At 43.8% G+C, this 144,179-nt stretch overlaps 1 protein-coding gene across 5 annotated transcripts; it reads right to left on the bottom strand.

Annotated features, from left to right (window-relative positions):
• Positions 1-47,289: 47,289 nt before the first annotated feature.
• On the bottom strand, positions 47,290-138,561 carry TNC (tenascin C). Of its 5 annotated transcripts, XM_045563838.1 has the most exons (29): positions 138,366-138,539; positions 111,110-111,702; positions 107,160-108,569; positions 105,560-105,823; positions 104,347-104,462; positions 103,470-103,626; positions 100,081-100,350; positions 99,137-99,322; positions 98,807-98,896; positions 96,727-96,990; positions 91,560-91,832; positions 90,735-91,007; positions 89,858-90,130; positions 87,122-87,394; positions 84,534-84,806; positions 80,230-80,505; positions 76,164-76,436; positions 74,322-74,594; positions 68,857-68,979; positions 67,629-67,772; positions 65,420-65,539; positions 63,573-63,716; positions 62,672-62,802; positions 58,386-58,518; positions 56,541-56,692; positions 55,589-55,685; positions 54,524-54,685; positions 50,799-50,962; positions 47,290-48,022 (listed from the first exon to the last, which is right to left on the bottom strand). In XM_045563838.1, exons 2-29 carry the CDS (start codon positions 111,564-111,566, stop codon positions 47,912-47,914), a joined length of 6,882 nt encoding a protein of 2,293 aa, XP_045419794.1. In that variant the 5' UTR covers positions 111,567-111,702; positions 138,366-138,539; the 3' UTR covers positions 47,290-47,911. The 5 variants fall into 5 exon arrangements, with proteins under 5 accessions (XP_045419794.1, XP_045419796.1, XP_045419795.1 ...); XM_045563840.1 differs by lacking the exon at positions 80,230-80,505 and having other exon boundaries at positions 138,366-138,561; XM_045563839.1 differs by lacking the exon at positions 89,858-90,130.
• Between the last annotated feature and the right edge of the window lie 5,618 nt (positions 138,562-144,179).

Raw genomic sequence — 144,179 nt, 5'->3', positions numbered from 1 at the left:
TTTTATAGCATGTCACATCTGCTAGGGGAATCCTGTCTCTGAACTCCTCTTTTCTTAAGTTAACTTAAATATTCATGGACCTTTATTCCTCTTTTTATTTTGTTTTGTTTATAATTATAAATTTAAAGTTTTCTTCATAGAGATCTTAGTTCCGCAGCAGCAGAGGGGAAAGGAGCAGCGAGAGCACTGTCTCAGAAGTGAAAAGGGTCACCTTCACTCACAGTCCTTGGCCAAAGCCAGTCACATCCAATCTTAAGGGGGTGGGGAAGTGCAATCTTATCATGTTTCTGGGAGGAGAATTGGAAATCTTTGGCAGACAGCATTAATGATGACCAGTCTGCTCTTCTGGTTACCAAATATTCAGTTTACTGTCCTTCCTACATGGAAAACACAGTTAAAGATGACACAACAGTCCATATAGTCTCTGGAATTGGCTAGAAAAATAAGATTTCTAAGGGGTGCTAGGTGGACTCTTCACCAGGTCTGGACGTGTCTTCCTTCACTCTGGTAATTTTTGTGCTTAAAAATAATGTTTTCTATGCTCCCCTCACCATACACCTAATATACAGAGACAATAAAACTGAAATAAATCCTCCTATTGGGAAAAAAAAGGATGGGAGACATAATATTAATTGGTCTACCGCAGTTCTGAAGTTGAATGATACTGTCTGGCTGGAGCATAGCTGCTTATATTAGAGCTGAAGAATTTCTTTCAGTTGCAGGTCCTGTCTCAAGATATAGCCAGAGAGTTGCAGAAATAGGAAAATAACCTTGAGACTTGGGGCAGCATAACCTGGTCGTGAGCCTCCGTGTGGTACACGCTTGCCTGTGGCCCCAAGGACCACTGCCTTATCTTGTCATTAAAAATCCTAGTGTCTGACTTTATTCACAAACTTCCCCATTCATTATTTCCTCCACCTGGGGATAATCTTCAGACACTATATATTGTTATTATTATCGTTTTTCTTTTATTAGACAAATAAAAATGTTTTCTGTTGAAAATTAGAAAATGCTCAAACTGATAACAAAATTATTAAAACTACCCATAATCCTGCCACCTAGAAATGACTACAATTAATCTTTTGCAATGTATTCCAATCTCTGGAAATGAATAACTAAGAAGGCGTAAGCATCATTTTGGCAAATGAGATTCCATTTTTTACCCCGGTGTTCTATATTAATTATTTTTGTAGAAATTTCTATATTTTACTACAGTTATTTATTTGGGATTATTAGAACATGAGTCAGTTGACCTGTGTTTTAGTTCCGTATTTGTTTTGACAGGACATCAAAAATCATGCCGAGGGGTTTGAGCTTTCTCCTGTAAGTGATTGGGAACCATTGAAGGATTGGAAATGGTTGAACAATCCAAAGTAACTTTTGTAGAGGGAAGTTTCCCTGGAAGCAATGACGCATGAAAATAAGTGGATGAAAGTAACATTTGTCAGGTAGGGTATTGTGCTAAAGGTATTATCTATCGTATTTTACCCAATCCTTTTGGTATTATAGCATAAGGAAAATCATCCACAAGTTTGAGATAAGAAATGTGAAACTCAGCAGGGTTAAGCAATACGCTCAAGGCCACACAGCTGATCAGGGTTGGAGCAGGGAATTAAATCCAGCATGTCCAACTAACTGGTTTCTTTCTAGGCACAGAAGCTGGTCCAAAAAAAGAGGTATCTCAGCAGTATAGGTAGGCTCTGTTCCCACTTAATAATGAGAAGTTAAAATGCCTAGCACGCTACATTCTTAAAGCAGCAGGTGGGTTGGTTGCTGGCTGTGCCCAGGGGTTTTTCTCCATGACTCATACACAGCTGGGGAATCCTAAGGGAAGCTTAACTTTTACTTCTTGAATTTGAGAGTCCTGACAGACGTGGTGATTGCCGTTAGAGATCTGAGTCCTTGACAATGTAGAGATTGAAGGAGGGACATTGGGTAAGTCCCTTTCTCTCTGGACCTCAGCTCTCTTAACCACAAAGAACTAAATGATCTCTAAAGTTTTCTTTGTTCTAACACTTCAGGATAATACTGAGTGCCACAAGTAATGCAGAGTTCTAGGTGGCATAACAATGGCATTACTCACGTGTATGAATTACACCAACAGAATATCATTACCCACAGAGCTGGCTGAAAATAGGCTGCAGGAATGGTACAGAAGATATGTGTTCTTAGTTACTAAATTTTTGTGTATTTACTAGACTGTGAGATTCACATAGGAGGGGCTGTATGCTTGTTCACTCTACATCTTGGAGTCTGTCACTACCGCCTTATGTATAGGGGGCCAGGCAGTATTGTTGAGGGAAAAAATGAAAGATATAGAAAGTCTGGTGTCACTGAGTATCTGTTCTCCCCTTTTCCCTCAATAATGCAACACCTAAAATTACCTGGATACAGTAGCCCCAGGAACAAACCTCTCTTCCCAGACTTTCTTGAGGCTGTCTGTGATCAGGCTATTCAATTCTGATCCATGAACGTAAATGGAATTAATGTTGACAATTTTTTTTAGGAAATATTCTTAAAAGGAGAGGACATGATTTTCTCCTTCCAATTTCTCCTTCTGGCTGGCTAAAATGAAATGGATAAATGGATAAGATGTTTGAAGCTCGAGTCACAAGGTGGAAGCCACACGTTGAGAATAGCAGGGCAATAAGAGAGATAGTGTCTGGGTATCTGACGATATAGTCAAGCCTCTGTGCAGACCTTGAATTGGTTATGTTTACATAAGCATGGAGGACAAATGTACTTCTATTTTGTTTAAAACACTATTATTTTTTATTTACTATTTGTTGTAGATGACTCTAATACATGGGGACATTTTCAAAAGAGGACCTTTGTAATTTTTCTTTCAAAAAACAGCTGATAAAAAATATTTTCAGCATGACTACCATAACTTTCACAATCACATACAGTAGATCCAATTTTGGGTGATGGCCAGAGAGTACCTACCTAGTTGGCCACTAGTTAATTTTCAGCAAGGTCTTTAATTTTTGTATAAATATAAGGTTGGTGTGGGTAATCACTTGGGCATTTTACAATAAGTTTCTGAACTAGTCCTTTTATTTTCACTGAAAACTTTTATAGTTCTATTCTTTACATGAGGTTGTTAATATAAAACCAATATATTTTTATAAATGAAGTGAGGTAGGAATCTAACTTCAGGAAAAAAATGATAGCCAGTTGTTCCAAACCCTTTATTTTATAGGGCATATATTTTTGCCACAGCTTTAAAACTATATTCATCAAATATTAAATTCCTATGTACACATGAATATTTGAATAATAATGGCTGGGAATTTTATAAATTTGATAAAAAATTATAAATTCACATATCCATGGTGCTTAACAAAATTCAAGCTGGGAAAACACAAAACCACACAAAAAATATTAATTAATAATTTTTGAAAACAATTGATAAAGAGAAAAATGTTTAAAATAGTCAGAAAAAATCATATGCAGAAGAATAAATATATAAATGCAGTTTCTCATCCAAAACCATGCATTCCAGAAAAATAGGAAAAAAATCTTTTAAGTGCTTAAAATAAGAAACTGTAAACCTAAAATCCTATATCTGACAAAAATATTCTTCAAAAGTTAAGGCAAAATAAAGACTTTTTCTGGAACAGAACTGAGAGAATTTGTGACTAGCAGGCTTGCATTACAAGAAATGTTAAAAATAAAGTAGTTCTTCAAATGGAAGAAAAACAACTGATGAAAATTTGGATCTGCACGAAAGAATGAAAAGCTCCAGATATGATAAATATGAAATAATTTTTTATTTGTTAAATTTATCAAATTTATTAAAAATTATTGTTTAAAGCAAAAATTATACCAATGTATTGTGGATTTTAACCTATTTAAGAATAAATATAATAAAATAGCACAAAATATATTGGGGGTGAATAGAAGCATAATATATTGTAAGGTTTTTAATTTGTATATGAAGTGATATGATGTTAACTGAAGGTAGACTGTGATGAATTCAAGATCCATATTATGAACCCTAGTGAACAAAGAAACAAACAAACAAATATAGCCACTAGTGGAGTTAAAATAGAAAGATAAAAAATATTTAATTATTCCATAAAAAGTTAGGAAAGGAGAAAAGATGGAACAAAGAACATATGGGACAAATTCAAAATAAATAACAGGAAAATAAATTTAAACCCAATTATATTGATAATTATATTGGATATAAATGTTCTAAACGTTTCCATTAAAAGGCAGAGAAAATGAAAGATCAGTTATATGCTGCCTATAAGGAAACATCTTTATATGTAAATACGTAGATAAATTAAAATTAAAAGAATTGAAAAAGATACAATATATACATACGAATCATGGAAAGGTGAACTGGATATATTAGTATCAGAGAAAGTAGAATTCAAAATAAGGAGTATTACTAGGACCATAGAGGGATCTTTTATAATCATATGAGGGTAATTCATCAAGAAAACATAACCGTCCCAGTTTGTACCCAATTAACAGAGCTTTAAAATACATGAAACAAAAATGAGCAGAACTGAAAGAAGAATTAGACAAATCCACAATTATATTTGGATATTTCAACATTTCTTTTCAAGTAATTGACAAAAAATACACATAAAAGCACTAAAACTATAGAAAAATTGAACAGTACTAACCAAATTGACCTAACTGACATTTTTATAGAACACTGTATCCAACAGTAGTATAATTCACTTTCCTTTGAAGAGCTCATGGAACATTTACTAAAGTAGGCTGTATGTTGAACCATGAAACAGTTCTCAGTAAATTTAAAATGACTAAAATCATTCAGATTATATTATTTGTCAATATCATAATTTAATTAGAAATCAATAATAAAATGATAATTCCCAAATATTGGAAATTAAACACATTTCTAAATAATCTATGAGTGTAGAAAGATAGGACAAAGGAAATTAGAAAATATTTTGAACCAGAATTTAGAGGTAAATTTTACCTATAAATATTAGTATTAGAAAAGCTTTAAAATTAATGATCTAAGCTTCTACCTCTAAGGTCTGTGTTAGCTGCTTTCCACAAATTTTGGTATGCTGTGTTTCATTATCATTTCGTTCAAAAAGCTTTCTAGTTTCTTGTGGGAAGTGACAGAGATCAGTGCCACCCTTTAAAGACCTAAAGGGCACAGGTTTTGGTGGTCCCCATCATATCTGCATTAATTCATCAGTGTGTCCCTTACAAAAGCCAGGTGGTTTCTGGGGAATGACACAGCCCACTGTAACTCAACATAGGAACTGTAATGGCACTGTTATTTAAGATGTGGTATGTTTAATAAATTCATGGCATCTCAGAGACATGGCATGTGGCCACTGGTAATGAAAAATGTGTTCTTTTCTGTCCTTATTAAAAAAGGGAATGAAATACAGTTTGTATTCACTTGGAACATACAATAGTATATATAATACAGTTAGTCTTGCCCTGGGACTATGTTAACTCTCTTGACCTGTCATAATATAGTCTGCAGAAATCTGAATTGTCTGGACAATAGTAAAAGTATCGTACATATATTTATGATGTCATGCTAATTGGACCATATGAGAAAGAACTGTCAAGTACATTAGAGGTGTTGATGAGACAGGCACCCTAAGGGGTAGGAGATAAACCTTATGAAGATGCATGGGCTCACTACATCAAAAAAATTTATAGAGGTCTAATTATCTTGGGTATGCAAAGACATTCCTTCCACAGTATAGTTTGAATAATTGCACCTCATAATTCCCACCACAAAGAAGGATGCATGTCTGGGCTCTTTGGGTTTGGAGGTAGCATATTCCATACCGGGAACACTGCTTTGTACTGGCTGATACAAAAGGCATCCAGATTTGAGTAGAGCCCGTGGCTGGACAGTGCTCTGCAGTAAATCCAGATTTTAGTGCACATGGCCCTGACATGAGGGAGAAGTGGTACATCTGGGATGAGGCACACCAAGCCTGAGCTTACATATAGCTGCCTAAACAGGCAGATTAGACTTCTATGCCAACCACCTTCATTGCATTAACACCTCTTCCTCAATTTACATCTATGGATGCATAAGGGTGGGCAGGTTGTGGTAGGGAAATCTCTTATGACAAACTCATGGAAGAAGAAAAACCTCATCTTGCTTTACTGTTGGGTTGGCTTGGTACACAGGGACAAGTGGAAATAGACAACTGCATTATAGCCTCACCCAAGAATGGCCTTAAAAGGCAGCGGTGAGAGGAAGTCCTCCCAATGGGCAGAGTTTGAGCATCTGCCATTCACTTTATATGGAAAGAGAGGTGGCTCAAGGTTACAATACATATAGACTGGTGGGCTGTGGAAATGGCTTGGATAGTTGGCTAGGGGCCAGGAAGGAGAAATGTAGAAGGATGAAAAACATGGAGTTGGAGGCATGTGGCTGAAACTGTGGGGATGGGCAGGAAATAAGAACTTTGTATCCTGTGTAAAACCAGGTAGATGAAATGACTCAGGAAATTGATGTAAGTGGGCTATCATTAGCCACCTTAATGCTGGCACAGTGGGTTCATGAATGAAGTAACCATGGTGGCAGGGATGAAAGCTACATATAAGTCCAACTGCGTGAGCTCCAACTCACCAAGACGAATCAGGCTACAGCTACCGCCCAGTGTCCAACCTGCCAGCGATAGATTACAATACTTAGTCTCTGATATGTGACCATCCCACGCTATTGGATTTCCTTCACCTTAAAAGAGCAGTGATTTGTTTTGACAAGAAGGGCACATATTCCTGCTGCGAGGTTTCTTTTCCTGCCTGGAGGGCCTCATCTCCTATCACCATCTGGGGACTTACAGACTGGTCCACTGGCACAGGGTCCCATATAACATTGTGTTAGACCCACTTTACAGCAGGGAAGGCATAGGAAATTCACTTGTCATCTTATCGTATGACATTCTACTCCAGAAACTGCCAACCTAATAGAGTGATAAAATAGCTTATTGAAGATATAGCTTAGGCACGATATGAGGATGGTATGTCATCTTCCAGGATCAAATGTATACCCTAATCAATGACTTTTATGTCACTGTGTCCTCAATAGGTAGAATATATAGACTGGTAATCAAGGGAGTAGCATTAGGAGTATCTTCAGCTGGAGAATTTGTGCATCCTATTCTGGTGAATCTGAATTGTGGGTGTTTAGAGGTCTTGGTTTCCAAAAGGGAATACTTTCAAGGGAACATAGGAGAGACCCACTGAATTATAAATTACAACTGTTTCCAGGGCACATTGGGTTCCTTGTACCAAGGGACCATCAGGCAAAAAGAGGAGTCACCATCCTGATAGAGGTAATTAATCCTGATCATACAGAGCAGGTGTGGCTGCTGTTACTCAGTGGGTGTAAGGAGGAACACTTGGTGTCCAGGTGGTCCACTTTGGCATTTCCTCCATGTTCCTCTGGCTCATCTTGATAGCAAATGGACAAGTGCAGCAATCATTGTCTAAGAAGGGCTTGGTGACCATGGCCTCAGCCCCTTTAGGAGTGAGGGTCTGGGCCATGCCAACAGGTTGGCCACCGAGCCTTGCAGATATTCTAGCTGAGGCTGAGAGAAATCCAGAATGCATAGCAGAGCTGGCATGAGTATCACGGAAAGCCTCCAGACAAACTGCATTATGGTGGGGGGTATGGTTTTCTCACAAACTTTCCAGGATCCTAAAGGAATATTGATCCAGACAGCACAAGCGGTAGACACTAGTGGGTGCTGTGATATGCTTCCCAGGTCTCCTTTCAGGACTAACGGGCTTATTGTCTCAGAAGCTGGGAATACTGCTTATGACAGAACCCAACAATTATCCATCTCCAGGGATTACTCTCTGTAGGAAAGAACTGCCTCACCCAAGATTGCACTGCCTTCCCAGGGGCAAACTGCACCCAATGACTGGTTAAGGTGGAGGTCTGAAGGCCTGGCCTCTTGCTGCATTGCTGGGCAAGTCTGAAGTGTCATTCCAGCTGACTGAGGCCTCTGTTGAGATGGCATCATAGCCCAACTTCTCCTGCTCAATTCTGTGTTTTTACCTTCCGTAGGTGGTCATCCTGAGATCACTTCCTAGTACACTTCTTCATGTTAACCTCTGTCTTAGAGTCTTTTTTGTGGGAAACCTAATCTTGAACTTCGTCAGCTCAGTCCTTGAATGAGCTAATTTGATGTGAGTGTATTTAGGCTATTTATAATAGACCAAACCCTCTCTGAAGGAAGATTACATCATACACAATTGGGGTCCTCAAAGGGGAAGGAGGAAGAATGCGTCAGAATCAACAATAAAAGAGAGCATGGCTGGGGATTTTTATAAAAACAGATAAAAGAAATGAATTCACAGATTCAAAAACTATTAATATCATGAACTTCAGCAAAATAGATATAAAGAAAACTATACTGTGACATATCATATTAAAACTGCTGAAAGTAAAAGAAGAAATCTTGGAAAGATCTAGAAAAAAATGTAAAAGTTTCTTGCTTGTTATGGCATCATTTCATGTGAATCCTTTACATGAAATACTTTATTTAGCAAATAGCATAAGGAACAAAATACACTTTGGTTTTTGTTATTTGCTAAAGATTTTGGAAGAATTATTATAAATAATCCCTTGACAATATCAAGTTTTTGGCTGAAAACTCAGGTTCCAATTTTTATCCCAGAATGTGGCTAACAGAGAACTGGTACTGAGAGTGGAGACACTGTCAATTCTGACAGTGTCCTGACGTTATTTGTATTTAAAGCATTGGCCTAACTTAAATACACTGGTTTTTATAGGAATATTTTTAAACCACTTGTCTAGTTTGTGCAGGTTGGTTTAGTTGAAACTAGACATTAACTTCTATAAATCACCTTAATTGAATGTAACAAACTGCTGCATGTTTTAGTAGGCTGACAGTAAATGAAGCCATGGTAGTATTACCATTCCCTCCGCTCTGCACAGTTCCTCCCTTGCTCCAGACACCTCCCATTTTCTAAGACGTCTTGCTATTCAGAAAATTTTGTAAGCATCAGCAGCAGTATGGCATTTCCTGGGATCTTATTAGAATGTAGACTCTTGGGTCCCATCCCAAAACTACTGAATAATAATTTGCATTTTAACAAGAACCCCAGGCACTTCATATGTACATTAAAGTTAAAGCTTCATCGTTCTAAGTAACACATGATGATCTGGCATAAGGACTCAGTGAGGCTGCCAATAAATTCAATACTTAGAAAGATTAATTTCATATATTATTAGGTAAAATTACACGTAGGTAGGAATTTTAGCTAGGCATATGGTTACCCAGAACAAAGCCGCATGTCTCAGCCTCCTTGCCGGGTATGTGCAGCCACACGAGTCAGTACTGGCTAACGAAATTAAGCAGAAGAGCTGTGCATGGCTTCCAGGTTGAGCACTTTATAGGAAGAGGCATGCCCTCCCTATTTTCACTCCTGCTAACTGGAATGAAGACTTGATAGTGGGAGATGGAACAGCCATTTTTGGCCACGTGATGGAAACTTTGTGTTAAGGATGACAGAGCATGAAGGTAGAGGGACTCTGGGTGCCTGATGATTATAAAGGCACCATCCCAGCCCTGGAAAGGGAAATACCATGCTACTTTGAACCATTGTTCATTTGGATCCACGTTACATTATTCAAACCTATAGTCTATTTAGTGCAGTCATGAAGCAGGTCACCATCATCTTAGGACACCCTGGGATTGTTCACAGGAGACCAGGCTGAGGCCAGAGCTTCCCCCATTATGAGTGAAGCTCCACCCAGAGAACCATAATTTCTTCTATATCTCCCCAGTTAAATTTCTCAGCAGATACATTATATGTGGCTCAGAGCTCACTTCGTGGTTTTTGCCTAGTGCTTTGGTAGGTATAATTCATTGTGGAGAAGAGGATGAAAAATTGCACATGGAGATTTTTTCCTAAAAGTTTCAGTTTGAAGATGATTGGTATTTTTTTTTCTTTTTTGAGAAAGTTTGAAATTATCTCTCAGCCGATAAAACCAGAATTGAATAGCTTTGAGTGAGTGTGGGACTCATTCAAATTATTTCTCATCATTCCAAATGCCTCTTTGGAAAATTGTATCTTTTTATTATCCTTCTGGTGGAAAGTAGAGAAATGGTGACATAGTTCACCAGGAAATTCCAGGGGATGCTTCTATGTCTAAGTTCTCAGCTGTCCCCATGAGGCCCTAGGTGGAGAGAGGGTCATGGTTTGGTTAAGTCACATCAAGTCAGAGTCACTTTCTTTGCCTGTAATAGAGGGAATTCATACTTAGGTAGAGTAAGAATGATCTTGCTGAGTCACTCATAGGAGTTGAGTAAATAGCCCAAGATCACACAGATTGTATTTGACAGACATAGTTTGAACCCAAGTCTTTTGAGACAAAGTCCAATGCTCTGTCTCAGAGCCATTCAATAGTTGAAAGAAGTTAGGAGAAGCACGCTTTGAAGTTATTTGATCTGAGTGGTCAGTGAAGGGCGAATGCCTGAAAGCAGTAAGTTGAGATGATGGTAAACAGTTGGGTTTAGCAGGAACTTCAGAGCAGAACCTGAGATGGCCCTAGTGAGACTTGGAAACCTAGAGGGTAGAACCTCCAACTAAGAACCAGATAGTTCTCTGGTTCTTACCAGGGAAGTGCCTTGAAAAGGTTCACGTCCATTAGGCAAGCAACTCCTCTTCTGGGGCTTAATCTGAAGGGGATCTTAATGGGTATGAGCACACGTTATTTGCATGACTACCCATAATAGAATTTCTGGGGAGTTTGAGGCAGTGAAAACAACTTAAATATCTAACAACATGAGATTTAAAGAAATAAAACATGGTACAGCCACACAGTGGAATATTATATAGCCAATAAAAATGATGACGGGCAATTTGTTCTTAATACTCTTTGGTTTATGGACCCTTTTGAGGTTCCAAGAACCATATATCTTGTCCCCAGAAAAAAATTTGCACATACACACAAATGTTAGCTTGCAATTTGAGGAGGCCTCTCAATTTTCCTGAAGCTAGTCCATGGGGCACTGTGTTAAGAATCCCTGTGTAAGATGTATTTTTAATGACCTGGAAAGGTGTTTGTGTGGAGCATAATTTTTCTTTTTTGCATAAAAAGTAGTTTATAAAATGGCATGTATGGGATGATAGAATTTTATTGGAAAAAAGGTAAATATTTTTCTACCTATGCAGAAAAAGAATCTGGAAAAAGTGTTATCTCTAAGGGTGAGTTTTTAGATGACATTTATTTTCTGCTTCAGCTCTATTTTTATATTAAAAGTTCTATAATAATCATGTATTTATTTGTGCAATCATTTTAAACAGTCATTAAAAAAAATTTGAGTGACAGTTGAAAAAATTTGGCAGTTGTGCAAATAGGGTGCCCAGGATTGAGCTTGGAGCTGCAAGGACTCTGGAGGAGGCCAGGTGTGGGGCAGGTGTACCAAAGGCCCCATTGTATGTTGAGGTAGGTCTAGGGGCCTAGCCCATCCTGATCTGAGCTACCCCATCTCTTCTCTGGTAGAGAAGTGCAGTACTGAGCAATTACTTGAGCACAATCACTCATTTCTTCCAGCTACAGTTTTTGGGCCCCTGTAGAGCTCTCCCTGGAATGTGACATTAAGCCCCAGCTACCAGCATGACTTAGAAATGGGAACATGTCCAGAGAAGGAGGCAAGGATGGAGAGGGGGCTGGGTCCATGCTACATGCAGACCAGTGGAAGGTCCTAGGAGGCTGGCCAGAGGGAGAGATGACTAAAGATGGGCAAGGCATTACTTTCATATATTTGAGGGCTGTCATGGAGTTGTGCAATAACTCAAACCAACATTATGTCCTATATGCTAGGCCTTGTGCTAAGAGCTGGAGAAATAGGTGCTGCAGTTTCTCCTGCAACAGAGGGTTTAATAAAGTATCCCACTATGGTCTTATGTGTGCTATAATACATATATGTAGGAGGAGCTCCAGGAAAGTAAAGGAACAAATGAACTACTCTGCCTGGGGAAGTTGTGGTGGATTTTAAGTCTTAACAGAACTTTTCCAGGTTTAGAAAGGTGAAAAAGAGAATTCTAGGCAGAAAGAGCAACACATAGAAAAGTTAGAGGCATGAAAAGTGGGTTACATAGGAAAGAGAGGAGGGAGAAGAAGGCTAGAGATTTATGTGGCCTCCAAAGTGTAGAGAGTCTTGAATTCTATGCTAAACACTTGGACCTGCATGATGGAAACCACAAAAAGTATCAGTGCTTCCCCCATTCTGTGATGGAACTAAGTCCAGTGATAGCAGGTGTAGCCAGTCAAAACTGCCTTGGGAGAGAAGGACTGTCCATTATGCGAGGACAGATTGAAGAGAGACAGGTCTGTGGCAGGGCATTTGTCAGAACTTTATGATTCCTCCCATCCTCAAGGAATGGCCCCAGCCTCAGCTTTCAGGGAGGTATATTTGTGCATTTCCTTCTGTGAAAGACACAGCCTGGAGGTACCATATACTTTTGCTTTCTAACTTACTGAACTATTTAATACCTTCACAGCTTATAGCAGAATTCATCTATGAAGTGTATAAATCTCCTTGAGGGGTCATAACAGAATATGATAGACTGAGTGGCTCATAAACAACAAACCCTGGTTTCTCACAGTTCCAGAGATCAAGCTGCCAACAGATCTGGTGTCTGGGGAGGGCCTGCTTCTCAATTCATAGACAGCCGTCTTCTTGCTGTGTCCTCACATGGCAGAAGTGGCAAGGGAGTTCTCTGGGGTCTCTTTTACAAGGGCACTAATCCCATTCATGAGGGCTCTACCCTCATGACCTAATCACTCCCCAGATGTCCCACTTCCACATACCATCACCTTGGAGATTGGGTTTCAACGTGTGAAGGTGGGGGCCGGGAGCACAGACATTCAGTCTATAGCAGAAAGGATCCTTCTTATTTGATATGTGAAGCCACTCTGAGTAGCAGGTAGGCCCCCAAAGGTGCTGGCTGATAGGTGCTCAAACAAAGGATCAGCTGTGGCTAAGTAGTCCAGCCTGAGAATGTAAGGGTAGTTTAGGGAGGTGTCTCTATCTCTGTACCAACGAGGAGCAGGAGAGATCAGGGGCATATAAGGGGGTGAGGGGAGGACGGACTAGAGAGACGTGCTATGGCTGAGGACTCCACAGGGCAAATGGAGCTGGGGATTTTCAGCCCCATGCATGGCTGTGCAGGTTGCAACTGCTTCAGCTGGCGGGCTGCCGGGGCCGCTGGGGCTGCAGTGCAACCAGTGTTCTGCTCTCTGAGTCATATTTCCTGGATCTGCACCTGGAGGGGGTGCCTCTGTGGCTTACTGGTGAGTTTGGGGAAAGCCTCTTCTGGAATAGCCCTGTGGTAAGGTGGCTGTTATGGACTGAATGTTTGTGTCCTTCCACCCTCATTCACATGTTGAAACACCAACTTCCAATAGGAGGATATTTTGTGATGGGGCCTTTGGAAGATAATTAAGGTTAGATGAGGTCATGAGGGTGGGGCCCTCATGACGGGATTCGTGCCTGTATAAAATGAGGAGGAAACACAGGCTCTTTCTCTCCCTCTGCCATGTGAGGATGCAACAAGGTGGTCATCTGCAAGCCAGGAAGGGTGCCCTCACCAGACACCAGTTCTGTTAGAGCCTTGATTTTGGACTTCCCAGCCTCCACTGTGAGAATAAATGTTTGTTGTTTATGCCATCCAGTGTCTAGTAATTCATTATTATGGCAGCTGGAATTAAGAAGGTAGCCAAAGGAAGGTTTCACAAAGGGGATGCCTAATATTGTTGTTGCGATACAATAATCCTTTTCCTACCGCTTACATAAATATTCAAGTATGTGCACTATACTCATTAGCACATTGGGTGAGATGTGTGTATGGACACGTAGAAATTGAGGAAAGGCTGGGTTTCTTGTCTGGGCTGTAGCAGTGTAGCACTTGCAGAATTAGGAGCCCAGACTTAGAGACTTCAGAATGCAAGTCCCCCCTTGGAATTGTGCAGGCTTTGCTCTTCCATGGAGCATGGAGTTGATGGTTTGAGCCAACTTTATGTGGGATTTTAAAGCGCAGGGAGGAAACAAGTTACATCAGAATTACATTTCATTGTTTTGGTGCCTCCAGCAAGATGTCATGGATAAGTTTATTTCATGGCTGTCTGTCTCTCACTTAAGTAAGCTAATATTGCATCATGGATAATGTATACAAATCATTGTTTTAAGGAAGCAGTTCAAAATACCAATTCTATAAACAAACTGAGATTCTTATCTCTAGGATCCAAAGGAGAATAGTTTATTTATGCATCATGTCTTCTGGAATGTAGTTTTAGAGACTTTGTAAATTGAATAAGCTAGCCAAGTATAATGCATGATATGGAAGGTAAATAGTTAGAAGCCCTGGGCTCAAGACCCAGCTCTTATGCTAAGTTGCTGTGTGAATTTGGGTACCTTCTATCGCTCTCTGATATATAATTGTCCTGTGATATTGGAGTGTTAAACAAAGAGGACCTCCAGGATCTGCATTAATTGAGACTAAATTAGTTGCATGAAACAGTGACAGATTGGGTCAACATGACCTTCTTCCTCATGTAGTGGCATCAAGATAGGCTATAGGTGTCTCTATTCCAAGAAATCCTCAAGTGCCCAGGATTCTTTTATGTTTTCCCCAAAAGCAGGAAAGTATAAAAAGCCAAGAAAAACATACCATCTCTAATGGTTACATATCCAACCTGGAAGCTGTATGTCACACTTCAACTCACATCCCACTGGCCAGAACTTTGTCACATGTCCTCACATAAGCTGCAAGGTAGACTGGGAAATATTGTAATATAATCTGTATTTTTCACAGTTACGTTGCCAGCTAAACACTGGAGTTCCATCACTCTGAGAGAAGAGGAGAATGAGTGCTGCAGAAAAATTAGAAGTCTCTGCCATAGCTTCCTTTCAGACCTAACAATCTAAGATTCCAGGTGTTGTCAACAGCTTGGATGATCAGATATCAAACCACCCTCCTCTCTGCTGGGCGATGGCCAAGATGCCTTGATCACAGAATTGGCGAGTGGTTCAGACCACCACTGTCCAACAGACACATAGTATAAGCCATCTAGAAATTTTAAAATTTCTAGAAGCCACAGTGAAGAAAGGAAAAATAAGCAGGCAAACTAATTTTAATAATTTGTTATCTTATTATGTAATCAATTTAAAAATTATTAACGAGCTATTTTGCATTCCTTTTTCATGTCAAGTCCTTGAAATTTGTAGTTCACACTTTTAGTACATCTCAATTTGAACTGCATTTTCAGTGCTAAATAAGTACATGTAGCTAGTGGCCAACCTATAAGTCAGTATAATTACAGACTATGTCGACTAGAATAATTGCACCATTGTATGCACCTAAGTTGTTTTTTATAAAGGAAATTTGCTAAAGGAAATCAGTATTAAAATCTATATTAATGTGAGAGAGAATATTATCCTTTCCCCTGAGGGTTTCCTATGAATAAGTGACCATAGACTGTTCACTTTCTGGGTTGTCAGATGTCTAACTAAATGCCCGAACCAGCTAAAGTCAGATAGAACCAGCTGGAGTCTAGTTCTGCCATTTGCAAGCTCTGTCATCACAGGCAAACTGCTTGACTTCTCTGAGCCCAATTTTCCATATCTGTAAAAATGTCTCATGTTGAGGTATTTTTTTAACTGTATTTTTTGGAAGCTGGACTCAGCAGAAAGAGCATTGAATAAAAAATAAAGAATTTGGATTATAGCTTCAACTTTCCCTGGACTTTGTGAGACAAACAATCTTGTCTTGTCTTTGGATCTCACTTTTCCCATTTTGAAAGGTGGTGTGGTATATTGGATGCTCACCAATTCCTCTTCACTTGACATTAATGTAAAACTAAAATATTCACACTTCTAGGCCACAACTATGGTGATAGTTGCTTTCTCAGCTTCCAACTACTCCCAATAATGTCATGAAAGGGGGAATTGAAAGCTGGAAGGTTGAGACATCCAGAGCAGTACAATACTTCTGGATAGACACATTCTTTGGAGAAAGGGGAGGAAAGAATCAGGTACAAACATCTCTTATGGCAGGGACTGACCCTTTAGCAGGAGGGTTGAAAGAAATCCCAGGAGCTCTCTATCTTTGCTGTTGGAAGTGTAAATTGAGGAATCTTTCTGGAAGCTGATTTGGCAATAAGTATCGAAAGACACAAAACCTGTACATCCTTTCATGTAACAATTTTATGTCTAAGAGCTTAAGGAAACAATCTGCTGTTCATGAAAATCTATTTATGCAAGTGTTCATTGCTCTGTTGCTGACACCATCAGAAAATTGGAAATACTCTTGCTGCAAAAAAAATAAGGAATTAGTAAAAAATGATGGTATAGGTATATATGAGGATATTATTAAACTGTTAAAAACTATGTTTTCAAAGACTGTTTAATGATGTGGGCAACTGCTTCACTACAATGTTGAACATAAATGATCACTAATAATAAGTTGGCTCCTTCGCAGAGGATCCCCTTGTGGTTCCTGACTTTGCTTCCTTGTCCTCTGGTCCCTGTTTCTTCCCTCCCTCTTCAAATGTCCTCAGAGTGAATCTTCATTTTCTTACAGGTCTGAGTTTCTTAGCTCCATGCTCTTGATGTTTAGGGCTGGGTAATCCTCTGCAACAGAGGTGGGGGCTGTCTTGTGCTTTGGAAGGTGTTGAACAGCATCCTTGGCTCCTACATGCTAGATGCCAGTAGCACCTTCTTGCAATCGAGATAACCAGAAATGTCTCCAGACATTGCCAAATGCTTTCTTTAGGCTAAACCACACTCCCGACCCAGGTTGGTGATTTTCCAAGTTTGGTGATTACTATTTTTGCCACAGAGATATGGAAAAGGAGGGTTCTTCTTGGTCTCTCTCTCTCTCTCCCTCTTTCTCTCTCACATCCCCCAACGCAAACACATCCTCATACTCATATTGACCAATATATTTTCTGAGATAGCTCAGACTATGTGCACAGCAGGCATTTCCCTCTATGAAATGTTCTTCCCATGCGTCTCTGCCCACCATAAGAACAGGACTCTGTTAGTGCACAGAGCAGTCTCTCCTCTCGGTCACCCTCTGGTTTCCAGTATGAATGCAGATCACTGCCCCTAATATCAGTCACCAGGACTAGGAACAGAGGCCCAAAGGATTTTACCATTTGTTCCAGAAAACTCTTGTCCAGGAACATAAAGCTGTAAACCAGTTAATAACTCCATTGTTAACCTCAAGCACTTCATGAAAACTCATTTATTCTGCCCAGGGCAATTGGATGCCCATCTCTGTAAACGTCATCCTTCCTAAGACAACATATTGCTCTGCTGGCAAAACCCTCTTGCTCATCAAACAGCTATTTACTTAGGAAGGCTCCCCTCAAGTCTGGTGTCTCATTGTCTACCAATCCTAAGCTGTCAGATGACAAAGGCCTGCCTGAAACACTCGAATCCAGACCGCCAAACCCAGTAACTATCACTCTTGACTTCTTCTTTCTCAAGGGTTTTTTTCCCCCCTAATTTGGTCAGTAAAAGCTAGGCTTTGTCTGTTTGGGGAACTGTCAGGTCCCCAGAGTTCTTTCTACTTTTAAAGAAGGGGGCATCGCCACAAAGTATTCGATCCACTGATGCCCACAAAAAGACCAGGAAGAAATGTTGAAACAGCAGCTTTTCGTGAATCTTGGGCCACATGAGATTCCTAGGCCTGGTGTCCCCACACTGAACTTTATGAGTAGAAAGGAGGCTACAGAGGGATTTACGATCCTTCTGCCCAAGGAGTGTGAGCGTGAGTGGAATAGGGTTGGGGCACATCTTCATAAACATAGAAAAAAGAAAAGCATAGAAATACATGCACACATACAAATAAACACACACACATGCATATATAAACATATATGTATATGCATACATATATATGCACATGTGTGCATAGAGTGCAATTGTGGGTGATTTCGTTTTATACTTTCCCATATTTAAAATTCCTTTCTTAATGAAAATGGCTTCCTATTTATCAAAATAATTATGGTCATAATTTTAGATGAAATAATATGTTAATATAATTCTATCTTAGAATATATTGAGAGATCCAGGATATTGGCCAAAGAAGTGGAAGGCTTAGTTCTTGGGAACTTCCTTTTTCTGCATGGTTCAGGGCAGCACGGGCAAAAACCTCTACAGACTTGAGAATGTATCATTTGTACTAAGCATTAATTTGAAGTGTGAATGGAAAGGATTGTAATTGCCTATTTTTTTACTCATTTTTTTCTTTAATAATCTCATGGTTACTAGGAAATACATTCAGCAGTGAGATGTGATGGGCAGGCCATTGGGGTATGTGACAGGAAACTGTCCAGGCACTAAAATGAGTTGTGCTGTTGTATATCCAGGGACATGGATAGGTGTCTAAACTGAGCATGCCCTTGATCGAATAGGTCACTGCAGTGACAGGCCCTCTGGGTTTGGCTTCCACTCTGCCATATACTAATTTTGTGACCTAAACATTTCACCTTTTGACTGTAGTTGCTTCATATGCAAAGTTGAGATACTTGTACCTGCCCAGTGAACCTCATGAGTTTGTCGTAAGGACCAAAAAAGATAATAGATGTATATATGCTTACGAAATAGTTCAAATGCATGGTATTATGGGAATACCTCTCAATTTTTCAAATGCCTCTTTGATAGTAACATAGATTAAGATAACCAGCCCACGCGCAATTTATATGCTGGGGTTGTTTAGCCCTATGGGAATGCCTGAGGCAGAGGTATTGGCATTCGGGGATCTCCACTCTATCTTGGAGCATCCTGGCCTGGTGCAGTATCAGGGACCTGACTAGAGGTCCCCAACTTGGGGCCTGGTTCCCCCAGGGCTGTGTGGGTGCTGGCTCTTCCCCTGAGCACTAAGCGCATAACTAGGAGGAATGTTTAGGAATGCTAGCCACAGCTGCCCACCACCCCTCGTTAACATTTCATGCATAGCACGTATACCTCAAATTGCATTTTCCAGGGTGGAGTCCGAAGAATTAAAGGAATGAGGTGGAGCAGATAGATAAGCGATAAGCACATCTCCTGTGTCCATCCACTGTTAATTTATTGTGGGCACACCATTTTCTGGCAAATGTTGTCTCATACCATACTCAGAGCAACACTAGTATGACGTCTACATGACTGCACCATCTACAGGCTCCAGGAGTCTAAGTAACTTGACCCACATCACAGAGCAAGAATTTACACCCAACTGCGTACTCTACCTGATACTTGGGATTTGTAGATTAGCCACGGTGGGGTAGGACAACACTGGTACTAGATTTTATATTACACTTTATTCTTTATATCAACTGCAGGTGGCAAGAGGGCAGAGGGCAAAGAAGGCAAGAAGAAGTGCTGCACTGGGCACTCAGACATTCACAAGGCCAGGCTTTTGGTTTTGGGGGTCTCACCACTGGGTGGAATTACCTTCCTCGTCGGTTCTGTGCAACTATCTCCTATAGACAAGCTAAGCCTCAGCCACAGCGGTGACTCACCGGGACTAACCCTGTCTTAACATTTCCCCACCTTGAGGCCTTAGCTACGCATGTCCCTCTGCCTGTGCCAACCTTTCTTCCACCAGTGATCACATGCTCACCCCGAAGGCCGGGACGCCTTTACTGATTCCCACAGCCCCTCTTCCGTCTTGACCATCGAATCCTTCCTCTGTGCACCACTGACCCTTCTCCCAGGCTGCCAGGGGTTAGAAAGAGCTGGGCAGGTGTCTGACTCTCCCACTAGACCAGAAGCTCACCGAGGGTAGAGGCCTTGGCTTTTTTCACTTCTGTGTTTTCTGAGATGCAGTGATTGTCACATGGTGGGACAGATGACATCTAAGTGCACCATTGTGCCATGAGCATGCTTGGCCTCCAGTACACATATGTGCCCTCCCTTCCTTCCTGGGGGTCTCCCTTATCTCAGAGGCCCTGGATATTCCGGAGGGTTCTCAAGAAGAGTGGCTGCATAGATGTGGTAGAAAGAGCACTAAGCCAGGCATCAAGAGTTGGGTTTTCATCTCTGCCCTCTCAGCTTCCCGGACCATGAATAAGCCACTTCCCTCTCTGGGCCTCAGTCCCTGCCTCCCAGCAGGGGCCCGTCGCTCACAGCTCTGAACATCTAGGCAGCTGTTGCTATTTGCTGGGCTTCTTTCACATCAAACCTCCCCTGTCTCTGTCTCTCTGTCTTTCCCCTCTGTCCTTCCTCTTGGGTACATAATAAACCAAGAGTTTACAGTAAAAGCACAGGAAGAGCTGAATGATGTGTCCTCTTCAGGAAAGTACCTGGAGCTGGTGGCTGCCTCAGGAGCCCCTGCCTCCCAAGCTGTGGCTCCTGAGGACTTTCGGTGCACACCTGGCAGCCTGACCTTAGCATTTGATGTGGCTTTGACAGTGCTTAATGCACAAGCCGCCCTGGTGCAGAGCTGCGGAAAGGTTGCTGCTTTCTGCCCCCGACCCCAGAGGCTGAGCAGTGGTGGAGGGGAGGGGAGACAGCCTGAGGGTCCATCCGGGAAATGGCACAGAGCATGAGTCTCAATAATCGCACCTCACGTGACCCCTAGACTTCAGGAGGACCACACTCTTCGTCCATCAAAACTCTCCTGAAGAGGAAACCAGACGTGCCTTTGTAATCTGTGTGCATCTTGAGAAGCCACATGATGCCCAAAGGAAGTCCCCGGGGAGAGACCACACTGAACAGTCAGCCCCTGAACCTTCAAGAGCTATGTATGCTCTTACAAAGCACTGAGGAATCCTCAGTTTGTTTATTTGTATCTTGTTTTTCTCAGTAGAAATAAAGGTGATGGAGGATTCCAAAGATATAGTTTCAATTCATGGCTTTCATTCAACTCATTCATTCATTCACTTAGCAAAGATTTGAGGACCTATGTTATGCAAAGCACTGTGCTGGGCCCCGGGAATACAAAGATTTTATATAGGTGTATAGGCAGGTAGGTAGACAGATAGATAGATAGGGATATACGAGGGCTACCCGGAAAGTATCCAGCCATTGCTAATGTAATGACAACATATTACATGGCTGGATACTTTCTGGACTGCCTGTACATGTGTGTGTGTTTATATATGTGTGTGTGTGTATATATATAAATGAATATGAAGATATTGACACAGGTATAGACATAGACATAGATATAGATACAGACTAGGTTCTTGCAAAGCTGGAGTCTGATAGTAGATGCAGGTGTTGTGGTAACTGCCCAGAAGGAAAAGAGTGGTGAGCCATGAATCTGTAATATGGAAGAGTCCAGATTTATTCTGGGAGCCAGATGAGCCTTCCTGCATAGAGCCATTTGAGCTGAGTTCCAATGGTGGGAGACCACCCCCACCCCCAAACTCTCTACCACCAACAGTTGTAATGTGTGCTCTAGAGTCAGACTGCCTGAGTATCTGTCTCTGCTAAAAAGTAAATAGTTCTACAAAGTCATTGAGGACCCAGGCTCCTTCCTTTTACAAAGTCACTCTACTATGAACCCTAGAATATAGCTTTCAGCTTCAGGTCGTAAGACGGCAGCTGCTCCTCCAGCCATCACAACTATTTTCAGGTGCAAAGAAGGGAAGGACCAAAAGCCAAAGGGGCATTTCCTTTCAAACAACTTGGGTTGAATTTTGCCTACATTTCAATGGCCAGAATGGATCTTACAACTACTTACAGTTGCAAGGATGTTAGAGTGTGCGTTGAGGGGAGTGGATTTTAAACTGGACACTTGCCTTTTTAAGTCAGATCAGAGGAGACTAGCTCTGTCTTCTCCGGTGGTAGTTGATATCTATTTCCTTTCTGTAACCTATATACATACTTTTCCCCACTTTTGGCAACACCAACTGGAATTTCTTTTGGGAAATGAACCTGCTCCCAGATGAAAGTTCTTGATGCCTCCCTGAAACCAAAGAATGAAACTTCAGGATTTGGAATCCTGAGCAGAAGAGACAAAGTTGACAAGACAGTTGGAGCACATTCATTCCAAAGCATAGTCAGAACTATCTGTTCATTCCCTGCCTCTTAGAACTCCGGAACTGCCCAATTCCTATTCTTTTCAGACTCGGTTTTCTAGCTCTCCCTCAGATCCAGTGAGCCAAAGCCTCACTTCCTCTTTCTGGGTGCCTGCGGTCGTAAGCACTTTCTTTCTCCGAGCACTTGGCTCTTCACTGGAGGCTCAGCCTGGGGCTCAGCCTCCTGGCTTTTCCCTTTTAGATAGTTGCCCATAAGTCTGCCACCCCCCCCCAGCCCCCCACCCCCGCCCCATATAATAGACTGTAAAATCCTTGAGGGCAGAGGGGGAAGAGACTGGGTCTCATTCATGTTAGGGTCTCTAGCGGCTACCATTGTAATTAATATGTGGGGTTTCTCAATATATATGTTTATTGTTGTTGGTGTTTGCAGGCCCAGCAAGGTCCTGGGCACTGTTTCAGGGCAGACAAAGCAGAAGACGAGAAGAGTCTTGGACACGGAGAGGTTCCTGACCATGTCTCCAGACCTTCTCTCAGAATCCTACCAGCCAGACAGACTTAGTGACTCCCTCTTCTTCAGAAAGTCCTGACTCCTGCAGCCACACTGCCCTCTATATTGCAACAAATGCTCCTCCTCCTCCTCCTCCAACCTCTCCTCTTCCACCTCTTTCCTTTCCTTTTCTTTCTCCCCCTCCTACTCCCCCATTGTCATTATAACCTTCATCATCATCATCATCTTCATCACCATCCTCGCTGTGATCACCACTGTTAACCCATACTGAGCACTTACTATGTCTTACTATGTGCCAAGCTCCTTGTAAGCATCATCTAAGAGGACAAGCCTTTTGCCCAAGGTGACAGCTAATTCACGGCAGGATTAGCACTCACACTCAAGTCAATTTGACTCAAAACCTGTGTTCTTGACCCCTCCCTCCCTCAGTCACAGAGGCAGACCAGGAACCCCGCCAGCCGTGCCCACCTCCACCCGAAATGCTTCCGTGGACTGCAGCGCCCGCTGTGGTGGATGCAGACGCCTCAGCCCCAGGGTCAGTGTGTCCCTCCATCTACGGCGAGAGATGCCTGTCCCACTCCTCCGTCTCTGTTCCACTGCACGTGCCCGAGGTTCCAACTGAACCCACCTGTGGCCACGCCCAGCACACTCTGTGCTTTCTTAGCCCCGTGCCTTGGTGACACTCTCTCTCCCGATCTGCCCTGAAATGGGCTCCCCCAGTCTGCCTGGGGAAATCGCAGCCTGCCCGGGAAAATCGCAGCCTGCATTTAAGACCCACGTCAGATGATTGAGGCACATGAAAGCTTCCTGGATTCACTTCCAGGGTAGCTCTCTCTTCCCTAAACCTCCGCAGTACCTCTGATTTTCCTCTTGGGGTCTCAGGAAGCCGTGCAGGGCAGAGACCAAGGCTTTGGAGACAGACACACTCTACTGAAATCCTTCTTTAATCCCTTACTAGCTTTGTGAATTTTGGCAAGTTACTTAGCTTTTCTAAGTCTCTTATCACCTGTGAAAAGGTGATAAGAGCATATGCTTTGGGAATATAAGCCAATTCTCATAGAATGGCTCATGCCTCTGCTCTGACCCTGACACCAAACTGTCGTTACATTTGCCACCGACCTTAGCTGTAACAGCAAAGACACCAGGCAGCCCACAGGCCTGACTTTTGATCCCTTACCTTCCAGGGAACAGATCATCTTTCGTGGTAAGAGCATTAAGAAATGACATCACTGGCTGTTATCACTCTGTCTGGTCTGCTAGGGTACTCACTGCACTCGTGGTAATTTCCTGTTCTCCCATGTCTCGGTCCCCCGGTAACTGGTGAGTAGCAACCTAGACATGAATACCTGCCCCGCTGAGGATGGAAATTCTATCACAGTGATGTTGCTACTGGTTTTTTTTTGGTGGTAGGTTAGATTCGGGGCATTACAAACCTTGCGTGGTGTGGGGGAGGATGTGTGCACACATGGAAGGAAAACAACCTGGTTCTAATTATGGAACAGCCTCTAACTCATTGTGAGATTCCATCAAGACTCTGCCCCTCTCTGGCCTCAGTTTCCCATCCGTACAATGGGTTGGTGTGACTCTAGCCCTCAGCAGCTTCCATAGGGATCAACTCATTAGGGTCTGTGAGTCTGTTTCAGGGGAGGTAGCTTAACTTCTGATGCCTGTGGTATTGGGGGAGGTTGATCATTGGTGGTGAGTCATCCCAAACTCTAGAGTCTGGCATATGTGTGTGGGTGGAGGGGAATAGGACCAATCCAGGGGTCTGTGGAGGATGTATGTGACATCTACCTAGGGATAATCACTGGGAATTCAGTACCTCTGGGAATTCTTGAAGACATTGAGGGCAGCCTCTGCATATGATCCTAAAGGCAAGTACTTAACATTCATTGAGTACCTACTGTATGATCATGTGATGCTGTTAGGAGCTTTACATTTGTATTTACGTTTTTTATACAGATAGCCAGTTTACTTGCATACTTCATGTCTGGGTGTAAAACCGTCATTGGTCCAAATAGCCTCTTTTATTTTATTGTTATTTTATGAATATTAATACTATTTTTCTTCCTTGTACCCTTGGTCCCATATCCTACCATCCCCCCGCCCCATCATAAGGATATGTGTATATTTTTAAAAATGTGTAGTGTTTATGGTAAATGTGTAAGCTTTCAAGATACATATATGAAAATGTGATATACATATATAAAAGTTACTTTCTTATTTCTTCACTCAACATTTTAAGAATCTGTCCACATCAATGGATATCCTTCTAGCTGACATTTCTAACGGCTACGTAGTATCTGTCTGTGTACAGCCACTACACTGTGCACTTTCTCCTGGGGCTGATGTGTACGTTGCCTCCAACTTCGGTGCCCTGAGCAGGGATGCAGAACTTCTTTGTGTATGTCCTACATGAGCTTCTCCCCAACTGTTTTTTAAAGGCAGCCACTTGCTACTAACCGAGATAGTTTTAAGGGCCACTAGTGTGACCATTAGTAACGTGGAATTATGTAACGTTTGTACCATGGAGATCCTATCAGCTTGATATTAATAAGTCAATCCTACCTCTCTTTGCTTGCTAAACTTCCCTTTTTTAATAAATCAGAAACAGGCCTCACACTAAAATATTTTCAGGTAGCACACTCTAACTGAAATTTCATTATGTGGGAAATTTAATTAAAATGTAATTTAACCAAATGCATTTGTTTAAACAGTTCCTTCTATTTTTAATAAGCAAAGCTGGTTTTCTATTGAAAGAAGTGGCATTTCATATTTAATAGAATCTAAAATGCCACTGATTGTAAAAGACATCGTTATTATATATTCCATTAAGAAAGAAAAATAATTCTCTTAATTAAGGTATCATGCACCACTGATTGCAAGAAGCATGCTGATTTCCAAGATGTTACAATGTGAAGAAATGCACAGCTGTTTCTGTTTCCTTTGACAAATGAAGTTATTTAAGTTAAAAATAAAAGAATCAGTTTAATGAAAAAATAATAAACAAATGACAATTTGAGCATTACGTGAATTTGGTAGAAATGATGACACTAGAGGAATGACGAGAGTTTGGGAAGGTGTTATGTCGCGTGGGTGATCCTCACATAGCCTGGTACAGGAGGTGGTGTTATTGCTGTTTAGCAGGCAAGGAAACCTGGGGGTGTGGAGACTTAGCCTTTGCAAGGCCACAAGATTAAGAGGGAATTTCAACTCAGGCAGGTAGGTCAGAAGTCCCACTGCCAGGTCCCAGAAGTCCATAAAACTCGTGACATGATTCCAGCATGGTCTGTCTCCTATCTCTGCTCTCTGAGAGGCCCTAACAAGTGCCCAGGGTGTGGCTCATTTCCCTGTAATCCTGAGCCCTTCAAAGTACCTAAACGCTTTGATCCTAGCAACCTCCTATCGCTCTCACCTGTGTATGAATTCGTGTCTTTTGGCGCCTGTCTCCCATGGCTACAGTATCAAATGGAGAAGTCAAATGATGATGAGTGGACATTTCTCACACTAAGTATCCACTAAGGGACTGGGGACAGAGAATACTCCAGTAATGGTTGTAGTTGTGATTTCTTTGTTAGTTATAGCCTCTTTCCTTTTTATTTGCTTTCCCCCTCCCTTTCCTTTTTATTTTCACTGAAACTTTACCACAATTATGCAAGTAGACATTGTCCCCATCTTACAGATGTAAAAACTGACAATATTAACTTGCCCCAAATCACACAACTAATAATCACTAGAGCTATAGGTAGAGCCATGAAGGCACTGCCTCTCTCATTTTTAAATTTAAACTTTTTATTTGGAGATGATTGTAGATTCATATGCTGTTGTAAGAAATAATAGAGATCTGAGAGATCTGCTGTGGAACTGGATTCACTACTTTCTCCTGATGGCAGCATCCTGCAAAATTATAGTACAATAGCATGACCAGGATACCGGTGTTGGTACATCAAGATGCAGAACATTGTCATTGTTCTGGTTTTGCCCTTTTATAGCAACATTCACCTTCCTCTCCTGTATTTCTCCCATCCCTGACTCTTGGCAACCTGGAATCCATTTTCCATTGGTGGGAATTTATCATTTCAAAAATGTTACATAAATGAAACCGTACAGTATGTAGCCTTTTGAGATTGGCTTTTTCTCACTCAGCTTAATTCCTTGAGGATTCATGCAAGTTTTCTCCTTTTTATTGCTGAGTAATCGTCCACGGCATGGATGCACCACATTTTGTTTAACAATTTACCTGATGCAAGATACTGGTTTATTTCATTTTTGGCTATTATGAATAAAGCTGCTATGAACAATCATGTACAGGTGTTTGTGTGAACATGAGTTTTCATTTCTCTGGCATAAATGTCTTAAGAGTGCAATCGCTGGGTTGTACGGTAGTTGCAGGTTTAGTTTCATACGAAACTGCCAGACTGTTTTCCAAAGCAGCCGCACTATTCCACACTCCTGCCAACAATGTATGAATGTCCCGGTTTCTCCGCATCTTCACCAGCATTTATTTTCTTTCACTAATTTATATTTTAGTCAATTTGATGGGTGTGTAGTTATATCTCATTGTGGTTTTAATTTCCATTTCCCTAATGGCTAATGATGTTGAGCATCTTTCCATGTGCTTAGTTGCCATCTGTATATCCTCCTGGTGAAATACAGTCATGTGCTGCATAACGATGTTCTGTTGATGACAGATTGCGTACATGATAGTGGTCCCATAAGGTTATAATGGAGCTGAAAAATTCCTATCCCCGAGTTTAGTGATATCGCAGCCACTGTAACATTGTAGCACAGCACATCGCTCACATGTTTGTGTGATGCTGGTGTAAACAAACCTGCTGTGCTGCCCGTGGTATGAAATTATAGCATATACAATTAGGTGCAGTACATCATGCTTGATAACGAGAATAAATGACCACGTTACTGACCAATGAATTTACTATACTTTTTGTTCTTATTTTAGAGTGTATTCTGTCTACTTATTAAAAAAAAGTTAACTGTAAAACAGTCTAAGGCAGGTCCTCCAGGAGGTATCCGGAAGGCGGCACTGTTATTGTAGGAGATGACAGCTCCATGTGTGTTCCTGCCCCTAAAGACTTTCCTGGGGGACAAGGTGTGGAGGTGGAAGATGGTGATATTGACAATCCTGCCCCTCTGTGTGTGTGTTTATATCTGAGATGTTACCAAAAAGTTTTAAAAGTCAAAACAAAAATTTTAAACTAGAAAAAAGCAGAGAGAATAAGGATATAAAGAAAAAAATTCATACAGCTGTACAATGTTTGAATTTTAGGCTAAGTGTTATTACAAAAGAATCAAAAAGTTAAAAAAAATTAAAAAGTTCTTAATGTAAAAAATTACAGTAAGCTAAAGTTAATTTATTATTGAAGAAAGAATTTTTTAAATAAATTTATGGTAGCCTAAGTGTACTGGACAATGATTATAAAGTCCACAGCAGTGTATAATGACGTCCCGGGCCTTCGCATTCATTCACCACTCACTCACTGACTCACCCAGAACAACGTCCAGTCCTGTAAGCTCCATTCACGATAAGTGCCCAACACAGGTGCGCCATTTTTACTGTGCCTTTTCTGTGTTTAGATATGCAAATACTTATGATTGTGTTACAGTTGCCTATAGTATTGAGTGCAGGAACATGCTGTACAGGTTTATAGTCTAGGAGCAATAGGCTATATCACACATACAGTCCAGGTGTGTAATAGGATATATCATCTAGGTTTGTGTAAATACACTCTACAATGTTTGCACAATGAAATCACCTAGTGATGAATTTCTCAGAGCATATCCTCCCCGTTATGTGATGCATCACTGTATTGTTTTTCTCCTGAATTCTCTTCCATTTTCCCTTAATATTCTTTTTTAAAAAAAATTGAAATTTTTGTTGAGATAATTGTAGATTCACATGCATTTATAAAAAATAATAGAGATGAATAATAAAAAGATGAATAACATAATTAAAAAGTGGGCAAAAGATTTTGAACAGACATTTCTCCAAAGAAAATATACAAATGGCCCATAAAAAAATGAAAACATGCTCAACCTCATTAGCTATCAGGGAAATGCAAATTAAAACCCCAATTAAGTACCATTTCACACCCATTAGGATGGTTATAATGAAAAAGACAGTAACTAACAAGTGTTGATGAGTATGGAGAGATTGGAACCCTCACACACCGTTAGTGGGGATATAAAACGATACAGATGTTTTGGAAAACAGTCTGGCAGTTTGTCCAAAGGTTAAACATAGAGTCAGTTACCATATGATTCAGCAGTTCCACTCCCAGGTATAGATAGACTCAAGACAATTGAAAACATATGTCCATACAAAACTTGTAAATGATTATTCATAGTAGCATTATCCGCAATAGCCAAAAATAGAAGAGCCTAAATGTCCGCCAAATGACAATCAAATAAATAAAATGTAGTACATCAATACACAGGACTACTCATTCAGCAATAAAAAGAAATGAAGTGTTGATACTTGCTATGATACAATAAATGTTGAGTAAAAGAAGTCAATTACAAAGGACTACATATTGGATGATTCCTCTTATATGAAATGTACATAATAGGCAAATCTGTAGAGAGAGATAGTAGATTGGTAGTTGCGTAGGGCTTGGGGGAAGAGGGGATTGGGCAGTGATGGCTAAGAGGTGAGAAGTTTCCTTTTGGGATAATGACAATGTTCTAAAATGGATTGTTGCTAGGGCTGGGCAACTGTGTGAAAGTACTATCAGCCATTGAATTGTATACTTCCAGTTAGTGGATTGTATGTTGTGTGAATCATATCTCAATAAACCTGTTTTAAAAAGTGAAATAATAAAGAGAAAATCTGGGTACCCCTTGCCCAGTTTTCCCCCATGGTAAAATTTTGGCCAAACTACTGCACAATAGAGAGTTGAGATCAGGATGTTGAGATTGGTACCTGCTGCTGATCTTACTTAGACTCCCCCAGTTTGACTTGTACTCATTTTTCATGCTCTCTCTCCCTCTCCTTCCCCCGTTGTGTTTAGCTCTATATGTTCTACCACACATGGAGGTTTGTGAACTTACCCCCACAGTCAAGACACTGGGCAGAATGCTGCCTGATTTAAAGGCCTGTTCACCTTAGCTTCTGTTTGCAGTGGCACTGGGGACCTTCAGTTTTCCCTCACTGCTAACATCAGCCACCAGGCAGCTCCCCCTCTTGCCTCAGGAGCATCCCACCTGGCTGAGTGTCCTCCTCACTGTTGTCAGAGGGCAGAAATCATAGAGGGACACGAATTCCCACCCACACGGCAGCGACGAAAGGTTGGGAATGCAGGCACCATTCATCTAGATTCTAGAATCACCCACACTTCTGAAAGAGCAGGAAATTATCTTACCAAAGGGAGGAACATGAATTCTGGAAGGGGGATACGCCTCCGTGTCTCCGTACCCCGCTTTCTCCTCCCACCGATTTCGGAAGCGATTTCTGTAACTCCCAGGCTGGGTCTGTGAATTGTCAGCGCTTTTGGAGATCCGGTATTTATTGGGTTGCCACTAGCAAATGCTCTCAGGGAGAGGCCTGGCAATGATTCATCTGTACTAATCCCTGTGTTTTCATCAGCCTTGCCGCTGTGCAAGGGGACAGCCCCGGTCGCCCTTCCACATCATCATCACTTTGGTTTCTTTCAAAATGTTTGCTCAGAAAAAGCCCAGAGTTTGGCCCTGGTTCACTTTGGGCTTCCAGGGGAATTTCCCATCCTGTCCTACTCCATGGGTGAAGCTGCTTGAATGTTTGTTCCTTACCCAGCAGGCCAAAAGGCAAAGCTGGAGCCAGCTCGGGTGTCTTTTTGGATCGAAGGCAAGCTTAGCAGGATCACGTAAGTTGGGCTAAGAGATGTGGGGAAGAGCAGTAGTCTTTATTCTTTGTCTCTCAACTCCGATTCCCAGGCCCCCAAATCGCCCGTCCTGCCATAGCTGACTACATGCTAATCCCAACTTTACCCACTACCTGAATCTTATAACTCAGCCAAGATTTGGCCATCTAAAACTTACCTTGTGCACATGTACCCCATGTGACCTCAATTGTGGCCCCTGAACTCTGACTGCATCACCCTCCTCCCCAAACCTCAAACCCCAACACTCAGGATCCCAATTAAACTTAGCATCGTGATGGGCACATGGAAAAATCTCCAAAAATGAGTACTGATTCTAACAGTGATAAGTAGATCTATGATTATTTGAGCACTTACTAATCTATCAGGCAGTATGCCTAGTCTTTTATAAGCACAACTTCACTGGATTCTCACAACTTTGAGAGACAAATAGAAGCTCAGAGATGAAAAGACGTGTCCAAGATCACGTAGTGTAATGATGATAAAAATTTGTAATAATAAATTTCTCCCCATTAGTCATGGTTTCCTGGCAGCCTCCTACCTCCTTCAAGTTCATTATTCCAGAGCACAGGTACTTGACCTCCTTAGTAAGACCATTGCCTTGCAAACTGATTCTTAAAGAGAAGAAAATGATTTGCTAAATTCCTTTATCTCCTATTTATCATATCAAAGACTAAGCACAGAGGACTCATCATTTATGTCTGTACACCATTAAGGCTCAGGCATGAAGTTGGTTCAATCTGTATTAGTCAGGCTTCTCCAGAAAAACAGAAAAAATAGGATATATAAATAAAAATAAATAATATATATATAGTAGAAACAAAATGAATACGATATTGAGACAGAGAAAGAGGGAGAAGGGGAGAGAGAGAGAGAGAGAGAGAGAGAGATTTATTTTCAGTAACTGGCTCACATGGAAGCTGGCAAGTCCCAAAGCGGCAGGGTGTACCAGCAGGCTAGGGGACCCAGGGAAGAGTGGACAGTGCACCTTGAGTCTGTTGGCAGAATTCCTACTTCCTTAGGAAAGGTCAGTCTTTTCCTTGAGGTTTTCAACCGCCTGGATGCCCCTCCCACCCCATCATGCAGGGCCATCTGCTTTATTCAAAGTCTACAGATTAAATGCGAATCTCATCTTTAAAATACCTTTACAGAAACATCCAGACACGTTTGACCAGATATCTGGGTTCTGTGGCCTAGTCAAGTTGACACATAAAACTAACCATCACACCAGGCTAGGGTTTTATGGAAGGAGAAGGCAGGGAGGAAAGAAGGACAGGGGACCGAACCACCCTGTGTTCTTGTTTGTCACTGCTTGGACATTTGACCAACAAAAACCAAGTGCTTTAGACAAAGGGACATGAACAGAGGGCAGTTCTTGTTTCCACTCTGCTTGGGGAGCTGCCAGGCAGAGCCACCTCTCAGGATGCTGTACAGTGTCGCGCAGCACCTCGAAATGCATGTGGCAGCGTAGTGCCTGTCAGGACAAAGGAGGCTTAGGGACTCAGCTTTCTCCGACGGCCCTTGGTTCCTGTGTGCTGTGGACAGGACCTAGAAATGGCTGGGTGCAGTGGTGTGGTGCTCGTTAGAGGGTCTCACTGTAACAGAGCCGAACAGATTCACAGAAAGTCCTCAGGAAGGTCTGGAAGTAGCAGGGCTGAGTTAGCCAGGGAACACCTGGACTTTGCCCAAGGAAAGAGAGACAGGGGGAGAGAGGGAGAGAGAGAGACAGAGAGAGAGAGGGAGAGAGCGCTTGTGGATTTCATTTCACCTGTTAAAGACTTCAATTGCAAATGCTAGCAGGGCAGGCTGCGATTGGGTAGATCCAGAGTGTTCCTTGTGATACCAGCGTCAAACTGGTCCGACAGGCTTTGAGCCTCGGTGTTTCCACCACACCCAGGTGCCATTTTGGCGACAAGTTGGGGATGGCAGGCAGAAAATCATCATTTTGGAGATTGGACTTTGTTTTTTTTTTCCCTAGAGAGACTGAGAAATTCCTAAAGGATGTATTTAAAATTATTAGCTCAAACTAAGTATAAATTATATAGAATTTAAGGTCCACACTTTATCTGCTAACTGCTAGGAAGAATTGCGTTCATTAGACAAAGCGACACATATCACAACTGAAGTGTGATTACGTTTGTGGCCTTGTTACGTTAGTAAGTGGTGAATCCAGGAGTTTGAAATGTAGGTCTTTGTAACTTCAAAGCAAACTTTCATGCTGTCTCCTGGATAGTGTCACTGTGATTAACTGACATTCTCCAAGGCCTTCCCAGCACCTCTGCCTAACTCCTACCAGCCTTGGTCCTGCCCTGGAGCCAGGGCCCTCTGACGTGGACCCTAAGATCAGCTTAGGCTAACAGACAAAGGACTCTTTCTTCACCTCTTTGTATGACCCATCGCTATACTTTTATTACTTTTATGCCGAGAAACTTATAACAAATGCAGAAAGGCATTAAGAATAATATCACACATATGGTCACTATCCAAATTAACAAATGCTAAGACTTTATCATATCTGCTTGTAGCCTTTTTAAACATCAGGGAAACACGGCAGATGAGATTACTGTTCCCTTTGATCTCTCTCAGAGGGAATCAGGTTCATGAGTTTGATGTGGATTCTTCTAGTCCATTTAAAAATATTTTTATACACAGAAATACATCCATGAAAAATACAAGGTATTCTGTGTGTTTTAAAATTTAATCACAGGGCATCTAACTGTATATATAATTTGATCACTGCATTTTTCACGCAGTCTTGTCAGTGCCTCCAGTCAATGACTCCAATGACTCCACTTCATCTGCTACATTTTATATGCTTTTCTACTGATGACATTTGATTTTTTTTTCCAATTTTAAATTCATAGCCAGAATTGCAGTGGCTGTCTCTATATATGTTTCCATGGGCCCCTGTGTCTATCCCTTTATTGTATGCTTCTAGAAGTGGAAGGGCTGGCTTTTCCATACTTGTGCGAGGGAGTTATCACACTGGGGGATCAATAGCTGCATATGCGCCTGTCTTTCCACCTAGATGCTGTGTTTCTGGAACTCAGGGGCTGTGCTTTATCCAGCTCTGCATTGCCAGTGCCTGACACAGGATGCTGAGGGACATGAATAAATCCATAAAGCAACGAAATGCCTCTATTCCTCCCTCTCCTTTCCCAGATGAGCTTCCTCCCTCGCCATAGCATGATGAGAGGAAAGGGAATTCCCTGCTGCACTCACCCTATGTGCTACTTGCATTATCTCACTTAATCACCGTGACTTTCTAAGATGTGCCCCTTTAGAAGTGATGAAACAGGCTTAGAAAGACGAAGTGAATTCCTCCCATGGCATTGCCAGTTAGGAGTAAAGGTGAGATTTGAACTCCAATTTCCCGGATCCGGCACCTGTGGCCTCTCCACTCTCTTCTGCTACCTTTCGGTCGGATTCGCAACTATGGAAACATTCTGATTTTTGTGCCTTCGTAAACATGACGTCAGCTTCAAGAATTCTCTCCCCTTCAGTGAAACCTTTTTTCCCTCAGAGTCTGGGGAAATCACCTTCATTAATTATCCCACAGCTTTGACTAACTAACCCACATCCTTCTGTCTTGTGCTTTGCGTCTACCTGTGAGAATCCTGCTAATAAAGTGTTAGCAGGAGGCTTTGCTATCAGTGAGGCCAAGCCCTGAATTTCAGAGTCGGAGCTGAGGAAACACGGTCTGGGTCTCTTGTGACCGGGTCAGGTGATCAGTCTTTTGGATTATGGGATGGCGCTGGCTCTCCCACAGCAGGGAGGGGCGCTGGCCGGTGTGTGGCTTTGCCTTCTCACTGATTTTTGGGGCAATGGGGAAGAGCGCTGGACAAGGACCAGGCTCCAGGAAGGGACATCACAGAACCAAGGAGCATGTCACCAGTGAAGTTCAGCTCAGAAAGTACTGGATGGATGTCCCAAAGGACGCTGAATTTGCTGGACTCAGAGCAGAAAGCAGACTCGACAGCAGAGGGACTGTGTTGGTGGCATCAGGCTTACTATTAGAACAAACAGCTCTGTAAAGCCAGTGGTGCAACACTATAAAAGTTTATTTTGTTCACACCACGGCTCAGTGCTGCGGGTGGGTGTGATCTCTGCTGGGGGCAGTTGATCAGGGAGTCATGCTCTTTCCATCTTTGGACTCTTCCCGTCCAACACACAGTCTGCAGGGTCAGCACCAAAGGGACACGGGGAGCCCACAGGGAGTCAAGGTGAGTCAGGGCAGGCATTCCTGGTTCCATGTCCAGTGGCTGGTGTTTCCACCCCACCATCTTGCCTCTCAACATCTCTGCTCCTCAGTTTGCATCTCTCTGAAATGGGAATCGTACAGCCTGCTCTGCCCACCCTGAGGACTGTGAGTTGAGGCACTGGCATATGTGTTGTAAATAGGTGCATGTCCCGTAGATATAAGAATGACCGTGGTTTCTTTTCTGTATGACAAGGAGCCAAGCATCCTTCCCACACACCCCTCCTTGGAGTCCTTTCTCTTCCAGCCATGAAAAGAGAAGATAAATCTGAGAAACATTCCTTGTGAATGGAAGGACAGCTATCACGTGACCTGTCAGGACGCAGGCACGTGCTGTGAGTCTGTGGCACAGGAAATATCACCTCCCAGGAGATGCTGGTGGATCCATGTTGTGTGTGCATTTTGACACCAAGCATCAGTTCCTACATTTCCCAGGCCCTCCCACCTGCAGCCATCAATCTTAACATCTTCAGGGTCCGTCACTGACCTTGAACCTTGGCTGCAGCACCCTTAGACCCTGGTGGGGTAGTTGTGGAGCCAGAGCATAGAGTTTGGAATCTCGTAACTCTGGATACAAATCTGGCTTCCGGTGGTTAGTGGACTCACTTTCCTCATCTATAAAATGGGGAGAATAACTTATAAGGTTGTTTTGAGGTCTAAGTGAGCTCATTATGAAAACTGCTTAGCAGACTGACTGTAAATTGGCAGCGCTCAGGAAAGCTGCGGTTATTTTCATGCCATGTCCAATGTGCTAGAGATGAGTTCTGGGCACTTGCATAACGGTTGAGTCAGACCTTCGTCTTGTGGCTTTCCTCTTGGCTCTGTTCCTATGAACAGCCTTTTGGTTCAGTGTCCGTTCCCTGCCGGTCCCAGTTTCTGTCCTGAGTCTTAGCCACCCCAGCTGAGGCCCGAAGACTCCCTCTAGCCCTAGGGAGGCCAGATCCCTGTGCCTCCCACCTGTCCCCACGCCTGCCCCGTCTTGGCCATGCAGGCATGGAGACCTGATATGTGAAGCTTTTCCAGGGGCTGTTCCCCATTTGGCCCACGCTGACCTTTCTGATTTCATCTCCTATTGCACTCCCGATTCTCACTGTGTCCCAACCACAATAAGCTTCTGCCTCAGCTCATTAGGTCCAAAGCAGAGCCTGAGACGAGGACTCGGGAGGTGGTCCCAGGATGCAGGGGTAAGGAGTGCGCAGGGTGGGACGGGGAGGAAGGAAACGCCAGTAAGCGCTACGCTGTTCTGTCAACTCCTGTTCTGGGCAGCCGCGGCTCAGTCCCACGGGGGCCCCTCCGAGAAGGCAGGTGGAACATGCCGCTGAACTGTCCTGTCATAGGACAGGAGCCTCGGACATTCGTCCACTGCTTCCCTCCCTCACTGGTGGTGGAGGATCCCCCGGGGATGTTCCACTTTGAAATATTCCTGGCTCAGGTTGGAGTGGACTTTTCAGGTGCTAGAGAAACTTCCAAGGCAAAGACACATTTGAAGGAGAACCTGTCCACTCAGCCATGCAATCAGAGACAACGTGGACACAAAACCGCGTCTATAGAAGCCATTTCACTGAGCAAGCTGTTTCCCTGGCTATGCCTTTTGCATGAAATATGCCCTGGATCCCACTGAAGGTCTAGGTTCATGGGTCGCCTTTTCAGAGAGGGCTTTCCTGACCTCCTGTCTGAAGGCGCCCACCTGTGGTTACTCCACCTCATGCTTATTTTCTTCTTGTGACTCCTTTTCTAGCAGCCTAGCCAGTGGGGCTTAGGATCTACCAGGCCACGAGTGTGTCTGTGTCTGGGGTGGGTTCAGACAACACCCCCAGACTTGGGCTGGGGGCATTTTGTGGGAAGGGGGTCAGATGCCAATGCCAGTCCAGGAAGCAGGTGCAAAAGGAGTGCTAGAGCTTCCGCGGATGATCGGGAGGGTTGGGGTAGAAAATGTCCGAAGAGGAGAGGAAGAAATTCTGCAGCTAGAGTCAGGCGTGGGGAGAAGGAAGGCAGTAAGCAGGGAGCAACCAGGCAGCAGGAGCTGGGCGGAGGAGGAGGAGACCAGACAGCAGGTGTTATTTCTGCAGGCAACGTCGGGCTGGCAGGAGGCTCTCCCAGGAATGGGAGATATTTCTTCCAGTCCTGCTTTAGGCCTGGGTAGCAGCATTTCTCTGTATGGGGTTCCCCTCCCTCAGTGTGGCCATATGCATGATGCCATTTAAGGCTGGGAGAAGTGACCACTTCCCTACACACTTCAGTGAAGATGTGTGTCCATCTGACTGAAGTTTATTCACAAACTCCAAAGGTAATGGGCATCTGGGGCCCGGAGTCTCGGCACAGAGTGAAACGGCTTCTGCAGACAGTTCTTGCAGAGCTGTCAGTGGCCCTGGAATTCTGAAGACTCAGCAGGGAAGTGACTTGTATTGCCACAATTTCCCAAGCTGCAGGTGAGAGGGCCACTTCTGCATCGGACCGGATCCCCAGGGCCAGCTCATCTGAATACTGCGTGAGTCAGCCCCCGGGCTGTGGTCAGGGGCAGAGGCTGTGCGTTCCTCTTTGCAGCGACCTCATGATTCCAGTCTCAGTTCTCCATGCTCTGGGAAGAACATCTCCATTCTGCAAGAGGAGTCTGCAGAGTGACCTGCCTGGCTCGGAGGCACAGGAAACATGAGGGCGCTTGTCCTTTCATCCTATGGAATTTTTTTTTTTTCGCCTTCAAGCCAAAATTACAATAATAAATGACCTCTTGGCTTTTCCTCTCGTTGCAGTCAGATTCTGCAGGCTGTGATGGTAGAACGGAAATGGAACTTACTCCTTAGCATCCTATTAGCATTTCAACCGCGTGGGCTGACTGCTTTGCCACCATTAGCAGTATATTCATTATGTTCATGGCTGTCTTCACAGCTCCCAGAGGATGGGGTTCTCAATCAAAGTGCTCGGTTGTAATCCTAACTGCATTAAGTGGAGCACCTCCTCAATGGTGTAGTTTGGAAGTTACCTAACCTCCCTGTGCCTCAGTTTCCTCCTTTGTATAATGGAGATTATAATACTACCTGCCTCATAGTATTTGTGTGAGCACGACGTGAGTTTTTACATGGGGAAGAGCTACAACAGTGCCTGGCATATATCAGAAATTGTGATAAGCATTTGATGTTATTATTTTTTAGCATCATCACTCTTAAATATGGTGAATCTGAGGAAAAAAGTCAGATGTTTTCTCCAACGTGGGAATCTGTGCAATTTCATGTTTTTGATATTCTTCTATGTTACATTTTTGCAGAAGGATTTGCAATGGTTTATAGATTCAATAGAAAGCAAAACTGGACCATCGGGATGAAAAAGAGAACAGACACTGGTGGAAGGAACTAGAAGGAATACATTATGCCATAGAGCCGAGCCTTGATGACTGGAATAAGTCCTCATTTTCCCTGCAGCTAAGGAAGGTGGGGAATGTGTTAGATGACAAATATTTCACTTCCTGATCACAGCTTCAAATATACCTTCATTTGCAGAAATAAATTCTTTGGGGGTGGGGATGGGGACCAGATGCATTAAGAGTTTACCGTGTGGTTTTCTTAAGTAAAAGTACAGTTTATTGTATCTATATGCTTAGCTTTACTATGAAAGGCTATTAATTAAAGGTATGACCCTCTGGATGATCTAGGGATTTTGTTTTATGAAACTCAAACACCAAAGTAGAAATCATAGTGTAAATGAAAGACAAATACAAGTGTTGGCTGCCTCTCATACTTAGCAGAGATACATTTAATACTTAAATTTACATTTGCTTCCCTTCCTCTGCTCCAAACTCCTCCATAAAGCAGCCGTATGACCTGAGGCACTTGACTTAAGCTGTGCTTCCTCCTAAATTAACTGAAAACATTCCTATTAGTTCCACCTATTGATCAGCCAGGCGAATGGTTATTGATTATTTACTTTGTGTAAAGGATGTTTGTAGGGAGTAAAGAGGATAACATTCTCTGGCACCAATTATATGCCAGACACAGTCTGGGACACTTTATACAGAACATTGCATTTGTTACAATCATAGGAGGTCGCCATTATTATTTCTGACTTATAGATGGAAAAATTTGAGCCTCAGAGAAGTTATGTAACTTGACCAAGGTCACACAGCTACTTCTGTAGGAGAGCTGGGACTCGAAACCATCCATCAAAGGATTCATTCATTCATTTGGCACATTGCTGTCTTCCTTGCCAGGGACTGCTGGTACAAAGAATGCTAAGAAATGATTCCTGCCTCCAACACCACCCTCTGTCTGGTGAGGGAGGCAATTTCCTGACTCTGTGTCCAGGGGTCTTGTTATACCCAATCTCAAGCCATAAAATTGAAAACATGTGTTACACGACGTACATCAAGCTATTTAAATTCCATTTGAATGTCGGCGGGGATGAAATCAGAGAGAAAAGGATTATGTGGTGGCTGAGGTTGGAAGCTTAATGATAGCATCATATCTCTTTTTACACTAAAAGTCCCTTTTACGGAGACCTCTGATCAAGACTTTTGTAACATTCTAAGTGAAGTTTAGAAAGCTCACCTAAAAGTGCAGCTTGGCATGGAGCAATCCCTTCTGGAAATTATTCTGTGCCAGAGGCAGTGAAATTCTCTCCCAGTAGATCATGCCTGGGGCTGGAGGTTTCTTTTCCAGTAAGGAGCTTGCTTCAGAGAAACTAAATTCACTGTTTTTAGAAGGTTTAGGGTTTTGTCAACTTGAAGGTGTGGACCCTCCCCAGCGTGTTCCTTGAGGGAAGGACTCTGCCTGTGCAGAGGAACAGTCAACACTTCTGTGTTTTTCCCCCTCCCGTCTCTCCAAGGAGCCACCTTCTTCTTAAGAATAACACCTATGTCACTTCGTGATTGCATTTCCTTTTTTTGCATTCGAGACACAGGCTGGAGACCGAAAACCTGGAGCAGAAATATTCTTGACACCTTGTATGCTACAATTAACTGAACCAGAGGTACAGAATAAGGGCTGGAGGGGACATTGCCATACCAGTTTATTTAATGTCCAAACTGCCACCAAGACCTGGGCATCTTCTAGTGTCACTGCCAGGCACTCACTGCCTCTATAAAATAATGTGCTCACTGCTTCTATGACAGCCCATTAGTGGTTTGGATGGCTTTGGTCATTCAAAGTTCTTTTTTTATTTGAGTGCAGTTTGCTTCCATGTAGATTTCACCACTGGATCCTAGTTCTTATTTCTGTCATCCAACAGAATAAGTCTGTTCTCTCCTCTCCATGACAGATCTTCAGAGATTTTGAGACAGAGATTATGTCCCTGATCATTATTCCATCATTCTCTTTCTAAAGAGGTGGGGTTTCTAGTTTTCTCACTATCCCAATGATCTAAATCTGCTCCATTCTAAAGATGACAAATATAATAATAAGATACTGTTAATCGAATACAAACCTTTTTCCTACTGGGCCTGGTTGTGATCTCCAAATCCTTCCCAGTAACTTCCAGGCAGTTATTATCAATTGATATGTTAATAAAGAGATCTTAATTGTGCAACTACTATGTTCAAGTGCCATGCATTGGGGAGGCAGCATTGGAGATGCAGTGCTGAGCACAGCAGGGCAATCCATGCCCTCATGGGATTTGCAGCCTGCTCTGGAGCTAACCAAGACTTGCACTGTGTTGAAGGCTCTTTAATATTTTTGAATGTGGCTTTTGGGCGGAGACACCTTTTCAAACCTGACTCTGATGCTTACCTGAAGAGCGTCCCGGTAGAGTGTGGTCCTCTCTGGGTCTACTGTGTCTTTCATTCTCTCCCAAACACCTTTCATAGACTTGGGGCTTGCTCTGCTCTCTTCTCTGCTAGCTGCTTAGAAAGCCTTGACTGGAGGAAAATATATACACAAAAAGCTGAATGCCCTGGGGGATAATTAGGCTTTGTTTGACACTGGACTTTATTAGAGAGGCTCTTGAGCCCCCAATTAAGTGAATCCAGTTTAGTGATGCTCCTACCATACCTGGTTTTGGTTGGGTGTAAATCAAAGGCTTAAGAGATCAGTTAATTTTGCCCACTTTCCCACTGCTCCCTGAGAAATGATGGCTCTCAGTGTGGCTAGGTGGTAGGACCACTGTCCAAAATTAGGAGAATGCTCTCCAAGAGACCCCGTGTAAAGACCATGGAGAAGTTATTCTGGTTCGACATATAACATGTTCTGTCTTTGAAATGATTGATATTTATGGAATTTCTTTTTCTCTAAACATCCTGCCAGATCTCTTCATTATAAAACAATCTCTGCCCATTGGCCAGTCCCTCCACTGGAGGGGCTGTCCCTAGGGGTCCTTAACAGAGCAATTCCTTTGCTGTTTCTTTAAATCACACTCTTACATTCCTACCTGTTGAGGTAATGGTGTGGGTGAGGGGGAACTGAATTAAAATCCACAATGATTACATGGTGGCTTTAGGAAAATCACTTCCTCTCTGAGTGTGTTGCAGCTATAAAATGATGATGTGGGAATATAGTTGGTGCTTGATGAATTGAATAGGAAAGAAGTGAGGCTAATACAGACTGCTTCACCCTTGTCCTCGGTGTGGTTATATTATATATTCAGTCAATGTGTAAATGATTGAGAAATGCTAGAGCAGGCCCTATTCTATGTGCTGGAGACACAGCAGGGGAAACACAAAGTTTGTGTTGTTATGGAGCTTGATTTCTAGAAAGCAAACACATGAATAAGTAAACCAGTAGTGTGTCAGGTGGAAATATGTGCTATTGGGAAAAATAAAGAAGAGAACTAGGATTGGCGAGGGCTTGTTTATGTGGGTGCGTGTGTGCGTGTGTGTGTTTGTGTAGGATGGTGAGGAAGGTCTCACTGAGCAGATGACATCGGAAGATGCCTGAAAGGAAGTGAGAATGTGAGCCATGCATGTGTTGGGGGAGAGAATATTCCAGGACCAGGGCTTGCAGTGGGGGTGGGCTTGCAGGGAGGCTAGTGTGCCTAGAGTATCATGAGTCAGGGAAGTATGAGTCTTAAAGGCCACTGTAACATCTTGGCTTTTCTTCTGAGCCAGAGGGCAAGTGTTGGAAGGTTCTGGCATCAGAGTAGTATGACACAGCCCAGTGTTGCAAGAGGATCACTCTATAGCCCTTCGGGGTGTGGACTGGCTCTAGGAAGCAAGTGCTGGGGACACAGGGCCCTTTACTTCATTCTCAGTGTTGCCCAAGCTGTTTAGAATTAATTTCAAGCATCACCTTCTAAATCAAGCTTTAGAAATGAAAAAGTACAGCAATAGCCGCAGCACCAGGACCAAGTCCACATTTTGGGATGTGTCTCACTCTGGGCTAGGAGTTATCGGAGGGAAGGAGAATAGAAGTCTTGCTGCTGAGGGGCCAGGGACAAGCCAAAGGGAAAGCACAGATGGACAGACGATGCACGTGCTTGGCCTTCACAGCCAGCAGAGAGGGACTGGGAAGTAAAGTAAACGGTAATGGGACGTGGGTACAATGGAGGCGCTAAGCGTGTCAGAGGAGGGTGGGGGTCCCTGCCAGGTGGTCCTTGTGGCATCTGGATGGAGACTGGACACGCAGGCCAGAACTCTCCCTGTGTCTCTCGTTCCTGTCCCCCACCCCAGCATACATTTGCAAGCGGGGTGATAAGCAGGAGGGTTTTGGGTTGTTAACGGGTTTTGTGTGGCAGTTGGGAACCAAGAACAGAAGAGGTGGGCTGCCGTGCTCCCTGCTGACCTCAAGGAGAGGAGGATTCCAGGGAAGGTGAAGTTGCTTTCCCAAAGGTGCCCATGAGCCTGGGAGTGCAGCCGCACCAGCCCAGCACGTTCACCGTCCCCCAGGAATGCCGGGTTTCCAGCCCTCCCAAAGCCGGGTGGAGGCTGCCACCTGCTGGCTGACCTGAGGATTTTGCCCAGATGCTCAGGGGTTGCTTTTCAATTTTAAGGAGAGAAACCTGCGATGATGATAGCATTTTCTCCAGGCTGGAGCTGTTTTCTCTTTTAAATGATCACAAATTCTCATCAGGGTCAGAACACTCTTTATTCTCATTTAAGTGGATACACAGAAAAATTAAGTGATAAGACCAAGATGACTCAGTAATCGGAAAACTCGGGATTCAGCCCTCACTACAAAGATGATGACTTTAAAGCAGCTGCTGTGATCACATTGGCTTTGCAAACTGTAAAGTCTGATGGGGGAACCAGTAAATGGCAGGTGTTCTGAGTCTCCCAATGAATAATGGAAGAATGGATAAAGGATAAACATGCAGATGGACGCCCCTCAAGGCACTGTGACCTGAGGGGTTGGAAGACCCAGGTTTGAGTCCCAGCTCTGGCACTTGGAGGCTGAATGAACTTGGGGGAAGTCACTTCACTACTCTGCGGTACGATTTCTTAACCTGTAGTTGCAAATGTGCTGGGTGTGTGTGGGAGCTACCTATTTTGACTGTGTGTATTTTGTTCTGTGAAATATTGAAATCTATTTTCCAATCCTGGTGGGATTGGAGCGATTGTGGAGAGAGCCTTTTTCTGCCGCTTTTCCAGAGATTTTAATGCATTTGTGAGCTCCCTGGGGAGGAAGGAGGACGAGGTGGGTGAGCCCCCTGCTGGCCACTAGTATACCTACGGCACCAGCCCACACCCTGGCGGTGCACATGGGAGCCCTCCAGTACCCGACCCCGGGCGGAGGGAGGCCAGAGGCACTGGTAGACGGGGCGCATCCCTTCCTAGTGAGGGAGTGAGGTTTCTAAAGAGCAGCACTGATTATGCTGTCCTGGCCTAAGTACCCTCAGCAACTCTCAGCTGCGCTCGGAGGACACCAAGCCTTTGCTGCAAGGCCCCACCACCACCCTCCCCTGCTCCTCTGCCCTCACCCTCTGCTTCCAGCCACAGGCCTCCCTGCGGCCTCACCACTGGCCCTCATTTCTAACTGCAGCCACCTGGAAGAGCCTTCCCGCTTCCTCCACCCCTACCCAAGGCTCCCGGGCCCTGCAGCCTCGCAGCCCCTGGAGCTAATGGGGCCTTGACTCCAGCTCCCCACAGCCCTAAATGGCCTGACTCGATTGCCACCAGCACCCTAACTGACACCTAAGTCCAGGAAAAGTCCCCTGTGGGCATTGAGGACAGCCCAGGAACAATGGTGAGGACATAGAGAAGCTCCCCTGGGCTCTGAGTTCTGTGAGTTTTACCTTCGAAACATCTCTCAGAACCATACACTGCATCTCCGCAACACCACACTTAGCCAGACTCCACCACCTGTCACCTGGACTCCTGCCCCTTCACGGGTCTCCTCCCACCTGGCACCACCCAGCCCAAATCCACACTGCAACAAAAAGGTGGTCCAACCCCCCCCAAAAACATCTGATTGTAATAGTCCCCTGCTTAATAATCATTACTAGCTTTCCATTGCACTAAAGAAACAGCTCAAAATCCTTATTCTGGCCCAGCCTGGTTCCTGGTAACCACTGCAGCCTCAGGGCCACAGAGGTGCCCTGTCCTCTGTCTTCTGCCTGCCTTGATCCCTTTGCTGCTCAACTCTTAATTGCTGTCCAGATCTTGGTTCAAGTGCCCCTTTCTGGCTGGGTGCAGTGGCTCATGCCTGTAATCCTGGCACTCTGGGCAGCTGAGGCAGGAGGATCGCTTGAGCTCAGGAGTTTGAGATCAGCTTGAGCAAGAGTGAGACCCCATCTCTACTAAAAAAAGAAAAATTAGCTGGGTATGGTGGCACGCACTTGTAGTCCCAGCTACTCGGGAGGCTGAGGCAGGAGGATCACTTGAGCCCAGGAGTTTGAGGTTGCAGTGACCCCTCTGAGGCTTAGTTTCTTGCATAAAATGGAATAATTTTACCTGTCTTACAAGTGACTGAGATGCTCAAATGACTTCAACTATTTAAAGTGCCAAGCACAGTGCTGGGTCTATAGGAGAGGCAATGAATTTGAAGGGTCCTTGGGTTAGGGGAGGGGTGTATCAGTTCAGGTATTTGGCTGCAGGCATCAGAAGTCATCTGGGACTACCTAAGCAGAAAAGGAATTTTCTGGAAGGATATCAGGAAGCTCATAAAATGAACAGGAAATTTGAAAAAGCAGGCACAGAAAATTCTCAGGAACCAAAGGAGGCCAGGTAGCAGGACTCATCAGCCAGTATACCTTTGTCACTGCTGGAAATGGCCGTCACCATCAGAGAAAGACACTGCTGTACCTTGCTGTGGACATGGTCACAGATCCCACTCACAGATGGCCCCATTGCTAGGCACTGTGGGAAAGCCAGTCCCATACGCTCTTTGTTTTGCACTCTTTGCCCAATGTTCAAAGTCCCTCTGTGGGTATCCAGTTAGCAAAGCCCAAGTTGTATGGCTGTTTCCTGGCCACCAAGGAAGGAGAAAAGAGTGTTTCCCTCTGTGCCTTCCATGGTGGGACCAGGGGCCTCACCCAATGCTAAATTGTCTGAACTAGAAAGAAGTTTGGATGCTGAAAAGCCATTAAATGGCCAATGGCAGCTCTTGGGGGGGGGTGGCAGGAGGTCGGAATATAATGGACAAGCAGGCACCAAGGGCCAGGTGTTCCTGAGCGTGGGCAGGCCTGGCCTGTCAGGGTCCGAGAGGAGGACCAGAGTACAGGGGCTATTTCTAAGGGACCAGGCAGGTGGAGCAGGAGCACGAAGGCCAGCCCAGTTCCCCAGGTCTAGCAGCCACTGGGATGCAGCGGCCGTCCCAGGACGGAAGGGGCAAGTTCAGGAGCTGTCATCTGAAACCCAAAGACAGAGCTGCACGGGGACTGTCAATTGACGGTGGTGGTGACTCTGAAGAGGGAACGGGCGGCCCACAGTGATGCTGTCGGGATGGAGCTGGGACACCAGTGCCCTGACCTCCTCAAAGCTGGGGGCATTGACACAATCTACGCAGGGTGGCCTTGCAGGGCACAGAGCAGGGAGGAGAAAGGGGCCAGATGGAGGACGGATTGAAGGGAAGACTGAACAGCCTGGAAATCAATTCTCAATAGAGACACTTTGACTGTCTCGCCAGGGCGGGGTTGGGGCCCCGACCTTGAGGCTGGAGTGGAATTTTAAGAGGCCTTTCAAGATGGAGGAGGTTGATGGAGCCAAGCCACAGAGCGAGAGACTGAAGGACGGTTTGAGAAGTGGTGCACTTGCATTTACCACAGTGAAGTCTTTGAATACCATGGCCTCAGGCCCTGCTGCCTGCCCCGTCCCGGCTGGGGCCTCTACAACCTTCCCAAGGCCGTGATTAAGGACTCAGGTTTGAGGTGGCTTTTTACCAGTCAGAACTTGATTCTTGTGTGGCTTCTGGGAAATCCCTTAACAGCTTAGATATATTCACAGTCCTGGAGAGGGGTAGGCTTTGGGTCAGCAGCCAGTGGAGAGTTAAGCCTCCTGCTTAAGGCTCGGTGGTTACAGGGAGCCCATTTGTTTGGATCTATGCAGCCAGGAGAGTGTTGCTATGGCTGAGTTGCACGCAACAGGTCTTATGATCTGGAACAGCAAATTGTGTATATAACATGACAGCATTTAGTAAAGCAAGATAAACTCTGCCACAAAGGATACGGCTGGAGCCATAAATTCTTCTGATCCTTGCTTCTGAGCCATCACATTCCATTTGAATGAGGCCTATCAGTCCAAACGTTTTCATTAAATAAGTCAGTTTGCTGAAAATCCCTAAGAGAATGAACTGGGAATCACTCTCCCCCCACATACCCTTGTGTTAAAAGAGCAGTGTTGTGGTTCTGACTCCCTATATTGTCTGCTGTGCCAGGCAACGAGTTCCCCATCACTGGATGTGTTCAGGCTGAGGCTGGGGGGACACTGGGCTCTCTGCCTTGCAGGGGGCTGTGCTGCAGGAGAGAAGGAGGCTTTCCTAATGGACATGCTTTCTAGTTGTGAGAGTTCAGGGCTGTAGGAGCCTGATGAAGGGTCCAGTTGAAGTTCCCCCACACCCCACTATTCTGCAGCCCGCACTCTTTCACCATGCACACATTTCCCCAGGGAAGGAGAGATTTTCATCAGGGGCCTGGACGAGAGCAGGAACCTTGAAGCCAGAAGGCCTGGGTTTAAATCCAAGTTCTGTTATTTACTGGATACTAGCCCCGGCCAAGTCACTGCGTGTCTCTGAACCCTAGTCCGTCTCACATACAGCCACAGCAGTGATAGCTGACACTAGCACTTAACGTGTGCCAGGCACCATGCTAGGGGCTTTATGTAGATGATGCAATTTATTCTTCACAGAAATGCTGTGAAACAAGAAGTGTGAGTATCCCCACTTTGCTGATGAGGAAACTGAGGCATGGAGAGATTAGTGAACTTGGGAATGAATGCTGGAGCCAAGATTTGAACCCAGGCAGTCTGCCTCTGGGGATCTTAAACTTTGCATGATCATGGCCCTCATCACATCCATATCATAGAATTTCTAGGAGGTTACATTAGAAAATGGGTAGAAAAGCATCTTTTAGACCATAAACCATCAGACTCAGAAATATGGAGCAATTGAATTTTCAATTGTAAGCCTTTTCCAATTGTGCTCAACTTGGTTCAAAAAGGTGACCTCTCTCTCAGCCTTTGCTCTTCCTTCTTCCCCTCCCACTGGACTACCAGCCCACCTTATCTTTCCTGTCCCGTATTCCTCCCTTTGTTCAAATTATTGGCTTTGGTGAAATCCAGACTCAGTTATGAAAGGCAAAATAACAGCCAAACTCAAAAGTATTGTGCTTTTATTAAAAAACAAAAAGTACAATCAGGTACTGTCCAGATGTGTTTTGGAAAGGAAGATCTCTTTAAAAATCCTTAGTTTTCATCATCATTATTATATTAATAATATTAATCATATTTTAAAAATTGAAACAATATTGCTTTTCTGGTTTCTGTTGTATGAAATGTAAAAAAAAAAAAAGGGACGGCTTCCAATGACACACATTTAATCTTTGCTAACAAAAATAACGACAATTAATTATACAGCTTTGTGTAAAATACAGCTGGTTCTAAAACAAACTACCACTGTACAGCCTACCCCTCTCCCATTCCCAGAGCCACCCAAGAGAAGTAAAAACCATTGTGATGTTGTCACTGGAAGATTTTTGCTGAATCAAACAACAAAACAGAAACCTGTTGGAGACTGGTGTCTTTGGTGCGAAGAAGGTAATCGCAGAGTAGGTGAGGCCCGTGCAGTTGCCGCTGGCCACAGTGATCCATGGTCAACTTTGACTCTTGCCAGACGCCCAGGTGTGGATTGATGATTGGGCTGGTAGTATTGATGCTTTGGTAAAATCCGTTCCTTTCTCTGGGCCCTATTCCTCTCTCACCCAGTAGTCCCTGGAATTCATGCCCGTTTACGCCTGCCTTCGAGATTTCTGAAGTTGCTCGGTCTCAGTTTCATCTCAGCAAACTGGATTGAGTATTCGTGGCCCTTCCAGTGGAACCAGTTAACACCCTGTACAAAAGAGAAGGCCTCCATGTTGGTTTCCATTAGGCAAGGTGTTCACTGATCATTACTACTTAGTTGTTCAAACAAAACAAGTTCTATTTCGACTTGGACATTTGGCATATCAGAGCTGTCTCTTGCCTATCTCTCTGTTTGCCTGTGTGGTGAAAATTTGCAAAGAGGCTGGCTGAATCTGACCCAAATTTTCACCTTAGTCGGGAGTCACCTGAGTTTGCATTGGCTTTGGGCTGCCATTTTGAAACAAAATGGTGGCCAATGAAACTTGCCATGTTTAGGAATAGGTTCTGAAGGAATTTAGGTCACGATTGGGGGTTACAGAATTGAGCAGCTATATACAGGGTGTGTGTGTGTGTGTGTGTGTGTGTGTGTGTGCACATGTATCTGTAATTCACAGGATTCCTATGAACTATTTTCATAGGGGTTTGGTATGGAATAGTGGAAAGAACATAGGTGAAACACAAGTTTTGCCACTTGACATACAAGGTTAAATATGAATGAATGCTCTTACTTAGGAGATAAATGGTGTTAAACAAGTTATCAAATCTTTCTGGGTCTCAGTTTTTCTGTTCTTTCTTTCTTTCGGTCTGATAATGCCAAACATGAAAGATGGTATGAAGATTAAATGAGTTTATAAAGGAGCTGTCACAGTGCTGGGCATATTTTAGGTTCTTGGCTAATATTACTTCCTTAATTTCAAGTTGGGAGAAATATCCTTGAAAGTTTGGCGAAAGATTTCTATAAGAAAAGACCATATTTCTATAAGAAAAGACCATATGTGGCTTCTAGGATCCATGTTTGACTCTTTAGCAAAGAGACTCATTCTGCAGCTGGCAGATGTTCAAGTCCCACATGGCCCCCTGCCCCTCTGTGGCTGCAGAGAGTCCCCCAGAATGGCCACCCCCAGACACTGACCCCTCTCCTCTTCCTACATGGGGCTGTGAAACAACATGTCCACGGGCAAGTTAAGAGCTAGTGAAATGAAGGGGAAAATAAAGACGCTTTATTTGTTTCTGATTGTTTGGCATTCACTGACATGGGGTGGTCTCTGAGTCCAACAGGGCGGTGGGGCTTAAGAACAGCTGGTTCATTTCATGGGCAGATGTGCCTATTGTAATCACTCAGTTACAGTGAGGTTCTGCAGCCGACAGCTTGGGCCACGTGCTGCCTTCCTCCACCCTGGTTCCTTCCTCCAACAGTCCAGGGCAGGAAGCCAAGCCCTCCTTGTGCTGTGGTGGACACTGAAGCCAGAGAGGGAAAGTGACTTCCCAGAGGCCGCAGAGCGGCTTGAGCAGAGCCAGAGCTGGGCCTGAACTCTCGTGACTCCTTTGTGGCCTCCTATGTCATCTCGTTCTTCTTCCAAAATGGAATGGAAGGATGGAAAAAGAGGTTTCCTTTTTGACGTGTAGCTTTTTTTCCAGAAGGACTTTGTATTAACTAGTGTTAGGGGACAGGGCCATCAAGGTGGTGGAATAATGCTCAGAGTGGAAGCATTATTGAGGTAACATCATAAGATGGAAAGAGCACAGGACAGGTGTCAAGAGGTGTCTTTTAACTCCTGCCTTCTCTTTCACACAGGCATGAAAACCACGTCCTGATTCCTTCTCAGGGTACAGGTGAGAAGCACATGACGTACAGAAGGTGAGAACACTTTGAAAAGTGGCAGAAATCATGTCAAGGTAAGAGCTACATTTGAGGTCCAGGTGTCATTTGCTAGCAGTTAACTCTGGCATAAACACATGGATCAAAATGACTAACAGTCGAGAACGGCAGGTCCCAACATTTGCTGCATGTCAGGAATCACCTGTGGAGCCTGCCAAAAAAAACCCCAGAAAACCACCAACGAGAAAAGTACAAATATGCAAAACTGTGAGATGCTGCATCCCACTGGAGGTCATTGAGTCAGAATCCCTGGGGTCATAAGGTGTAGTTTAGGCCGTTGCAGTTTTACAAAGCCCCTGGGACCCCAATGAGAAAAGCTGGTGAGAACCTGTGAGGTCCAGGGATCAGTGTGGTGTGGCCCCGTGAGAACACCCGCCTCTCTGGGGTGGGGATGAGCTCTGAGAAGGGACCAAGACAGGGGCTTGGCCAAGATTAAGAGGCCGGTCCCACTTGACTGTGTCACTTTGCAGGCATCTGCTAGTGCAGGCTGGGCTCAGAGTAAGGCGGGTTACTGAATTCTTTCGCTCTCCTGTTTCTAAAGGGGATCTCAAACATCCATTTCTGTGATTGCAGAAGTTGTGCTAGAGTTGTGGGTGGCACAGGGAAAGTGCCAGGGTTGGGGGGTGCTGGAAGTGGGGGAACACGGCTCAGCTTCCAAGTTAACTCTGTGACCCCAGGACAGTCAGCTTTCTCTGGGCCTTGGTCTCTTCATAAAGTGAAGGTATTAAAAGTCTGTGGACTTCAAGGTGTATTGGGGGTTCCGAGGGTGTCCCTGGGCCAGGGCTCTGGCAGGGTCTGCATCATCCCTGCTTTACCTAAATGGCCTCCACTCTGATCTGCCTTACTTTGGGGCTGGCTAAGTTTGGAATTCACTTGAACAGTGGTTCTCCTTGGGATCTCCAAGGGTTCACATGTGCTGTTTCTATTTTGCCTGGCGTGCAGCATCACTGAGGTTTCTCGTTGCACTGGGAAGAAGTGTGCTCTTAACATACCTGAGGCCCTTGCCTTCCAGTGTCTGCCGGGACGGAGGGCTCGGATTGTCCTCCCATCAGCCCCGTCCCGCTTCCCGGGCCTGGCCTGCTCTGTTCCCTCACCGTCCACTCACCTGACTGTGGTTATTATCCCCGTATCTCCCCATCAAGTTGACACGGTGACAGTTCCTGTACCAGAAAGCCCCCTTGTAGGACAGGGCACAGTTGGTGATGGCTGAGTCCGTGTCCTTGTCGAAGGTGGAGAAGGACCTGCCGTTGTGGTAGGCCATGGAGTCACCTGGGAGAGAGAGAAAATACGGACCTGAGAAATCCCAGCTGGAATTTCCCTTCTGGGACGTGAATGGTAGAACCAGAGATGACAACTGAAAGGCCCTGGGGTGGGCTGACCTCGCACATCGGGCCCAGAGTCAGGATCGAATGTGGGACTGGATGGGACATGAGTGTGGCCCCCCCAGGACTCATTTCTGATAGAAGCAGCACCGTGTGGTAGGAAGAGGGCTGCAGTAGCTTTGGAGGGTCCAGACTTGAGTCCCGTCTCTTTCACTCTCTAGCTGTGACTTTGCATAAGTCAAGCCTCTTGCTGAACCTCAGTTTTCTCATCTGTAAAATGGAACCAACACATCGGTTCCATCTACCTCACAGTGCTGTTGGGACAAGGATATAAAGGTGTATTCTAAACAGGTAGCATGGGATGCAAATAGTTATTACAACTTTGTTGTTATTTTATGATTTTTCTGCATTCCCTTTACATGAAAGAGCTCAGAGAATAGGCTGAGAAATCTGCATTTAACAATGGTGTGCTGGCCGGGCGTGGTGGCTCACGCCTGTAATCCTAGCACTCTGGGAGGCCGAGGCGGGTGGATCGCTCGAGGTCAGGAGTTCGAGACCAGCCTGAGCAAGAGCGAGACCCTGTCTCTACTAAAAGTAGAAAGAAATTATCTGGCCAACTAAAAATATATAGAGAAAAAATTAGCTGAGCATGGTGGTGCATGCCTGTAGTCCCAGTTACTCGGGAGGCTGAGGCAGGAGGATTGCTTGAGCCCAGGAGTTTGAGGTTGCTGTGAGCTAGGCTGACGCCACGGCACTCACTCTAGCCCGGGCAATAGAGTGAGACTCTGTCTCAAAAAAACAAAAAAACAAACAAACAAACAAAAACCAGTGGTGTGCTTTTCCCTCCCTACAAGTATTTATTAGCCATACTTATAATTAAATTCTTCAAATATTAGATGTCCCTAAAGAGTCTGTGTATCATATAGTGATTTTTTAAAGTGCCTATCAGACCAGTGTTCCCTGATTCTTAGACAATAAGCCCATTTATTGTATATAATACTATTTGGGATTCTAGTTTTTAATATTTAATATATTGAATTTTAGAAGCATTTCAGTACCATTTCTTTTTGTGTCTCCTCACTCTCAACCCAGCCACGCACTACGCACAAAAATTTCAAGACTCTGAGGCATTCTACCCTGATATTTTGGAGCAAGTTGTCAAAGGGACTCAGTGCCTTTTTCATGGATAATGCTACCCAGAACACGAGGGGTCAGGCAGATATCGGCTCCTCTGTGGAGGTCCTGGCTGCAACCAAAGCACACAGAAAAATGCAACCTTACAAAGGTTATTTCAGTATAGGGAAATATTGCAGCTCATTCTTTCATTGGAAATACAAAGAGAGATGGACAAAGGCCACATTCCTGGTGCTGGGTGGATTTGCTTGCTGTGTAACAATATCCTTCTTGCCTGAAGCCATCTCAACCAAAGAGGTCTTTACTGCCAGGTAATAAAATGTCAGAATTCTTTGAGGGATGCAAGAACTAAAACAATTTTCGCCCCTGGGTGTCTCTCTTCATTACCATGAAATTGCCATCTTAAAAGAGCTTTGCGCATCCTTAGACTGTGCCTGGCTTTTGGCAACCTTTTATCTGGAGACTTTCCTCCTTAAGGATGTTTTCCGTCAGGGCTCAGAGATGCTGGAAATAGGCCATGGCTTTTGACTCTTCTGTGTTCATCAACAGAAAGCCACCCAAAGTGAGCCTGGCTTGCATGGCATGATCCACACGCTCAGGCCTGATCCCTTTTTGTTACTGAGAACACCATCGGCAACAGTTCTCTGCGGCCAGACTTGCCTCCACCTTCTATAAGCTGTTTCTTTCTTTGGGTAAATTTCTTTTCTGAGCTTGTTTTCTCATCTGCATAATAACAGCATCTTCCTGAAATGGTTTTTATGAGGATTAAATGGGAATAATACAGGAGATATATTTACAAAGAAAGGATGGTACGTAGCAGGCCTTAATCCATGTTGTTTCCTTACTTATTTCTCCTCTAATATGGAGTCAGAAAACCATACAGAGCCCATTTCAAGTCAAAGAAATCTCCAAAACCCGAACTAGAGTTATGAACCAGGCAAGGAATGAAAGGGCCACTTGAGAGGTTGTGAGCTTCTGGTCATCGGGGTATGCAGGCTGAGGCTGGATGGCCATGTGGCAGGGACATCTTAGAAGAGATTCAAGCAGTTAGGTGACGGAGTGGATTATTTGCTACTCAAAGTGCTGAAGAACAGGAATTGATAGTAGGAAAATGTGTGTGTGTGATGAATTGTTTTAAAAAAAATGTGTGCTCTCTTTGATTCTAACTGATGCTATTTGCTTCTGTGACTGTGCTTGCTTTTAGTTGTTTGATAAATATAGTTAATCAGAATGAAAAACAGGTATAAGAGCAAGGGAAACTCCATGATAGGCTAGGCTTCCTGGGTGTGAGAAGCTAACAGCCTAGTTCTGCTTCTGTATATATTGCGTGTCTGCTTAAGCTTAGGTGAAGCCATGACAGGCTTGGGGAGATAAAGAAAGATAAGACCCCAGAGAGTAAAACTGCAAGTCACTTCCTGATGTCCCGGGGCCCCCCCGACTGCGTGAGGCATTATGGGTTAAAGTAAAATGCAGGGGAAAAGTGCTGAGGAAAAGTGCTGAGTCCAGGACCCGGAACAAGGGGGAACCAATCAGGGGCAGGATGAAATAAAATGTGGGGAAAAAAAAAAAAACGGGGCTCGCCGCCAAGGTATAAAAGACATGCGCCCCCGCTGCGCAGGGTCCCTGCCCGTGGAAAGAGGCCACTGCGTTGGTGCTCGGGGCTTGGACCCTAGCTCGAGCTAGTCAATAAAACTCCTTTGCCTTTTTGTAGCTTCATTGACTCTGTCTCTCTGTTCCTGGGGCCGAGGGCAACCGGCTCTAACAGTGCAGTCCACAGACCAGCAACACCAAGCAACATCAGCATCACTAGGGAACTTATTAGAAATGCATAATCTCGGCCCACCCCAGCCACCCTGTGTCAGCATCTGCACGTTCACAGCATCTCTAGTGGCTCATACGCCTGTAATAAATCGAGTAGCACTTGGTTAGATGCATGTTAAGGTTTTGGGGAGACTAGTTTTTTTTTTTTTTTTTTTTTAAATCAGTCTATAACTGGTATCTAAAACTAGATAAGAAAGACATAGTTTTTGAATGAGGGTAGTTACAAATCAATCCCGGTTGCCCTGTTCCCAACCTACTCTATGTTTCAGGGACCAAAATATCTATCTACCCCTTTTCAACTGCAGTTCTTCTAGATTAGCACCTAGTAGGTATTCAAATATTTGTTGATCCAATAAGTAAATGGATTATAGAAGGAGAGAAGGAAGGAGGGAAGGAAGGAAGGAAGGAAGGAAGGAAGGAAGGAAGGAAGGAAGGAAGGAAGGAAGGAAGGAAGGAAAGAAAGAAAGAAAGAAAGAAAGATAAGCAGAAGAGTTAGCTGAAAACGCCACGAAGTTCTCTGCGGTTTTTGGCTCTAAGCGCGGCGGCTCTGTACCTGCTGTCCCGCTGTACCCCTCCACCTTCAACTTGTAGCGAGTCTTGGCATCCCCCACGCTGAATCTGTCGTAGACGGCGAAGGCTGTCTCCCCGTGGTCCCGCAGGTCCACCCGGAGCTCGTACTGCCCTTGGGCTGTGATTTTGCTCAGGTTGTCCAGCCCTGTGGACGATAGGCAGGGGCTGCTAAGAAGCACAGGTGACTGAGGCCATCGTTTCTATTTCAAGAGCAGCAGCTGAGTGCACTCGAAAGAGGCGCATGTCGCACAGCCCTGGGCTCGAAGTTTGCTCTGGTCCTTGCTGGTACTACACCAGGCCAAATGTGTGATGTTTCTGAGCCTCGGGTAAAATCGGGCTGACATGTTTGCCCTGCCAACCTCCCAGTGTATTGTGAAGACCAAAGGAGAGGAGGTGGGCAAAGTCCTTTTTAAACTCTAAAGCTCCTTACAGGTGAAGGGCAGTGCATGATCGTAGGATGGACATTCCCTGGCCTGGCCCAGGCAGTGGTGCATAGAACAAAGGTCTGTGCAGGTAGGGGGGTGGGAAGTGTGAGTTGCGTGGATGAATGGATAGATGATGGTGTGCTGCCTTGGGAGATTTCAAGTTGCAGCTCAACTGCTTATTGGCCAGATTCCTGTGGGTGAGCCACTCAGTCTCTCTGAGGCTCTGTTTCCTCACGTGCAAGGTGGGGATTTAGCACTTTGCACGGGTGCTATGAGGGTTCAGGGTTATGGCCATGGTGTACTTAGAGCACAACCTGGAGCACGAGAGGGAAGCAGTCAATGATACCAGTGAGGATAAGTCTGTGAGTGGTTCAGCAAATGACTTAAGGCCAGGTTAATTCTTAAGGCCTGACTGTTGGCTCTCCCTTGATTGGATTGTTATTTTTAATGATTCAGAACATCTACTTAGTCTTTTCCATTAAGAATTTGATATTCTGTGTCCACCACCAGAACTTGTGTTTCCTACTAACCTATTTCTCTCCCATAGGTCACTGTGGGTTAGGAAAAATGACAAAGAGGTCAGAAATAAGCAGTTGAGACACAAACATGCAGGGCTGCATTACCAAGCCAGAATTCCTCTCTGCGGTCCCCAAATCCGGCAACATAGGCTTTCCAGTTCCGGTAGAAGTCCTCACGTCCGTTTTTGCGTCTCAGGAACACCTGTAAACGTATCAATGAATCGATGCCGTCAAGCTATTGCAGGAAAGAGAGCGCATCTTTGCTAGAGGAAGGAACATCAGACTGTGGGAAGAGCACTAGTCCTCAGCTCTGTCTGTCACTAATTTGCCATGTGACTTTGGGCAGGTCACCTCTGCTCCCTAAGCCTTGATGTTGTCACCTGAAAAACAAGGATTAAAAATACTGCCCAGCTTTGGGTGATAACGGTGTGTCAATGTAGGTACCTTGATTGTAGCAAATGCACCCTCTGGTGCAGGCAGTTGATGAGGGGGGTTGTGTGGGTGTGTAGGGGGCACACATGAGAACTCTCTGTACTTTCCACTTCATTTTGCCTTGAACCTAAAACTGTTCTAAAAAAATAAAGTTTATTAGTTAAAAAAAATACTACTCAGTTATTATGGTAATGAAGTTGGAATAATTCATGTAAAACTCTTAGCACAGTGCCTGGTAGATAATAAATGCTTAGTCAGTGCTAATTTATATAAGTAATGGATTCAATGGTCACTGTCACTTATACATCACAGAGTTGTTAGATGAGGGTCAGATGAGATAAATTACAAGAAAATTCTTTGCCTCTGTGTTTTTTTTTTTTTCTTTTTAAATCCCTGGCTTCTTTCCCATTCCTTTATTTAAGAGAGAATTCCTGAGTGCCTCCCTGTGACAGGCAATATCTTGCAAAGCCTCATGCACATCGGTGTCAGGTGTCAGAGTGCAGGGATATAACCTTGCCCCTCCCCTCCCCCTCCCCTCTCTCCCCCCTTCCCCCACTCCCCACCCCCAGGCGCTCTGCGCTCACTCCCCAGGCCTGAGAGCTCTGGACTCCCTGTGGATACTCACGATCCATCCACCCCCATCAGAGGTCATGTCACAGTAGACTTCTAGGGCCTGGGCCTTATCGCCATTCAGATAAATGGTGTAGAGGCCAGAGGTCGTGTCTCCATTCAGCATTGCTTGGGAGCAGTCCCTGGGGAATGGGTATAGGAGTCCAACTGTGGAACAAGGAGAAATAGTGACCTCTCAGAGCAGGAGGACTGGGGTAGGAGCTTTGGCACTGCAGCTTAACTGTTTACTGGCTAGAGTCCTGTGGGCGAGCAGCCTAACCTCTCTGAGTCTCTGCTCCCTCCTGCGAGAGACAAGGATAGACTGCTCCGTGGGGGGGCTATGAGGCTTGGAGGTTATGGATATGAGGGACACATCTCAGCCCCTTATACTGATAGAGGCATCAATGATACCTGTGGGGGGACAGCAGAACTGCTGTGTGGGGCATGTGTCAGATTGACCTGGACCTATGTGGAGCAGCCAGGCACACCTGGTGCACACCCAGGCACTGGCCAGATGAATGGCTGGGTTTCTAGCACCAGGTGGGTGGTTCACTGTGGATCGGGGCACTCTATTAGGGTACAGGCTGCTTTGAGAGTCTGATAAAAGCCTTGGATATTTGAGCTCCCCAGAGAAATACATTTCAATCCACAATCTGTATGCATCTTAGCCTCTGCAGAGGATTCTGAGGCAAGAGTTCTAATCTTGAACATGCCACTTGCTTGCCATGTGACACTGGAGATATTATCTCACTGCTCTGAGCCTGGGAATCTTAGAAAGATGAAACAAGCATGCCTGGGGAATTTCCAAGTGCAATATAACATGATGCAAAAAATTAAAAATGTGATAGAAATGGACAATCTTGGGACTGTGCTTAGTATATGGGTCTGAGAACTGATGGTCATCGTAGTTCTCTTTTCTGATCTGACAATACTTCCACATCCGAGGTTGCATCATGTGCTGTTTTCTTGCTTATTTTACAGCCCTATTACAAGAGCATCTTCAAGGCACACTCATAGTTTTGTGTTCTCAGCCTGGCATAAGATCTGGCAGAGAGGAAGCACCTTCCGTGGCAGGTGTGTGCAGAATGGCTGTCCCCAGTGAGTTGTGCAGGGTAGGGCTCTGCAGAGCCTGGCTCCTCCCATCCTCAGGAGTGGATGCTGCCTCTTATTCACCAATGGAACAACCTGCATGTTTGCCATCTGCAGAAGATGCCCATGGCAGGTGCAGAGGAGGCTCCCTGGGTGGGAATACCTGAGCCTAACTCTGACTGTAACACACAGGGTACCTTGAACAGGTTGTTTAGTCTCTGGGAGCCTCCATTTCCCCATCAGGAAATTGGGCATGATAATCCTCACCCATCATACCAGCTCGGTGGGAGGACCATTTGTGATTTTGAATGCAGACAGGCTTTGTAAACACTGACATGAAAAAGGAGAAGGGAGGGGATATTGAGCTTATATTGAGCCCTGGCAATAAAAGGACCACAAACTTATACACATGGGCCACGTACGGGGCTAGGAGTTGAAATGCAATACCTATTAACCCTCACAAGGTCCTTGTGAGGAAGGGATGGTTATTAATCCCATTGTATAGATGAAGAAACTGAGGATTGTGGAATGAAAGTGATGTTCCCAAAGCGCCCAGATCAAGTGATGACAATGGGGACCGGATCTGGAAGGGCTCACCACCGGGATGCTCGTACCCTCCTGCACTCCCTTTCTTCAGGCTTCCAAGCAGTAGGAGAGAATTGATTCTTTCCAGAAGTTTGTTTGAAACATTTAAAGTAGAAGTCAAAGGGGAAGCACAGGGTTGATTCAGTCAACGTTAGATCTCAAGGCCGACTGCAGCCCACCCCCTTACTTGTGCTGAAGATGGTCTGCACTAGCTTGCTCCTCAGGGGCCCGTTTAGCGCCTGGATCTTGGCTGTGTAGTGTGTGGACGGGCTCAGGTCTGCCAGGCTGTAGGAGGTGGTGTCTGGACCCACAATGACTTCCTAAGGGCAGAAGAAAGAATATAATAGCCTTCGGTCACAAAAATTCTTAGAGCATAAATGGGAATTCTTTCTATTCATTCATTAATTCCCTCATCCATTCATTTATTCACTCAACAAGAACCCAGTGAGTGCCCACTTTGTGCCAGGATCCACGTGCACTGTTGGGATATCAGAGATGGGGAGAGTGCAGCATAGACAAAGGTCCTGGGGCCAGAAGAGGTGGAGCAAGTCAAAATAATATGAGGAAGCAACAACCTCTCCAAACTGGACTTAGTTTCAGGTGTGGGAGCAGTGGAAAATGTTACCAGACTATGAATGACCTTAAATGATACGCTTTGAAATCTGAAGTCTATCATTATAAGTGAGGAGTCTTGAAAGTTTTTAGTGCTGAGCTTTGGAACTTGAAGTTTATCATTATAGGTAATGGTGGTTTCTGAACAAGTGAATGACATGAACCTAGCTGTACTTTAAGAAGATTGATCTGGTGGCAAGATGACTTACACAAGGGCAAGGGGCTTTGAGGCCAGGTAGGCCAGTGTTCCCCAGATATAACTTTTGGTCACAGCCCTCTGAGAAGCTTTAAAACAATACGATGCCTGGGCCTCATCCCAGACCAATCGAATCCTCCTAGCCAGAGCTTGGGCCTGGCTAGTTGTACATTTAAGAAGCTTCCCAGATGATTCTGACGTGCAGTCAGTTTGACAATCTCTTGAGTCAGGAGAGGATGATTATAACAGCCCAGTAGGCACGGCATGATGAAGGCGCAGGCTGACCCGGTGTGTCTGTCTTCTAGAACAGAGGTATCTATAAGAGGCAGTTGCTGGTCCACCCTAACTACATTTGCAGTTTGAGCCTGGTCTCTGTGCTGCTGTCCAGAGGAGGTGTTTGGTTTCAGTTTGCAAAAACCAATCTTTTCAAATTCTCTTACTAGCTTCTGATTCTTTTTAGTAGATGCCCTTGGTTTCTGGGATTGGAATTCAACCTACACTCCTAGTAAACCAAATGCAACACTACTCCCTACAACCTGCAAACATGACTGCTTGGGTTTAGGCAGTAATGAGTCCATGTGGGGGCCCCTGGAAGGTTACCCCGTGTCCTGGGACTGGAGAGGTACCTCATCCCGATTTTCCCAATGGGGGAATTGAGTTTCAGAGCAGCTAAGAGGCTGCTCTTGCTCCATAATTGGTTGGTGGTAGAGGATAATCTTGCACCCTGTCCGGAGCTCTTTTCTCCTCCACCAGGTTGATTTTTTTTTTATTTGTTTAAGTGACACATATAGAGCTAGGGATTGGACATGCAGGAAAGTAAACTGAGGTGAGTGCCCATTTAATACCCAGTGGCCTTTGTACAGCCCCCAGTTCTGGTCCCTGGGGAAAGGATCAACTGTCAGGTAGAAAGTTGGGCTCATTGAATTACTTGAGGATATAGTTACCTGTCAGCTCTCTGGGTTGCTGTGCAAAGTCATTTTCTAGACAATTAGGGGGCCCTAGATCAAAATGAAACTCATGATTCAGGTAAACACAGAATTCTAGAATGCCTGACCTGGAGGGGACCTCGAAGATGGGTTGAGTCGAATGCACCCATTTTACAGATGGGAACACTGACACCCAGAGAAGACAAAGAACTGGCCTCAGTTCACACACTGAGTTAGTTCATTGTTACACTACTCCAGGAAGGGCCAGGATAATAACTAGAAATATGCATCCACTCTGGCAAAACATGACAGATTAGACACGACCATGTATCTCTACTTGCTTCTGATACCCACAAAAATGAGACAAAGGAACATAAGGTATAAATCCACAAAGGTGACAAGTACGGGAGTGGAGACAGCAGCCGGCATGCTCAGTAACAGATCTCCGTAGGTGGAAAGTGGGTGGCAGAGAGACCACGGAGGGGGCAGGAGGGAGGGAGCCAGGGGCTAACCAACAGCTGCAGGCAAAGCCAGGCAGGGCTGGCTGGTGCACACCAGAGTCAGCAAGCTCAGCAACAGAATGTGCACAAAAGCAAAGACAGCTTCGAAGGCCAGAGTGGGGTGTGACTGAACAAAGGTTGGGTTTGTTTAAACACTCGGATCTTCCCATGCCCCCCAACAGCCTAGGTGACTGTTTTTCCCCGTCCAGATGGCAGGATGATGTTTTACTCTCTGGAGAGGCTGAGCCAGAGAGGAGGCTCTGGATTCAAATCCACCAGACTTAGCTGTTGGGGAGGTGGAGGTGCTACACTGGAAACATAAAATGAACTGGAGGTTTGCACACAGTGAGAGCCCAGGCTTTACGGTACTGATATTTGGGGGTCCCCCAACAAAATTGCTGGGCACTTGCCCAATCATTGTAGTGAGCCCCACAGTTGACAGGCCCTGTCTGTGTGGCTGGAACTCCCAGTCAGCTCTTTCATTCTTGGCTCAAGGACGAAAAGACAGACCACGACCGAGTGGAAGTCTCCAACATGAGAGCGGGAGACCAAAGCCAGAGCAAACCGAGCCCAACAACAGCAGCAGAGCAAAGGCACTTGGAATAAACACCATGCAGGGTATAGAAGAAAATACCAATACCAGTATAATTCTTGGAGAGCAAGAGATGAGACAAAAAACACAAACAGGCCGGGTGCGGCGGCTCACGCCTGTAATCCTAGCACTCTGGGAGGCCTAGGCGGGTGGATCGCTCGAGGTCAGGAGTTCGAGACCAGCCTGAGCAAGAGTGAGACCCCGTTTCTACTAAAAATAGAAATAAATTATCTGGCCAACTAAAAATATATATACAAAAAATTAGCTGGGCATGGTGGCGCATGCCTGTATTCCCAGCTACTGGGGAGGCTGAGGCAGTAGGATCGCTTAAGCCCAGGAGTTTGAGGTTGCTGTGAGCTAGGCTGCCGCCACGGCACTCACTCTAGCCTGGGCAACAGAGCAAGACTCTGTCTCAAAAAAAAAAAAAAAAACAGAGAAAAACCACAAACAAGGTGCTAGGGAAAGATGAATGTACAGAGAAGAAATAAAAGATCTTGGAAATATAAAGTAGGATAGCTGAAATAAAAAATTCAATAACAAGTTTAGAAAGTAAAGTTTAGAAAATCTCTTTCACTTGTCTGAAGGTCTAAAGTTATTTAAAATTAAGAAGTAAAGAATACAGGGCAGAGAATATAAATAGTGTTAACAATGGATATAAACATTATTAACAGTTGATGTCACAAGGACATGGTAAAATGCATTGCAATATATAATTTAATGACACTGATACCACCTGTGAGATAATATATAAGGCAAAGATGCAGAAGCTGCTCTTGGTCTTTGCTCACTAAAATATTAAAGGACCAAGAATCCAGTTCCTAAAATGTCTTCAAATTTTGTAAGCAGTGGTTCTTGATCTTCGCTGGCTATCAGAGGTGAAGACTGCTTAAAATGAAAGGGGCTGGACCTACCATTTGATCCAGCAATCCCATTATTGGGCATCTACCCAAAAGAACAAAAGACATTCTATAACAAAGATATCTGCACCCGAATGTTTATGGCAGCACAATTCACAATTGTGAAGATGTGGAAACAACCCAAGTGCCCATCAATACATGAGTGGATTAATAAAATGTGGTATATGTATACCATGGAGTACTACTCAGCTATAAGAAACAATGGTGATATAGCACCTCTTATATTTTCCTGGAAAGAGTTGGAACCCATTCTACTAAGTGAAGTATCCCAAGAATGGAAAAATAAGCACCACATGTACTCACCATCAAATTGGTTTCACTGATCATCACCTAAGAGCACATTTAGGAATAACATTGATCGGGTGTCGGGCAGATGTGGGTGGGGGAGGGGATGGGTGTATACATACATAATGAGTGCGATGCACACTGTCTAGGGGATGGACACATTTGAAGCTCTGACTCGGGGGTGGGGGGGTGGAGGGGCAAGGGCAATATACGTAACCTAAACTTTTGTACCTGCACAATATGCTGAAATAATAAAAAAAAAAAAAAAGAAAGGAGCTGCAGAGTATGATTCAGAAGGTCTGGTGTGGACTCCAGTCCCTATTAACTTTTCTTAGCTCCCCAGTTGCCCTGGGGTGGAACAACAGCATCGGGTAATTCTTCCCTACTTTGAAGATCATGCAATGTTTCAACCAGCAGTGGGGAGTTGTTATGTATTTCAAGATACCTTGACTGTACCATCCACAGATTCATAGACCAGGAGGTAACCAGTGACCGAAGCCCTGGGGGGTCGCCAGGTGAGCAGGGCAGTTTCCGACTGAACCTCAGTAGCGGCCAAGTCTCGTGGAGAATCGATGTCTGGAGAAGGCAAGACAATCGGTATCAAATGAGTCAGCAAGTATAGGACAGAAATCACGGCTGGGTATCCACAGGACTGGGTTCAGGTATCCCCACGCCTGACCTACATGACCTTGGGCAAGAACCTTCCCCATCTGTAAATGAGGAAGTTGAGGCACGTGATCTCCAAAGACAAATTTTCTGTGGTTTATCTCATCCTAAGGGCTGAGTTTTCATGGTCCTGCTTGGCCTGGGTTGGATTTTGGCAGAAAGATACAGCTATGAACACCATGACCACCCCCCTGTGCTTCTAAATAAGAGGACAGATGGATGCTACTATCAGCACTCACCCCGACTGAGAGGCCCGTTCCTCCGTTTCCCTGCTTGCTAAAGTTTATAAAAAGGTCTCAATGTATAAAAACCCAATGAACATCTAGGAAAACCTGACCGAAAATTTTTTTGTCTTCAAAACTATTTCCCTGCCTGGAGCATGGATCATTTAAATGCTGAGTTTAGGGCCAGTGGGGACTGTTTTTCCACTTAAAAACCCCTCCTCTTAAAATCTTTTCCTCGTCTATGGGGAGAACAAGGTCATTTCAGTTCAAGAGGAAATCGTGTGTTTCTCCAGGTCCTGACTCAGTGGGCACGGGTGGATTTAAGTGATGCTGATGTCATCACATTGCAAGGGCCTGACTTAAGACGGAGGAGTCGGCGAGGGGTTGCCGTTTCAGACACAGGCTGTGGGTGGGCGTCTCCGAAAGGCCGGCGTCCAGCTCGCCGTGTCTTTGTACCTGTGGTGAACTTGGTCGTGATGGCTGCGCTCTTCTGAGGCCCCTTCTCCGCGAGGATTCTCAGCGTGTATTCTGTGGCAGGCTCGAGGTCGGCCAGAGCGTACTCCACCGTGTTCCCCGACACCGTGCGTGTAATTTCTGGCACTGAACATGAAACACACATACCGAGGCAGTTACCTCCGCTGTCTGAGCCGTGAGCGGACTTGGCAAACAGCACACACACCTCCTGCTAACACAGAAACTTTCAGTGACCCTGCGGAAAAGCGGGTTTGATTTCTGAAATGACTCACGCCTCCCTCTCTCTCTCTCTCTTGCTCACCTCATATGTAAAGGATTTATCACACAGAGACTGGATTTTTCCCGGCACCAACTCAGAAGGAAGGGGAGTGGGGGGTCAGGAGACATTTTTCCACATGGCACTGGCTGGGAGAGCTTCACAGCCGAGATACAGGACCCAGCTGGATGAGAGCTGTTGGGTGACATCCCCAAGCCTCGCGCTGCCCAAATTTAATTTGTCCCTTTGCTTGCTCTCTCCTTTGTCACTTACTCACATTTCCTTTTATAAGTTAGCAAATGTTTCAAATCATTAGGCTGAGGGGGTGACAAAGATGGAGCAGATGTGCACACATCAGAGCCCGGTCACTGCCTCTCAGCCCACTGGGTCACGTCCAACGGTGGAAACCAAACCACGGTGCCCTGGTGCATGTAGGTATTAATATCTCCTAATCACAGCTGACCAACCATCCTGGCTTGCCTTAACCTGGCCTTTACCTTTTCCTAGGTGTGGAACTTCTAGCGTTCAGACCGAGAAAGTCCTGGGCAAACTGGGACAAGTTGGGCAGCTTTCCTCATCATCTGTGAGCCTCCCCCCAACCCCCTTTCTGGACTAGCCCTTGGTTAGCCCTGAATCCACAATTTCCATGATTCCCATGAACCATATTCTGATTTATTTTAGACGAGGCAATACGATATTCCCTGATTCAGACGAGTTTGCTCACCAGGAATATTTAACAACTAAAGAGTAAAAAGAACAATCTCAAACATTCCTCCTCCCCTCACCCCACCTTTGTTCTGCTCTCACAAAGAACTTTCTCAGGAGGTTGCCAGGGCTGAGTTAAAATTCGCAGAGGCCCCAGGCACGGATTGTGGTGCCCTCTCATATTGTCCCTTGAAAGCAAAACAATACTGATCCATAAAATATGAAACTTTCCTATACTTGGAAAAGAAATAGCAACATTCTTTCTAGAGTAGCTCATTATAAAATTATGGGTGAGTTCATTGAAAAGGACTATCTCATTCTCCTCTCTCCTATTTGTATTTGGTGTTACTTTCTGGTGGCTGTGGATTGCCGATGGCCTAGGCAAGTGTTTAATCTGCCAACTGGGTAAATTAGCACAAGAGGCTGCAAAAACAAGGATGAATAATTTCTTAGTTTTTGGTCAAATTTTCTACCACTGGCCTCTCCTGTGGCGTCTGAGATGCCCAGGCTCCCCAGTGCTGCCTGAAACAGTCTGTCTGAGATTTAGATTCTAGACTTCTTTGTAAAGGATGAGAGAGGCTTCCTAGAGAGGGTGTCCCACACTGATAGGTAGAAAGACCAGCAGGAGAGGAGGAATGGGCCAGGAAAACACGTGGAGGCCGGAGATATACTTTTTTCCCCTTTAAGTGGCCTACTAAACTCCCTGGAGGTTGTAACTGGGAACCACAAGGACATTACTGGGCTTTCCAAACTACTCATGCATTTTTGTCATCCTGTACCAAAAGTGGCACAGAGAAGGGGGAATGGCAAGAGTTTACGGAAGCACAGACACTGCTCAGTGTGGGGAGAGTCTTGGACAGGGCCTTACCTCTTTCCCCTGTGTAGGAGATTACGTAATTGTCCACAGTGGCAATGGCTGGCTGCCACATGGCCAAGGCGGTCGAGTCAGTGATGTTGGCCGTCACCAGGCCAGATGGGCCATCCAGAGCTGCAGAGAAAGATGGTGGGAGAGGGGGCGCTCATGGGGAAGAACATCAGACCCCAGCTGCTCTGCTGTCCACGCGGCTTATGGACGCAGGGTCAGCTGCCTGGGTCAGATCAGAGTCCTGCGCCAGAGCCAGGCTGACCCGGCTTTGAGTCACGACTCCTTGCCTTGCCCGCTGGGTCACTTTGGGTCTCTCTTTCCTTACCCGTAAAATAGGGACAATAATTCTGGCTAGCTTTACCCTCAGTGTTATTTTGATTTTCACATAATCTTATGGGTGGAAAGAGCTGTATAAATTGAAAGGGGCTGACCACATGATAAGCATTGTCATTATAGTTCATATCACTTTTCCCAGGGAAAGAACCTACACAAACAGAGGAGATGTACATAGTTAAGACTGCCTGAGGCTTTTCTGGGTGATGAGTGAATAACTGTGGCTTCTAGATACTATGGAGCCAGGCTCTAGAGGCCAGTGGTCCCGGGTTCTACCGTGGCTTCTCTGCCTGGTGCCCCTGTGCCCTGGAGAAAGTCATTTCCCTTCTCCAAACCTCACTTCCTTCAGTGGTCAAAGGGTGGCTGCTATAAAGATTAACTGAACGATGTATGTACAGTGTGCTAGAGGAAGCTCTCAATAATTGCAGTTGTTATTAAGATGTCTATTAATAAAGTTATTTGGAGGCTTAGGTATCATTTTCAAATGTCCTGCAAAAGGATGGGTATTCAAAGGGTATTTCTCTCTGGCCTCTTTTATCTGACTGCCTCACTACACAACATCCCTTTCTCTGAAGCTAGTCTGAATGTGACTAGTTTTCCCCTGCTTTTGCACTTACTGCTCCACCAATCCCAGGCCAGCCCTGGGAAGATGGAAGGCAGCTGTCCTCAGCTCATTTCTTGGATGGGACATCTGAGCCTTGAGACGAGTTAGCCAGCCCGAGAGTCAAGGTGTGGCACAGTAATTTTGGGAGCTCACATCATCCGCTCTGAGCTCCTTCCTGTTCGTTGTGCATGTACAGAATCTCTTTTAACTGGTAAAAACAACGGGCCCCGGGAGGAACCGCGTCCAGCTTTTGCAGTCTGTTGCCGTGGAGAATCCATCGATAAAAGATTTCTTTGGGGAAATAGGGCCTGTGAGGCAGGGTGGACTGGACTCTGGGATTGGATGGGATGTTTTAATTGCATATTGTCAACACTTTCAGGCTACAGGGATATTTTAAAAATGTCCTATGAGGCCCATTCTTTGTATCCCTTAATGAATTGGACTGGATGATTGCTCATGTATCAAAGGATAAATTGTTTAGAGACATGGCTGTCTGAAGAGGAATTTTCCACTTCATTCTCCTTCAATGCAATTCATTATTTCTTCCTCTTTACAGTGTACTGTACAAATCAGGTTAGAGCAGGAAAATAGCCCTTTATTTTAGAAGACTACAGGGTTTGGAGTCAGAGTGACCTATGTTCGAATTTGGTTCCAGCATTTACTAATTATGTGGGTATTTCATTTCCCTGGGCCTCAGTTGTCTCCTCTGTAAAATGGGGATGATAATAGCCATGGGGTCACCACTACGTGTCCACGTGAAGCACCTGCTCTGGGGCCCCTCCCAGAGGTTCCGGGCAGAGGAGCTTGGTGGACTAGCGTGTATAGTCATTTACATTTGCAGATGTTTTATAGATACAGTTTCATATGGTTCTTGCTTCACCCTTCCAGGGGAGCAGCACTGTACCCACTGTGCTCTATAAAATGACAGGGAAGGAAACTGGACCCCAGAGAAACAAACTGACAGCTCATGCAGCTGGGTTTTGATCCAGGTCAGCATGACTCTAAAACTTGGATTCTGTCTTCCATAATAGTCCAAGAAATGGATGCCCAAAGAGGTTAAAGGATACACCTGAGGTTCCCCAGCTCACGAGGCTGGGGACGAGCCAGAAATGAGGCCTTTGGTGCTCTAAATCCAGGCCACTTTCCATGAGGGTTTTATAAATAAAACCTTCTTATTTACCCAGCTGCTGAGTCATGGGCCATAAAGCTGAAGGTGAGAAATACCGCAGCACGCACAGGTGACCTCTGAAAAACAGACCCCGAGAGCTAACACACCTGTGGTGAGCAACCCTGAGACAGGCTCGCTTTCCTCGAAGCCCTTCATGGCAATGACATTGACGAAGTATTCCACCCCAGGTATGAGCTTCACCAGCCTGGTCTGGGTCTTGGTTCCATCCACAGTTACCGCTGAGGGTGTACCTGGAACAGAGTACAAGCAAGATCGGGAACGGTGATCCTCCCGGCAGCTTACTCACCACTCTCCAAGATCTGGTGTATCTGATTTGGAAATGAAAGTGTATCTTTATCCAATGCCATTTTCTTGACTTCTCATTTGCTCCTACCCTCTGGCATAAGGCAAGAGGCCTTCCTTTTTTATACAATGCTTTTTCCATTGGTGCAGATGCCAAAAACAAAGCCAGGAGGGGAAAAAAACATGAAGTCACAACATACTAAAAATGGCAAGTTTCCGCTCAGTGGAGAGCTGGCATGTGGTGCAAATTTTATTTCCTTTTCTTCCCCCCACAAAGAATATGGGAAGTTCACTATGTCATATATATCTGATCTATGTAAACTATTGTCTTGGCAGTTATATAGACTCCCTTACTAGCATAAATTCTACTTAAGAAAAAAAAATGATCATAGTCAAGTATGTACTGTTCTATTTATTTAAAAAAGTCTAGAATTTATATTTCTTAGAATTTGGGGGCTGGTGAAGAGCTTGCACATCAGCTGATCAATATCCCACAGAGATGCTACAGCATTCCTGTGAAGCGGGCATCAACCATCCTCTCTTCACACACTTGCTGTGACAGGTAGCACAGTACCTGCCAGACTGTCTCTGACTGTTTCCTCCCCATGGTCTCTGTTACAACCCGTGTGCTTTGAACTAGAACTCACAAATCTTCTAAGTCACAGCTCCCCATTCCGTCCTGAGACAGACAGATTCGGGCACCCAAAGGTAAAACCTCACATCTATCCAAGACTGGCTTTTCACATGAGTGTGCTCAGAGGAAAAAAAAAGCCAGTGTATTTAGGGTCTTTTGTCATCGTGAGCAAACAATATTGGAGATTTATTTCTCATAGAATTTTAGAATTGCAAGGCTAAAAAGGGTCTTCTTCAAGTGACCCTTCACAAATGGGGTCACTTCCAGTGGTCTTAAAAATAAGGAGGCAGTTTTCTTTGGCCATGATGTTTGGGGGGCTGGGAATTATCAGGGTGTCTGTCATGATTCCATCCAAGCCTTCCACACTCCTCCTCCCCCCACCTCCCTGAGTCTCCTACCTCCTGTGATGGGCACATAGGTAACCCGGAAGCTCTCCACCTGGGCAGTGGGTGCCATCCAGCTGACAGTAGCTGCGTTTTCAGTGATGTCCGAGAACATGATTTCCTTTGGGGAGCCCATTGCTGTCAAGGATAAAACACAAGAGAAGCCCAGAAACAGTTAACTATCTCGTGCTGGTTCTTCCTGAATGCCTGACCTAGGAAAACTCAGTGCCTTGGGTTTGTGTCTGAGCCGAGTCTCTGGCATGGAGAATGTGGTGAGCTGCAGTCAAGTTGTGACTTGACAGAAACAATTGTTCTTTCCTTTCAGGTACAGAGCCCAGTCATTTAGTTTCATTTAAGGAGAATGTTAGCAGCGCCGCTGACTTTAAGGAATCGAGGGAGAGCAATTTCACAGATTCGAATACACCCTCCTTTCATTTTGATTTTCAGCATATTTTCAAACCTTTGCTTTCTAGTTCCTTTTATTAAATAACACCAAGACTTGACAACGGTATAGTTCTTTGCAATTTATGAGGCTTAATTTATGTAGAATTAAGAAACCCCCAAGAAGAAGATGTAGTTGCAGCCATTTTACAGAGATCAGACTGAGGCTCCATTCTCCAAGGAACCTTCTTGGGATGTTTCCTTTCTGGGCCCCAGGACTAAGCAGCAGAGCTAAGCACGGCCTGGGATCCTGGAAATAGTGTTCACATGAAAACTGACCTGGACAAACGCACTCTTAGAACTGGAAGGAGGGCCAAAGTCAGGGGAGCAACCGCAGCCATCACCAAAGCAAACACCCCTGGACCCTGGAGCTACCTATGGGAAGCTGTGCCTAGGGGAAGTTTCTCCTTCCTAAATGCCTCCCCCTCCCCCACCCCCGCAGAACCCAGTTGCCTTTGGCTGTTCGTTGTGTATTTTTTGGCTTATATTTTTGCCCTCTTCAGTTGACCATTCTTAACCAGGGAATTCAGGAAACAATTTTCAGGCTCTAGGGAGCTCAATTCCTCATCTTTTCCCCTCTCCAACCCACATTGATCATTAAGTTCTGAAACCCACAGAGCTTTGGTGTGCATTTTTTTTTCTTCCTATTTCTGTTTTTTCATCTCTTCCAAGTTGTATCCTCCTACAGCATTCTTCAGTGACCTGGTAGCCACCCCCGGACTCTGTGGCTGCCTGAGTTTTTGCCCTGTCCATGGAAAGTTTGGGAAACCACAGGGTCTCTGGAGCCTGGAAGATCTTGTTGTCCAAATACCATTGAGAGGCTGGGTGACCTGGGGCAGGTCCCTTCACTTCTGTGAGCCTCAGTTGCCCCATCTGTCCGGTGGGAAAAGTGGTACCCACCACAGGAATATTTTGAGGATTAGCAGAGATAACAAATGTGAAACCCCCAGCACAGCATCTGGCATGCACTATCTGGAATTCAGTAAATACGATTACTCTTTCTTTATTTTCTTTCCCACGTGATTCTTTCCTCCATGGGCCACCCTGGATTTTAAAGTATCCCCTAGGAAAGACCTAGATGAAGCCAGCCAAGGAAAAACCCCAGTGGGGGGTATAAACTCAGGCACTGAGCATGTCCCTTTGCCAGCCTGGTCCACTCTGGCTTTGGCTCTGATGGAAAGTCTCATTGGTGCATGTCTGGTGCACTTTAGAAAGTGTAACTTATGGCCAGTGTTCCGCTCTAGATCCCTGTTTTCTCATCTGCAAAATGGCAATAATATCGGCCCTGTCTTGCACACCGTAAGAATTAGGAGCCTCCTCCATCACATGCTACCGGGGGATGTGCTTGGGAAGTGGTAGCAGGAAGACAGCCATGCATCACCCGAAGGAGTGGTACATTGGCGGTGCCATTTCAGGGTCAATGGATGTGATATTTTTGGATGACAGACCTTCCTAGGTATGCAAACCTATTTGTTATTCTATAATAGCATGTCTCCTTCTGCCGTGAATAGGGCTTCTAAGTCTCCAGCCCTACAGCACATAGCTGTACACAGAAAAACTGAATCACACCTATTGAAAAGTTGGGGAAACCCATGAAAGGCAATGCCTCTTGTCTCTCTTTCCAAAAGCACTCTGTTGGTTTTCAAAAACAAAAACAACAATTCCATTAGGGAAATATCTGGGATTGCCAAAAAACTCTCAAGGAGTTTGAAGGGGCTTCTCTCTGTTCTCTGTGTAAAACGTTGCCTCCCAAAATCTGGAGCAAATGCCTTTCATTATGTGTCCATTGATAATGGTTTTTAAAAATTGTTCTCCTTAAACATATTTTTATTGGACACTTAACGTGTCAGGTCCTCTGCTAAGTTAAGGGGGCAGCATGGTATAAGAGCAAGGATTCTGGAGTTCGATTAACCTGGGATTGAATTCTACACTGGCTTTACTAGCTACAAACACCTTAGCCCCTTAGGTCTCAGTTTCCATATCTGTGAAATGGGGCTGAATGTAGCATAGCACTTACTTTCTATGCTAAGTCATCGGGATTCAGTGAGGTAAAGTGTGTCAGTTGCCCTGCCGCACATGGCACAAAGTACATACTCTATTCTTGAGAGAAGTGTGTGAGTCAGAGTCAGAGGTGCCCAGCACAAAGCCTGCATCAAATGGAAGGGAGAATTGCCAAGCAGGTGTTTCTACAGACCCTCTGACCCAGGCCTCCAGGTACAAGGTCATTGCAACTCTGTGGTGTGTGACTTGAAGTTCATCTAAATTGGAACTGAGCTGAAAGGTTCAGTGTGTGACTTCAAGTTCATCTGAATTTGAACTGTCTGGGAAATGTGGAGCAGAGTGGGAGCGGGGGCACATTCTGGGAGTTAGGAGAAGGGGTATTGACTATCCTATTGGTGTTGGGGGTGGAAGGGAGTACCAGGAGTGCATGGATGGGGGTGAGGATGGGGACAGGTTAAAGAAACATTTCTGGGTCCTCACTTTGAGATCCCAAGGTGGGGTATAGGATCCTCCAGAGGAAAATGACAAAGTCATCTTAGTTGCTGGGATTTCTTTGCTTTTTTCTGCCCATTCTGGGAACCCTCAAGATGGTACACAGAGGCGTGTTGGTGTTTAACTTCCTGGAGGCCAAAGAAGCTCCTGCCAACTCCTGGCCTTTCTAAGTGGGACCAAGAGTATTGTAAGAAAGTAGCTCAAACTACAGAGGGGAGGAGAAGCCATTGCTAATGCAGGGATTAACAGATAGAAGGAACAATAGAAGTAATAACCTAAGTATCCATCAGTAGGGAACTGGTTACCTAAATAATGTATATGGGATTATCTTCAAGATCTATTAATAAGTAGGAAAAACACACATACACACAAAACAAAGCATGGAAAAGTGGATAATATGTCAAAATTTGTGCTTCTCCCAAAAAGGGCAAAGAAGAATGTAAATTTATGTCTAATTTTACCTATATGTGTATTTCTGAAAGGACATACAAGAAAGTGGTAACATTGGTCGCCTCCAGATAGATCAACTGGGTGGCGAGGATACAGTAGAATAGCGACTTCATTGTATATCTTTTTTAATTTTGAATTTTGAACCAAGTAGCTCATTAAAAATAAAATTTACATGAAATCATCAAACACCATAATAGCTAATATTGTTACTATAGGGAAGGAAATTCTGCTAAATACTCTATATTCATGATCTTATTTAAACCTCATGGCTGACTTTAGAGTTAAATTTTGTTTTACAGATGAGAGAGTTGAGACTCAGAGAGGACAGCAGACTCGCCCACGTCACACAGCTGGTGAGAGGTAGAGCCATGAGTAGACTCCAAGGATCGGTCTTAAGATCACTGTCTTAACCACTAGGCTACACTGCCTCTCACCACCTTCCTGTCTTCTCCTAGTCCCAGATCACAGGCCTGTAGGCTCACATGTGTTCTCGCTCTCTCTCTCTCTCTCTCTCTCTCTCTCTTTGCTCTTTGGCTGTGAAATACAAGGCCCCGGAGAAAGAAATCAAAGAGGGGGCTTTCCAAAAGAGCAGGCTCTGTCTTTTCTTTTGTACTTAAAAAAAAAATGCAGCTCATGATTATTCATTCCCTTTTTTTTTTTGCTTTGGAACCACAGGGCTTCTTAAAAAAAATATATCAGCAAAACAAAATCAATGATCAGAAGTAAACTTTGAAGAGCAGTGTTTATAAACCAAGGTCAAAAGCGGGCCCTGCCTCTGATCTGGAGTCGTTTTATGGGCAGCCATAGGAAGGAGGAGGCTCAGACCTGCGTCCCAGGATAGGGTGTCCATGTTAATGAGGAACAGGGTTTCTCTTCTCACTAACTTGCTGCCTGGATCCCAGTGTTTTCTCCACGTCTACAAATACTGATTATGCTTTCTGCTGGTGGTTTCTTGGAGCTTTTTAAGTCCTGCAACTTGACATAATAAAATACCTGTCTTCAGACAAAGAGCAGAGGGTTTTGGCTGCTGTGATGCCCTATGCCCATCAGAGACGGCAAGTCTTATACCCATTGGTTATCTACCATCCGTCTGCTCACATTTAACGGTACTGAAATAAATCGGTCATTGGGGGTTTATTCCAAATCTATCTGTGTAACCTTAGGCTAATCACTTCACCTGTCTGGGCCTCGGATTCTTTATGCACAAACAGAAGAGACTGAGCTACATCATTTCTCAGGCCCCTTTTCTCTCTCCCTGTGATGTGATTGTTCCCTCGGATTCCCTTTTGAAGCAGCTGTCTGCAGTGCATGCCATGTTTCTGCCTGTCCCCCAGTTTCAAGAAGGAGCTCACTCGACTTGTAGGTCTTTCCTTTTGACTTTAAAGAGTCATGTTAGTCCTAGTAGTATCATTAAAGAGTCATGGTATTAAACATTTTTTTTTCTTTTTGGAACAGCTCATACGGAAAAGTGTTTTCATTTCTCCTAGGTGCCTTTTAGAGTTGTCATGCATATGGGATGAAGTGAGCAAGCTTCATGAAGAGTAGCTCGTTCACCCTGCCAGCTCCCTCCCTTTTCCTTGCTGTTCTCCGGACTGATTATTCACACGTAACATTTTACAAACATTACTCCTTATAGGTAGAAACGCCACTTCTCCATTAACCCCCTGTCTAGCATAACTCGAACGCTTGACCAAAGAACAAGGAAATGTACCTCTGGATAAAATATGAAGAGATAACAGGAAGAAGGAAGAGTCTTTGGAATTAAAAATACTGCAACAATTGTGATGATGATATAATGCGTAATGACAAAGTAAAGAGCTATCATTTGCCGAGCCTTGCTATGGGCCAGATGCTCTGCTACGGGCTTTACACAAATTATCTCATTTAATCCTCATGATCCTATTAAGTAAATGGCATCATACTCTTTTGCTTAAGGACTTAGCCAAATTGTCAAGGTAACACAGTCTATAATTGAAAGAGCTAGGATCTGAACGCAAGCCTGCCTGAATCCAAAGCTCTTGTAATTACCCAGCCCTGTGAGCTGAGGACCCGTAAGTCATGACTTTTCTCTGTTCTCTCCTGTTTATTTACGGTACCTGTTGTTGCTATAGCACTGACTGGCTGGGATCGTCTTCCATTGCTTATTCCATAGAGTTCAATTTCGTATTCAGTAGCCTCTCTGAGACCTGTTATGTCCCTGGTACGTTCGGGGGCAAGGAGGGTTATTTCCAGTGGCTCAGACTGCTTTTTGGTATCTCTGATTTTGAGAACAAAACTGTCGAAGACCCCTTCATCAGCTGTCCAGGACAGACGGAAACCATCTGGGGTGGCATCTGAAACCAAAAGGTTGTCAACTTCCGGTTCGGCTTCTAGAAAGGGAGAAAACGGTGGAAGAAGGAGGAAAGAGAATGTCATTTACCAGTCTGTGCAATCTCCTCTCCAGTGGGGGTATCAATACTCAGTGATGCCCCAGCTTTCAGAGATAGAAGGGTCCTGAGATACCGAAAATGAAATCAGTCAACATTAACAAGTCTAGCAGGGCTAGGAGAGGGGAAGGATGGAGCTGACACATTGATACAAGCCAAGCGTATGCTTGCATATGTGAGTTTTGTCTAAAAGCAATTCTATAAATCCACATCTGGACTCAGCATTGGCCCCTCCCATGTATTATAAAATAAGTTCAAAGCCAGTAACTTGTTTACACTTGCTTTCTGTCTTCCAGTGGCTGAGTGCCCATCCTCTGTGCGACCTTTTCCTTTTCTTTTTGAAAAGACAAATAAACCAGCATTAACGATCTGTAGTGCAGCCACGATGATACTGCTGCTCATGTCTCCGTTGAGCCTGAGCAAAATGGCTTTTAAAATATTATATAGTCTTTTTGCTTTGTTCTTAGAGCTGTTTTATTAAAGAAGGCTCCTAACCCTCAAATTCTTTCTTGCTTGATTTTCTTTTCTTGCTATCTTAACCATTAAATATGTTCAGACGGTAGGTAGAACTGAGGCTTGGAACTTCTCGTGCTACATACTTGGGACCTGGGGTTTCATCTTGGATTGCCTTCACTAGACAAAACTCAATGTTAAGGTAAATTTAGAGCTGAGTTTCCCAAAGTGTGCTCAAAGCAAACTACTCCTGTTTGCTCCTCTTGCTCAAAAGGTACCCATTGTCAAATAAGTTTGGGAAATATTGCCTGGATAAGTCCCTCCTGGAGATGCACAAAGCACAGTAGGATGTTCTGAAAAGCCTTGTGATTAACGATACTGTTTAACTTTGACTTGATGTTTCCAAACTTATTTGAACACAGACTTTCCTCACCAAGTAGGACCTTTGACTATTCTATGGAGCCAGTAATCTGTAAAAAGACTTTGGGAAACACAGATTTTTGACTGTTAAGGTTGTTAAGGTTATATTTCTGTGGGAATTATTAGTCTTGAGAAAATTATGGATTTAGTCTGTGTCAAAGAATATTTCTGATATTAGTGATTACCGAAGGAAGAAGTTCACATCTGGTTTTCCAATGACAAGTCCACTGGGTAAGTTTGTTAGGGTCACAGTTGAGACTTTGAGACTGCAAAGATTTTAAATACATTTTCAAAATATACTCAATGGTATATTTCTTTTGAGAAGGCTGAAATGTAGTTGGGGACCAGCCAGGATGAACACGAGGGAGGAGGGTATGGAGGAAACGCGCAAGAGATATGGACAAGGCATGGTCTAAAGGATTTGGGACACGAAGTAGAAACATTTTGACCTTCTCATTTCTGGGGTGGGAGCAGAGAGTGCTCATTAGATATATAAGACAAGGGAGAGTGTAGGGAGGACATGAAAGAACAGGGCACATCTACGAATGTCAACAAAGATGTTAACATGGTGATCCGGTAGACAGATGACATGGAAGGGAACCAGGAAGAGGAGAGAACGGCTCACTTGAGTTGAAATACCTGTAACAATCTCAGCCCTCAAGGGCTTGGTTTGGTGCCCTTGGGTGAAGCCAGAGACCATAACCTCATAGCCAATGCCGGTTATGAGGCCTCTAAGCTCCAGCTTCCTCTGGGTTCCTGAAAGTGTGAATTCCTGGGGGTCCAGCAGCTTCCCAGAATCCACCACCGTTACTAGAAAGCTGTCAAAGGCATTCTCCGATGCCATCCAGGAAACTGTGAACCCGTAGGGATTAATGTCGGAAATGGTTAGGTTTTCCAGAAGGGGCAGGGCCTCTGAAAGAAGGGAGGAGTGAAAATATCTCAGGTTAGCAGCACTGACTGTGGCAGGACAGCACAAGTTTCCAAGGTCACCGACAGATACCCAGTCAACCACTCCATGTGTTACATGCTCAGAAAATGAAAAATTAAGTAAGAGCTTATTGGGTGTCAGATAGTGTTCTTACACGCAATTCTCTTCATATGCCTATGAGGTAGGTATTATTCCCATTTTACAGGTGAGAAAACTGAGTTTCAAAGAGATTGACTTGGCTAATGTCATGAGCTAGAATGTGATAGAGCAAGGTTTTTAGCTTGATTTTACTCAAAGGCCATATATTCCTCTATCCAAATAGAATATCTTATGTTGGGTTTGCACCCCTTCCTCTACTTCCCACTGCATTCTGGTCTTGAAGCAAATCAGCTTTTTTTTCTTTTTGGCAAGTATAGTTCCGTTTTGATATATTTCATGTGTTTCTATCCTACTTCTAGTTTACATTTTGAACCAAGTTGATTAGGCCACTTAGTGACACATCCTCACAAACTGAGATAAAGGGAAGAGGTAAGATATTTTTTCAAGTGTCAAAATTCACAATTTATGGTTATGACACAGTGCAGAATTCCAAGATTTGCTAAATTGTTTGCTGTTTATTTTCCTGGATAAAGCTAGAAAACAAGGACATCTCTGGATCTTCAGTAAGTTCCATCATCATCCTTTGTTCATTCATTCACCAAACATCTGTGTCCCAGGCACTCTGATTTCTTGGGTGCCAAGGGACCTATTCACACACTGGAATTCCCAGAAGGAGGGAGCTTATATCAGCTAATTTTCTGTCACTACTTCCCAGTTGACAGTGCTTCACATTAGCATCCTATTTAATCCAATGACACTGTTAGGTAGATATTGCTACCTCCCCCTGGCACCCATGGCACTTAAGGAAAGAGAGGCCAATGACTTATCCAAGATCACACACCCACTAGATGACTAAGCTGGGATCCAACTGGGTCTTCTGACTCCAAGTTCTATGTTTTTTCCATGCCCAAAGCCAATGTCTAATTAGTAAACCCCATCAGTACTGGCAGGTCCTGAAGCATAAACAGGATTAGTGGAGAAGGTCCAGCATCTCCTCTCTAGTTAAAAAATCCACAGTAATGAAGAATATATGTTTTTTTCAGAAGGAGAAAGGGGATGGGATTTCCAAACTAGCTGCATCTAGTTTAGAGCCTTCTTTTCCATTGCAGCTAAATGGAAACTTTCAAAGAGATAAATGACCTTGCACTAACACCCAGGGTCTAATCCATGAGACGCAAAGAAAAATGTTTAAAAAAGAAGTGTTTGGTGACTGAATGAATAAGTGAACAAATGCCCTTATCCCCTAAGCAGAGACTCAAATCTTGCTGCGGCTTGGACTTCCTGTACTTATTTTGAAACACTTGGTGTTTATTTTGAGGCATTTTTTCCATGTAAAGATCTCCAAAGAATCATAACTCTATCAAAGGCAAAGATGAAATCACTTCTACTGTGCAAACAGTCATCTTGGTCTGCTCGAGAGACAAGGGTTCTCAAATTCTGTTGCTGGGTTTTGTTTAGATAAGTGGCGTCTCTCTTTGATAGCTGGCCTTTTTGCACCTCCTGCCATCAAAGCAATGAATTCCGGTGAAAGTGAGGGCGTTCAGGCTAATTAGTCAATCAAGGGCTTGTTATTTAAGAGTCCCCCCTGTTCTGCTCTTTCTTTTTTAATATGCCTCTTTTAAAACAGAGAGTTTTTTCACATCATGGATTAGTTGAGACAATGCTGTAACTGGATCTAGGATTCTCAAGCCCAGCTCTCTCCACTTTTCCTTTCTTCTCTCTGTGCTGTGGGAGGTCCTGCAAGAACCTGCAAGCCAGGGCCGGAAGGGATCTGTGGCCATTCCACGCTCCTGGGCAGTGAGAGTCTCACCTCACACCTGTTCCTCCCTACCACCCTGCCTGGAGAAATTATCATCTTCTGTGTCTGAAGGCTGATCTGAATGATTTAATTCACATTGGATACTAGATAGAAAAAGTAACCATTTTTCAATCTTACATTAAAACACATCCAGTGTTCTTTTAAAAATAAGAGGGAAATCGTGACTGCAGAGGTCTATTGTTTCTATCTAGGCTGGTTGGTTATTTTTAAGAACACCACTTTGCTTACACTGTTGGAAGATAGTAGAAAGAAAGAATACCTATTGTATGCCAGGCAGTTAAATCTCACCATATCTACTTGGTCCTTGAGACAAAGCTGCCAGAGGTACCTGTGGGTGTCCTTTCCCTACACATAAAGAAATCAGGGTTCTAACAAGTTATGAACTTGCCAAGGTGATGTAGCTAAAAAGCTGTGGGAGAGGTTTAGAAACCACATGGGCTTGAACTCAAAATCCTCACTCTTCCAGGACACCATGCTGTCTCCAATTAAATATTTAATTGTACTTATTAACATATTTATAGCAACTTAAACCCTGGGAGAGGCCTGGTTTAATGTGAAAATCAGATGGCAAAGTCCATCTTCTGAAAAATCATCAATAATGGAAGGCAAGAGACTTCTAAGTATTTTCTGAGGCTTTTGGGGCTAGAAATTTGGTAAATTGACATCATTTTCAACCTTTGTCATTGACAGGATGATATCAGGGAAGGAAATAGAGAACCATTTCCTTATATAATTCAAAGAGAAGTTAGAAGTCAAGTTTAATGAATGGGTAAGGCTTAATTAATTTTGAATCTGCCTGCTGTCCTAGATTGAGCCATTGTCAATCTGTTGTCAATTTTAAGAAGAATTATTCTTTAAAGAAAAATATTATACTTCTGGGGTAGGTAGTTTATGAACTGCCTTGCCTAGTATGATTTATGGGCAGAATTCTTGTCCTACTAGGTCTTTACTAACTTAGAATTCACTTTGTAGCCAGAACCTCTAAACTGTGGCTAAGACAGCCTATAAATCTGGGCACAAAAATGCCTAAAAGCTTTCTACAATAGCTGAAAACATTGTCTCCCCTTCCCCAGAGTGGCTTTGAAAGACCTCTCCTTTGCAATAGTATCTGCCTTCTCTTTACTTAGAAGTTTACACAAGTTATCTTGGCTATTGTGAATAATGCCATATTGTAACCTAAGTGTCCATCAATGGATGAATGGATAAAGAAAATGTGGTTTATATATATATATAATGGAATACCATATATCCCAGCTATTCAGGAGGCTGAGGCAGGGGGATTGCTTGAGCCTAGGAGTCTGTGGTTGCTGTGAGCTTGGCTGATGCCACGGCACTCTAGCCCAGGTGACAGAGCGTGACTCTGTCTCAAAACAAAAAACAAAAAGGTTGAACTCATAGAAGTAGAGAGTAGAATGATGGTTACTAGGGACTGGAGTTGGGGGAATGGGGAAAGGGGAGATGCTGGTCAGAGAATATGAAGCTCAGTTAGACAGAAGGAATAAGCTTTAGCGATCTATTACACAACATGGCGACCACAGCTAATAAAAATGTATTGTATATTTCCAGATTGCTAAAAGAGTAGATTTTGAATGTTCTCACCACAAAAAAAATGATATGTAGGTGAGGTTACTGATATGTTAATTAGCTCGATGTAATCATTGTACGATGTATACATATATCAAAACATCACATTGTACCCCATAAATTTATGCAATTATAATTTGTCTATTAAAAATAAAATAGAGAAGTTTACATTTGGAACGAAGACTGTATTTTGGGTTGAATTTTCCTTTAGACTATCTACCCCCTTTCCTGTGTTAGAATTCTAAACAGACAAGTGAGAACCTCTGATTGAGTACCTGTAACGACAAAGGCAGTGAGGGGTCTGGTGGGGTCCCCAGCCCAAGTGGTCCCTGCCACACTAACGTCATAGCCAGTGTTCTCCACCAAGCCTGTGACGTGAGCTTGCTGTGCGTCTCCTGAGACTGTGAATTGCTGGGATTCATGCAGCGAGTGAGAATCGCTCACATTGATAACAATCTTTGCAAAAAGCCCAGCTCCAGTGGTCCATGACACGTTGAAGCTGTCGGGAGTAATATTGCTAAGGATTAGCGTGCCCAACTGTGGCTCTGGCTCTGAAGGGGAAGGAACATGGGCAGAGAGAGAGAGACATTGTTAGAGGAAACAGTGGATTTCTCCAGAATATAGCCATAGAATACAAAAGCATCAATATCTCCAAATATTTGCAGAAAAGGTAGTATATTAGACTGTGTCTACACCTGCATTGATTATGATGATAGAGAATATATTACAGGTGTGAATTTATGTTCTTTAAAGTATAGACATGACCCTTTGCTAGTTGTGTATGAAGAAAAGTGAATAAGCCATTAAAGCAGTAGATTGGATTAATGTGAAGGGCATTAAGGCTGCATTTTCTAAGGTTTGTAATGGGGCACAAGTCTTCTAGGATGTTTCAAGAAAGGACAGCTTTGTGATGCAGTATCCATGGTGAACTTGAGTATTATAGCTCACCTTAGAGATTCACTAGCATTTTAAAGGCTCTGACAGGCTGGTTCTGTAAGTAAACTATTTAATTGTGTTTAGCCCATCATTTCATAAAATTATTGATCAATGGATAATATTCTGAGGAATATCCTTTGAGCATCCCAAGGAGCTGGTGTTCCACGGAGCTTGCTTTAGAAAATGCTACTTTGGAGTTTTCTTATTAAGGCTTCTTTTGATCTATTTGGAGTGCACAAATTAAAAGCTCATATCCACACAACAAAAATTCTCCATATTATTTAGAAACCCAAATGTATATGCCATAGGAAAATCTTTCTCTCACCATAAATGCTATAAAGGTGAAGATGGCTTCCATTAAAAAAATTCCTGGTGGGTGCAAAAGTTAAACTTGAAGTCAGGCATTCCATTTTCTGATTAGGAAATTTACTTACTGGACAATCTGGAAAGATGGATGGTTCCACTGAGGTTAAATATCTTTTGTCTCTTAAAGTCTAGACAATCAGGGATGAGAGCAACTCATTTAATGGAAGGGGCCTAAATGGTTAGTTTCAACTGAGATGTATATGGGGCTGGCCTCCTAAATGCTCATTAGCCAAATATTAAAATGAATTCAATCCAGACTGTATTTTAAAGAGAGACAACAGTCCTGGAGGGTTGAGATATTAGATCAGGACTTAGGGTTGGGAAGAGGAACACTATTTCTTCCAAGGACTTGGGAGTTGTTTTACTTCAGCTCCAAAATTTTGAGGAAAGAAGGGCTCATCTTAATAAACTTTAAACTCACAATTGCATGGCATAACTCAATGCCATCAAGTCTCTAGGACCTGGCTCAGAAGTGCAATATAGTCAAAAGCATTAACATGGGATTTCCTACTTATCAATTAGTTTGAGAAGCTAAATGATGCTATAATTTTCAGCTACAGCATTGGCAAATTCCCTCAACCCCACAAGAGATAAGATCCTCTAAATAGAACTCTGTTCTTTCCCTATATTTTGCTGCAGAAACAATCTCCCAAGTTAAGGATGAATGTTGGGATTCTTCTCATGCTACCAGACAACACATTCACCATGCAAAATAAGACTTAGGTTCTTGAAGTCAGCTTTACCTCCAGCTGTTTCCCAGAGGGTGCAGCCAACCAAAAAAGTGAGATGCAAGAAAAAACTCTGAAAAAGAATAGTAGTTAGGGTGTGGTCAGTCTTCCATGCAAGCGAGGGACATTTTTATCCTACCACTTTTAACCTTTGGAAACAATTCCTTGACATGCAGTCTGCTTCCAGGAAAGACAGACATTTTCAAAAATTTAATGCTCTGGATATTTACCACATGCACCAAGATTTGGACAAGATGACAGCTGGAGAGAAGATTCTGACATTTTGTGACAGATACCAGTGGGCGACAAAACATGCTTGACAGTACATGTCAAAAGAGAGCAGTCTGTTTGTAGGGGATCCAAACAAATAAAACTCAAGAACAAGATGAGACCACTGGGTCCTCTCATGCAGTCCTTGGGGTATGATTTAGGGTCTCTTTTCAGCATGCTAAGGGCACCACTATTTAAAATCCTGGTAGAGAGAAAGAAAATGTAGATCATTCTGACCAATGAACCAGAAATGACATGCACCCACCTCTTTGAATATAACATAGGAAAGCTTTGATTAGAAAGACCACAGGCAGATGATAATGGGTGGAATTGGAAAAGATTATTCAAGATCAGATGAAAGGATGGTTTAGAAATTCAACCAAAGCAAGTCATGTTAACTCTCTACAAACAAATAAAGCAACTCCAGATGTGAGTGGATGTTTAGGAAAAAGAGGTTGACACTGAAGTTCCTTAATTTGGGGTAAGAGTTATTTTAAAGCTTTAAAGTTTTGATTTGGATGGCTCTATCAAATTTGAGAAGGATCTGGAGCAACTAAGAGGATGAAAAGTTGGTAGTGGGTGATTTTTTTGGAATGCTGTTCAGAGGAAGTTCAATAAAGAGCGAAGAACTGATAATGAGAAATACCTGTGGTTGCTTGGACCATCAGGGTCTGAGCACGCTGCCCGCCAATCAGCCCATGAAGGTGGGCAGTGTAATTGGAAGAAGCTCTGAGGTTGGTGATGACAGAGCTGCGAGATGCCCCAGGCACAGAACGCACCGTGGTCTCCTGGGGTTGATCGGAACTACTAACTTCTATAAGAAAGCTATCAAAGGCAGGCTCCTGAGCTATCCATGAGATGGACACACTGCCCCAGGTCACATTTGAGACAGTGAGGTGGCTAAGCAGAGGTTCAGCTACTAAGGCAAGAAGAAAAAATACGAAAGCGTATCAATTTAAAACACTGTTACAGAGTCAAAATCAAAACATGTAAGACTAAATCCATACAGTTTTAGACTTTACCTTTAGGAAAAAGGTAAAGGAACATGTCCTTTGTTGAAAACCAATTTGAGCTAGAAGAAACAAACATATTTGGCTAATTTTCTCCTCTAGGTTTTGTTACGTTAATACTTTAATCTTGCTGAGATGAGAATTACATAATGCTATCTCTCTGCCTTTTCTATGGACCACCCTGATAATAATTTGTAGTCTCATGTAGAATGAGGACAGACTCTCTCTCAACCATGGGTGACCTAAATGGTAAATTGATGTTACCAATCTCAACCCTATTCTTGGATTTCCCAGACTATGGGTCTCTCTCTCTCTCTGTCTCTCTCTGTAAACTATAAGGACAGATTCTCCTGTGTTTGTTACACAAATATCCCTTTTTTTACCCCAGCTTGTGATGTCTTAGTTTACCTTTCAAGAGAAGGCATTGTCTAAAACGTGCTAAGAATGCTATTTTGAATGCACAAGGCTCTCCTCTCCAAATTCACATAAAATTCTCTTTTGTTGCATGGCAGAGAACATTTGGCATGGTATATATGCCACAGACACCACACATTTAAAGTGAAAGCAGTTTACTCTTTTTTAAAAAATTTTTAACCAAGTTCCTTGTTTGAACACAATGCTTCTACTTTTATTTTTGCCATCCACCATTCACTGTTCCAATGGCAAGATGGCATGGTCTGGTCTTTTCTTCTAGAAGTCTTTTCTCCTAGATCAATGGAACTGGGGTAGTCTGAAAGGCATGGATACCTTCTACACTCATTTGATAAGTAATCTTTGTGCTTTCTCTTCACTTTCCAAATTGGAAAAAAAAATATCATCAACACAATTATGAAATCTTTGGGATATTTGGACATTATAAAGTCAAAGGCACTAGGAATGCAAAGACACAAAGATAACAAAAAATATAATTTTTAAGACCTCTTTGACTGATGTCGCTATCTTTTCAAGTCAAGAATAGCTCTTGCTATATATAGTTTTTTAGTTACTGAAGGGGAGAATTCTTTTCTATAGATTCCGTATGGTGATCTGCACAAAACTACATTTTATGCTGCAAATGTCCTGGTTGGTGATAAATCAGGCAAGTGGCTTTATGGTAATCCATTATTTGAGGTGCTGTTGGAAGAGAATTACGTTACATAGAGCTTCCAGTATCATGGAAGAGGTAGTACCCTGTGGCTTGTATATCGATGGGGGAGGAAGTGGAGTGGTTTCACCCTGCAAAGAAGACTGTGGAAAGAACGGGTTAGAAACAGGAGAATGCACATGTACCTGTGGTGGCTGTGGCACTGATGGTTTTGGTCCGGATGCTGGGAGCAAGGCCAGACAGGTAGATAATAAAATCAGTACTAGGGGGTAGCCCTGAGATGTGGGCAGTTCGTTCAGCACCAGAGATATTATATTCTACCGCCTCCAGCAACCTATTGGAATCAATAATTTCAATGGTAAAGGTCTCGAAGATCCCATCAGCAGCTGTCCAGGAGAGATTGAAGCTCTCAGGAGTTATGTCAGAAACACTTAAGTTTCCAATTTCAGGTTCTTTGGCTGAAAAAGGATAGGGTAGGAGAGAAAACAAAACAAAACAAAACAAATTTGAGTTAATTATCTGGCTGTATTTTAAGACTGAGGTTGTTAGTAGAACCATTGCTGGGTAGAGAGATCTGATAGTTCAAGGCTATGATGAAATGAAGCAACGTTGCCAATCAGTGCCAATGAGAGAGAAAAAGCAGTTTTGTTAAAAGAAAAATAAAAAAAGGAAGGTGCAGCAATTAGAGTTCTCTACTCTACAGTTGCCAACATGATCAGGCCCTGGCTGAGAAAATGTGCTGAATGATCTCTGCAGGAACTGCTGCTTATGAGCCGTGCATGCCTCTGGAAAGCTCCACCTCAGGGCTGCTGGCCATTGGTCAAGAGATATGAGTCCTGGCAGCTTCTAGTCTCTTGAATGGCACTCAGGAGACCAAGATTACTTGGATGCCTTCTGCAGACATTCTTTGCTTCGAGGGAGCTCCCACCTATTCAAAGGAGGGCTAAATAATTCTGAAGCCATTACTTTCCCAAGATAGTACCTTGAGGCTTCTGATTATGTGACTTAAAAGGAGTCGCCAATTTCTCAGTGCAATTCTTGGTATTTTTTTTCATACTTCAGACAAGGGCCAGCCAGCTGTTCTTATATTCTGTTCAAATAGCCTTTCCCCTCTTAACTGCTTCTACGTAGCCCAAAGAGGCTAGTACTGCATTGCCAACCAATATTGCTAAGCCAAGATGAGGCAGTTGAAGCAACCTTTTCAGCCAAGAAGTAACATTTTGTCTTGGAGATGGTCCTGCTTTGCTTTTCTGAGCAAAAGGAATAAAACACGCAGAGGGCAGGAAGGGGTGGCGTTTGAAAAGCTAGTACTGTCTCTTTAGCAAGGAAGCAGGCTCCTGGGCTCTGAGACCAACACAATGGATTTGTTGAGATACAGATCAGATGGGATTATGGCCCTTCCTCCTTCTAGTCCAACTCATCAGAGGCAAGAATGTTGCTATCATTAAAAAGTAAAACACATGCACCCATAAAATTAGTAATGACACCCAAACCGCAAGATCTGCAGGAAAGATCAGAAGTGGTGGGTGATTTCCCTGCCTCCTGGGAAGGGCTGGTATGTGCGTATCAGATAAGAGTCCTGGGCATATTCAGGGCAGCCTCGACTGCAATTTCTAGGCATTTCAGGATCACTGCCCATGCGGTGGTTGTCTGTGTCTTATGTTTATCTACCTCAGTGAGAGTTACTGAAATGGCTGAGGCTAAAATAAAGAGCTATGCTTTCGCTAGAATCAACCAGGTATAGGTATGTCATGAAAGTTTAGTTGCAATAATTATATAAAAGGAGGGGGCAGTCATATGCAAAACAAACCAACAGTCTCTACTGAGCTTCAGATCTATCGAGGCACAGAATGAAGACCAGTAATGGAAAACTGTGCTGGGGGAAGGCTGCTGACTTTACAGGCTCCCAGGGAAACACTGAAGCCTTGTAACTGAAGTAGGGTGATGAGTAGATTATAATTTATCCTCTGGGTCTGGGGCTTGGAGTTTGCCATCCAAAGGCCAACACTGCAGAGAGCAACTCTTGCTTAAAAGAGCAAAAAGGGTATCAGTTCTTTGACATCCATAGCCTGGGACATTCCTTGTTCCAAATGCTGCTGCGTGTACTTCTCCTAATGAATAGTTTTGTCTTTGGTACAGTCTTTGGTCATAATTGTGTGATTTTTTTTTTCTTTTTGGTCTAGCTTTTGCTAATTTGATGTTCTAACAATGACTCAGTATCTGAGAGAATTGCCTAAAGGAGGCTAATTCGGTTCTCTTATTATACTCGGTGCATTTTAAAGAAACATTTCTTAAATGCAAGAACCACAGGACCCATACCCTTGAGGGATTTGGAGAGAGGAAAGCACCATTTCCAACTAGCAAAAGACTCTCTAAAGTAAATAATCTGTGCTCCACCAGAACTCACACATGGGAAAGGGGGGCTTTTAGTAACATCCAAGCACTGGAGAAGTGAATTAAAACCATCAGGCTGATTCCTGAAACAAAAAGCCATCATTCAAAAGAGAGGTAGCTGCAGGATTGGTGAGGTAAAGAGTGGGCGGGAGAGGCTGGGGAGCTGGAGGTCAGAAGGGACCACATCTGCATCATTCATCACAGAGATGGCAAAGGCATCTGGACAAAGGCACAGCCCATGGGAGGTCTCTGAGCATGCATGGCCAGCAGCTAAAGGACACATGGAAAGAATTCAGTTATGGAAAGAAGCTGACTGTCTGCACGATCTCTTGGAGAAGGAGCAGGGGACCTTGGGGAGAAAGCTGGAAGGGAGCAGTACCTGTGGAGGCCTCAGCAGAGAGCACCGGTGTTGTAGAGCCCCGGATCACCCCATAGATGGAGACCCTGTAAGGGGTGGCAGCCTTGAGGCCTGGGATGTCCACAGCCCGCAGGCTGCCGGGCACCGTGAGGTTCTGGGCGGCCTCCAGCGTGTTGGCCTCCTGCACCTGGATGACAAAGTGCTCATAGGCCTGGTCAGGTGCGGTCCAGTTGAGTTTGAGGCCATCCCAGCCAACCTCAGTCACGGCTAAATCTCCCAGCTCGGGGAGCTCCTCTGAAGAAGGACAGAGAGGTATTTGTCAGTTCTGTAAACCAGAAATGAGGAAACCAAACGTCCCAAAGCCCAACTCTAGGAAAGAGAGAAAGAGGACAAAGACTTTTGGGGGCTGGGGGGTGGGGGAGGCAGGTAATTAGTTTCTGGGCGTTCGCAATTTGAACTGTGGTACCCTGGCCACAGCTCTCTTCAGGAGCTGAAAAGAGTCAGAAAGGGGAACATCTGTGCCATTCATCCCGGAGATGGCAAAGGCATCTGCAACCAATGCATGGCCCACCAGGAGGTCTCTGAGCATGCGCGACCAACAGCTAAAGTTCACGTGGAAGAGTGGGGCGGGGGTCAGAGTAAGAGAAGTGGCAATGGTTAAAAGTCCAGACTTTGGAGGCAGGTGGTCCTCGGTCTGAATCCCAACCCTGCAATTTGCTAGCTGCATAATCCTGGGCATTTCACTCAGCTTCTCTCTGAGCTTCAGTCTATCCACCTTTCAACGGAGCTGACAGTACCATTGCACTGGGTCGGATGATCTAATATTAAATGATAATATTCGTCAACCTCTGAGTACTACGTCTGATATATGGTGAGTGCCTGAGAAGTGGCAGCTTACAAAAGATATCATTTAGGTGTTTCCCTTTGGAACTTCCCAGTCACTGGGGAGAGAATTCCCTGCTTCATTTCATTACTTGAAATTAGAGAGATCATCTCATCGCTGGCCACAGGTTATCCGCCTGGGTTTATAGGGTGTATGCTGTCTCAGGGGCGGACAGGTATGATGTTTTAATCTCTGGGCTTTTCTCAGCTTTCAGGGATCAAAGGTTATGTACTGGATTCTTGGCTTCGTTCTTCTCTTTCCTTCTTCTGCTAGTACTGTATGTCTGAGTGAAGAACCGCTGCATCGCAAAGTATGGCTGTGTGTGTGCAATGAATGTGCCTGCTTTTAATTAAAAGCGATGATGTTTTGCTCAGCAAATAGTGCAGAGCAGGGCCTACTATTAAATTTTTTGCAACGCAGCAAGGAAATAAAATGTAGTTATTACTGCTGATTTAGAATGTTTGGATTCGGGATATGGAAAAACCCTCTGCTTTGTGGGATGTTTCTCAGGGTTAAATGCAATCACTCAGCCACTCTTTTTAAGCCTGAAGTGGCCACAGATTAGAAGTTAGGGAGGAAAGTATCTGCAGGGATTTCAATCAAAAAATGTGGGAGACAGAGTCTGAGCAACCTCTTCCTTTTAGAGGGGCTGTTTTCAAAGTGGGTTCCACATACATCTGGTGCTTTTCTGGAAGAACTGTGCTGGGGACGTGGATGCAGGCATCCCCCTCTTCCTGGGCTCACCAAGAACAGCTGTTTGTTTATCTGTCATATAGTAGGAAGATTTCGTTTGCAAAGGGAGTTCTGCTACTCAGAACAGAAGTTTGCAGACTATAGATGAAAATTATCGCATCCTACACCCAGATCACAGATGTCTTAACGGCCTTTTTACTCAAAGACCCTGGAAGATATTCCAGTAAACACAGGGCCAGAACCTGGTCAGCTTAAGTATATTAAAGTATCACCTTTCTTATTTTCAGAATTGTGTGTAGTTTCTAGCTGTGACCAAGTTTAATTATTATATATGAGCAAGAAAAATAATTTGAATTAGGCGATCTGGGTGGCATTACCAAAATATAGGATATGTAGAGAAGGGCATGGGCTTAGGGCCCAGCATAAAAATCCTATTACCAAAAATTTGGCCCATTTGCTCATAGCCCCTTTTGAAACTATTTCTAGAAGCCTCATTCACAGCACACAGTTTTCTATAGCAGATGGAGCAGCATATTTTCAGGGTACACATTGATATGAATTGTTTTTCCTCCCTAAATTGAATGAAAAACATTGAAGTCAAATGTGGCTGTCCTTTCTTAAAAATGTCCTTTTTTAAGATATCTGTTAAGAAGAGAGACTTCTTATAAGTCTTATAATTTTAGTAGAAGATGACTGTATCAGTTCCAAAAGTTATTATGTAGAAATCTGACCATGAGTTGTGGTGGTTCTGAAGCCAAATATGATAAGGTTTTTCTAGAAAGTTCTGATCCTCCTGCCACAGCCCTCTGTTTCTGCTATTTTTTATGACTCTGTGATCTGTGGCTACATGATCAGTTTAGCTATTGCTATTCAATACCTACTGCACAATGGACACTTGCTAAGCACTACACTCATTAGCTCATTGATTGCTCATGACAGTGCTCTGAAGTAGGGGGTACTGCATCTGATTTGGAAATGAAAGAAGAAGGCTCAGATAGGCAGAGTAATATACCCAAGAATATTCAGCCAGTAAGGAGGAATTCCAGTCCAGACTTTCCTGAGTTAGAGATGCATGCTGCCTGTCAACATTTAGGTAGGATTTTGCCCCATGGGGAGTTGTCTCCATTCTAATGATAGGCTGGCCAGTATCATGCCTCTGGTCTGGTGGGAGGGCCATATACCTGTGGTGACCTCCACAGCAAGGGGTTGAGTGCTGTGGCCCCTGACCTCGCCGTGCAACGTGATTGTGTAAGGAGTGCCAGCCCTGAGGCCAGGGATTTCCACGGAGCGCAGGCTGCCAGGAACTGTGAGATTGCGAGCCTCTTCCACCTGGTCCGCCTCCCGGACCTGAATGACAAACTGGTCATAGGTGCCATCAGGTGTGGTCCAGTCCAGTCTGAGGGCGTCCCAGCTAACCTCGGTCACTGTGAGGTTTCCCAGACCTGGAACTTCCTCTGCATAAGGACACAGAGTTGCTGAGTTACTAAAAAAGGCAAGCACACTCTGGGATTCAGGTGAGATGGCATTTTGGCTAAGATTGGGATGAGTAGTCTGGTTAGTGTTGATTACAGATGCATGATTTACAGCAGGTGTTGAACACACTCTAATTGTTGGCACTAAAGCCTGGATTTTTCTATTCAGCCTTTGGGAATAAAAGCTAGTTTTAGGAATTGTTCACAACTTCCATTCTTGACATCCAAATAGGGCTTTGGGGAGCCCTTTGGTGTTCTTAAAATGAGCTCAGAGCCTTTTTTTTTTTTTTTTCACTTACAAGTTGTGCTTTTCAAGTTCATAGATACTATGACTAAGACTTGCTTCGGAAGCAAAGTCATCTCTCACTTTTGCAAAGGAAGGGTAGGTGGAATTTTCCATGGGACTGGGCTTCAACTAGGACTTGGCCAAATAAGGGATATGACCTTTAGGAAGAAACAGGGATGATTCACCGGTGTTTCCCCAATGTGGTAGGGGCTGAACCCAGTTTAGAGCAGGGAAGAGCTTTGATTCCTCCTGAGCAGAGACAACGGGGATGAAGCACGTTAGTGAACTGGTCTAGAATACCTGTCGAGACCTCAACAGAGAGAGGGGTTGTGCTGAAGTCCTGGGTGACCCCTCGGATGGTGACAGTATAATGAGTGTCTGCTTTGAGCCCAGGCAGGTCCACGGACCTCAGTTCTCCTGGGACTGTGAGGTTCTGGGCTGGCTCTGTTGTGTCAGCCTCCTGCACCTGAATGAAAAAGCGTTCATAGGCCCCTTCTGGAGCGGTCCAGTGGAGTCGGAGGGCATCCCAGCCCACCGTGGACACCGTGACCTCGCCCAAATTGGGAGTTTTCCCTGGAGAAGGACAAAGAACTAGTTTAGTGATCAAATCACACATCAAGATCCAGGGAATCTTTAACGCAAAAATAAGCTGTATATTGCTTTAAAAATGTGACTTTCTTTAGATAAACATGCATCATGCAGCTTTCTAAATTTTAGAAACAGAGCGAAGAGGAAGGGATGTGGGAAAATATTTGCTTTGTTTTCTTATTAAAGTATTGCCTTAATTTTATGATTTTTGTCCCTTTTTAAATATAGTGCCTTAACATCCCTTGGCAGGCAGAGTGTGTTTATAAAGCTAAAGGCCCCTCCCCTGGGGCTGTGTGTACTCTGGGCTGTGTGGGGCTGGGCTCCATACAGCTCCAAAGGGCGTCATTCACTTAGAGGGAAGTGTTAAGGGTGGCCTTGGAGGTGTGTAACCCGATGGCCAAGCTGTCCATTATTAGGTCCCATGGCACTATAACTTGTGACAGAGCAAGTCCATTCCAAAGCTAGCTGTGTCTGATTATCCATGGGCAGTTTCCTGTTGGGAAAAACAGAAGCTATAGATAGGAAGGGAAGAGGTACCTGTGGAGGCCTCAGCAGAGAGCACCGGTGTTGTAGAGCCCCGGATCACCCCATAGATGGAGACTCTGTAAGGGGTGGCAGCCTTGAGGCCTGGGATGTCCACAGCCCGCAGGCTGCCGGGCACCGTGAGGTTCTGGGCGGCCTCCAGCGTGTTGGCCTCCTGCACCTGGATGACAAAGTGCTCATAGGCCCGGTCAGGTGCGGTCCAGTTGAGTTTGAGGCCATCCCAGCCAACCTTAGTCACGGTGAGGTTTTCCAATTCAGGGGCTTGTTCTGAATAATGACAGAGATGGGGTCAGTTAAACTATTACTCTCAATGCTTGGCTTCTGAGAACCCAGCAACGGCAACCCAGCGCCACTGCTGGAAGGCCGTCCCAGCCGGAGTGCTGTGTCCTGCTCACTGCGCCCCCTCCAGGGGCTGCCCCATTAAAATGCCAGCCAATAGGATACTGATTTTGCCTTCATGCACATTCAGGTTCATCTTTTGGAAATGGTACTTTTCTATTGACCAGTGTCCTGTAGATTTAGAAAGCTCTATAGAGCTATGTTAGTGATGCTCTGAGCTTCACTTTCCATTTTGGAAAGTGTGTCTCATCATAAGGAGGTGGCTCTTATCTGTTCTTGGGGTCTTGGTCTGAGCTGTCCAGCCTTCTGTATTTTGAGATGATTGAGACAACTGTATTGCCTTCGTTTCTATGCCGTTTCGGTATCCTCTGGAAGGTCTATTTTATAGTTTATATTTGGATTTTGCCAGTTTCTAGGGTTCTAATCAACTTACACAGACTACTTTGGTAAAGATCGGAGACAAATTAACCCGTTATTAGTATGGCTGAACAGAGGATGACCCTTTGAAAAACTATTCCTTATTGGACTAAAAGAAAGAATGAGGCCATGGGATGAAAAGACCTTACGAAGCTCAGCTACAATTGAATGCACCCTCTTCATTCATCTCCCGAACACACAAAATTCAGTAAAAACTCGCTTGTCTACATCTGCCTTAAGGGGGATAATTTACCCAGAGCTGAGCTTAAGTGGACTTTGCATGACTTCGGAAGGAAATGATTTCCCTGAAAATGGATCCTGTAAACAAGAGAGTATGAACTGCCTTTATCTCATTTAAAAGAACAAATTGTTTTTTCTATTTATGCCGCACATTGCTGCTCATTTCAAATGAGCTTTGCGTGTCCATTAAAGCAGATCTCTAACTTGAAAATCTCAGCTTGCAATTTGATTGAGGACACCCTTCCAGAGGGGAAAACATTTCTTTTCTAGAATCTATTTAATTCAGACTTTTCCAAGTTCTGGGGAACATGCTTCCTGATTGTTTTATTGACAAAGTTTATACTCCTGCAAATTTTGTTTGATCTAGAACAGAGGCCCACAAATTATGACCTAAGGGCCGTATCTGACTGGCCACACATTTTTAAATGATTGGTTAAAAATAAAATCAAAGAGTAATGATATTACATGATGCGTGCAAATCATGAGATTCAAATTTTGGTGCCATAAATAAAGTTTCATTGGAACATAGCCATGCTTGTTTACTTGCATATTGTTGGTGGCTGCTTTTGTGCTATAAGGGCACAGTTGAGTAATTGGGACAGAGACTGTCTGGCCTGCAAGGTCTAAAATAGTCACCATCTGGCCCTTTATGGAAAATGTTTTCAAAGCTTGATCTTGAACTACAGCCTATGGATGCCTCATTTAACCCAAATTCATGCCCTGAGGCTCACACTCAAAACTCCACGGTGGTTCTTAACCACCTAAACATGGTCTCTGTGAGAAGGAGAGGACCTCAAACTCCAAGTGATGTATCTGGATTTGGGAAAAGAGAGGAGAGTCAGTTACTTTTAAACCCATGGGGCCTTGTGAGATTAGGAACTGTGTCCCCAGACATAACACCTACATCCTTGACCTTGGGATTTAAGCACAACTAAATTCAGGTGCATGTCCTTCTTAAATGTTCCAGTAGTCCTGATACATGAGAGATGCAGGACGAAAACAAGTCTAAGTGAAAAATGAAATCACTCCTATGGCTCCTAAGCTCCCCTTCTTATCCTACGTTCCTCTTTTTTCCCTCTGTTGTCCAAAACCACTTGTCAGGAACTTATCTCACACTGACAACTTACCCCTTTGCATGAATTAAGTCACTGACTTTCCTCTGGGGGTATCTGTATTTTCAGCTTTATCTCTAATTATGACATGAAACATATTTTTTTCCCCATGAAAGAAATTTCAGATACCAGGTTGAAAGAGATATAGGGAGAGTTGTGTAACTAGGGGAGGGAGGAGGTGACTCAGGATTGCCCATGAAGGTACTACAGTAGAGAGGGATGGAGGGAGAAGATGCAAACTGGAAAGTGTCTCTTCCTGGTAAGAATCACCTTGTCTATTTTAATCAGCTTCATAATATGTCACTGATGCTTTCATATAATGTCCCTCACATCCTGCTTCATCTGTTTGTGCAGTTGATCGAGTAACTTTCACATAATATCATGTTGTTTGGTAAATAGTAACAGTCATGGTGATGATATTTTTGCCAAAATTCTTGGCTATTCCTCCCACTGGATTTTTTTTTTTTTTGGTAAGCAAATCAAGAAGGAGCATTGGTTTGTCACTTAGAAAGGTCATGTCTGTAGTGGATACTGTCACTACCACACCCAGATCCCTTCAGTAAACAAATGCTAACCAAATAAGTAAAAGGTGCAACTTCCATAAATAAAATCAGTGGTAAATTAAAGGGAATAATAGAGTAAGAATTATGAAAGGAAAGGGATAATATGAATAAAAATATACCAGACAACATTCGAGGTGGGAACCAAGAGACATCACATAAATGCTGACTCTACATTTCAATAGCAAATGACATATTTGTGGGCTTGCTGCCCCAGAAGCCAAGTGTTTCCATTGTAGAGTTCCACACTGACTTTCTTGGCATTTCTTTATGAAAAGGCTGTTGTCTTTATCTTGCAGCTGTGCATCAGAATCTACCCTCTGAACAATGTCAGTGGGCCTGGGAAATCAGAATTTTGAAATCCCCTTTCTGTGCTCATGGTGGGTTGAGCAGCTGGCCTGGAGGAATTTAGGGCAGTGCCAACTTTGAATCTTTAGATCTCTGCCATCTTGGTAATTACCAAGTGTTGATGAGGAACCCACCTTTAGTGCTCACTCATGGGAGAAAGAGTGATTCTCCCACAGCAGGGGGATAGTCAAATCCAAGCCTGAGGGACTCAAAGGGTTGATTAAGTGGCTTCAGTCTCATCTTGTAGAGCTAAGACAGTTGAGGTGAAAAGCTTTGGCTGCCTTCAAACTTTCAGTGACTCTCTGCAACTGTCAAGAATGAAGCCCCTAGCATGATGCCCATGGCCTGTTGCAGATGTCCTTGATGCCGTGTCTAGCATCAAAGCCTACTACTCTCCTGCTCTATCATGTAGCAGGACTGTACAGCTTGCGTTTCCCTGTCTTTGACATTTTCAGATGCTGTTCCCCTGCTGGCAATGTCTACTCTTTCTCCACTTGCTCAACTCCTTTTGCTTTTCCGGGAATCAGCCAAGCATCACTGCTTCTAAAAACACCTCGGATGCTGTTTAGTCCTTTGCTCAGCTCTGTGACGGGTACCTGCCTCTGTGCTCCTGCAGCCTCCCATAAGTCCCTTGTAAAACAGCCTACGTTTTTGTAATTTTGGTTTTGGCTGCCTCTCTTTGCCATTGCAATGTGCATCATTTCTTGAGAGGAGAGTAGAACTTTCTGTTCTATATGTAAGCCTTGCCTGCCCCATAGTAGGTAAGAAATAAATAATTTAGTGGATGGATAAATATTTGAATAAATTTCAGTTTGCTCCATGAGAAGATCAAAATGGCAAATCAAAGCAGAATGTTGTCTATTGCCTGTAGCTGTGACTAAGAACAAAATTCTACCTTTCTGCTTCCAAAATTCACATGAATTACCGGGTTGTCACTGTTGAGGCTTATGTTGCTATGGAAAAATGTCCCACTGGCTTCGTGTTTTTACCTGGTGTCTCTGCTTTATACCCCTTATTGCACACTGCAAATCCATGGGCTTGACCTTAAGCAGGGTTTAGTAGGGTTTATCAAAATACAAGGCAGAGAGTCAGAGAAGAGGACAGGAAGGGGTGGGAGAGAGGGAAAGGAGGAGAGGAGAAGGGAAGGGAGGAAAAGATGCCTGCCACACACTGATTTCTTTGAATGCTAACAGAGACAGCATCTTTCCCAAGGAGCATAGGAGCACGGGCATGGGAGCAGGGGCATACGGGTCAACACAACAACGCTGATTCTGTGATTTACTTTTCCTCAAATATCAGCACAGTACAATGTATGCAGTAGGTACTCAATACGTGCTCACTAATAAAATTGAAAGTAAAGACTATTACTTGCCAAACCCTGGATGAGTAATATTTTCTACCTACACACTTTGAATATTTGGTGACCAAAATTGAATGTGCATATTTTTCATAAAGGAAGATTCTATTTTTTTCTGATTGTTTTTCAGTTTAGCAACTGAGCAAACACAGCAATAAGTTCAGTGAACAGGGTGCCTGGGCTAGAAGGGTCAGGATCAAGCTGTCAGCACAGAAAAAGCAGGTTTACCTCTTAATGACCGAGAGAAAATGGAAAATGAGAAAGGGGCCATAGAAGTCTCAGAGGACCACGTGCGACTTTTCTGGGGTAACCTTGATGGAAAGCAAAAGACCTGGAATAAAAACATTTCGTGGAAAATAACCAAAGAATGATTACCAACATCTGGGTCATCTTTAAAAGAAATAAAATGAAAAGTCAATTAATCGTTAGGCTAAAGGAAGGAAATAAACAAGAAGCAATTTAAAAGATTCTGTAAAACACTTAATAAAACAACAAACAAACAAAAAAAAGACAAATGCAAAACCTGGTGCATTAAGTTCTCCTGGGAAGAAATATTTAAAAACCACTATTGTCTGGTGAGGGAACTTTGCAGAATCAGTTGACAAGGAAAAGTTCATACTCGGGAAAGATAAGTAAGTGGGTTTTTCAAAGTGGTGTTTAAGGGGTTTGTGGGTGGAGAAGGCAGCATGTCTTCCCATCCGGCCTCTCAGGTGAGGACAACCTGGCTGCGGCAGTCTGCAAACCTGAGAATCAACAGCGGGTTTGGAAGGGGCTCAGGGCAGACTCACCGGTAGACGCCTTCACGCGTGCAGGTTTGCTCTTGTGCCTGCCCTTCTCGGCTGTCAGGAGGACGGTGTATTCCCACCCTGGCTGCAGATCTCTCAGGACGTAGGAGGTGGCATTCCTGGGAAGCTGCAGCTCCACCGGCTGGCCCGTGGGGAGGCTGTAGTTGAGGCGGTAGCGGTCAAACTTGGCCGACGGTGTCCTCCAGGCCAGGGTCAGGCTGGTCTCTGCAGTTTCAGAAACCCGAAGGTCCTTGGGTGCATCCAGATCTAGGGGGAAAAGAGAGAGGAGATGAACACTCTTCAGGCTACCAGGCAGGACTGCTCCTGGGGCTGAAAGTCAACCGACTCCGGGCTGGAATCCTAGGTCTGCCTTGGAGGGGCCATGTGGCTACAGGAGATTCGCCTCTCTGAGTCCCTGTGCCCACCTCTGTAGAACAGGCCTGGTTATATTTTACTGTGTTGGATTTTTTGAGGATTGCAAATAATGCAGTGGTATGTCCATACTGTGAAATACTACTCAATTAAAAGCATTTAAAAGGAACAGACCATTGACACAGGAAACAGTTTAGATGGATCTCAAGAGAATTAGGCTGAAGGACAAAACCCAGTCTCAAAAGGTTACATACTGTATTGCTACAGACTGAATATTTGTGTCCCCCTAAAATTTATATGTTGAAATCCAATCTCCAGTGTGATGGTACTTGGATGTGGGAACCTTTGGGAGGCTCATGAATGGGATTAGTGCCCTTATAAAAGAGACCCCAGAGAGATCCCTTACTTCTCTGTCCTGTGAGGACACAGCAAAGCGATGGCCCTCCGTGAACTGGAAGGCAGGCCCTCACCAGACACTGAGTCTGTCAGTGCCTTGATCTTACACTTCCCAGGCTCCAGAACTGTGAGACATGAATTTCTTCCATTTATAAGCCACCCAGTCTAAGGTGTTTTTGTCATAGTAGTTCAAATGGACTACGACATGCAGGATTCTATTTATGCAGCCATTCAGGTATAGAGATGAAGAACAGATTAGTCAATGCCAAGGGTCAGGCAGAGGGTAAGGAGGGAGGTGGCTATGGCTATAAAGGGTCACCCATGGGATTCTTGTGATGGGACTATTCTGGGTCTTGACTCTCGTGGTGGATTCATAAATCTACATGGTAAAATTGCATAGAACTAAACACACACACACACACACACAGAGTGCACACAACACTGGTGAAATCTGAATAAAGTGGATAGATTGCATCAATGTCAATTTCCCAGTTGTGCTATTGTTCTATATTTCTGCAAGATGTTACCCTTCCGGGAAACTGGGTGAAGGGTAGAGGGGATCTCTCTCTGTGATTTTTCACAACTGCATGTGAATCTAACAATTACCTTAAATTCAAAAGACAAAAAAAAAAAATGTGTGTTTGAGAGCCCACTATTGGATCCTGCATATCACAGAAGCTCAATGAAGCATGATCTATGATCTCTTTACACACCAGCCTTCCTCTTCCTCACAGTCCCTGGGGGGAAGTAAGGTGGAGGCTGGTGAAGGGGCAGAGGGAAGAGTTTTCTTCTTGCATGCAAATTTTCCAGAAAAAAAAAAAAATTGAGGAAAGAGTCAATGGCCTCAAACCATCCTTACCCAGAGGCTGCTGCTGCAGGGTGCAACACTAAGGGCAGGACCAGGATTTAACTGCGGTCCTGCCACTGTGGTCTGCTTGATGGGGGTGTGAAATTGTTTCCTCAGAGAAAACCCCCCAGATGTGTTTTGATTAGATGACAGTTTATTTAAAAGTAGAATTGGTAAACCAACTTAAAAATGTTTTGGATTTCTTACAAATCCTGGTTCCTGTTATTCTTAAAACAACAACAGAAACCCTGTTCCCCTTCCTATGCAGAGGGAGTAGTGTCGGCATTGTTTAGATGGGCCACGCTTATTTTGCTTTTGAACTTAGACACCCGAGCTAGATAGTACTATAGGTCCCTTTCTCCTCTGGGCTTCTACTTATTTTTCTTTTTAAATAGGTTTTGGCCTCACTGGCCTGCCTTGTCTGCCCAGCGCCAGCTCAGAGGGGGTGGAGTCCCAGGTGGGCCTCACCTGTGGCCGCGTTGATGGTGGCAGGATTGCTCTCCTTGTCCTCCTTCACAGCAGAAACTCCAATCCCATACTCAGTCCCCGGCCTCAGACCTGAGAGAGAATGCGCAGGTTGAGACTCAGCCTGAAACTCGAAAGACTTTTAAAAGATGGTAAAAATGGCCTTGATGTTCAGAATGTTTTACGAACTAACCCGCCGCAGTCCTAACGAGAGAAATTTCTGGAAAGTGGACTTATTTCTCTCTGGAAGGTTGCAAATAGGGACATGTGGGAGTAAGTGCCCACCCTTTGAGGGCCCCCTGGGGCCGGCTGGACCAGGCGTGCAGAGCTCACCTGTGAGTGTGGTTTTGGTGGTGGCTTGTTGGCTCTTTGGGACGTCGACCTCAGCGTGGTCACCCCCAGAGATGGGGGCGTACTTAATTCTGTAATTGTCTATGGCCGCCTTGCCATTCCTCCATTCCAGGGTGATGCTGTTGTCTGTCTGGGAGACACGTCGGAGATTCCTGGGAGCATCCAGGCCTGTTTGGAAGACGAAGGAACATTTGCACTGAAAACACCAGGCAGCAGGAGAGCAGGAGTCTTTGATAGCCCAAACTGCTATAGGACAGACACCTCCCTCTGGAGAGAAATAGCCCACATACTGCTCTGTCTCCATAGCCGATGTGCAAATCCAAACAATACTACAGATTTGGTACCTTTCCCCATTATTGATGTGTGTGACACTTTAGTCATTTGTGTGTTTTTTTAAGACTTTGTGCTTGCCGGACAATGAAAATACAAATAAGCTCATGAGTGTAAGAACTGGTCTATTGTGTTTTAACACTGTATTTCTAATAACTCATCCAGCGCTCACTGAGATCTGAAAAAATATTTATTGAATGAACGACTGATACTTCGGTATATTTCAAATAATGCCGTAGGCTAAGAGGTTAGGAGGCTTCCTTGTTATTAATATTTCTATTTTCCATATACCGTATGTTATTTTTAAAATATTTATTTGAATTTATTTTAACCAGAATGTTTGTCTGAGACTATCAGACCAGCATCTTCTATATATGGCCCTCCAAAAGTACCTTGGAAGATTATTTTGGGTAATTTTTTCTTTAAAAAATTAATCAATTGTTGCAATATTTTAAAATGAAATTTAAAGTAGTGGAAATCCCCCCTCCATTTTTCTCACTGTAAAATCCTCCTGGATGACACCCCGACATGGAATGGGATGAAATCTTTCAATCCTTTCTTTACCGGGGGGCTGTTAACAGAAAGAGGCCTCTTACCTGTCGTGAAGGTCTCTTTGGCTGGGTTGCTTGACATGTCCCCCCTGCGGGAGATGAGGGACACCTCGTACTCGGTGTCGGGCTTCAGGTTCCCGATGGAGTACTGGTTCTCATCCTCTGTGAGATCGATGGTGGTGCGGTCGCCCGGCACGTCTCTGACGCCGTAGGAGAGCTCGATGCCGTCAATCTCAGCCAGGGGCTTGAACCAGGTGATCAAAGCGGTGGTGTCTGTGACATCCTTCACCTCGATCTGGCTGGGGGCATCCAAACCTATGATGGGCAGAAGACAGAGCAGTGTCAGGGGTCAGGACCGTGACAGGGGCCGAGCAGAGAGAGGACATTGCAGCCCTCCAGACCTGTGGACGTATATTTAGGTGTACGCTGATCACTTGACTTTATTTTAACTTTTTGAGCTTCCATTTCCTGTTTGATAAGCTACAAGTGGGAATAATGGCAGGTATCCCCAGTGTTTCTTGTTTTTGTTTTCAAATTAAAAGGAGATAAAGCTTGCAAAGCATCTAGCATAGAGCCTGGCACAGGGCAGACACGTGAAAAAGGATTGTTCTTTTGTTATTATTATTGTTACTGTTCTTAGAAGTTGAGGAAACATGCTTAGGGGCTACTTCATTTGAAAAAGATTGACTTAATCTCTCTGATTTTTTTAAGTAGGCAAAACTTCCTGGATGGTGGACAATTGTCCATCAGAATTATGAAGCAGAAAAGTGAGATAGAAGACTGTCTTGACAGTGTATGGAAAGGTATTTTTCTGATGAAAAGAATTCAGGCAAGAAAGTCACTGCTCTCTCAAGTCTTGCCTATCTGTATGCTCATCTTGGCTTTTCCTGCTCTGCCCACTCTTGCATTTTGTACTCTGACAGCGTGCTGCTCGGGGCTCTGGGAGCACACGTGCTGCTTGTCACCACCTGGTCTCTGTACATGCCGCTGCTTTCTTTCTTCCCCCTGAGGACACCCCTCCCCCCTCTAAAAAACTATCCTTCAAAATCTCACTAAGGAGAAGCCTTCTCTAACCCTGCTGCAACCAGGCAAACACATTCCCTCCTTGTGGCTGCCACTGTCCTTCAAGGGCCTTCTAATACTGCACCTTTCTCATTGTTCTGCAACAAATTTCTCTACAGTTTGAATCTATTTAAATGGAGTCATTCATTCATTCATTCATTCAGAGAGTGGATCTTTGGCTTTTCTTAACCCCCAGCATAGAGACAGGCAAATCTTATGCATTCAGTAAATATTTTTTTCTTCTTGTTTTTAAATAGTTAAGTGTGTATGTTCAGCATTGGTTCAGTAAACAATATCAAATGAAAGCAACTTGGCTTTATGCAGGGAATGAGAAAGAGGAATAATTCATAGCTGATTGTGAGAAAGCTACACAGTCTGTCTTTTGAAGTCTAGGTATTGACATATCAGTCTCAGCTCACAGATGATAAAGTCGTAAAACGCACAATAAAAATTATGCTTTTCCATGTTACTTTAACAACTAAAGCACACACCCAAAAATGATGCTACAAAAATTGAAGCTGCCCGTCCTACGTTTTTATAGCTGCTAGCAAGCATCCAAATCATACCTACTACTTTCCTTAGCACCCTTTTCATCAAAGAAATTTGGATGCAGCCAAGGACACAGACATCTCCTGGATCTGAGACCCTCAAACAGCAGAAACTAATGTTGCTCTGTGCTTATCATGTGTCAAGCATGGAGCTTATGACACCACCACAAGCAGGATGCCATAAATCCATTTTGCAGATGTCGGATCTGAGGCTTAAAGTAATGAACTTTTCCGAGGTGATGGTGAATGGTGAAGATGGAATTCACACTCAGAACTGATTGGATCCAAAGCCATGCTCTTCCCCCTTTACATGACAATGCCTTTCAAACAAATTCTCCTGTGCAAAATAGGTACAGTACAACCTCCATATAGATGCCAGGGAGAAGGAGCCAAACGCATTTTGCAGTGAAAGTTTAAGGTCCTTTAAACCTGAAAAAAATTCAGGTGTATCAGCAAAAGAAACAGGTAAATATCTGTCCCTTAATGTTGGTATTTATGTGATTATGAAACTTCAAATGTTGGGATGTTTGACTTGAAATAAAAAGAAAACAAAACAGCCAATCCCAAAATTTTGATTAAATGGAAAAGGTCAGGTGAAAAGAAATGTCTTTTGTATTTTCAATGTGCCTTCTCAACGGCAAATAGCTTTTGCTTGATCTTTTCTGTGCCTTTCTGGTGAGCTAATGAGTTTTTCCTGTCGGTACGTGCCTTCTACCTACCACAGAGAGATGTAAGGATGATGGAAAACACTTGCTTATGAAGGAGAAAATCCTATGAGTTGGCTCTTAGCTAAGGCAAAATGTGCAAATATTTAAATGTAAGATGTTCTTTCTTGCCATTAGTCAACAGATTTAACTTTTCCAACAACCCCCTGCCAAGAAAAGTCAATTCCTTAAAGAGTTGGCAGATATGTTATCTTGAAGAAAATAAAGAGATTTTCCTATATGGCAATGCAAAATTATTTTCTTTCTTTCTTTCTTTTTAAAAATTTCCTTCCTGGAAGAACACCTTCAAATTCAGATCTTTTTCCCACAGAATGATCTAGTAGTGCTAAATCCTATTCTACTCCAAGTAGTTCTGACATTATTAGTATTGAGTGAAATTTTATTTAGGTTCCTGTTACAAATATGGAATCAACATTCTCCATAAACCAGAGCCTCTTCAATGCTAGTGGTAAAAGGGTTAAAAGTATTGCACTTACTCTGGCTTAAAGCTGTGACCCTCCTAATATTAACTATGTGGTGTGAGGTAAGGTGATTTAGCTTCTCCAAGCCTTAGTTTCAACTCTGCAAATACAATAACATTAATATTTGCCCTGCCTTTGTCATACAACTGGGTGCTAATGGTAAGTTACATGATGTGGTAGATTGTAATGGCCTCAGTTATTTATCTTCCTGCATCCATGTCCCTGTGAAATGTGACTTTGAAACTCCCTTCGTCAAGAGATGGATGTTTCCCTATCCCTTGAATATAAACTGGCCTTGGGATTGGCTTTGGCAGAAATGATCTAATGCCAGTTAGGAGCCTGTTCGACAGCCATGTGAACAAGTCCAAGCTAGCAGAAAGGCACAATCCTGGCTGAGACCACCCTAGGCCAACCAGCCCCTCGACCACACAGATGCATGAGTGAGCCCAGTCAAGAACTGACAACTTGCTGAACCCAGCCCGACTCCAAATCACCAACCTGCAGAATTGTTATTTCAATTTAAATAAAGCCTAAGCGAAATGATACAGATGCTATACAAGAAGGCACTTTTTCAACCCAGTGCTATCACGTACAACCACCTTTATCATTGCACCAATGGCATTAAAGGTGATACTCACGGGTGGTGGTCACCCTCTTCAGGCCAGGGCCCCGCGTATTGTTTTTCACGATGTGCAGAGATATCTCATACTCTTGCCCGGGAGCTAGACCGGTTTGCCGGTAAGAGGTCTCTGGTCTCCTGAGGCTTTTGGTGATCTCTCCCTCATCTTCTTTATTCTGAAAGATACAGGCAGCTTGGTGAGCCTTAAAGGAGGTGCCAGTCTCTGTATTTATGTGATTCATTCGTTCTGCATTAGTTCGTTTCTCTTACTCTTTCATCTATTCGTTAAGCACTCACTATGCACACATCTCAAGTTCGTTTCTCCCTCTTGCAAAGCTCTCTTCACCTCTGACATGCAAGTCAAATGACGGAATGTGAGAGCCAAAGGAATTCTGAAGCCACCGGCTCCATCTCTCCTCTGATAGACTGAGGCCTGCATCAGAGAAGCAGGGCGATTGTTCTATAGTCACACAGCTAATTAGTGGCAGAGCCTAGCTTAAATTCAGAAACCAGGATCCCAGCCTTCAGTGTGCCCTTGGGCCTGGAGAGAGGAGTTGCTCAAATCTGGAGACATTTTGAGAGAGAGACCATTTCTTCTTCTCTTCTTTTCCTCCAAGGAGAGATTTGCAAGACAATGAGTGGCAATTGGAGCCTGGAGATGACTTAACTTCTATTCATGTAGGCTCTCAGTCTGAGTGCTGTGTACTTACCCACTTATTAAAATCAGGGGAAAACCAACATCATTTAAAATATAGATGCAATCACACAAGGTGCTAATTAGAGCCTTGTCCTCCATCAAAGCTAAGGAATTTGAGTGGGTATAAAATTCTGCAGAACACTTTGACCATCTTTCAGGTCCTTGAGGTCTGATACGCCTGCTCCCTTGCACCCCTTACCATATTCCGGAAGATAATCTCCCACGTTTCAAAAGCAATGTCCAGAGGATCCCACTCCACCTCCACAGATGTCTCCTTGATGGACTTGAATTTTAGGCCTTCAGGTGCAGGCAAGTCTGTAAGGAACAGCACAAAGAAGACGTAAGGATGGGGCAGGTGTGTGGTGGGGGCAGCACAGCCAGGATTCCACTGCACCCTAAGTGGACACCTGCCGTGGTCAGGGGCTGACAGCCAGAGCTGGGGTCATTTAAAGGTTCTTGTGGGATGCAGTCTGCTGAGAGGCATTATGAAAATTAACATTAGGATGAAACATATGATGCAATATTGGCAATTTCATATGGTTAAACCTAGAATAAGCACAGGCTTTGGAATCAGACAGTGTTGGGCTGGAATCTAAGCTCTACCATTGTTAACAACGTGACATTGGGCACGTTGCACTATGTGCCCTGAGCCTCAGTTTCTTCACCTGGGAGAAGGAGGTGTGTAAATATGTCTGCTCCTTGGGAATGCACTGAGAGTTGAATGATATATTCCCTGTAGACTGCTGGGCCTGGCTCCTGGCATGTAGCACAAGTTCAATAAACGTCATCCAGTGTTATTATAACTAAGCGAGAAAGGGCCAAATTCTAGCCACAGCTTGCTTTTCGGGTATGGAGGTAATTATACTGATGCTAAATTCGTAAAGGAATAACTTGAATCCTAGTGTTTCCACTTAAAAAAAGAAAATAGACAATGAACTCCATTGAAAGGTAGTAGAGTGGTTAAGAGCAGAAGTCTGCCAGGACTGCCAGGGTTCAAGTCTCACCTCTACCATTTGTTAGTTGTATTGTGTGGGATGAGATGCTTAACCATTCGGAGTCTCAGTTTCCTCATCTGTAAAATGGGCTCAATAATAGCTCCTGTCCCACAGGGTTAAATGAGTCTATGTAGCGTGCTTAAGACAAAGTCTGGTGCATAGTAAACACTTGTTAAGCATTATCTGTAATCATTCTCTCCCGCAGGAAGGATACAGGAGGACAAGAAGGGAGAATTTATATTAATAGAAAATGAGGAATTTCTTTAAGAATCTATTCAGTGGACTTAACTGGTTTCCAGGTTCTTAACTGGTATAAGTACAAAGAACAACTGTAAGGTGGCAGGAGCCAAGGCAGGGGGGTTCTGCACCAGTGGGCTGAGGGCAGGTGAGGTGCCGGGAAGAGCTCTGCTCACTCACACGTGGCCACCCGGGCGCTGACGGGAATGCTCTTCTTGTTCTCCAAGATGGCAAACACCCGGATAAAGTACTCCACACCCGGCTCCAGCTCCCGGATGGTGGTGGATGTCTGGTCCCCAGGCACGCGGAACTGCATTTCCAGGCCGCCTGCGTGAGTAGGTGTGTATATGACCAAGTACTCTGTGACTCGCATCTCATTGTCCCAGGCCAGGTTGACAGTCTCTTCTGTTACTTCTGTCACGACGAGGTCTTTGGGAGGCGACACTGGCAAGGGTAAGAAAGGACATCTGGGGTCAGTGATGTGCTCTATAAAAATCCCTATAGGTTTGTTTCCCTTGACCTGTCTCTTTCATTGTCAGCAACAGAGATCTGAAGTTGTCTCCCTTGAAATCCATTGTCTCTAAATTGTAGAACTCATCAAGGACCCCCTGCTGCGTCCTTCTTTAGGACCTGTCGGGGCTGTCCATTAGTCCATCACCTTTGGGCTGATGTCCCAGGTCAGCAAAGTGGCCTTCACTGTTCTGGCTCTTCCTACTTCTCCATGCCCTGGGTCTTAGCTCAGATTCAGGCCACTGGCATGAGAAAGTGCAGTCTGAGCTTGACCCCCAGCTCTGAACTTTCAGTTACACATCCTTAGCACTGGAAGGATGTTCTGGGCTCATCTGGTCCAACTCTTTCATTTTCTAGATGGGAGTGAGGCAGAGGCACTTGCCCAAGTTTGGTTACCTCGTGGAGTTCAGAACTCACATGTCCTCCCTGCTAGCCTGGTCATCTTTCCAACTGGGCTTTCCTGCTCGGCCATGTTAAACATGGAGCCATTTATTTATTCCTGGCTACCAATAGTTTTAATCAAGGCATAAACTCTCCATTATGACAATTATTAACATGGGTGGATGATTGAAGTACAAATAGGACTCTCATTCAACATGAGTATCATCATTCTTTGTTGTGTTTTCATTTAACCAGTGTTTACTGTGCACTTACTATACACCAGGCCCTGTGCTAACTGCTGGAAACAGTGCTTCCTTAGGGAAGCTTACAGTTCTTGAGATAAAAAATAGTAACAAAAGACAATTAAGAGACAGGTCTATCTTGTGGACATTAGGCATTTAGTTTTTAGCATTTAAAACAGTTGGTTTTATATAATGTCACCATCTGTTCAATTTAGCTGAATTTTTACTTCTATCCAAAAAGAGAGATTTTGTTTAGTGTTGGTTTGAGGTCAGGGAGAGTAGAAAAGGAGGTTGATATTTAGCAAGTGGGAGGTTACCCCTTAATCTGCCTCATCTTGTGTCCTGGATGTTAAACTCTGTGTGGATGAGTTAGGCAGACTCAAATGCTAGCTATGGGATTTATTGACTGTGTGTCTCTGGGCCAATTACACAACCTCTCTGAGCAGGTAGCCCTGTAATAAGTGAATGACCAGGGCCCCCTCCAAGAGTCAGCATGTGTGTGTGTTTAATATATTAATACATACAAAGAATGAGAATCAAAGAGTCAGCTCATGTGTGTGTGTGTTTGTAAATGCATTCACGGTTCTGCAACACATACTAGATGTCCACCCAACTGTGGTCACCCTGGTCCACGCACTGGCACTCACCCTCCGAGCAGTCTTCCCCAGTGTGGCCCTCGCTACAGATGCAGCGGCCCGAGACGCACTGCCCCCAGTTGCTGCAGTCATTGGGGCAGGAGCGCTGCCCGCAGTCCAGGCCTGTGAAGCCCTCGTGGCAGATGCACTGGCCGTCCTCGCAGCGACCCTGGCCGTGACAATCACTGGGACACCTTTGCTCCTTGCAGTCTTTGCCCATGAAGCCCTCATTGCACACGCACTGCCCGTTCACACAGCGGCCCTGGCCGTGGCAGTCGTTGGGACAGGATAGTTCGGAGCAGTCAGGACCCGCAAAGCCATCCTCACACACGCACTGCCCATCCACGCAGCGGCCCCGGTTGCTGCAGTCCCTGGGACATCGGCGATCCCGGCAGTCTTCCCCCATGTAGCCGTCATCACAGACGCACATGCCGTTCACGCAGCGGCCGTGCTGGTGACAGTCATTAGGGCAGCTCATGTCACTGCAGTCGTAGCCCTGGAAGCCTTGCTCGCACACACACTTGCCCTGGACACAGCGGCCCCGGTTGTGACAGTCATTGGGGCACCGCAGCCGGCTGCAGTCCTCCCCAGTGTAGCCCTCGTCGCACACGCACTGCCCGTTGACACAGCGGCCGTGGCCACTGCAGCCGTTGGGACACTTGAGTTCCCCGCAGTCAGCTCCCGTGAAGCCGTCGTCACACTCACACCGCCCGTCCACGCAGCGGCCGCGGTTGTGACAGTCGGCAGGGCACCTCTTCTCACTGCAATCCACGCCGGCAAAGCCCTCGTCGCACACGCACTGCCCCTCCTCGCACCGGCCCTGGCCGTGGCAGGCTTGCGGGCAGGTGAGCTTGCTGCAGTCTTCGCCCGTGAAGCCTTCTTCGCAGTAGCAGGTGCCGTTGACGCAGCGTCCCCGGTCGAAGCAATCGTTGGGGCAGACGAGCTCACTACAGTCTTCGCCTGTGAAGCCCTCGTCGCAAACACACTCGTTCTCCACGCACCGCCCGCGGTTGTAGCAGTTGTTGAGGCACAGGGGCTCATTGCAGTCGTCGCCGGCAAAGCCTTCCTGGCACACGCACCTGCCGTCCACACACGTGCCGTGCTCCTCGCTGCAGGGCACAGGGCAGATCTCCCGGCTGCAGTCAGCTCCCGAGTAGCCCTCGAAACAGACGCACACCCCGTTCACACACTTGCCCTGGTCATTGCAGTCACCGGGGCAGGCCAGCTGGCTGCAGTCCTCGCCGGTGAAGCCCTCCTCACAGACACACTGCCCGTCCACGCACTGGCCGCGAAGGTGACAGTTGCCTGGGCAGTCCGGCTCAGAGCAGTTGGGGCCTTTCCAACCAGGTTCACACACACAGCCACATCCTTCGGCGCTGAAGTTGCCCCGGCCACTGCAGAAGGGCCTGGTGTCCAGGCGGCCTGCAAGAAAGAGAACAGAAGCTGTCAGCCGGGCTCCAGCAGCCGAGTTCCTTGGAGATGCCCAGATTCCAATCAGCCAGAGGGTGGTTGCAGCCTCAGACTCCACCTGGCTGGAAAACCAGTTGTTCAGTGTGTGAAATCAGATGGAACTCACACACAACTGCATCAGGTAGGAAATCTTAACCTGTGTTCCCCCAAATTTCAGACTTGTACACAAAGATAGTGTGTGATTATGTGTGTAGGAGTGTGCGTACGTGCGTGCATGCGTGTGTGTGTGTGTGTGTGTGTGTGTGTGTATTTCCACCCCCTGGGGAGAGGATTCATAGTTTTTATAGCATTTTCAAGAAGTCCCACGACTCCAGTGAGTATGAGTCATTGCCTTGTGGAAATGCATCACTGGGCTATGTTGCTACTTCTCCAGTGCCAAGTCAAGGTCAGGCACGTAAGAGATGCCCAAGAAATTAGTTGTTGCACTGAACTTAATTCTGACTTTTTAAGGCCAATAGCTGTGCCACATTTAGGAAAGACTCTTTAGTGCTCAGTTTCTCATAGCTCACTCCCCTGGGCTTCCGTCAGAGTTAAAAGACGACCTTAGGAGCTCACTCTTATGCCTGGTGTTGTCTTTGTTTTCTCTCCCAAAGTTTATTTTGGGTGGACTCAAGTTGGTAAGTGGGTTTACATGACCAAAACATTCTAATTTTCCATAACTGAAGTGAGGCAGCTAAGGAGTGGCTTTCTAATTTTATCAGGACACCTTTCAGTTTGGCTTTGTCCCCAGAAAACCCTTGTGTCTCTCTCTTTTGTCCCTCTCTGTCCTGAAGGCTGAGTGGTGGCCGAGCTGGGAACTGTGAGGCCAGGACTGACATCACCCCACACTTGGAGGTCTATTGTCTCCGCTGGACTTGCAAGAGTCACTAGTCTGATCTCCATGGAGTCTAATGAGAAGAAACTGAAGTCACTTCTATATTCTCTGTACCTAGATACAGTTGTGCAAATATTAATATATCTTATTTCCTTCCTGAGAGCAGAAAGAAAGTAAACTTAAAAATAAGTTGGTTTGAAAACTGAGAATCTAAATTTGTGCCGTCCAGTATAATAACCAATGGCCACATGTGGCTACTAAGCATTCAGTTGTGGCTAGTATGAATTGAGATGTGCTGTAGGTATGAAATACACAGATGGATTTCAAAGGCTTAGTATAAAAGAATAGAATGTAAAATATTTATTAATAATTTTTATATTGATTCCAGGCTGAAAAACTGATTTTTTGGCTCTATTGCATAAAATAAAATAAAGTAAAATAAAATAAAATAGATGATTACAATTATTTTTACCTGTTTCTTTTTCCTTTCTTTGATATGACTACTGGAAAATTTAAGATTACATATCTGGCTCACCTTATATTTTCATTGGACAGCACTGTCATAAACAATTATTTTAACTCACTACATAGCATCAGTCCTACTCTGTATTCTCATCTGCATTTTGCCAGGGAGTTGACAGAAGAGGAAGGCAAACTAAATTATGCATAAAGAAAACTTTTAAAAAATATTGCCTTAGAAACCTAGAGCATGTCCTGTAGAACCATAAGACTAGTTCACTTAGGGTGGTTCCAAGTACTTTTTGGTAATTTTTTTTGAGTGGCAAAAAACAGAGATTTTCATCTCTGAAACTCCTGTGGCTCTATCAATTTTAGAGAATGAAGATGACATAATTCCACAATATGGGATGCCCATGGGGACAGGGCACCAGTGGGAGAGACACACAGGCACATTCACAGCCCCTGCCTGTCTCTTACTACTCTTTGTGTCATCTTGTGCCAGTTGGTGAACTTCCCTGAGTCTCAGGTCTGCAGAAGAGAGAGTTAAACCTTATCTTACAGGGTTGTTGGGAGAGTTAAATGAGATACTAATCACAAAGCCTGGTACACAGACGGGGCTTGGTTCATGAATGTGATCATCCTCATCACTGCTAAATGGGAACATTTTCCCCAATTCTCATGGCCTCAGCACTACCACAGACAGCACTGTGCATTTGTAAGAACACTGGGGCGTAACTCAGCCACTCATTTTGGGACCTTGAGGAACCCCATCTTCCTTCTGGGCCTCAGTTTCCCTATTGCTCCTCCAGCCCCAACGAGGCGATGGGGCTATATCAGTACCTATTAGAGAGTTCTCTTCCGGGCAGAAATTTCGTGGTATAGTCATAGGTTTTGGGGTGCAGAATGGGTAGATTTCATGGTCAAATAAGTTTTAGAAACTTAGAATTAAAGTGAAATAGGGTTTGTCAAAGCAGGGCTTCTCACTGGCCTGAAAATTCCTCCGAGAAACACTTATTGCTCCGAGTACTCCAAGCAGGAGAGAGGTGGCTACATTCTCCACATTCATTTGACCATGCAATCTCTTTGCAAAGACCACGGCATGAGGCTGGAGTTCCAGAATGGCAGGGAAACCATTCTGGAAGCAGCGGATGGATCCCGCTGTGCGCCTCATCTCTCCCGTCTGTGCAGGGAAGGGCCCGGGCCAGCCACCGGCGCGTACCTTCGGCGGGCTGGAGACAGCAGCCGGCTCCGGCGGCGCATTGCTCGCGCAGGGAGGACACCAGGCTCTCCAGCTCCTCCAGCCTGCTCAGCAGCTCCTTGACGTCAGGGGCGGCGGCACAGCCGCAGGCCCGGCGGGGGATGTTGATGCGGTGCGTGAACACGATCTGGTTCTCCCCATCCACTGTGCGCTCCTGGAAGCTTTCGCCGGGCCCCGGTGTGGGGGCCAGGTCTTTCTCTCCACTGGCCGACTCCAGATCCACCGAGCACTGGGATCCCACCGGCAGCTTGATGTTGTAGACGTGGTTAAACACCACCGGCTGACTCTCCTCCGGCAGGCTGACGTTCACCCCACTCTGCCGCTTGTGCCGGATGACTTTCTTGAGGACCCCACCTTCGGTAGACAGGACGAGCAAAGCTAGAAAGACCCCTGCCAAGAGCCGAGTCGCGGCCCCCATGGTGGAGGTGGGTTTGGCAGGGTGTTTCTGGGGTTCTAGGGTCCCAGAGCGTCTCACTCTCAGCAGAATTGAAGATTTAGACGCACAGAGTAGAATCCAAACCAGTTGTCCCTGGTCTGCTTGACAGAATTATCTTCTACAAGTAAACAAAGGAAAACAATCAACTTATTAGTATCTGCTATGAATCGAATCTATTGAATATCTATAACTGCAAGTGAATTTTGATTTTTGTATCCCTGTGTTTGAAGCTCTCCTGAAAATCTTTCATTGTTTATATCATCGCTGTTGTGGTGCTATAAATTTTGCAACCTTGAAGTCATGACTTGACACACTGTTCAACTTCAGGAGATTTAGGGAGATAGCAGGGTATAGGGGAAAGGACAAAACACGGGAATAAGACAGGCATGGGTTTGTATATCAGCACTAGCCCTGGGTCCTTGGGCAAGTTATATAACTTCTTGTTGCCTTATTTCACTTTCTGTACATTGAAGATCATAATAGCTAATGGAGGCGCTAAAAGAATGACGCAGAGATCATTATGTATTCATTAGTATCTTCAGTATTTATTAACTAAGTCCTCTGAGTGAATTACTACACCGGCCTCTTATCACTGATCCTCAAAATTGGGTTTAACACCATCTACTGGTTCTCTTCTGTTATGAGAGGCAGAGGTTAAAATGAAGGACTCCAGAAGGCAAACTGAGCTTTAATCCTAGCCGAGCTTCTTACTAGTCATGTGGCTGTCAGCACAGCTTTCTACTTCTCTGGACCTCAGTTTCTCTTCTCCTTGACTTATTTCCAAAACCTTCAAAAACCCAGTTTACAGACAGAGCATTCCTGAACCAGTCGTCCAATCTGAGGTTCGTGACAAGAGATGGCTCAGGAAGGATGTGCACCACAAGCCTTAGGTGGCTTCTGCCATCAAGTACTTATAGAATTCTTACAGAGTTTTCCACAATAATCAGTGTTCTATGGGTGGTAGAAGTAAATAGAAAACCAAGTGTATACCATTAGAGGACTTAACGATAGAATCGAGAGGAAAATGAAATCATCCATTCAATATGTAGGAATGAAGCAAGAAAGAATGCATAGGATTTATTATGTGCTGTAGAATATAACTGCTTATGGAATTGGAAAATATAAAGAGAATTGTCAGGAGAACGATATGGCATGGCTTATTGGAAAGGACGAAATTTAAGCTGAGCCTTCAATAGTGAGAAGGATTAGATGGAAATAGAGTATGGAGGAAAACATGCTCCCATGGAACATTTCTCACTTTGTGACGTTGTATCCACCTGTCTTATGGCTACTCACCCATATGGGCAATTGCGCAGCAGACGACAGGGGGGTCATCACAGGCAGTTGAGAAATGAAGTAAAGATAGGAAGACATGGCTAAACTTTGGGTATTATGATATTGACCCAAATAATGCCTTGGAGGCATGTGAGAATGATCTATAGATGACATAAAGTCATTCATGGTCCTCTTTAATTGGGAAATTCACCTGAATGTAGTTCAAAAAATAACTGAAGAGCTATTTGGTTTTTAATAAGCCATTTCACAAGTTGACATTTCCCCCTGCCTACGCTATTCTTATCCTTGTACATTCTAAGTTAGCTATTTATGCCAACCAGCTATGGTATTTGGATCACTCAGCCTATAAGAAGGTTTCTACCTTTTTTCCCAGAAAGATTTTATCCTAATAATAGACTATATCAACCTAATCCCAACTGATCACCTCCATCCTGACAGCAGAAAGCCTTTGCAGAACAGATGTGGCAGGGGAAACGGAATGGAGAAGCATTTCTACACGACTGGTCAAGGGTCTGAGACTGAGAAAGCACTGGCTGTGCATTTAACCAAAAATGTCCTATCCACACCCTCACCGCATCCTAATTATAATCACATTGATATTTTACCAACTATTTATGTAATAGGCATCTACTCCCTGGTTAAGCCAAAAAGAAACAAAACAAAACAACACAAAACAAACGAACAATCTTCTGAGCATGCTTTCTCATTCAAATCCATTTCCTAAATAACAATTTGTGGGGCTGGGATGTAGGTAAGGCTACTGAATGAGGATTATTATGGAGAGGAGATCTTGGCATGTTCTCTTCTCTCAAACCAATTTGGCCATCTTATTTGTTTACTGGACAAATATTTATTGGTTGCATACTCTCTTGGAATGGCAGCTTTACCTCTTTTCACCTTCACAAAGTCCTTCTTTCCCAGCCCCTTCCTATCAACTCTTAGCCTTTCTTTTTCTTTTTCTTTCTTTCTTTTCTTTTTTTCTTTTTTTTTTTGAGGAAGGGCCATGGGCCAAGCTTGAAATGTTTTTGGACTTTTACCCAACACTTTTGTGTGTGTTGCTAAATGACTTAAATTTCCATCTAAAAAGCCATTGGAGTTGCTAGTTGAGACTCCAAGGCAATGAGTTTAGGGTAATAATGACCAGAGTGTGAGTAGAGTGAGAATTTTTCACTGTGTATTTAATAGTTGTGCACTGGCACAGGCAGATGTTGCATTGTTTGGGGGAGCATGTGTTATTCTTGTGGGTTATGTATTTGCCAGTTGGCTCACGGCAGTCTGAGGAGGGTGGATGGTTTTGTACTTTGGGGAAAACTCATCATATTTTCAGTGTTGTGCAAAATGCTTAGGTTTTGGAACTAGACATATCTGGGTTCAAATGTCACTCAGTAATCCCGTAACTTTGGCAAGCTACTTAGGCTCCCTAAGCCATGACTGCATTTATAAAACAGGAATCAAAAACATTTCAGAGAAAATTAAGATTAGAGACCTGTGCATAAAGCATCCAGCATGGTGTCAGGCTCATAGTAGGCACTCATTAAACAGTAGCTGCTATTTTGTTACACTTCTGAGAACAAAACCAAGCAAGAGTCCACACCAGTAGCCTCCTTTTGCTTAAATTTGAGCTTGACCTCCTAGTTGAATCTAGTCTTAAGCTCAGCAGCCACTTGGATCTAGATCAAAGGGGAGTTGCAGAAGTCACTGATGGGGGAGGAGGTAAACCTTATGAAGATAAATTTACTAGAACTAGAAATATTTATATGAGAGAGAGAAAAGTTAGGGAGCAAGTAAATGACCTTTAAGAATGTAAAATATTCTTGTGCAGACAAATGGCTGGTTTATGTCTCCTTTGAGGATGGACCTAGGAAAATTACTTGAGATTGCAGTTTGAGACATTTACGTTAGATATGAAGAATCGTGTTCTGATAGTAGAGCTTTTATATTTCAGAATGAGCAACTTATTCTTCAGAGACTCTTTAAAAAGCACAAGTGGATTCTTATCTGTATAGGAAATGATCAGCAACGAAAGGTCTGGAAATATCTTGTAGGATAAAGGACTGCCAACCTATGCATCTTTATCCTGTAGTTGAGAAAACCAGGGTTGAGTGGGGCAGGGTTACCATGTATAAATCCTGGAGAATAAGGAGCTTGTTTGTCTCTTTTGGCCCCTAAGGACAGAATAAACACCAATGTCCATGTGTGTGTATGTGCTGGGGGTGAGGCAGGGAGGAAGGGTTGGTTATAAGAAGGCAAATTTTAGCACAACAGGAGAAAGATTTTTGAAGTTGGAATTGTCACTCAATAGAAAGGGCTTCTTTGAGAATGCAGCAAGCTCCAAAGCACCAGAAGAAATCAAACAGCGTTGTAGAGCACAGGTTTTGTAGACAAACTCCACTGAGTTTGAATCACTGTTTGACCACTACCTCTTCCTTGTGCAAAGTATTATCTATGACCATAAGCCAGAGTCTTGTTATCAATAAATGTGGTAAGAGTACCCTCATAGAATAGTTGTGAAAAGTGCATGAGATAACGTGTACAAAAGACATGGCGCAGTCTTTGGCAACATCAAGAGCTCAATAAAGGAGCTTTTGTAGTGGAAATTATGGACTTCGATTAATATATTGTTTCCAGAATTTTCTTTCTCCTAACCCTGGAAACTCTTACGTTGGCATATATAGGTCTGTGTTTAAGCAGGGATAGGAGTTCTGCAGGGAAGTGGAAACTTGTCAGTGTATTTAGACAAATATGAAGTATGCCCTGGAAGATATACATATATACGTATATATCTAAGTGTGTGTGTGTATGTGTGTGTGTGTGTGTATGTGTGTGTGTGTATCTTTTATAGTGAGATTTAAAAACCTGGTAAGTCAATGATTGCAAAGGAGGGCATCAGGAAGACATGTAACCTTTTCATTGTCTCAATACATAGAGTACTGGGGTCACATACACAGGACAAAGGTACTTCCAAGCTAAACATGTTATCCTGCTCTGTACCCTGCCTCAGCAAACACATCTAATGCAGAACAATGCATATGTGTATCAGACTTTGCTTTCTGTCTTTATCAAAAGAAATTTTTAGGACTAAATGAATGAATTGTGGAATTGTTTCTGTGAGACCTTCTAGGTGTCTCCATTCCTGTTAACATCTCAAAGCATAATTAATCTGGTGGTAAAAATTCTACCATTTCCCTATGAGATAGGAGGTTTCAGAAGAGGTAAAAAAATTTGGATTTGTTGGTGTAGAGTAGTTCGGTCTAATACACCACATAAGGTTATTAAAGTTAATTAAAATTAAGTACAATTAGAATTCTCATTCTTCAGTTGTAATGACATTTCAAGTACTTAATAGCCACATGTGGCTGGTGGGTACAGTACAGACCAGTGCAGATAAAGAACATTTGCATTGTCACAGGAGGCTCTATTGAGCAGTACTGGTTTTGAAGGTTGCTTGATTTTATTAAACCTGTGGTACAAAAACAAGGAAACTGAGGCTCAAAGAGAGGCTATAAGAAAGTTCTGATATTGTTAAGTTTCCTGTCTAATGAAAATGGGTGAGTACCTCAGACACAGGTGCCAGGAGACTAGGGGGAAAAGATGGCATCTTTTAAGCAACTCACTTAAACATAAGCACACAAGCATGTGCACTGTGGTTTCTGTACTTTACATGTTCGAACATATCCGGGTACAAGTGGGGAATGGTCTTTAAGACTATTGTCCTCCTCAAATCTGAAGAGATAACCACCTTGTCCCAGGTCAGCATCTTTTCCCACACCCTGCCCTTGGGTCAGGAAATATTTTCTTTTTTTCTCTCTCTGCACACCTTAGATTCTCATAAGAATCTTCTCCTCACATCAAACCAAAGCTGCGTTGCTCCAAAAACCACTCTGGCGCTGTACAACACCTCCTTCTGCTCTGCCTCAGCCTTCCCTTAGAAGCTGGTAGAGCTTGTCATAGACAACCCATGACTTCTGTTCCTCTGCTGACCCTGCACTGTTTTGCTCCAGAGTTTGGGGGCACTCAGTCCATTTCCTTCAGCCATCTAAACATTTCTGTTATGAAGCAGCTGGGGGTGTTGGGGAAAGAGTCTGGTCTTTGGAGTAAAATAGATCTGTGTTAGAATTGTTAGAATTCAGCTCTTCCATATTAGTAGCTGCTACTTGTGGCCACTCCCTCTCCCTCTTTGAGTCTCACTTGCCTCATCTCTTCCATGGGGATACATATGTCTATCTCATGGTGTTATGGGAGAAGGGGATGAAATGAGAAGATATATGTTAAGGTACTAGCACAGTGCCTGGTACATAGTAGGTGCTTAATATATGGTAGCTAATAATAACAGAAGCAATAATAACAACACTGATCAAATACAGAATAAATCAGAAAGGAAACCTTGTATCCAGAAGGGGTTGGGAGACTCAGGGAGATACATTCGTGACTACAATAATGATATAATAAGTAACAAAAGAGATTGGCTAACTTAGATCCATTAATGCTCAAAGTGAAGGGAGGCTACGTTCTTTTCTGAGGAGATCAAGAAAAACACCTTGAAAGCAGTGGCACTTGAGATAGGCAAGATTCTGAGAAGTAGATGGATACAACTCCAGTGAGTGGTACAGATGGGAGACTGCAGCAGTCTGGAAAGAAGAAACGTCATGAGAAAAAGGCAAGGAAGTGGGAACACGCGGGTGAGGAGAAGAATGGAGAGGACGACAGTAATAACAGCAGCTTTTCTTTATGGGCACCTGATACATGCAGAGGTTGGGTAGCACATAGGGAATACGGAGAGGTCTTGCTCTACTGGGGTGTAAAATAATACATAGAGCAGTAGAAATGCAGAGACTACATGGAGCTGGTAGAAGCCACATTGAGAAGGACATTAAAGGTCAGTGTGAAGAGCTGTCCTTAGCCCAGTAAGCAGTGTTGCACGTCTGCACAGCTGGTGCCTAACCGTGGGCAGGCATCTGTTGAGAAGGCTGGGCAGAGCACAGCGTTAGTATTTAGTCCTTGGCCTCCAAATACCTGCTACGGTTGTGACCTCTGCCTCCTACAAAAAGTTAAAAAGATAAAAACAATGGTCCTGAAGCCTTTTTGGGGGGATGAGGGGTTAGGACTTAATCTTTTTTATTTCAGTTTGCTTGGTATTAGATGTTACCAGTGTAGGAAGATTTCTCCAGAGTCTGGCATTATGGAGTTTTACTCAGAACATTACCATGAGGTCACACTTCATTTAACAGACTGGGCAACCAAGGCCAGGATCATGCCAGCCCTGTCCTAATGGCTTTTTAGTTTATGATTTTATATTTCAAGGTGCCTCTTAATTTGTTGTCAAATTTTCCTTTTTTTTTAAAAAAAAAAACAAAACAGTAGAGCTGTTTGGTAGCTAAACTTTTGGAAGGAGCATTGAATAATCTAAGTTATTTTTAGGCATCTCACCACAGGACAAAGACGGTTGCTGGATGAAGAAATCAACAATCTTTGAATTTTTCCCTGGTCACAGCTGGAGAATAAACAATTTCATTTTTAGATAAAGAAAAAAACTTCCAACTGGCTAGAATCATATTTCAGAATTGGTTACTTATGACTGCACTTTTAGCAGCTCGCAGAATACATTTATCTTGTTCACTCAGGCACGTACATGAATTATCCTAGGTTTGGGGGGACAAGGAGGATTCCTACTATTTAGAAATGCAGATGAATTTGTTTCCACATCATTTTCCCAACACATGAGGTAGCTCAGACCAAATTTTTCTTCTTGCTTACAGGCACAAGAATTTTATTGTGCACAGTCTGTCAAGCACAGAGTTGCTTACATGGGCGTTCTTAAATGTTCTAGAAATTCCTCACCCCTTGTCCTTCCCAACATCCATAAATTCCTTTTTGGAATGTGTCAGGGAGAGAGAGGAGCCAGGAAACAGCCGTAAGTGTGTATTTTTTTCTTCCAAGGACATCTGATCCCCACAGTTGAGTGAGTCCAGAACAACCTGTGTCATAAAAGAATTGGGAAAACTCTAACTGCCAAGCTAAAGACCCTCCATGCCCCAGGTGTTTGAATTCCAGCACTGAGAAACAGTTATCCAATTAAGTAGCATGGTGGCTTAACTGGTGCCCAGTTAGGATGCTAGGAGAGCTAGCAGGTATCTCAGAGGACTGAGAATTAATTCATTTAAAAAATTATTTATTCTTGCATCCAATAGAGATGAATGAGAACAGGCTATGGGATAGCCTGGGGGTGGTAGGGTGTTTCAGAAACCAATGATGGATAAGTCTTGCCCTCAGTGAGTTCATAGTCCAGTTAGAAAGCAGACATGTAAGCAGATACTTATTGGGGAGAATGATAAATGTTAAAATTGACAATATCGATTTGATCAATAAGGTGTTTGAAAATATCTGCTCTAGAATCAAATACTGTTAGATCCTCGCTCTGCCACTTGCTATTAGCTTGAACCATACGGAATCACCTTTGTTTTTTAGGTAAAAGATGGTTGGGTGGTAGCATGTCCGTAGGGTTCCATCTAGTAGCTGTCTTGGATATGCAACATTGCCTCACTGAGCCTCAGTTTTCTTTTCTGTAAAATGGTAATATCAATATCAACCCCACAATAAAGTTCTTCCAACTGCAAGTAAGAGAGATGAGATTAATGAGATAATGTAGGCAAACTACTCAGCAGCTAGCACTTAAAAGGAAGGAGATCTTAGTAACTGCTGCGTATTGGTATTGTATGATTACTTGTATCTTTTGTTTAGAGAAGGCAGTTAGCAGAAGGCTAGTCTCTTAAGGAAGAGATTCATAAGAGACTTTTGGGGAGCCCTCTCTTGCCCACTGTTGCTTTTTCCATCAGAGTGCGTAAACATTAGTGGTCCAGTTTGTTAAGTGACAGGGATACTCTGAAATTTTGAGGAAAGTGAAGAGGCTGTGGCTACAGCCCTGGTTTCCACGTAGCCTATCTATTCTAATTCAGCAGCAAGACAAGCAAGTGAGCGAGCCTGGGGTGGGGCTCTTTTCTGGGAGGCCAGTCTCCTGGCCAACGTTTCTCCGAGGCAGTGCTGCTACTGGGATGGTTGTCCGCGCCGCCGAGCCTGGGCTTTCTCCAGAACAGACTGCCTGTGGTTTAGTCTTTCAAGACTATGTTCCTAACGGGAAACATTTGGCCCAGCTTCTCAGTACTTTCCGAAGGCACAGACAGACATCAGATTACAGAGTCAAAATCATGCTTGAGTGGGACTTAGAAGCAACTGTAGACGATCGCTGAGTCCAAACCCGTGGCATCCACAGCATCATTCCGGAGTACGTGGCACACATTGCTGATCAGCAACACCTCACTCCCGAGGAGCTGCACTGCAGAATCACTCTGGATCTATCCGTCCAGGAAGCCACATCCAATTAAGCAAATGTAGTATATGACATGAAACGTATTTGCCATGTATCTAGTTATTCAAAAGAATAACTGACCTGAAACACCCAGAGAAGATCTCTATCTAATTAGTGATAAATATGATATTAAAACACAGAGATCTTGCCTTTTGGTCAAGGATTTGATTGAGGTTTACCTCTTCCTCCAGATCACTGGGAAGGCTTCAAAAAGAAATGCATATGCACAACCTGGGGACGATAGCTAATAATAATGTATTGTATACTTCAAATTTGCTAAGGCAGTAGATCTTAAGTGTTCTCACCACACACATACACAAAGGTAACTATATGAGGTGATGCATGTGTTCATTAGCTTGAATCTGGTAGTCATTTCACAATGAATATGTACATCAAATCATCACATTGTATACCTTAAATGTGTATACTTTTCATTTATCAGTTACACCTCAGCAAATCTTGAAAAAAAACCTTTAAAAGTTCACATGAAAGTCTTCCAGTAATTTCTAGTATGAGGTCATTGTAAAGGTCTCCAGAGAGAAATACCACTGGTGGGATCTTGGAGAGCGTCTGTGTTAAGAGATTTCTAGACTTCTTGTTTCTGTAGGGTTTTTCACTGTTCCATCCATCCATCCATCTGACCATCCATCTTTTCAGTATATATTTATTAAATATGGACCACATGCCAAGCCCTGAGTTAAGCATGAAGTATACAACAATGGAGAAGATAAACATGTTTTTTATAATCCCAAAGCTTACAATTTCCTCCTGAAGGGTCAGAAAATGCAATTGCTTTTAAATCCATGTGTTGTGGATTTATTATTTGTGATACTCTTAAGTGCCATTGCAGATTGGAAACATGGTGCATACTCCCTAGCCGATAGTGAGAGTATAGATGTTAAGATTCTTTCCGGGTCTAATTGCTGTTTATTCACTATGGGGTGCACAATGTGCTGGGTGCTGGGGAAAATAGGCTGAGTAAGCAGCTTTCTCCTGTTCCCAGGGATCTCAGAAACTAGAGGAAGATAAACAAGCAAGGTTTGGTGGCAGTGCCAGCTGAATGAGAGAATTGAGGAAATTGAGCTGGGAAATTCACAGAGGGCTTCCTGGAGGAGGAAGGTATTAGATCACCAAATATTGGTTGAAGAGGCCTCAGATCAGGGAGAAGTTGATATAATCACAAGGATAATAAAAGTAGTACAGATATCATTAACTATCATTTATCAAGTGTCTATTTTGACAGAGCTTGTGCTTGGCATTTTAAATCTCCAATTTAAAATTCTCACAAAATTATATCAGGTGGTATCTTTATCCTTGTTTTGCAGCTGAATAAACTGAAGCATAGAATAACTAAGTGGTTTCTGCAAGTTCAGGTATCTATTAAGTTGTGAAGTCAGGATTTGAACCCGAGTCCCTCTGAGTCCAAAGTCAGGGCTCTGAACCACAATCTTATGCATTGTTTTGTCCTGGGAAGCCAAGGAAAGGAGTTATGGTTCAAGACCAGACTCAAGCTCTGTCTATATAATTTCTAAACACCTGGCTCATAGGAGAATACTATCAGTCCCTGGAATCAGAACCTGTAGGTACAAGACATCCCGTGGCTGCTATGGAGATGAAGCAAGCTGACAGACACTTTGGAGATGCTGTCATTTCTCAGTTATCATTGGGAGAGGGTTCCAGATGCCTTGAAGGCTTCTAGAAAGCCCTATTGCTATCTCTTACTGAACAAATCTATCAGTCCTTCAAGATGTAGGTCAAAAAAATCTGTTATTGAAATTTTTCCCAGTTAACTTCAACCAAAATCGATCTTTTCTTCTTCTGAATTGTCTGAGGAATGATCTAATATTATTTCCATCATATAGTATTAAAAAAAGATTTGGCATGGCTTTATTATGTATGCATACCTCCCTCTCTTAGGAAATAGCTAATTCTATCTCGTATTTATGTTAGACTGTCAGCAGTTGGTTTGTGTATAGACTGTCTGTAGACTGTGAGTGTTATGAAGGCAGGAACTATATCTAAGGCGCTCATCTGTGAATGTCCAACACCAAACACTGTCTAGAACATAGCAGATACACAATGTATTTGTATCAAATAAAATGAAGCTGAATATATTTTTTTGGTTTGAACTTATACATACAAGAATTAATAAATGAACAAATACTCTTATTTGTTCTTATATATATAAATATATATATTTGTTCTTTTATATATATATAAGTAGTTCTCTGATCTCTGCTAAAGCAAGATGCATCAAGGAATTTATTGCAGCTTCAATTCTGTAATTAGTAAATTTCTTTCATTTAGTTATTGAGTACTTGCTCTGGCCCAGAAACCACACTAAGTACAAAGGTTACCAAAAGTGACCAAGACAGACCTGGCTCCTAACCAATGAGATTTCAGTCAAAACCCCAGGGACTTTTGAAAGCTAGCTGCTTTGAGACAAGGTTCTGAATGACCAAAGTAAACTCCTTTGTCAGGAGGTGGACTTGACCAGGTCTATAGTACACTTAGCATGAAAATTCGGTTTTGGTGTGAAGGAAGCATCCTGAGTTATTAGTCAGTAACCCTCCCGATTTAATTGCAGAATTTGTTGTTTCTTAAATCTAGCCCTCCCTCTTTTTGAATTTTTATCTTCATTACTTATTTTTAAGTTCCTGGAGATTTGACCTTTCATGGGGTTAGGTAGTAGAAAGTACAATATATTGAAGATCTGGAAAAGAAGCTCTCAGTCCCACTTGTGCCAATCAGGTCTGACCAGCAAGGTCATTCTGTGATCTTGGGCAAGTCACATCCACTCTTCATGCCTCAGTTTTTCTTGTAAAATAAGCAACTGTGTATGGTTTCCAATCCCGGGGTCTCTTTGTTTCTAGCAACCATTGTTAATTTGGCAATATTTCTATAGAACTTAATTTTGGATTTCACTTTCAATCCAGTCAAATGGCTAATATTAAGTACAAAAGCCCCCAAATACTGAGTGTTTCTTTCTGTAGTTGTTTGGCTTGAGTATTGGTGGTGCTTCATGGCTTCCTCTCTCCTATCCCTTGGACAGAAGTTTCCTTACCAACCAAATTAAATCCACAAAGTATTGCTATCCAGACACAATGATGAGATTCATATTTGTGGTTTAGAATACTTAAGAAAAGCTCAGATGAAATATGACTAGATCCATTGATACATTCAGACCACAAACTGCCCTGGTATGGTCTGGTTTCAATTTTTGAAATAAAACTTCTGCAGAGCGCTTTCTTTTTCTTTTCTATTTCTTGCCTAAACAGAAAAGAAAATAAAAAATAGGTCTGACCAAGAGGCAACAGTATAGATTCCTATAAAATTCTGGAAAATTGTTTCAAAAATCGATTTGAATTCATTTCCCAATAAAACATGAGTCCTCTACTGTGGCCTTCATCCAGAATCTTAAGAAATCCAGTTGGCTCTTTCACAAGTATTGGAAAATGGATTCTTAAGCTCTTGAGCCAAGGTTAATAAATTAATGAGCTTTATATAGGAAGGACAGGTTACAAGGTTAAAGGATGACACAACCCTAAATAAAAAAACTTCTGAATGGGGCTCTGTGACATTCTGGCTTTTATGAAACTGTTGTTAGCCACTCAATGCTAGAAATTTAGTCCCAAAAGACTTTAAAAATCCGTAAGAAGTCACTATGATGGAAGAGAGAAGAGTATAGCCTTTAGAATCAGAAAAACCTGAGATCACATTTTACTTACCTACTGGGAAGCCCTGGACAAAGTACCATAACTTTCTGAGTTGTGGTTTATTCAACTATAAAATGGAATCTCTCCAGGGTTGTCTAAGACAGTGAATAGATATTGGAGCTATAAATGCCTGGAATATTAATAATGAATGTCACTCAGATGTTAGTATCTCTTCTTTTCTCTCCCTTTCCTTCTTGTTTCCCCTTTATTAGAGAGCTCCACAACATTGGGCATATTAAAAATGACAGTAATATTGTAGAGGTGGTTCAAACATTGGTTAAGAGGTGGAATAGGTTTGGGATAACAATTATATTTCAATGTCAAAGAGCTAATATAGCTACCTGGAGCTGCTTTGAGAGAGATTCTGTGGTCACGTTTTGGACTCAAGGGGAAAAGGAGCTGGCATGGATTAGCAATGTCTACTGTAGGTATAAGAGTGAGGGAGTGTTGATATGTACAGCAGATATTTGTCATAGCAGAATCAGACAGGTTTGGAAATCTTTTCCAACCCAATATGCTGATACTCAAATGAATGGAATTCTGCTTGACTGGGGTTTGCAGCAGCAGGAATCAGATGGAGCCATTGGGAATTACAAAAGCCTGTATAAATCAAGTTCAATGCACCTTGATACATTTTGATAGAAGGTAACTGCTGAGATGAAAACATATCTCTAAGACTGGAAGCAGGACCCTGGACTCTCTGGGAAAACTAAGACTATTCCAATAATTAATTTGTGTGATCCCAGGCAAAGCAAGCACACTTCATTGTCTACTTTCCCTTTCTCAAAATGGGACCCAATATTACAATAACAGCTGACATTGGTTGAGCACATGCGTGCCAGGCACTGCTGTATGTCTTATGTGGATTATCTCATTGAATCCTCTCTAAGACATTGGAGATAACTACAGTTTATGGATGAGAAAACTGAGGCTCACGCACCTAGAAAGGGGGATCAGGAACTTAATCCAGGTGAACTGACTCGTGTTATAATGACGTCAAAGGGTGGCTTGCATGACTAAGTTAAAAGGGCTAATTTCAAAAGGATCCAGCCGTCTGGGCCCAGAATAAGTATAGTCAATGAAACATCTTTATGATTTATAGTTAAAGCAAGAGAAGCTGCACAAAAGCCTGAAAAATAAGCGATATGTCTAATCCTTGACTTGGCTTTAATTTAGTTGTGCAACTTTAAGCAGCATTTTCTAAAGTCGAGGGGAAAAGATTTCCTAATTAAATGTTTGGAAAAAATGTTATTTTAAACTAAGCGTTATTTTAAGCCAGACAAATTACACAGCTTTCTTTACTTTAGGACTTTTCAGGACCTTTAATGGATTCGTGTTCATTGAAAATCTCCAAGAAGGGGACAGTTTATAGAGTGTTTCCCAAATTTACTTGATTATTCTGTGTTTGAAGTAGGTCACAGGATTAGGTTTGATGGCACACAAGAGGGGAAGTGCTGATATAGAGCAAATCCTAGACCCTTTCTCCTCTCATTTCTTCATATATTAGACGGGAGTGATGATATACCTAGTTATGACCTACCTGTGACAAGGTGTGAAGCTCCAGGATAGATGATCTTGGGCAATTCAAACTAAGAGTGACACAAATAGGTTAACACTTATCCTGTGCCTGGTGCTTAGCAGATGCTATTTAGTCACGATGCCAACTGTACCAGTTAGGGAACATTGTTTGTGTTTGACTGGTAAGAATACTATAGGCTTGAGAAGGTTAAATAAGATGCTTAGTCAGTAAGGATTTGAGTCAGAATTAAGAACCCAGTCTTATTATTCCAAACTCTATGCTCTTTCTGCTATACCAAGTTTATCTTTTGAAGTAAGATTCATTGTTCATTTTAAACAATTACTATTTATAGCATAAATACCAGAGGGAAACCCAACATCATTAATATAAATAAACTTGTTGGATTCCTACAATGGGACAATGTGGGAGGGTGGTGTTGGGGAATTGGGGTGCACACGACTATTTTATTTACAGTTTCGAACTTGAGAGAAGGGCGTGAAGCCAAATGCACTGTAATATCTATGTCTCAGGCAACTCTTTGAAGGCCCCAGGGAGAGACTGCTTTCCTCAAGTCTGGCCTGGAGGGAAGGTTAAGTGAGAGGAAGATAAAGTGAGAAGTAGCAGACAGGGGAGCTTAAAAAGCTATCATTTCTGGAAAATTGGGCCTCACACTATGCACTATCTAAAAAAAGTACGGTTTCCAAGAAATCAATCAAGGCATGAGAACATTTTAGAGGGTCTGGAAATTACCACTTTCATTTTTGAAATGAATAAACAACTAAAAAGAAAATGTAAGGAAAGCAAGGAATGGGGGGAAGTCCTTCTAGTCCTTCTGATTTAATTCAGCACATGGCAGAGTCAAGAAATTTAGCCAGAGAGAAATAAAAGTCAGAGGGAGGCAGGGGCAAAGAGAAGATTAATCACACAGATGAACCACCTTTAAGCATTCTTCTAAGCTTCCTTCAGGTATAGGGTTGGCATTGTGGTTTTGGAGGGGGACTTGGTAGATGAACTTTTATTTCTGCCTCAATCTCTTTATATATAAGTATGATAATAACCAACTTGCTAGGTTATGGTGACTGGAAATTAAGTATAAAGATTTAGCACATTGACTGGCAGGAGTCAGTAAACATTTTCTTAAATGACTGGATACTATTGGTATTAATTGATCAACACATATGTGCACATACAGTAGTAACACTCATTGGGTGTTGGGCAGGTTGGAGGGGAGGAAGGGATGGGTATATTCACACCTAATGGGTGCGGTGCACACCGTCTAGGGGATGGTCACACTTGTAGCTCTGACTAGGGCAGGACAAAGGCAATATATGTAAACTAAATGCTTGCACCCCTCTAATATGCTGAAATATAAAATAAGAAAGAAAAAAATGACTAGATACTAAATATGCTCAGCTTTGCAGTTAGATGATCTCTGTTGCAACCAGTCAACTCTGCTCTTGTAGAGAAAGTAGCTATAGATAATACATAAATGAATGAGCATGGCTGTGTTCCAATAAAACTTTATTTACAAAAATAGGCTGCCCCCTTAGGGTTTGCTGACCCCTGCTGGAATGTAGTAGTTATAAATGACAGCTTCTATTATAGAACCAAATACAGATTAAAACTAAACAGAAAGGAAACTAACATTTTGTTGAATGCCTACTACGTACTTGTTTTGTGCCAGTCTTTATGCTAAATGCTTTTTATACATGCTATCAAATATCTTGTCATTCATCATGACAACCTGGTAAGATAGGTATTGTTACGCCTATTTGGGAATAAAATTGAAACTCAGGGAGGTTCAGCGATTGGCTTAAGAGGCAAAGCCAGCTTTTGGACTCTGATTTGCAGCTCTAAAATTTGTGCCTTCAACTACATTGAACTACACTGGCCTGACTACTCAAGCAACTTCCTTCAGTTCGTATTAGGTGAAAACTCAAATTTGCACTGCTTGATAAAGAAAGAGATCAGAGTCCAAATGGATACCTTCACCGTTTATTTCCTACACTTTCAGCAACTCTCTGGTGGCTGTCCATGTGTAAGCACCAAAATATTTGACCTCTGTCTTTTTCCCAGAGTCTCTGGCTGGATCTCAAGTTTTATACACTTCCTCTTTGAAGAATGCTTAGGCCAAGGTGTACTGTTTACAAACACTAATTAGTTTCTGGGCAGATGTTGGCAAGTTTCCATTGGCCTGAGATGGGGTCCCAGAGTCTGCTGAGGCCTGGATGTGCTCTTCGATTATCTTAGCCAAAAAGAGTTGCTAATTAGGATGATACCCTGCTTATCTCTACCTCAGAGCTAGGTTTTCCTGCCTGGCATGCCTATTTCAGCCCAAGTGGTTTGTTTGATGAGTCAGAGCAAATTTATAGTCCCTTTAAAATCTATGAAGCCATGTAATCCATTGCAGAATTTCCCAGACTATGTTCCAAGATGTTTTCAGGTAGGCGTCCTATGGAAAAAGATATCTGTGTTCAAATAAGTCTGGGGATACTGGGTTAACCAAAGCTGAACAGATTAATTGCTGCAGGATTTCTCAGAATATACATTCCACTGCCCCAAACCTTCCATTGGATTCTAATCACGCTCAGAATAAAATCCAAACTTGTAGCCATTGCCTACAGAGCTCATTCTCTCATTTCATTCAGATGTTCGCACAGACAGCACCTCCATGTCCCACCCTATCTACAAGAGTACCCCTGTCACCACCGGTCATTGTTTATTCCCTTACTGTGTTTTATATTTCTTCTTAGCAACTATCGCTACCTGAAATTTTACTACAAGTTTATTTGATTTTATTGTATTGTCTGTCTTCTGCCATACTATGGTATGAATATTTGTGTCCCCCCAAAATACCTATGTTGAAACGTAATCACCAATATGATATTAGCTGGTGGGATCTTTGGGAGGTAATTAGGTTAGAGGGAAGAGCCTTCACAAATTGATTAGTGTCCTTATAAAAGAGACCCCAGAGAGCTGTGTTGCCTCTTCTGCCATGTGAGGACACAGAGGGCACCATCTATAAACCAGGAAGAGGGCTCTTCCCAGACACCAAACCTGTGGGCACGTTGATCTTGGACTTCCCAGGCTTCTGAACTGTGAGAAATAAATTTCTGTTGTTTATATGCCACCCAGTTTATGGTATTCTGTTATAGCATCTTATATGAACTAAAATGTCCCACCAAAATGTAAACTCCATGAATAAAAGGATCCTACCTGTCTTGTTTTCTGTTGTATTGCCAGCTCTTACAACTATGTATTGAATGGACATATGAGCTGTGAATTTCCAAGAACAGGACACGGTGTCAAATGTTCCCCAAACTAATTTGGCCTACTCATGAGAATGCTATTCCACAGGACACACTTTAGGGAACTGCCACTCTAGTGGGGTCGTATCACCAACAACCATTTCAACAACAGGTAACAAACAACAACAGCAAAACATTTACACTGAGGGCTAGTTTATGTGCTAAACAATGCACGTGCAATAATCAGTCATCACAATAACCTTCTGAAGTAGGTGATACTATTTGGCTCTCAATATGGATGAGGAAAATGAGGTTAGAGAAGTTAAGTAACATGGCCAAGTCCACAAAGCAAGCAAATATGTCTTGAACCCAGAGGTTTCTGATGACAAAGCCGTACGCTTAACTATTATTCATTCCTTCCCCTGGGCTGTGAATTTCTCCATGTCCTAGGATAGAGAGTTCTTTGTCTCCAGCCCTCTCTTGAGCCTGTCATTTCCCCCACTAGTTGTTGACTGATCCTTTTTATAACCTCCAGATTTTCAGCTATCTCTTGTGACTCAGCCTCAAATCCCCAGACAGGACTCCTCTGTCCTTGGTACTGGTTTTTCCAAATCCCAAGCAGTTCATGCTTTTAATCTGAGGGCCATCTCTGAAAGCAAGGACATTCCTTGAAGTCTGTGTCCTGAGACGACTTCCCATCCCAGGGCTGGGATGGCTCCCTCTTATCACATGTTGTGACATCACTCTGCATAGTTGCAAGCCTGGAAGGTGAAGCATGAAAACAACTGCAAGTTCTTGGCTTTCTGAATAAATCCTGGTGAGGAAGGGGATGTCCAAATCTGTGACGCAGCAAGGACTCTTGTCAGTTGTTGATTAATTTTACTCCAGTTGCGCTAGGTTCCAGATAAGCCAGATACAAATTCTCCTTTTTAAGCACTACATTGTCTGGAGGGGTTGACCTATGAATAGATGGATAACTCCAGAATGATAAGGGAGATAATGGGAAAATCATGGGGTGGGATGGGATGACAGGAAAGGGGCATCTAATACACTTGGAGGAGGTGATAACTGAACTGAATTTTGAAAGAATATGAATAGGTGAAAAGCATAGGGAAGGATATTCTAGGCAAGAGGGAATGGTATTTAAGGACAAAAAAAGCATAAAATTCATGTGAAGAGCATGAATTACAGCTGGAGTACAGGATCTGTTTAGAGACTAGGAGCCAGATCATGCAAAGTTTTGAATGCTACGCTGGGGGTCTGAAATTTTCCTGCAGGCAGAAGAGGACCATTTGGAAATCTTGAGGCCTAGGAATGTTGATGTCTGCAACCCAAGGTTGAGGGATAGATTGAAGGGGAAGGCTAGGGTGAAGGGGGCTAATGGGTGAGCTGTTGTCATGGCCTGTTGGGTGATGACCAGGCCTGAGGTGGGTTGATGATGAAGGGGGCGGGTGATGGTGGAGACAGTGGGAGGCAGTGAACGGATTGACTTGTCAAGGCAGCAGACATTACAAAATTTTGCAGGACGGGGGTGGTAAGAGAAAAAGGAATTAGTCCCATATTTTACTATTCATTATATCTGCTGAGAGGAGTGGGTTGCAGGGAGGGTGGCTTACTTTTGAATGAAATGCATTTGGAGTCATGGCCTTGGAAGACCCTGCCCTGGGATGATATTCAAGAGAAATGAGGGCTGCCCAGTGAATTATGACAGTTAATGCAAAACACCAGATTCTACCTTACACATGTACGAAAAGCTTAAATAAGACCAAGTCCACCTTAGTGGCTGCCATAATTGTTGATTCCTCATCAATAGAAGTGCAGATGGGTTGAGTAGACTTATTATTGATAAGAGGTTGCCAGAAATTTGGTGACCATGGATTGTCGGAGGCTATGGCAGGCAGACTCAAGAGGGCCCCACTGATACAGCCTCCTGGTATTCCCATACATGGGTAACTATTTCCTCTTGAGTGTGGGTGGCCCTAACCAACACAATATGACTAAAGAGATGGAATGACACTTCCACGGTTAGGTTACACAAGATTGTGATGTCCCTCTTGTCTGTAGTGTCTCTGTCTCCCCTGCTGGCTTTGATGAAGTAAATGGCCTTGTTGGAGAGGCCCACATGGCAAGGAACTAGGGGTGGCCTTGGACCAACAGCCTGCAAGGAACTGAGGCCGTCAGTCCCACAGCCGTCAAAGGGTGGAGTCCAGCCAACAGCCACATCAGTGAGCTTGGAAGTTAATTATTCTTCAGCTGAGCCATCAGATGAGACCCCAACCCTGGCTAACTCTGAGATGATAGCTTCATGAGGGCCCATGAAGCAGAAAATCCAGCTAAGCATGCTCAGATTCTCGACCTATAGAAACTATGAGATAATCCGTGACTATTATTTTAAGCTACTAAGTTCTGTGGTGATTTGTTACACAGCAATAGATAACCAATACAGAGTTATTAGTTATCCTTAGCTCAATCTGTGTGAGCGAAGGCTGTTCAGAGAATAAGACTCTGTTCAGTTTTCTTTTCCAAAAAATGTCTTAACTCTGCAGGTTTTTATGTTGTCCCTGGATTCCGAGAGGAAGAGTCAGGAGACCTAGGATTCCGCCCTGACCCTGCTGCCAACTGGCAGGAGACCTTAGAAAGAGCTAGCCCTTCTCCTCGTCTCACTTTCACCCTCTTTAAGACGAGGGATGTTAAACTAGGCCAGCAATTTATAAAAACTTATTTATTTATTTATTTTTTGCCACAGAACCCTTTCTTCAAATGGAATTTCATGAGGGATCTCAGTGTACAAAACAGATAGAAGTACAGGGGCTTTGGTTGAAGTAAGGTCGAGTGGAGCCCCACACTTGGCCTCCCATCCCTTCATGGCAACCCCCAAATCACCTCTGGGGTGCCTTTTCAGATCCAGTGTGCAAATTCCTGGCTTAGAGGCTGCCCGTCAGCCTTTTCATTTCAACATTCAAAGGGTTCTAGAGAGATATATATTTTTTAATTTTTAAATAACCAACCTGTACATTAGAGCACTCTTCTATAACTTTTCTACACTTACTTCCACATGACCATCCCACGACCCTGGGCATCTCAGAAAGTAGGCCACTTCCACTGGGGTCTGCGCTAATGGTGACTCTCCCCATGCTGGGTCTCTTTTTGGCTTCTGGAGCTCCCTAGCAGGTGGACCTCCTTTGTTGCATCAGATCTCCTTAGATATTTGCTGCCATTAGATTGTCTTTTCCCAGGGGGAAAATCATGTCTTCCTTCTCTAGATGTACTCATGTCCTTTTTTTAAAAAAAATATTGTTATTATTTTGTATCTTGGTGACTACAGTGGATGCTGTGTTCCCAAGGCTCTCTGGCTGGAAGGGACCAGTGGAGCTCTGGGCTCTCTCATTCCGGCCGTAGTGTGCTGTTCCTGCAGGTGTTGTTACTGTTGTTACATGCATTCCTATTTCATTGTGTGCCTGGCAAAGTTCCCCAGCGTGCTGCTATCCGCCAGGGTTTCCCCATGCTGTATCTGTGCCCTTAGAGTTTGGAACAAAGATATTCCATATCTTACACTTAATGTTCAGTTTCTACCATCTTTTTTTCTTAAGCTACCAGGCATGGTTTACCCGTTTACACGCCTCTGGGTCATGAAATTTGAGCTCTCCTGCTTCTCCAAAGTATCAGCTTCCCCAAAGTCCACTGCCGGTAATTCACTGATTTGTTTCATTTCTTTAAGTGTTGCCCTCACTACCTACCTGCCCCTTTAAAATGTAAATATTCCTCTAGCAAGTAGCCTGCTGTCTGGACCTTTTTTCTCACCTGGAAAGTGGGACTAATTCCTGGGTCATGTGGCGCAGTGAGAGAAGCAGCGTGTGGGGAATTATGCGTGAGGAGAAACACCAACGCCACCGCTTTCTACTTTGTGCAAGTGACAATCTTTCCAGGCCTTACTAAAACAATGTATACTAGCTAGAACAATAAGAGAGTGCTAAACAGAAAAGTTACCTTATAAATTTACGAATTCACAAGTATCCTACTTTGTTAAAAATACGTCTTGCATGTGAAGATGCTTCATAATTCATAGAACAGAGTTGCCGAAGCAGTGCAAAAAAAATACTTTCAGAGGCAAAGCTGTCTTACTACCCCATTTCCTTGGGGACAGTGGAGAGTTTCAACAGTAAGTCACCAAGGGTCTGACACCTGGCAGCAGATGGCTAGACTTCGGGGAAAACAAACTCCAGCAGACACAGCTCCTGCCTCACTGATGCTCTTGACCTCAATGGCATACAGTCTACTGGGGCAGAGGAGACGATCGTGGGTTAATCCTGACACACAGGAGTCAGTGGGAGAAGCAGAGAAGAGCTGGAAGAGTGGATTTAAGGCAGCCTGCAGGGCAGGCCTGGCTTCACTGGGGCAGCACTTGCTTATCTGTGTCTACAGTTCAGGTCTCAGGCTGGTGGGAGGGATGCACTGTGGGCGGGTCTTTGCCCTCACGCAGCTCACAGTCTAGTAGGGAAAACATCTTACACTAGGAATCCTATGCTGATTATTTCATTACAGTTTCTGCAGGAGGTGAAATCTGAAGGGGCAAGTTGAAGATAGCAAAATGCCACCCTGCTAAGGGAACATCAGGTCTGAAAGACAGGCTTTTGACTCTTTCTTAGCTTTGCTGTGTCTGGCCCTCTCTCTTGTCAGAGGGTGAATAGAATTATGGTGCCGGGCACGACTTGCTCACCCTAATGTTTCTAACCACCTTTTCAGGACTAGCAACTGGGTGTGAGTTCTATTCCACCGATCATCCTCTGTGTGGTGTTGGGTAAGCCACTTAAACTTCAAGATCCCCACGTTTCAATGGGGATGGGGGAATGATACCTACTAGAAACTATGGCTGATGATGAAATGGCATGATGCCTGTTGAGTACTCAGCAAATGGTAGCTAGTATGATTATCCCCTGGTCCCTCCTAGAAGAACATTTTAGACACATTCTTGTAGAAGTTAGCAGCAGCCAACTCATCTGCTCTAGGGCAAGAGGTGAACAGTGGTTAATTCTGAAGCCAAGCTGTCTATTTTCAGAACTTATGAAATATCTCTGGCTCTTGGCATAGGGTATTTGGGGAGGGTTAAAGGACCAATCAGAGCTATTTGAGTTACCATGGCTACATAATTAAGAATCTGTGGACTTCAGGAAATTTCAAAAATCTGAGACAACTTGGCATGAAATATATATTTTTTAAAGATTTCCACTCACAAGTAGACTAAAAGTATCCATGGAAGGGATTTTCCATTCATGACCTGCTTTTGATATGGGTATTTTGTTTTCAGTCCATGGTGAAGGGTCAAAGAGAGTGATGATAGTGCTGTTGCCAACGGTGAGCAGAGGCTGGAAATGTGAGATAAGAAGAAAGGGAAACGAATTTCTAGGCTTATGGGCATAATTAAAAAAAAAAAATCTGGTCATCAGGGTAATAATCAAGTAGGTATGTGGACTTTTCTCCTCTACAAAGATGTCACGAGGTGCGCATGGGCCCTTATGGTAGGTAAGGCCACCACTGCCTTTTGTGTTGGGTAGAATCATTGCCCGGGTTTGCAGGGGGCTGGTTTCATCACACTTTGAGGGGATTTTCCTCCTTGGAAGGCAGCCTTCATCTAATGTTTCCCACATGTTGAAAGTGTTCAAATTGGCCCAGGATTAGATTCAAGGGGATTCCCTGACGTCTTCCCAGAGTGAGAGGTGCTTGAATCCTAATCTTCTCTCTGAGTCTTCTGTTGAATTTGTATCTGCGTTTTGGAGGCTACAGCCATTTCCCAAAGGTCCTGGGATTTACTGTCCCAATGCTGGGTCACACTGATTTCACTCTATCTCCCAGTCAGCCCCTTTAAAACCAGATGTGCCGCTCACCTGGCTCCCAGAGAGGGTGCAGGTACAGCTCTGGTTTCCCAATCAGGGCTCCCACCTATAGAGCACAGAGAAGTGTGTGCCTACTTTTCTGGAATGAAAACCAGCAGTAGTGACCTGACTGCTACCTCTGGTTTCATTCTTCTCTCTCCCAGGGCTGAAATTTGAACTTTTCTGTTTCCAGGCAGAGAGTTGCACCACCACGAGCTGACCTTTTCTGAGCACCATGAAAAATGATACATGCAGGGCTATTCTGTAAAATCAATAGACACCAGTGCCAGCTGGGGGCTTCTCTACCACCTTGGACATTCACCAAGATACTGCTTAAGGTTCCTGCACTCAGTCAGCCCAGCCTGACTTCAGGAGGCAACACAACATAGCAGAAAGAGTAGCAGGGTTTTAGTTAGAAAACTTGGGTCAAAGCCAACTCTGCCCCTCACTTATGGAAAGACCTCAGATGAGTCACTTAATTTTTTTGAGCTTTGATTTCTCTATCCATAAAACGGAGCTAGTAATTAATAATTTGCATTGTTAGAGTGAGAATTAGATGAGAAACCATAGGCAAACCCTCCCATCACGTATGTGTTCCATAGCCCTCGATATTAACTTTGTGTGTGCCTGTGTGTTTTATCATCACAAAGACATTGCATATTTAGGGCCAACTAAATGTTTATAACCTACTTTTTACATTGCAAACAAGTGGGCTTCAGTATGGACAGGCTTGTGCTTTAGGTTAGCTGGATATTCTTTTTCTATAAGAAAGCACAGCTAGATGTCTATAGGAATCTAGGGAGAGGAGAGAGTAGGTGTTCTTAATTCATTGTAAGCACTAGAAAGGGTAGGATTAAGGGGGATATGTTTTTCATTCTGTCAGCTTGAATTCCCTTTCCAGATTCCATTCTGGTTATATGATCAGGCTACCGCTGAATTTATGGGTGGCCACAGTCTGCCTGGAGGGGCGTGTTTAGTCAGAAAGGAAGTGTTTTCCTTCTAAAGGCAGTGCAAGAAGCACAGAAGCATTTAGAAAGAACACGGCAGAATATCTCTGATTTGGTGACCTGGGTCTGCAACCTGGCTCCCTCATTCCGAGTTCTAGGACCCTGGAAAAGTTACTCAATCTCTCTGCTCACCAAGCCCTTTCTTTTTCCAATAGGCACAGTCCATGCCTCAGAGATCTGTTGTGGATGTTTAGTGAGATGGTGTCCACAGAGAGCCTATAGGTTAGAGAGTAGGCTCATCATATATTTTGGCTATTACTGTCATTAAAATGAATTAACATAATGAGCCTTGCTTAAGCCTTTTAACTTCTCACACATACTCATGTCTACAGCACTATTTGGGGAATTGCTCCTACTCCGGTTATAGAAGGTGACTCAGAAAGGCAAAAATTCCTGTTGAAGTGCAGAATTGTGACCCAAATGCACACCCCCTGGCTTCATGATTCGTAACTGTGTTTCATGTTGTTAAGATTCTGTGGAAATGTCCCAGAGGCTAAGAGCAATGGAGTAAGTTTTAGACCCTCTGACCCCACGTCAACCAAATCAGGCCCCCATTCACCTGTCATATACTCAGGTTTTACCCTAAATTCATTTGATGACTATTTCGATTGTTAACAATAAGTTTAAAAATCATTGTCTTAGAACATTAGTCTTGGACAAATCCTTGTCAATTGATAAGCAGAAAAACCAAGAAAAGCCTCCATTTATTAAACCCTTCCCATGTGTCAAGAGTTCCCCATGTCTTATCTCATCTGAATGTTGCAAGAGCCCTGTGGGATATAGACTGTCATCCTCTTCATATGAATGACAAAGCTAAGGGCTGGGAGGTTAGTAACTTCTTGGAGTGGGGGGAGAGAGGTGGTCAGTGGCAGATAAGATAGGGAAGCAAAGTTTTTTAAATAGAGCATAGAGGAAAAAATATCTTCAATGACTGTAAAGCTTGGCAACACCCCTTTCAATCTTTATCCAGTTCACCCAGAAAATACTCACATCACGCACCCTTTTGTTCCCCCCAACTCAGTCATCTTCCTGAAATGCACAGGGCCAAGATTCACTAACTTGTATCTCTTGCAAAGGGCTCGGATGCATATGATGCCAGCACACTTTCCACTAGTTTATTTAGGACTGAACAAACTTTTCTCCAGTCCCGAATTGGGCTCGCCATATCCCAGGACAAGGTGGAAACTGGCTGGGGTGGGCAGCAGTTTTTGTTTCTAAAGCACATATGGGAAAAGCTCCATAAAAAGGAGAGAGAAGGTCTATGAGAACATGAAAAAGAGGCATTCATTCTGCAGGCAAGCCTCCCTGTCTTGCTCTCCCTCCGGACAGAAAGCATTTCCAACTAGTCCCCAGCAGCAATGCACTTTGTAGCCGACAGCTTTAGAATCTGCAAGTGCCTAAACTCAAAACCTAGTGATGTTTTGGAATCAGCACACGACATTTACATCCAGCCCTGGGCTGCTACCTTTTCTCCCAAGCTGTGCCAACACAACCTCCTGCTTGTAAAATACAGCCAAGTCTCCGACCTGCCAGTCGCCTGCCTAGTAAGACGCTCTCAGACTGGGTGAGATAAAAAGACGGGGGCTGGGGGAAGGCTGAGGAACCGTGCAAGAAACAATCGGCAACTGGCTCAGTGCCTCTTTTAACTTCCAGAGTGATGGCAGTTTTTGGCAATGACAATGATGATCCAAACTTCCAGTTACTGAGCACTCACTGCCAATCTCTTTGTACCTCATTTTCTCCTCGTAACAACAGATAGAAGTTATTGTCCCCATTTTAAAGAAGTGGAAACTGAGGCTCAAGAAGGTTATGGGTTTTTCTCAGGGTCATATGCATGGTGGAGGTGGAGAAAAACAAAGTTGCCTCTGGCTTGGAAACCTGAGCGCTTAATCCCCCCATGACAGTGATGGGTGAGAGGAGCCCCTGCGTGCTTTCCAAGGTCCACCAGTGGGGAGGTAGGCTCCCTACCTGGAAGTTGTTCCTCAGGGCTTTCTGTGATGAGAGGTGACAAGGGAGGGGTGATTCTAGAGAGATGTAGGACACCACTAGCTCTAAGCACCTCAAACATGCATATGTACCCCACCTGAGGGTCAGTGAATCAGGAGGTATCCACAACACAACCCCCCGCCCTTAAGAACCAAAGCTGGTGTTCACCACTCTTGGACTGGCCCTAGGAGTCCCCCCTTCTCTCCTGCCCCAACCTTCATCTCTTTGCAAGTTTGACCACAGGGTAGATGCTGCAAGGATCAAAGGAGGGGATGGGTACAAAACTCTTTGTGAACTGTAAAGGCTGTTTGGATGTGAAATTTTGTTGTTCTCTCTAAAATTGTATCACTCTGCCCCTAATCCATCCCAGAGTAAGGCTATGAGCAAACTCCCCTTTAAAACTTTACTTCCCTAACTCTCAAAGAAAACATATCCACAGGTGAATTGTCTAGGCAAGGCATTAAGAGAAAATTCTTACTTTTCCTCTGCAGAACCGCAGAGATAAGAACTTTACAAAAAGTTCCTTCCAAGTGTGAGTACTCATAGAGCTAAAAAAACATACAAAAATGAAAGACAGGGGTGGGGAGCCCGGGGGGATGGGGGCCAGTCAGAAACAGTAAGGTGCATCTGATCATAACCAGCAACGCATACCCGCTTTTGCCAGCAGTGAAAATAAAGCAAAAGTTTTATAACGATAAAACCACAGCCTGTTTGGTACCACGAATGCAAACAGGACATCACAACGATCTTGGGTGATGGGAGTGAAACAGGCTTACCTTTCCGCAGTGGGAGAGACCTAGATCCTTGAGTGAGCCGGGTCCATGGAAGAAGTACCTGGGCGAGAGCAGCCGCGGGTTCCCACGTGCGTGGCCCCCAGGGTCCCCCCCCAGCCGCGCTGTCTTTGTGCCGACTGGAGGCGCGGGCGCGTGTCTGCGCGCGGGAGAGGCGGGTGACAGTAGGCAGGCTGTGGCCAGCGCAGCCAGCTTTGGCTGGCTTATATAGCGAGCTCCTTCCTCTGTAATGGGACGCCTCGCCTCCAGACATCCTTTCCCACTTTTTCAGTTGGCGAATTAAAGGAACAGCCCTCCCAGCGGAACGGGGTTAGCTCATGAAAGACGCACTCGCCCCTGGCTCTCGGCCACGGAAGGAACCCATTTGCATACAATTTATGGCTAAAGTAGGAATTCCTGCTCCCCCGCCTCCTGCCCCCGACAGACGCAGAGTAGCTGTGAGTGGGGTGGGATTGTTGCTTTGCTCCGCACGCGGGTTAGGAGCTGGGAGGCAGAAGCCCCGGGGAGAGAGCGAGAGGGAGCAGCACCAGCAGCCCGGGCTCACCTGGCTCCCGCCGCAGCTGCTCCGCGGCACCTCGGGGAAAGCGGAGAAGGCGCTGCGACTGCAGCTGAGTTCCTGGAAAGAGGAGATAAAGCCCTTCAAAAGCCTGGGCCGTTTAGGGTTTCTCCGGGCCAGCAGAGAGATAACCCAGGATTAGTTCTCAGCAGGTGGGGACCGCGCTGGGAACGGAGATCATCAGTCCTGCCTTTCTTAAGTGGCAGCCAGCCTTGCCCAGCTGCCTGAAGGCGTCTTTGTCCCAGCCCCAGCGTCCTACAGGGGAGGCTTTTTGACACTGTTCCTGCCCCAGGCCTGGTGGGGTCTTCTCAGCTGGATGTCCTGGGGGGGGGGGGAAGGGTTTCTGAGGTTTTCTCTCAGTGCTGATAGGTGTTCCTCACAACCTTTTCTTTAAAGAAAAGTAGTAACTTAAAAGCGTAACAACTTAATCTTTGAGCCATAAGCTGCGCCTTTGCTTTCCAGCCTACCGTGGATTGTTTCCAAGCTCTGAGTCATCTGTTCGTTTGGTGGTTAGCATGCATTGAGTATCCGCAGGGCACACGGGCATTTAAGGGAGTGGGGAAGGAGCACTTCACCCACGCCTGAGGGATTTCTGGGCTTGTTGCAGCACATAGTAGTTTGTGATAGTGGAGGGAAATGAAACATCAGGTAACCTGTAACCACCGTTGAACCCTCCTCTATTGAATCTTTCTTAGTGCTGCACAGGGTACTTTATGAACCCTATTTCATTACATCCTTGCAACCACTAACTGTGATAGGTTCGGTTGTCTCCTCTTTACAGATGAAGAAACTGAGGTTTAGAGAAGTAATGTTACTTCACTAAGTGCATACACCTGGGAAGTGTTTAGATTCCAACCACTGTGCTCCGCGGTTCTTTCCAATACACATGACTATCCAGGAATAGGGTACGATGATATTTAAACAATATTTTATGCCCTACTAGATTGTTACAACATTTGTAGAGAAATCACTGTCATCTTTGAATATGGAAAATATAGTTCTGTCTTCCATAACGCTAATTAGGAGAGATCTTTGATTTTTTTTTAAATAACTACTATAATGGCGGTCTCAATTATCTACTTATTTTCAATACTAAATGATATCATCCCCACAATTATTATTATTGCTGTGATCCTCTGTTTCCCCATCTGGAAAAAAGCAGGACAAGATTAGGTCATCTCAATGGTTGCTTTGGCTCCAGCATTTTAGGATTCTCTGCTCAAGTGACCCTTCCAGACAACAAGAAAGCCCATAAATAGACATGTAATAAAACAGCTCATTTGGACTTTTAAAACCATTTTGGCTGATTCAAATAATAGTTGTTTTGGAAGTTTCTAATTCTATGCTTTAGCCAAAGCATATTTCAGTAGCACGAGGCTGTGTCTTTCAACCAGCAGTGAATGCTTCCATGCCTCTTGGCTTTCCTAAGTCTGCTGGGTTTATCTCCTGGGTTAGAGCATAAAACAGCAGAATATTGTATAATACATGTTATATGGTATATAAACTATATTTGCATATAATATGCAATCAATCTATATTTGTAATTATGTGTATTAAATAAGACAGGAGAGTATCATCTAACTGGATGATAAATATGGCATTTTCTCGGAATGTTCCAAACCCAAACCCCTCTCCCAAGCCCTCCTCGAATTCTACAATCATTGATTAGTGTCTACAGCAAGTGGCTTAGCCAATCATGGGGAAAATAAAGCCAACTATGACCAGGCTGGCTCTCCAGGCAAGAAACAGGCTAGTGGAGCCAACAAACAAGAATAATATTACCCATTAAGGTAACAACTATCACAAGCAGTATGTTCTGGTAACATAGAGATGATTAGCTTTATTTATGTATCTTTAGAGGAGGCTATTGTAAAAGTTATTTTCTCCAAAAAGCTACACCTTAAGCCACACCTTGGCATTTGACTGAGGAGTGCCCAGACAAGTACTTAGTTTCCATCCCAGGACCTTTTGCAGTCTTTATTCCAGGAAAATGGGTCTGTATGTATCATGTGCTGTCCAACACCTCAATCTTTGCTTATGCTGCTCTTTACGTAGAATCCTCACTTCCATATCCTCACATCTATTTGTCACCCATTTCTGTTCTGACTTCACCACGGGGGTTCCTAGATAGATTTCTTCTGCGATAATTGCTTCCACATACTATAATATTTGTAATTCTATTAGGACATTCATTGCTTCTACTTGGAATAATTATGTATGTGTATTTTTAGATTTCCCTCCTAGACTCTAGGCTTTCTGCAGTCAGTGATCCCATCTGCCTAGCACAGCGCATTGGGTATTGTAGAAACATGGTCAATGTCTATTGAATGAATGAAGTAAAGGGGGAGCAAATAAATGTTTGGCGTGTTGTGCTTTATAGTTAAATTCTTTCCTTTGACCCATAGAGCCTGAGAAGGAAACTGGATTATCATGTCCAGCTCACAGATCAGGAAAGGGGCACAGAGATGAAAAATCACCTACCTGAGGCTTCTATGCCTGCTTCCCATGCAGATGGCCATTACAGTCAGAACTGAGCAACCAAACCACACCAGACGTTACAGCAGAGGATGTTTATGGAAATTAGTAACCATTTATCTTCTTGTTTGGCAGAGGGCCGTACCTCTTGTCTTCTCATCTCTGATGGTTGATAGGGTAGAATGAATGGATATAAACACCACCTCTGCACAGACTTCCCCGCCAAAAACTGAAGTTGTTGCTTGTTTGCAATTCTTATTCACGAGTTGCTGGTGGAGGCTGTGGTTTGGAGGATAGAGGGAACATGGGAATTTGCCTCAGGTGAGATCATTCTCATTTCCTTAAAAGCCTGTTAAATGTAATATTATACATATTCTTTCCCAGGCAGACCAGCCAATGAGTGAAATATTGGTCAAGACTAGCCCTAGCTGAGGAAGCTGAGTATACACTTCCCTGTGGGATCGCCTGCTTCCCACTCTGATGATCCACTCCTTCACTACTCCCCACGTCCTCCTCCTGTTCTTGGGATTCATCTAGTGTGCTGACTCCAGTCCAAAAGTCCCATGTGACTGTACAATTGCCAGAACTCTCTCCCAAAGCAATGAAGGAGCTCTGATTCAACACAGTAGTCCAGTCAGTCAATTAGATGCATTTCCTTAGAGTCAAGGTTTGCCAACCTGTCTGCAGATCTTTGCTGAGTGCTCTGCTTTTCCATCTCTTCTCACTTTTCTTTAGACAACAAAGAACAAAAATCTCAAAGACTTTATCAAGTGAGTGGCAAGGCAGATGGGAGCTTCCCCAAATGATGGAATAGGGCAAGTCGGCTGCACCATCAACCAATAAGTCGATTGTCTGGCACAGCAGAGTAGAAAGAACTTTGGTTGAGGGTGGGTCCAAGTCCTGATGCTGCATCAACTTACTGCGTAACTACTGGGCAAACTTTGCTCCCCTGGCCCTCAGTGTCCTGGTTAACAAACGGGCAACACCTGAGTGTCTTAGCAACTCAAACATTTTGAGTAAAAATTGCAAAGAAATAATTTAGAAGCCTCTGAGCCTTTGCACATTCAACTCCCTAGAATGATCACTGTCTCATCCACATGGCAAATTCCTTTATAATTTTTTCAAGATTTACTTCATGGTATTTCTTCTAAGAAAGTTTCCATGACCCTTACATGAGCAGGGCCCTGCCTCCATGCTCATCCACTCTACCATTTTTGAAGTTTAGCATGTTGCACACTGTATTTATCTTGCCTATTTACCCTACCAGCCTATGGACACCTGAGAGCCTTTTCATCTGCTTATTAGCAGATCTGTTTATAGCCAGCACCTGTTTATGGCTGGTGCCTATGCCATGCTATTTGTTAATTATTTTGAATATCATTCTTGCATATGATAGTTTTTAGAATAGCATATGGCCTATAGTAGATTTTGGAGGTAAACAATAAAAAAAATCTTGAAATGATTTATTAAATGATTAGAGCCCTTAATTGTTATCATTGATTTACTTATCCATTTCCCCAACCGGTCTGTGAGAGCTCCCTGAAGGCAAGCACTGTACTTGTTATCTGTACATGCTCAAAGCACTGGGAAGTCAGTGTTTCCAAGAAATGACTTATCAATTGATTGGCTGCATGATAGAAAAGGTGGAAGAAGTGTAATATTGGCACAAGCAGTCTTGGGTTCCATTCAGCTTGACTGCTTACAATGTGAATTACTTTGAGAAAAACATGTCTCCTCTCTAAAGCTCAGTTTCTTCTTTTGTGAGATTGGAATAAAAATCTATGAGTTGAGTACTTCCCAGAGTTGGTGTAAAGACCAAGTAAGAGAGTGGGAGAGAAAGTGTTTAGCAAACTATGATGCCCTATGTAGAGATTTTTGATGCTGAATGATGTAGGGTCCCCCCACCTCCACCACCACAAATCCCAGTGAAAATCTCATTCTTTGAATAGCTGTTTTGTGCATGTGAAAGCATGAGTCCCAGCTTCTATCTGAAGCATTTCTGGGCTTTGCAGGGGTTAGCAGCAGAGAGAAGGGAGTTGCAGCCCCCTGGTGCTGTCTTGTTAACACTTTCTAAAGACTGCCTCTTGGAGGTTGAAGAGAAAGAAGGAGAGTTTAAAAGACCAGCATTGGCCAATGCTAAGTTAGAAGACCTGGAGTTATGTAGTCCCTGCAGTGGTCCCCAACCTATGGTGGGTCGTATAATTATTTCATTATATATTACAGTGTAATAATAATAGAAATAAAATGCACAATAAATGTAATGCACTTGAATCATCCTGAAACCATCCCACCCAACTCCACCCTCAGTCCAAGAAAAAAATTGTCTTCCATGCAAACAGTCCCTGGTACCAAAAAGGCTGGGGACCGCTGCCCTAGAGGGCTGGGGAGGAAGTTTTGGTCATGTTTACTGGTCTGAGCCCAGGCTGCAGTGATGAATACAAGCGAGTCAAGACCACCTCGGGCTTAATACAGGTCACAGAGAAAATACACAGCTTTGAAATCAATGCAAATTGAATTTATTTGTCTGAATTTCCACAGCTGGGTTAGGTACTTGTGAGGAAGTGTAATTTACCCCTTTTCCTTATTTCTGCCCTAGGTTTTAGATTTCTTTTGTGGGCAAAAAAGGATCATAGTGGCTAACACTTACTGAGTTGTTCCTGTGATCCAGGCACCATTTAAGCAGTTTGCGTGTATCACATTCTTTAATCCTTACAGTCAGTGTATTGAGTAAGTGCTATCATTATTCCCACTCTCAAGATGGGGGGTTT

The sequence above is a fragment of the Lemur catta genome, chromosome 10 (genome assembly GCF_020740605.2).
Source record: "Lemur catta isolate mLemCat1 chromosome 10, mLemCat1.pri, whole genome shotgun sequence".
In the NCBI taxonomy this organism is placed as follows: Eukaryota; Metazoa; Chordata; class Mammalia; order Primates; family Lemuridae; genus Lemur; species Lemur catta.
The sequence above is the reverse complement of the archived record's forward strand: the minus strand, read 5'-3'. Positions and strand labels throughout refer to the sequence as shown.

Excerpts from the sequence above, each read along its gene's own strand:
- TNC (XM_045563838.1), bottom strand. The coding sequence starts at position 111,566 with ATGGGGGCCGCGACTCGGCTCTTGGCAGGGGTCTTTCTAGCTTTGCTC. Across the intron at positions 91,833-96,726 it reads ACGCGTGAAGGCGTCTACCG|AACAAGCCCCTGAATTGGAA; the intron begins GTGAGTCTGCCC and ends GTCATTATTCAG. Across the intron at positions 62,803-63,572 it reads CACGACCAAGTTCACCACAG|ACATCGATTCTCCACGAGAC; the intron begins GTACAAAGACAC and ends TGCCTTCTCCAG.